The sequence below is a fragment of the Scyliorhinus torazame genome, chromosome 21 (assembly GCF_047496885.1).
Source record: "Scyliorhinus torazame isolate Kashiwa2021f chromosome 21, sScyTor2.1, whole genome shotgun sequence".
Taxonomy (NCBI): domain Eukaryota; kingdom Metazoa; phylum Chordata; class Chondrichthyes; order Carcharhiniformes; family Scyliorhinidae; genus Scyliorhinus; species Scyliorhinus torazame.
In genome coordinates this window covers 115,429,162-115,555,484 of record NC_092727.1, presented here as the reverse complement: position 1 = coordinate 115,555,484, position 126,323 = coordinate 115,429,162, and the positions used below count along the sequence as shown (strand labels likewise).

At 46.8% G+C, this 126,323-nt stretch overlaps 3 protein-coding genes across 5 annotated transcripts; 1 reads left to right on the top strand and 2 right to left on the bottom strand.

Annotated features, from left to right (window-relative positions):
- Positions 1–3,256: 3,256 nt before the first annotated feature.
- LOC140398540 (heat shock protein beta-11-like) lies at positions 3,257–4,376 on the bottom strand. The gene has a single exon (XM_072487326.1). The coding sequence runs from the start codon at positions 4,106–4,108 to the stop codon at positions 3,449–3,451; it is 660 nt and encodes a 219-aa protein (XP_072343427.1). The 5' UTR covers positions 4,109–4,376; the 3' UTR covers positions 3,257–3,448.
- Positions 4,377–4,775: 399 nt separating this feature from the next.
- Positions 4,776–5,947, top strand: LOC140398539 (heat shock protein 30C-like). Its single transcript, XM_072487325.1, has one exon. The coding sequence runs from the start codon at positions 5,044–5,046 to the stop codon at positions 5,701–5,703; it is 660 nt and encodes a 219-aa protein (XP_072343426.1). The 5' UTR covers positions 4,776–5,043; the 3' UTR covers positions 5,704–5,947.
- Positions 5,948–25,747: 19,800 nt separating this feature from the next.
- LOC140398538 (ras-related protein Rab-5C) lies at positions 25,748–73,265 on the bottom strand. Of its 3 annotated transcripts, none has more exons than XM_072487320.1 (6): positions 73,008–73,265; positions 39,891–40,161; positions 33,571–33,722; positions 30,671–30,793; positions 30,419–30,512; positions 25,748–27,385 (listed from the first exon to the last, which is right to left on the bottom strand). In XM_072487320.1, the coding sequence occupies exons 2-6, from the start codon at positions 40,054–40,056 to the stop codon at positions 27,270–27,272; spliced, it is 651 nt and encodes a 216-aa protein (XP_072343421.1). In that variant the 5' UTR covers positions 40,057–40,161; positions 73,008–73,265; the 3' UTR covers positions 25,748–27,269. The 3 variants fall into 3 exon arrangements, with proteins under 3 accessions (XP_072343421.1, XP_072343425.1, XP_072343422.1); XM_072487324.1 differs by having other exon boundaries at positions 73,080–73,265; XM_072487321.1 differs by lacking the exon at positions 73,008–73,265 and adding an exon at positions 40,428–40,449.
- Positions 73,266–126,323: the final 53,058 nt, after the last annotated feature.

Below are 126,323 nucleotides of genomic sequence, written 5' to 3'. Positions count from 1 at the left end.
AAAATGAAGTTCTAGGGCCCGACCCCGACCTCCTGGAACTCCCTCTTCCCCACTGCCCCAAGGCCCTGAATCATTGCCTGGGGTTTTTCTCATATTTTACCCAGTGGGTCCCGAATTATGCGGACAAGGCCCGCCCACTCATCACGTCCACAGTTTTTACCCTGATGGCTGAGGCCTGCCAGGCCTTCAACCACATCAAGGCAGACATCGCCAAGGCCACGATGTACGTGGTCGACGAGTCCCTTCCCTTTCAGATGGAGAGCGATGCATCGGGATGTGGCTCTGGCCGCCACCCTCAACCAGGAGGGCAGACCCGTGGCTTTCTTTTCCCGCACCCTCCATGGCTCCGACATTCGGCACTCCTCTGTCGAGAAGGAGGCCCAAGCCATTGTGGAAGCTGTGCGGCGTTGGAGGCATTATCTGGCCGGCAGGAGACTCACTCTCCTCACTGACCAACGGTCGGTTGCCTTCATGTTTAATAATACACAGCGGGGCAAGATCAAAAATGACAAGATCTTGAGGTGGAAGATCGAGCTCTCCACCTATAACTATGAGATCTTGTATCGCCCAGGGAAGCTCAATGAGCCCCCTGATGCCCTATCCCACGGTACATGTGCCAGCGCATAGGTGGACCGACTCCGGGCCCTCCACTATGACCTCTGCCACCCGGGGGTCACCCGGTTCTTCCATTTTGTCAAGGCCCGCAACTTGCCCTACTCCATTGAAGAGGTCAGGACCGTCACCAGAGAGTGCCAAGTCTGCGCTTAGTGCAAGCCGCACTACTCCCGGCCAGATAGAGCACACCTGGTGAAGGCCTCCCGCCCCTTTGAACGCCTCAGCATGGACTTCAAAGGGCCCCTCCCCTCCACCGACCGCAACGTGTACTTCCTCAACGTAATTGATGAGTACTCCCAGTTCCCTTTTGCCATCCACTGCCCCGACATGACTTCTGCTACGGTAATCAAAGACCTGCACAGCATCTTCACTCTGTTCGGTTTCCCCACCTACATCCACAGCGATCGGGGATCCTCTTTCATGAGTGATGAGCTGCGTCAGTTCCTGCTCAGCAAGGGGATCGCCTCAAGTAGGGGATCGCCTCAAGTAGGACAATCAGCTACAACCCCCGGGGAAACGGGCAGGTGGAGAGGGAGAACGGGACGGTCTGGAAGGCCGTCCTGCTCGCCCTGTGGTCTAAAAATCTCCCGGTCTACCGCTGGCAGGAGGTCCTCCCCGACGCGCACCACTCCTCTGCACCGCCACTAATGAGACCCCTCATGAACGTGTGTTTGCCTTCCCCAGGAAGTCCACCTCCGGGGTCTCGCTCCCAACATGGCTGACAATTCCTGGGCCCGTCCTCCTCCGGAAGCATGTGAGGAGCCATAAATCGGACCCCTTGGTCGAGAAGGTCCACCTCCGACACGCAAACATGCAGTACGCCTACGTGGGACACCCCGACGGGCACCAACAAACAGTCTCCCTCCGGGACCTGGCACCCGCTGGGTCCCAACCCATGACCCCCGACCTGACACCGCTTCTTTCCCCACTGGTTGCCTCATTCACCCCTACGCCACCCACCCTCCCTCCAGCGAACCTCACCGCGGCCCCCACCCCAGCAGGATCCGTCCTCCCACTGGATCCATCCAGGGGTGACGAAGACAAGGACAACCCGCTCCCGGAGTCGCAGGTGATCACATCGGTGCCCACATCACCACCAGACTGAGCCGATCGCGGCAGAGGGTCAAAACCTCCGACAGACTTAATTTGTAATGCTTTCATCACCCCCTCCGGACTCTTTTTTTAACAGGGGGTGAAGGTGGTGAACACCACTAGTGGTCTATTGTATGTATTATAGCACTGCCCGTATATGGCAGGTTCGACGGTAAATCCCTGCCCACTGGTTCTGCCCAGCAGGCGGCGTATAAAAGTGTGTGCTCTCCTGCGCTGCAGCCATTCTGGTTCCAGCTACAAGAGGCACAACATCTTGTTCAATAAAGCCTCAATTGTTCCACCATTCTCGTCTCGTGGTAATTGACGGTGCATCACTTCTGTAACTCCACAAATGGAACGGTAAGGTGATTGGCGATGCTTAATTGCCCCATAGATTCAAAATGTTAGGTGGAGTTACGTGGTTACATGGCTGGGCTGAGGGTGTGGACCTGGAAGGGCCGCACTTTTTTGGTGGGTCAGTGCAGACTCAATGAGCCAATGGCCTGCTGCACTGTGGGGATTCTATCAAATAAACCACATCCACTGGCACACCCTCATCAACTCTACAAGCTACATCCCCAAAGAATTCCAATAGATTTGACAAACATGATTTCCCTTTGGTAAATCCATGTTCTCCGCCTGATTTTGCCACTGTTTTCCAAGTGCTCTGCTAATGAAACTTTGATAATGGACTCTAAACTTTTCCCCACTGCAAAAGTCAGGCTGGCTGGTCTATAATTCTGTGTTTTCTCTATGCCTCCCCTTTTAAATAGTGGGGTTACATTAGCCACCTTCTAACCAATAGGAACTGCTCTAGAGTCTATATAATCTTGGAAGATGATCACCAATGATCATATTGAAAGGTGAAGGAGACAGAAGCAGCCAAATGGCCTACACCTGCTCCTGTTTTTTTGTTCTGATGATCAAGGGTACAGGATCAATAATATTATTGAACTGAAACATTATAAAAGTTGTTTGCTGCTGCCTCATGGTGCTGAGGACCCGGGTTCAATCCCGGCTCGGGGTCACAGTCTGTGTGGAGTTTGCACATTCTCCCCATGACTATGTGGGCACACCCAACAACCCAAAGATGTGCAGGTTAGGTGGATTGGTCATTATAAATTTGCCCCTTAATTTAAAAAAATTAATGAAATGAAATAAAAGTTGTTTGCAATGCTGTTAACATGGTTTCCTTCACAGATATTTATGTCGAACAGATAACCACAATGAAAGATGTTTCAACCACTCAGTAAAAGAGTGTCCGGTCTGGTGTCTGTGTTGGAAGACAAGCTGTTGTTGCTGCTCATTGTGAGGCTGCAAAGTAATACAGAGTTGTTGGGGCACTGGCTCTGTAGAATAGTTTGATATATCTTTTAATGAACTAAGTTCTCTTTCAGGCAGATGTTGGCTTATTGAATTATTTCTCTGGGTTTTAAGTTAATCCAATTTAAAAGAAGTCTTTTTTTACTGAGTGTAAAGAAAGTCATTATTTAGTTTCCAGTTGTTTAATATCAATTTCTTTCTATGAAGTAAAAAAGATAAATCATCATTTCATTCAGACGTATTTATTATTCCAATTTACATATACATAGAACTACTCCATATCAACGCTGATAACAGCACAGTACCAAAATAAAAGATGAAAGTAATTTTAGCATTATGCCCTCATGTCAGGGTCACGAAACTCATTTCTGTCTATAAACAATTCTTACTTCTTACAAAAGTTTACTGTAAATGAGTTTTAATTGTCCATTTTTTCATCCGCCTCATTTCTCTTCTCATCTTTCCCACTCTCCTGTCTCTGTGCCTCTTGGTCAGGATTTAGCCGGGGAGTGGTTGTTGTGTCACAGGTGATGGTGACGGGCACAGTTCGTTCATTCCCGGCTGGCAGTGCCAGGCGTTGGGCTTGAACCTTTAACCGACCGTCTTGTGACAAACAGCAGTTAAGAGCTTCAGCATCGACATCGTCTGGCAGCTGAAATTCTCTCCTGAACTCTTCATATTTGTAGCTGTAAGAGCCGCTGCCATCATCGCTTTTCTTCTCGTGTTTTCCTGTCACCAGCACTTTTCTTCCAAGTACTTTCACCGTCAGTTCTTCTGGGGAGAATCGCTGCACATCCAGGGACAGAGAAAATCCATCTCCATCCTTGTCCCCTGATTGTCTTTTACCTTCTTCATTATCATCAGGTCTGTTGTCCTGATTGTTTGGCTTCTCCTCCCAAAATTCTTTTGCCAGCTCCCCAAGAACTCTATCCATGAAGTTCATGCTCTTTCTTGCTTCTTCCACCTGATTCCACATGTTGCATTCCAGCGGCTGACAGCCCCTGTGTGGAACAGGCCACAGTGTGCACACAGGCTGCTGGCACAGACGTGAAGGGGGGAAAGCGCGACAGCTCAGCATTGTCTCTGCCTCTTCTCTCACTTCTCTCAAAGCCACTGATGTGAACCGCCCGTCTTCAGTCTCTGATCTGCTGCAGCGCTCAGAACACACGCCTTATATATTCTACTGCCAGAAATCCAGACCCTTCCAGAATGAACTCAACTTTGCTGGGTTCATGACACGTGAGTTGAAACTAAATGACATCTCGTCTCATCCGTGATTGAAAGGAGAATGACTCGACTCAGTGACACCCACTGGAGCCAATCCAGAGATTTCCGGAATGTTCTCAGCCAGGGACAGCGCAGATGGGAGGAGCAATGTTAATGAGTGACAGCTAGCAGCAGGCAGTGTGAGCAGCAATGTGAGAGTCTTTATCAACCGGGTGTGTTTAACAGAATGGAATATAAACTGATATCGAGAGAATGAGGGATCAGTCTTTGTCTTTCTAGTTATGCTCTTGTCATTGATTTTCAACATGTTGACGCGATATTGAGCAGACTGAGAAGGAGTGAAATTCAAACCAGTTTGGTTTACCTTCAGTGAGGTTCTGATTATATCCCAGAGAGGCATTTGTATATCCAGAATCTCTCAGCTCCCTGTTGATAAAGACTCTCACATTGCTCTCACACTGCCTGCTGCTCGGCTGTCACTCATTAACATTGCTCCTCCCATCTGTGCTGTCCCTGGCTGAGAACATTCCGGAAATCTCTGGATTGGCTCCAGTGGGTGTCACTGAGTCGAGTCATTCTCCTTTCAATCACGGATGAGATGAGACGCCATATATTGTCAACTCACGTGTCATGAACCCAGCAAAGTTGAGTTCATTCTGGAAGGGTCTGGATTTCTGGCAGTAGAATATATAAGGCGTGTGTTCTGAGCGCTGCAGCAGATCAGAGACTGAAGACGGGCGGTTCACATCAGTGGCTTTGAGAGAAGTGAGAGAAGAGGCAGAGACAATGCTGAGCTGTCGCGCTTTCCCCCCTCCACGTCTGTGCCAGCAGCCTGTGTGCACACTGTGGCCTGTTCCACACAGCGTCTGTCAGCCGCTGGAATGCAACATGTGGAATCAGGTGGAAGAAGCAAGAAAGAGCATGAACTTCATGGATAGAGTTCTTGGGGAGCTGGCAAAAGAATTTCTGGTGGAAAAACCAAGAAATCAGGACAACAGACCTGATGATGATGAAGAAGGTAAAAGACAATCAGGGGTCAAGGACGGTGATGGATTTTCTCTGTCCCTGGACGTGCAGCGATTCTCCCCAGAAGAACTGACGGTGAAAGTACTTGGAAGAAAAGTGCTGGTGACAGGAAAACACGAGAAGAAAAGCGATGATGGCAGCGGCTCTTACAGCTACAAATATGAAGAGTTCGGGAGAGAATTTAAGCTGCCAGACGATGTCGATGCTGAAGCTCTTAACTGCTGTTTGTCACAGGACGGTCGGTTAAAGGTTCAAGCCCCACGCCTGGCATTGCCAGCCGGGCATGAACGAACTGTGCCCATCACCATCACCTGTGACACAACAACCACTCCCCGGCTAAATCCTGACCAAGAGGCACAGAGACAGGAGAGTGGGAAAGATGAGAAGAGAAATGAGGTGGATGGAAAAATTGACAATTAAAACTCAGTTACAGTGAACTTTAGTGAGATGTAAATATAGTACAACGTGGAACTGCATTTCTGAGACTTTGGTACGATGCTAAAAATGATATCTTGTTTTCTTCTTGTCTGTATTGAAATTTTCTCTGTGCCTTCATTTGCATTCATGTCAAGTATTCATATAAATAAATTAGAATAAACATGTTGAAATTGTGATAGCTATGAATCAACTTTTTCACACATTAAAAAGAAAGTTTAAAAAAAAATTTAGTGTGCCCAATTCATTTTTTCCAATTAAGGGGCAATTTAGCGTGGCCAATCCACCTACCCTGCACATCTTTGGGTTGTCGGGGAGAAACCCATGCAGACATGGGAAGAATGTGCAAACTCCACATGGACAGTGACCCAGAACCGGGATCGAACCTGGGACCTCGGTGGCGTGAGGCAGCAGTGCTATCCACTGTGTCACCGTGCTGCCTGGTAAAAAGAAAGTTGTGTATAATGCAACGACTAGGCACTTACTTCAATTTACACTCAGTATAGACACTCATTTTTATGTGATGCAGCGCAAGGCAGGGAAAATAGATGTAAAAATCCGCCTCAAACTGAACTAAAGCCTGTTTACAACATTGATATCTGGAATGAGTGGGTTGTCTTATGATAAGGGCAGCACGGTAGCATTGTGGATAGCGCAATTGCTTCACAGCTCCAGGGTCCCAGGTTCGATTCCGGCTTGGGTCACTGTCTGTGCGGAGTCTGCACATCCTCCCCGTGTGTGCGTGGGTTTCCTCCGGGTGCTCCGGTTTCCTCCCACAGTCCAAAGATGTGTAGGGTAGGTGGATTGGCCATGATAAATTGCCCTTAGTGTCCAAAATTGCCCTTAGTGTTGGGTGGGGTTACTGGGTTATGGGGATCGGGGGGAGGTGTTGACCTTGAGTGGGGTGCTCTTTCCAAGAGCCGGTGCAGACTCGATGGGCCGAATGGCCTCCTTCTGCACTGTAAATTCTATGATAATATGTCAGAAAGGTTGGATCTGTTTCCACTAGAGTTCAGAAGGTGAGGGGTGACTTGATTGAAGTATGTAAGATCCTGAACAGTATTGACAAGGTGGACATGGAAATGATGTTTCCTTTTGTGGGTGAGGCCACAACTAGGGGGCACTGTTTTAAAATTAGGTGTCGCCCTTTTAGGATGCAGATGAGGACAATTTCTTTCTCTCAGAATGTTGTGTGACTTTGGAACTCTCTGCCTCAGAGGGTAGGCGGAGGTGGGACTCACTGTATTTTTTTCAGGCGGAGTTAGATAGGTTCTTGTTGGGCCAAGGAATCAAAGGTTAGCGGAGGTAGATGGGGAATGTGGATCTCAACACATACAGATCAGCCATGATCTTATTGAACGTGCGGAGAAGGCTCGAGGGGCCGAATGGCCTACTCCTGCTCCTACTTCGTACTTTCGTATGCTCGGAACATATCAAAACATTTTACTGACCTATATCAATCCAAATTTTTGCTTCTTTTTAAATGGCAATATTATTTTTAAAAACGGAAGAGTTAAAAAATGAACCTCCTGTGCACTTTAAATAAAACTGTTTTGATGATACATTTCGATATGAGATTTGCAAAGTGGAAAATTATTAATAAATGACTAACAAATGTGGAATCAGGCCCCTCGCAAGTAGCTATTCAGTCTATTATGCCAGTGACAACTCTTTGAAAGAGCTGCCCAATCACCCCCAACTCCATTCTCTTCACCGCATGCTCCGTAAATGATTTATTTTCAAATATATCAAAATCACTTTGGAACATTGCCCATTATTCTCCAGTTCTACAATCTCCTATTAAAACTTGAGTGGCTGGATTATCCGTGCTGATGTGGGGCAGGATTTGTGGACTTCTGCAACAGCAAAACCGCACCTGGACCGATTCAGCGACTATTAAGGGGCTGGACCAGTGCAACGTGGAAGACAATCGATTCCAATGCGAAACAGTGCCGGATTCTCCGGATTCGCGATTGACACTCAGGAGGCCAACAAGCTGCAGCCACCTATACACACCACTCCCCTCACACACAGTCCCAGCCAAGAAGATTGCGCTGGAGTGCACCCATCTGGCTGATGGGTCGGCTGGGGCCAGAGGCCACCTAGGAGGAACCTCCATACGATCCGTGGTCCTAAGTTCACAGAGGGCAGTCAGTGGCATGCGCAGCTGCATGGCTGCCTTGCAGGCTGCGGCAATGATGTTCCGTGCGCGTCAACCTCGACCCCACAGCCCACCTCCTGGCCACACCTCCGCTACTCCCCCCAGCCCTGGCAGAAGCCCCCTGACCAGCAGCACAACTGTCAGAAAACTATGGCGATGTTGGACACGTTCCATACCCTCTCTCTCGCCCTCAGAGAGATTTTCACGATTCTTAAAAGCATAAGTGAACCTCAGTGCTGGGAATTCGGCCTATCGGAGGCGAGAATCACGGAGGTCCCGGAGAATACCGGGGTCGGGCCCGCTAATGATACGGCAAGGGCGTTTACTGTACGTGCATTCTGGAATGCATTGACGTCGCTGACCAGGCGACGGAGAATTACGATTTGGTCAATCGGCACCCACCGTGATTTTGGCTTCGGAACCGATTCTCCGCCCATTCGCGCTTCCCGTTTCCAGTGTCGGTCGACGGAGAATCCCGCCCTGGGTGCTTTGTACAGTGGAGAAAGCACATTAGTCATTTATGGTCACTACATCCGGGGAAAGACTACCATCCCATCTGAGGCGTTGCTGACTGAGCTGGGGGGGGGGGGGGGGGGAGGGGGGGGGGGGGTGCGGCCACTGTATTTATAAGTGCGACGGGGTAGATATCGTTAAAAAAAGGGGATACGTAAAGAAACTTTGCACTCTACTCGAGACATTCAAATATTTTGGAGATGTAGAGACTGTGGAAGGGCAACAGAAACAAAGACAACAATGTTGGAGGTCACCTCGATCCGAGCCGTAAATGAGGACTGGATATATTTCCCTTTTGAAATTATTTTGAAACTATTAAGGGAATTAACGAGATGGATTTGGAGTGCTGTGCAGAACCGGAGTGCACTCTTCCAAAATAAAGAAATCACCACCTCAGCTGATTTACTGGTTAGTTAGTAACATATGAAACACTGCCCCCTACTGGAAGTATAATCAATAGGTCAGCAAGTACTGTACAGTATTCCTGAGCTTGTATCAAACTGGGCAGCACATGCAACATACTATAATGGTCAAATGCAGCTGCCTAAGTGACAACAAGGCTAATAGCACTCACCATGATCTCTGTGAAAATGCCACAACATCAGGCAGCTCAATGGGGAAATTGAAAAGTTTCTGTGTGCCGTGAACTTTGGAAAAACAGCATCTCGGTCTGGTTCCACATTCAATTACATCCACTGGGAAGTGTGAGGTTACCTACACTTGCACAGTACATCCAAATTAAACTCATCATGAGGATTTAAGCCATTTCGTTACAGTGCTAAGAATCTTTTTTTCAGCAGCTTAGAACCATAGAATCCCAACAGTGCAGAACGAGGCCATTCAGCCCATCGAGTCTGCACCGACCCTCGGAGAGAGCACCCTACCCAGACCCACTCCCCATCCCCGTAACCCTGCTTAACCGGCACATCCCTGGACACTAATGGGCAATTTATATCATGGCCAACCCACCCAACCTGCACATCTGTGGACAACCACCCAAGGCTTTATTTGGACCCAGGTCCCTGGAGCTGTGAGGCTAATCATGGTGCTACCATGCTGCCAAACTGGTCAAGCATTAATTTCTACGAATCAACCTTTCTGGTATCGGTGAGCGTTTTGGGCTGATTTTCCCTTTGTGAAACACCATGGATCCTCCATCGGCGTCGGTACTTAGCCTCAGGAACGGAGAATCCAGCCCCGAATTATTTTTTTGACGGGAGGGTCTGGTACAATTGTAATGTTCAAAACAATTGTCAGAAAAAAAGTGTTCCAGACAAGCCCCTCCTCCTTACAATGCCACTGAGTTAGCACATTCCAGAATTGTGCCACCTTCTCATTGGCTGTAGTGGTGGTGATGCTGTGTTACAGATTACTCGGAGAATCTCAGTTCCTGTAGCAACATGCACCTTTTAACCTGCGTGGTGTAGTCTGGAGCTATGGATACGTGATGGGAGAGGTTCCAACTTCCTTACCATCACACGGCTAACCAGGAATCTCTGCCATTTGTTATGTCTGTCATTGGCGTGTGTTGGAAAGACTTGCAAGCTACTATTCACTGTTTGGTTGTGTTATGAATGTACCTTCCTTGACTGTCAAGTCCTGTGGTGGGACTCGAACGCCGGCAGTGTTAGTTCCTCCTTAATGCAAAGCTGAGGTTTTATAATAATGCTGTAAGGGTGTGGGCTTCTCACTGTAGAATGTATAAAACATGAGTTCTGGATGTTCAGAGACTGAAGACAGGGAGGTTTCAGCAGTCAAGGCTTTCTGGGCACTGGTAAGAGTTATGAAAGGCAAAGAAAAATGCTGAGCGGTCGCATTTCCCAATCCTGACGCCTACACCAGCATCCTGAGTACAGACAGACTTTAACCAATTTTAGTACAACACACAGAAGCAGGTAAGCAAAATACAGTGCATGCTGGAATTTGAAGCAAGAACAGAGAATGCTGGAAAATCTCAACAGGTCTGGCAGCATCTGTAAGGAGGGAAAACAGGGTTAATGTTTTCGACGCAGAAAAAGTGGTGGAAATGGAGAACAGAATGGGCAGGTCTTAGAGAAGGACTGTTCAGACCTGATGGGTGGCACGGTAGCACAGTGGTTGCTTCACAGCTCCAGGGTCCCGGGTTCGATTCCCGGCTTGGGTCACTGTCTGTGCAGAGTCTGCATGTTCTCCCTGTGTCTGCGTGGGTTTCCTCCCGCAGTCCAAAGATGCTCAGGTTAGGTAGATTGGCCACGATCAATTGCCCATGGAGTCCAAAGAAAAAGGTTGGGGTTATGGGGATAGGGTGCAGGTAGGTAAGGTTCTCTTTCCAGGGGCCGGTGCAGACTCGATGGGCCAAATGGCCTCCTTCTGCACTGTAGATTCTATGACGTTAATGAAGAAACTAAAAAACAATCAGGGAACAAGGATGAAGATGGATTTTCTCTGCCCCTGGATGTGCAGCGATACTCCCCGGAAGAACTGAAGGTGAAAGTACTTGGAGGAAAAGTGTTGGTGACTGGAAGCTGCAATATGAAAAGCCATTATGGCTATAAATATGAAGAGTCCAGGAGAGGATTTCAGCTTCCAGAAGGTGTCGATGCCGAAGCTCTTAACTGCTGTTTGTCACAGGACGATTGGTCAAAGGTTCAAACCCCATGACTGGCACTGCCAGCCGGGAATGAACGGGCCATCCCTATTGATATCACCTCTGATACAACATTACTGCCCAATCAGAAGTTGGCACATAGAAGTAGGGACTGAATGACTGCAATGTTAAAGTTAATGAGAGGAATGGGAGGAATAGAATGGGACAATTTGAAGTGATCAAGTCGACACATGTTTCCGATACCCACAGTTTAATCTGGACAAATGTTGCGTAAAAACCTCAATATGTGTGAGTGACAAAGAGATTGAATTTGATATTCCTAGTAATTTGCTTCATTGTTCTTCTTCTTGGAACTTTATATTTGCAGTAAATTTCTTCTCAAATACTGACACAAGGGGCAAAACAGAACAGGTAAATAACAGGAGAGAGAAAGATACAAACATGTTTTAACTTGAATTTAGATATGGAGTGACTTAATGTCGTAAAACATCCCAAGGCACTTTCCAGGAGTATTATCAAACAAAATTTGTTTTCAGGAGAAAATGGCCAATAGGTTGGTCGTAGATGGAGATTTTATTTCACGGGAACTTCATTGCAGTGTTAATGTAAGCCGACTTGTGACAATAATAAAGATTATTTTTATTAGTATTTTCAAGTAGAAGAGAGAGATGGAGAGACAGAGAGAGTTTGGGAAGGAAATTCCAGACATTAGTTCCCAAAATCAGGGATTCACAGAAAGCTTGGACTGGAGGAGCACAGAGTTGTGGGATTGGAGGAGCTACAGAGATAGGAAGGGACAAGACCATAGAGAGATTTGAAAAAAAGATTGAAGCTTTGCTGAACTAGGAACCAATAAAGGTCAATAAAGGAATCAAGTGTGTTGCAATCATTATATTGCCAAATATTGCAACCACAGAATAGTTTTACGCTGGGCCCCCATCTTCTTATTTGATGTGCAACAAGAATTAGATTCTTTCAAATAAGTAAGTTCATAGGAAGGGGAGCCCTTCGAGCTCACTCTGCCATTCAATAAGATCATGGATGATCAAATTGTGGCCTTAATCCCATTTACCCGCCAGCCACCCCCAACCTCAGCACACCCCAATATCCTTGACTCCCTTGTTGATCAAAAGTCCATCGAACACAGTCTTGAATATATTCAATGACCCAGCCTCCACTGCTCTCTGAGGAAGAGAATTCCAAAGATTAATGATCCTCTGAGAGAAGAAATTCCTCCTCATTACTCTTAAATGGGGGAGCCCTTATTTTTATATTGTGACCCCTCTTCCCAGATTCCTCCACGAGGGGAAATGTCCCTTCTGAATCTTACATCTTTCAATCAGATCACACTCATGCTTCTAAACTCCAATTGGTATAGGCTCAGTCTGCTGAACCTTCCCTTAGGGGACATCCCTTCATCCCAATAATCAGCCTCATGAATCTTCTTTGAACTGCTTCCAATGCAAGGTTACCCCTCCTTGGGGGGAGGGGCAGTTAGCTCAGTTGGCTCGAAGGCTGGTTCATGATGTGGAGAAATGCCACCAAAACAGGTTCAATTCTCGTGCTGGCCAAGGTTATTCATGAAGGTCCCGCCTTCTCGACCGTGCTCATCACAGTCACAGTCTGAGGATTCAGGGTAAACCATTTCGGACCGAGATGAGGAGACATTTCTTCACCCAAAGTGTGGTGAGCCTGTGGAATTCATTACCAAGGGAAGTAGTTATGCTAAAACATTGAATATATTCACGAGGCGGCTGGATATAGCACTTGGGGAGAATGGGATCAAAGGCTATGGGGAGAAGGCAGGATTAGGCTATTGAGTTGGATGATCAACCATGATCATGATAAATGGAGGAGCAGGCTCGAAGGGCCAAAAGGCCTCCTCCTGCTCCTGTTTTCTATGCATCTATGAATCGTCTGAGCTGTGGTGACCCGCAGGTTAAATCACCACGAAGGGAAACACAGCGGCACAGGGGTTAGCACTGCTGCCTACGGCACTGAGGATCTGGGTTCGATCCTGGCCCCGGGTCACTGTCTGTGTGGAGTTTGCTCATTGTCTCAATGTCTGCGCGGGTTTGACCCAGATTGGGTGGATTGGCCACGCTAAATTGTCCCTTAATTGGAAAAAAAATTAGGTACTCTAAATTTATATTAAAACATTTTTTTTTTAAATCACCATGAGTCAGCTCTCTCTCAAAGGGGAGAGCAGCTGATGGTCCTATGGGTCTGTGGTGGCATTTTACTTTAAAGAATTTACACCCCTCCTTAAGTATGGTGAGAAAAATCGTACACAGTGCTCTAGGTGCAGTCATTCAATGTGCCTGGGAAATGTGTTGACCCTCTGGATTTATGTGCATTTTATAATATTGGCAAAATCAAATTATATCCATCAAGTACCAAATTAGAGCGTACGTATTAGCTTTAAACTTTTAAGTTGTTCTATGTGCCAAGAGGGAACATGAAATGTTTGTAGACATTAATGTAAAATAAAGTTGCAGTTCCTGTCTTTGGTTTTGCACATCTCGTGTGTCAACCTTTGCTCCACAGAAATGGCTCATGTTTTTTTTCACACAGTGGTTTTACATTCAGTAAGGGGCTGCTATAGGAGGTGGTCAGAATGCTCACCAAACATCAGATGAGACTTGAACTATCAGCTGCTAGAGGGACTTAAGGTGGACTACAGATCACAGGAGAATAGTCAAAACAGAAAATGCTGTTTCAGGAAGGCAGGGGCTCCATGTCCGCTCCAAAAGTTATGAACACCGCCTTGCGTATCCATTAACACGATAAAATCATTCATTCTGCATTGCTTCTGCAACATCACTTTAAAGATATCGGTTCTTTACAACAAACTGTCAGCCCCAAGATGTTGAAACCACTTTAAGAATGTGATGATGATTTCCCTTCCAGGTCATCAAGCGAGCTGTATTAAAGCTCAAAATACTCTGTATTTAAAAAAAAATCTTTTTATTCTTCTCACTTTCAACATTTTCAGCAAATAAACAAAAGAAAAACACACAAGAAACAAATACAATAACAACCCCCCCCCTAAAAAAAGCAACCCCCTGAATATACAGGCATGAACATCCGCTTGTGCGTGCCAAGTAAAAAATTAACAGTCAATCAGTAAACAGTGCAATCAAAACAACAATAACCCCAACCCAATCCCCCCCCCCTTCCACCTCCTTAATATTCGATTGGAACCAGCTCTCGGAAATACACGATAAACAGTCCCCATGAATTGTACTACCCCTCCTTCATCCCCCTCAGCTCAAACTTCACCTTCTCAATAGTCAGAAATTCAAATAGCCCCCCCGCCAAGCCGGGACACAAGGCGGAGACGCTGACCTCCACCCCAACAGGACCCGCCTCCGGGCAAACAAAGAGGCGAAGGGTGAAACATCTTCCCTGCAACCGCCTACAGCTCGGGCCTGTCCGACCCCCCGAAAATGGCTTCTAGGGGCCCTGGTTCCAAGTTTGCGTGTACTACCCCGAGATGACAATGAAATCCTCCCTCCAGTGATTCTCCAGCTTCGGATGGACTAAAACATATGCACATGGTGTGCAGGCTCCTCCCACAATGCTCACATGCGCCCTCCACTCCCTCAAAGAGTTGGCTCATCCTCGCCCTTGTGAGGTGCGCCTTACACATGACCTTCAGCTGTATTAGCCCCAACCTCACACACGAGGTTGAGGCGTTCACACTCCAGAGCACGTCACACCACAAACCATCTTCTATAACCTCCCCCACCTCTTCCTCCCACTTGGCTTTAATCCCCTCCAGGGGCACCCTGTCCTCCCCCAAAATCCTCCCGGAGATCGGCAACACTATTCTCCATTCCCCCTGCCGTCAACACCTCTTCCAACAACAAGAGGGTTGGCGCTATCAGGAAGCTCTGAACCTCCTTTCCAGCAAAGTCTCAGAGCTGCACTTACCTAAACCTTTTCCGTTGCCCCAGTTCATATTTCTCACCCAACTCTTCCAGCCTCGCAAAACGTGTGCCCTGATCCCCCTCTCCTCCCAGCTCCGAAACCTCCCGTCCGGTCTCCCGGCTCAAACCTGAAAAAAATGATAGAAGGTAGCGGGCTAATTGGCTCCTGAGCAAATATGCATGATGCTTCGCTGACTCATTGGACTAAAACGCTTTGCATAGGTGTGGGGTGTGGAGCAGAGAGAGAATGACATGAGATCCCACTCTTTAAAGTGTAGAAAGAAATTGGTTATTTACAGTCATAGTGGAGCAGTGTGTACCATATGCAAGATACACTGCAGCAACTCACCAATGCTCCTTCCACAACGGTGATCTACATCACCTCGAAGGACAAGGGCAGCAGATAAATGAGAACACCATCACCACCTGCAAGTTCCCCATCATAGAAAACAGGAGTAGGCCATTCAGCCCCTCAAGTCTGCTTCACCATCCAATGTGATCATGGCTGATCCTCTTCTCAATGCCATACTCCTGCTCTCTCCCCATACCTGTAGATGCCTTTAACATATAGAAATCTTTCTATTTTCTTCTTGAGATATATTCAGTGACTTGGCCTCCACAGCCTATTCTGGGAGAGAATTCCACAGATTCTCCACCTTCTGAGGGAACGAGTTTCTCCTCATCTTAGTCCGAAATGACCTACCTCCTATCCTGAGACTGTGACCCTTTGTTCTAGCACCCCCCACCCACCCACCCACCCAGCCAGGAGAAACATCATCCCTGCATCCAGTCTGTCAGAGCTTTATACTTTTCAGTGAGATCCCTCCACATTCTTCTGGACTCTAGTGAATACAGACCCGGTCAACGCAATCTCTTCTCATACGACAATCTGCCATTCAGGAATCAATCTGGTGAACCTTCGCTGCACTCGCTATGAGAAGTATTTATAAGGGTCCTTCCTGTTTATTTTCTTTGTTCCTGATTCTTTTATTTTATTATTTTTGGTCTGTGGGTCCACAATCGGAATGTGCCTTTAAGCAGCCTGCTTATCTGGATAGTGTGTTCACTCTTTTTGTATTTTGGAGAGGAGAAACAGACTCGTTGGCACTGAGTGAATCTTAGAATCTCTACAGTGTAGTAGGAGGCCATACGGCCCATCGACTCTGCACCGACCCATTTCCAAGCCAACTTTTCTGCCTTATCTCTGCCTTACGCGTCTTTGGACACTACGTGGCAATTTAGCGTGGGCAATCCACCTAACCTGGACATCTTTGGATTGTGGGAGGAAGCCGGAGAACCCGGAAACCAGAGCACCCGAAGGAAACCCAAGCAGACACTGGAAGAAAGTGCAATCGCAGTTAACCCAAGGTTGGAATGGAACCCTGGTCCCTGGCGCTGTGAGGCAGCAGTGCTAACCACTGTGCCTCGTGCCGCCCAGGCTTAGGAACCAGCTTTGGAGGAAGTCAGTTTGATTGTTTGGCTGGAAATCTGTGGGTTGGCCAAGGACAGTGTTCTGCCTGCCAACAGTCAGTGATTGGCTCCTGCTGTCTGAGAGAAGCTTGGCAGAAGTGTTTAGACCTTGGAAGTGAAAGGAACAATCTCTCTCTCTCACGCCTGAAGTAAAGACTGCTTTATTTTTCTAAACCAAGTGAATACCTGCCACATCTTTGCTGTAAACTTGAACTAATCCTGAATCTACAGAGGAAGTAGACAACCATGTCAGAGAAAAAACATCTCAAATCTAGAAGGAAGATGTATCGAAACGAAAGCTCGAACTTCAGAAAACATTAAGTAGAAGTCACCCTAGTGCAAAGATCCGTTATCCTTTCATTTTTACTAATATTTTCTTTACCTCTTAATGACCCTGCCCCTCTGCTGTTTGTCTGTGTGTGGAGAGTGGGGGTAGTTAGAAGGGGGTGGGGTGTTTGGAAAGGAATATTAGAGTGTCAGTTACATTTTTGTCAGTTTAAGAACATAAGAACTAGGAACAGGAGTAGGCCATCTGGCCCCTTGAGCCTGCTCCGCCATTTAATGAGATCATGGCTGATCTTTGTGGACTCAGCTCCACTCTCCGGCCCGTACACCATATCCCCGAATCCCTTTATTCTTTAGAAAGGTATCTATCTTTTTCTTAAAAACGTTTAAAGAAGGAGCCTCAACTGCTTCACTGGGCAAGGAATTCCAGAGATTCACAACCCTTTGGGTGAAGACGTTCCTCCTACACTCCGTCCTAAATCTACTTCCCCTTATTTTGAGGCTATGCCCCCTAGTTCTGCTTTCCCCGACCAGTGGAAACAACCTGCCCGCATCTATCCCATCTATTCCCTTCATAATTTTATATGTCTCAATAAGATCCCCCCGCATCCTTCTAAACTCCAATGTGTACAGTCCCAGTCTACTCAACCTCTCGTCATAATTTAATTATAATACTGTGCATAATAAAAGGTTACTTGTATTAATGTTACAAACCTGGTGACTGCAGTTTATTGTGCTCAGCCAAGGAGCTCAGGTATTTTAAAATAACATCTAATTTCACTTGTGTTGTGAATCCAGGTCACGTGGGGCTGGAATTGATGGCACACTAATCCAGAGTGTTGTGACAGTATAACCTATCTTAGTTAGGGAGACTAAAACTGCACACAATACTCTAGATGTTGTCTCACCAAGGCCCTGGACAACTGCAGTAAGACATCCTTGCTTCTGTACTCAAGTCCTCTTGCAATGAAGGCCATCATACCATTTGCCTTCCTAACTGCTTGAAACATCTGCTTGCTTTCAGTGACTGATGTACACGGACACTCTTTGTACATTAGCATACTCTGCTATTCTGTACTTCATACCAAAGCGAAGAACTTTGCACACTGCAGCAGCCACATATTTGTTTCACTGACACAACTCGCAAAACCGCCTTGAAGCTTTTTTTAAACATCGGCCTCATCACTCACGTCCCACCTCATCAGCAAACTTGGAAATGTTACATTTGGTCCCTCGTGCAAATCATTGATGTATGTTGTGAATAGCTTGGGGGTTGGGGGGGGGTGATCAAGCACTGATCCCTGTTGTACCCCACTAGTCACCGCCTGCCAGTCTGAAAAAGATTCTTCCTCTTGTCCGTTTCCTGTCCGCTAACCAATTCTCAATCATGGCAAAATAATACCCCTAATTTCACAAGCTTTAGTTTTGCACACTAGCCGCTTATGTGGGACTTTCTTAAAATCAAAATACACCATATCCACTGGTTGTTCCTTGTCTATTTTACTAGTTATGTCCTCAAAAAACTTGAGGTTTGCCAAACATGATTTCCCGTTCATAAATCCATGTAGACTTTGCATAATCTGGGCATGCACGTCCACAGATCTTTGAAGGTGGCAACACAAGTGGACAAGGTAGTCAAGAAAGTATACGGAGTGCTTGCCTTCATTGGACGGGGCATCGAATATAAAAACTGGCAAGTCATGCTGCAGTTGTATAGAACTTTGGTAAGGCCACTCTTGGAATATTGCACACAATTCTGGTCGTCACACTACCAGAAGGATGTGGGGGCTTTGGAGAGGAGGTTTTCCAGGATGTTGCCTGATCTGAAGGGTGTTATCTATGTGGAGAGGCTGAATAGATTTGGTCTGTTTTCATTAGAAAAATTGAGGTTGAGGGGTGACCTGATAGACGTCTACAAGATTATAATGGTCATGGATAGAGTGGATGGGCAGGCACTCTTTCCCAAGGTGGAGGGGTCAGTCACCAGGAGGCATAGGTTTAAGGTCCATGGGGCAAAGTTTAGAGGAGACATGCGAGGCAGGTTTTTTTACGCAGAGGGTGGTGAGTGCCTGGAACGCATTGCCAGGGGAGGCTGTGGAAACAGATACATTAACGGCATTCAAAAGGCATCTTGACAAAACATGGATAGGATGGGTATAGAGGGATACTGCACAAGGAAGTGCTGAGGGTTGTGGCAAAGGTTGGTATCATGACCGGTACAGGCTTGGAAGGCGAAGGGCCTGTTCTGTGCTGTATTGTTCTCTGTTCTAATACCGTTGACATTTTCATCATGGCCTTTATAATAGACTCCAGCAATTTATCTACTGCTAACGTTAGGCTAACCATAAAAAATAGGAACAGGAGTAGACCATTCAACCCCTTTGAACCTGCCTCACCATTTAATAAGATCATGACTAATCTCACACTCACTAAGTCCACTTTCCTCATCTCCATTTCCCTGAATTATTGTATTAATTAAAAACATATTGATCTCAGCATTGAAAATATCCAAGGACTTGGACTCCACAGCTTTTTGGGGTAAATAATTCCAAAGATTCAGCACTCTTTGAGAGAGAGATTCTTCCTTAAATCCATCTTAAATGAGCACCTCCTTATTCTATGATTGTGCCCTTTGAGCAGGAGTTGAAAAATCCTCCCAACATTTATCCTGTCGAACCCCCTAAGAATCTTACGTTTCATTCATGTCATCTCTCATTCTTCTGAACTCCAAGGAGTATAGACCCAATCTGTTTAATCTTTCCTCATATGCCAGTCACTCCATACCCAGGAATACCCTAATAAACCTCCTCTTTACTGCTGGCCTGTAATTCCCGGTTTTCTCCCTCCCTCCTGCCAGGACTATTCCAGATCTTGGATGATGACAACCAACGCATCAGCACTATTTCCATGGTCAGCTTCTTTAGTACCCTGGGATATTGATTATCAGGCCCTGGGGGTTTATCAACTTTCATAGAATCCCCAAAGCGCAAAAGAGACCTTTTGGCCTATCGAGTCTGCACCTACCCTCTGAAAGAGCACCTTATCCCCATAACCCCACCTAACATTTTGGACACTAAGGAGCAATTAAGCATGGCCAATTCACCTAACCTGCGCATCTTTGGACTGTGGGAGGAAATCCACGCAAACACTGGAAGAACATGTAAATTCCAGTCACCCAAGGTTGGAATTGAATCCGGGTCCCTGGTGCTGCGAGGCAACAGTGCTAACCACTTTGCCACTGTGCTGCCATTTCAGTCTTATTAATTTCTCCAGCACTATGTCTTTCGCTAACACTAATTTCCTTCAATTCCTCCTCACGGGACCCTTGATTCCTCAGCATTTCTGTAAAGTCATTTGTTGTTTCTTCTGTGAAGACAGAACTAAAGTAGTTGTTCAATCGCTCAGCCACTTTCTTGTTCACCATTATAAATTCACCCGTTTTAAACTGTAAGGGACCTCTCTTTCTATGTACCGCTAGAAGTTTTAGTCTGCATTTATGTTCATGCAAGTTGCTCCATTTTTCACCTCATAATTAGTCATTTAGAGGCATGGACTATTTTCTAAACGGTGACAAAATTCACAATGCTGAAGTGCAAAGGGACTTGGGAGTCCTAGTCCAGGATTCTCTAAAGGTAAACTTGCAGGTTGAGTCTGTAATTAAGAAAGCAAATGCAATGTTGTCATTTATCGCGAGGCTTGGAATATAAAAGCAGGGATGTACTTCTGAAGCTTTATAAAGCATTAGTTAGGCCCCATTTAGAATACTGTGAGCAATTTTGGGCCCCACACCTCAGGAAGGACATACTGGCACTGGAGCGGGTCCAGCGGAGATTCACACGGATGATTCACAGGAATGGTAGGCCTAACATACGATGAACGTCTGAGGATCCTGGGATTATATTCATTGGAGTTTAGGAGGTTGAGGGGAGATCTAATAGCAACTTACAAGATAATGAATGGCTTGGATAGGGTGGACGTAGGGAAGTTGTTTCCATTAGCAGGGGATACTAGGACCCGGGGGCACAGCCTTAGAATAAAAGGGAGTCACTTTGGAACAGAGATGAGGAGACATTTTTTCAGCCAGAGTGGTGGGTCTGTGGAATTCATTGCCACAGAGGGCGGTGGAGGCCGGGACGTTGAGTGTCTTTAAGACAGAAGTTGATAAATTCTTGATTTCTCGAGGAATTAAGGGCTATGGAGAGAGAGCGGGTAAATGGAGTTGAAATCAGCCATGATTGAATGGTGGAGTGGACTCGATGGGCCGAATGGCCTTAACTTCCGCTCCTATGTCTTATGGTCCTATTTGGTCATCCTTTGCTGAATTCTAAACTGCTCCCAATCTTGGGGCTTGCTATATTTTCTCGCAACTTCAAATGTCTTCTCTTTGGATCTAATATTATCCTTAATTTATTTTGCAAGCCATAATTGGTCTGTTTCCCGTTGTGTTTTTGCACCAGAAAAAAGCTAACTGTTGCAATGCATGCATCCATTCCTAATATAATAGCCATTGTCTATCCACCATCATGCTTTTTAATGAGGTCCCCAATATATTGTAGCCAACTCACCCCTTTATAACTTGGTGTTTAGATTCAGGACCCTTGTTTCGGATTGGCCAACTTCATTTCTATCCTAACGAAGAATTTATCATGCTACAGTCACTCTTCCCTAAAGGATGCCGCACAACAAAATCATCAATTAAACCCTTCTCATTGCACAATACCAAATGCACACTAGCTTGTTCCCGCTTTGGTTCCTCGATGTAGTGGTTTAAAAAAGCATCTCTCACACACTCCCAGGAATTCATCTACCGCAGTATTATTGCTAATTTGGTTTGCCCAGTCAATATGTAGATTAAAATCATCCATGATTACTGTAGCACCCGTGTTACTTGCATCTCTAATTTCCTGTTTATTGCCATCTCCTGTTTATTGCCATCCCCTATCTTACCACTCCTGTTTGGAAGCAGTTAGACAACTCCCACTAATGTTTTCCACCCCATGTTGCTTCTTAGCTCCACCCAGACTGATTCTACATCTTGATTTTCCAAGCCATTATCTTGTCTCACAGTTGCACTATCAAATTTTATCAACAATAGCACCCCAGCTACTTTTTCTTGCCTGTCCATCCTAAATATTGAATATACTTGGATAGTCAGTTCTCAAACATGGTCACCCTGGAGAGGCTTGAATATCCCGTTGATCCAAAGAGCAGGGCCATTGGGGGTCTTAAAACCCTGGCAGGGTCACACACGACGGTAAAGTCAGAGGGGAGGAACCAGAAAAAGCACAATCCAAAACATCATTAACATCAGTGTTAATTTACCTACCGTATTGCAAATACTGTGCATTCAGATACAGTGCGAATAGACTTATTTTAACCCCTTTGTACTACGCCCCTATTTGCTGTTCGCTCTCGTTTCCTCTGCCTCGTACCTTTGCTTTTTACTTTTCTTTAATTTGTTTCCCTCTTGTTCCCCCAAACCTCCCCCCCCCCTCCCCATTCCTCTGCCATTCTAGTTTAAACCCACAGCTCTCGCCGCACACCTCCCTAACAGCACTGCGTGTACCTACAGCACACGGACAGCAGTAGCTCACCACCAAGGGCAATCACGGATGGGCAACAAATGCAGGCTTAACCAGCAGTGCCCACATCCTGTGAAAGAAATTTTAAAAACGGATCGAGACAATAAAGCCAGCCAAAAAAGTACAAGAACCTCGAAGCTTCTCCTTCTACAAAGTTTAAGTCACTATTTTGTTTTGAACAAATTGCATTATATGCATTCAAAAAAAAAAAAAGCTATAAACTAATTGCTAACCACTCAAACGTTCTGAGAATAAACCTCAAAATGCTCCATTGAAATCAATGCTGAACCTGTGGTCAAATCCACGGAATGCCAAAATGATTCACAGTGGAATGTGATTGCAACGGTATCTGGAGATTCCCCTTCAGCATTTCTGGAAACATTACTAGCAACTCGAAGCCTTTCTCAAGGAAGCAAGTGGATCACATCAATTTTGTGGCAAAGTCAGTCAGTCGCACATAAGCTGTGGAGGTCATAGGCCTGGCGAAGAAAAATTATTTGCATGATACATTCTTCATTGCACCTCAGATGTAATGATAGCTGGAATTAACAGTTTTGACACCATGACATTTAATGATGAGAAGTTTGAAACTTTACATCTCCAACTTTTAAATCAGTGGTGAAGTTTTCCATTTGTGTAACAGATTTGTAGATGGAAGGAGAAATATTTTGAATGAAAATCAACATACACAATCAGTACATCAGTCTTGGCTCAGTGGTAGCATTTTCTCATCGGAGTGAGAAGGTCATAGGTTCAAGATCTATTCCAGAGACGTTTGCTCATATGTAGGCTGAAATCTTTGTGCAGCATTTCCTCATACTGTGCTATGAGACAATAAAAAAATTATCTTGGCTTTGAAGATCCTATGGCACTTTTCAAAGTGGAGTTCACCTAGTGTCTGACCAACATTTACTACTCAGGAAATGTGACAAAGCAGATGGTTTGGTCACTACCTGTTGGTTGTAGGATTGTGCGTGTAAACTGGCAATGTATGTAACTAGCTTTTACACATACTAACAGGACATAAGGACAGGTTGGCTTTGATTTTGGCACTTTAAAATAAAGTTTTAAAAAAATTTAGAATACTCATTCTTTTTTTTCCCCAATTAAGGGGCAATTTAGCATGGCCAATTCACCTAGCCTGTGCATCTTTCTGGATTGTGGAGGTGAGACCCATGCAGACATGGGGAGAATGTGCGAACTCCACACGGACAGTGACCCGGGGCTGGGATCGAACTCGGGTCCTCGGCGCCATGAGGAAGCAGTGCTAACCACTACGCCACCGTGCTGCCCCTAAAGTTTTTTTTTTTTACACCTATAGAATTAATGCCTTTCATTTTTAAAAATAAATTTAGAGTACCCAATTATTTTTTCCAATTAAGGAGCAATTTAGCGTGGCCAATCCACCTAACTTGGACATCTTTGGGTTGTGGGGGTGAAACGCACGCAGACACGCGGAGAACGTGCAAACTCCACACGGACGGGATTCGGGTCCTCAGCGCCGTAGGCACCAATGCTAACCACTGTGCCACCGTGCTGCCCTGAATTAATGCCTTTCATGAACATGAGCTCATACAAAACTCAGCTGCCCCTATCCTAACTCATACCAAATCTTGTTTCCTAATCACTGATCGATCACAGCTGTGTTTTACTACATTAATCTTGCTGCATAAAATTAAAAGGGTTGCTCTATCAGCAGCAACTCAACAACTTCCTTGATTTTCGCATCAGCTTTCCTGACAAACCTGGCCTTTATCCCTTTTCCCAGGACTTTATAGCAGTCATTTACTGATGTTTTAGGTTTCTTCATAAGGTTCTGTAGTCTGTTCGTTGACTAGCATTGGCAACTTATCCAGATCTATGATCTGACAGAATATAGGTTCCTTCAGTAGTAATGTCTCAGACCATATTTCCTCAAAAGAAACCTGGCTGGTATTGGTCCAAGTTGATTATTTTTGAGAGCTGGCTATGCACAAATTGACTGCTGGATTTCCAAGATTACAGCAGTGACTACAAATACTTCATTGGCTGTAAATAGCCTTAAGATGTGGGGTGGTTGGTAAAAGTGCTCCTGGTCAATATTTCAATTCAAAAATCATTGTGCTGAGGGCACAGTGGTTAGCACTGAACCCGGGTTCATTTCCGACTTTGGGGGAGGAGTTTGCACGTTCTCCCAGTGTCTGCGTGGGTTTCCTCCAGGTGCTCCGGCTTCCTGCCACAGTCCAAAGATGTGCAGGTTAGGTGGATTGACTATGCTATATTGCCCCTTAGTGTCCAGGGATGTGCCGGTTAAGTGTGGTTAGGGGGTTTCTGGGATAGGGCAGGAGCCTGATTAGGGTCCTCTCAGAGGGATGGTGCAGACTCTATGATTATCATATTGCTGCATCAAGTTTGCTGTATGCAAAATTAGCTTTTCTACAACAGTAACTCCACTTCAATCACCTCATTGGCTGTGAAGCACTTGGGATATCTGGGATTATGAAATGCTGTAGAATTCAATTTTAAATATAACCCCACAAGGAAAAGCAATTCTGGAAAGTTACTTTAAATGGAATTGACAGCACAGAAACAAGGCCAGAGACTTAAAGCAATTGGCAGATTTAGAACAGAAGAAATGTTCTTCACACAACTTGATCAACAAACCTCTGATGGGAGTCGAGGTTGGAGAAACATTGGAATAATTTAATATCTGGCCACTACAGTGGGAAAACTGTAGGCTTTCTGAATGGTTGAAAGATGGGGGAGAGTCATTATCTTCCACCCTTCAATTTGCCGAGTTCCTTTTTCTCAATTTGAAACTGGTTCCTTTAAATTAAAACATGGTTTAAAAATGTTTTACTCTATACTGGGAATTAGTATCTGGTCATTTTTGTCACAGCATAATTGAAAGACTGTTGTGCAATTTTCTACATTTCTCATGGGGGGTATTCCATTTTAAATGCTCCATTGCTAAAGATCGTACATGGTTAGTGTTACCAAATGGGAAAGAGCAAGAGTTAATTTGGGATAGGCTCGTGAAGTCAGCCGATGCAAGCCATGGCTAAAGCACTAACCATAAAATTATATGGCAACATTTTCCCTTTTTGAGGAGCTCATTCTGTTGTAAAGGTTAGAGACAACACAAAGAGTGAGGAGGAGAGAGATACATGCAGATTTAGAAAGCTCAACTTATGATGATTCAATATTAAGTGTTGTCTGTGAAATCTGGTGTTCTCAGTCAGGCTCATGTCACGCAAATGTTTGGCTGAACTCTGACGCAAATCCATTAAGTGGCAGATTTCTTACAAACTTCTCCAAATGCTGAAAGTGACAAAATAACCATGACATGCTTTCTCGTGCTTCCAAGTTTTGTGCACAGACAATTCAGAGCTCACAGGTCAGTGTCCTTTCTATATTTAATCATCAAGACCTAGGTTGTATTCAGGAAACCACCTCACTTTGAACTGTGGTGGTTTTGTTTGTTGCAAGTTCGCATTACCAAAAAAGATAGATACAACCATTTTTTGAAGTTGACGAGTTTATTAGAAGTAATCAGCACTAATTTGTGGGATGTTAAACCACTAGCGCTCAGTTATCAAAATGTGCCTCAGATCCAGAATGTTAAAGGCTGTTTCCACAGTAGTGTACACAGATCCACATTTGATATCAGTAGGATACACTTGTACGAAAAATACAGATTGAGATTATGGTGCAATTATATTGCAAGGCACTAGTTGCTGGATGAGTCCTGCATTGTACTTAGCACAAGTCATCTCAGAACTAGGACTACTTACTGAAGTTAGTGAAAATGAAATCACTCACTGCTGGAGGACAAAATGAAGTTTCATTATCACTTCCAGTTTAAAAAGCCATTCTCTCACCCTTTTACATTCTAAATCTTGTCACATTAGGCATTTTATCTCAAGCTAGCTGGCAGCAAGTCTGAAGATGCTATTAACAGTACTGCACTTGAAGCATACTTTATACCAAACTTTTATAAGAATTAGTTCCACCATGTGCATTTGAAAAGTTGTCAAATTAATACTTCAATACATAAAAGATACTGTTGGTTAATTGCCACTTGTATTGCTACAAGTCTGTGACACCAAGGGAGTTGGTAATTAAAAAGTTCTATACACTCTTATTATTATGGAACAAATACAAACTGGAATTAATTGATACCTCCCTCTTATTTTTATTTGTCAAATTACAGATTTTTGTATTACAGACTGGTGTTTCTCACACACGCAAGCTCGGTCTTTCACTGCCAACAGTCACAGCGTGACTGAACAAGCTCCACAAATCAGAGCAGTGTGCAAGATTGTAATTACTGACATTAGTGACATCACATCACCTCCAAGGACATCAAAATTTACAAGTTATTGCAAACATCTGAATAGAATAGTGCATTACACTGGAAACCAAAAAGAACACTCCATGCTTTCTGAACACAAAGGAAGAACATAATAGGTATATTCGAAGGTGCTGTATGGACATAATGGTCTACTGATTTGAATATATGGTAAAAGAAAACTTACATTACAAATACAGAAATCCTTTTCAAAATTCATAATTGAGATTTGGTCAGAACGAACATTTAACCGCTGATTCCCATGTTAAATTAATATTTGTTACGTTTATTAGATGGGTTGTGTACTAGGTAAGTAGCTCTTTAGGAAGATTTTTCACAAAAAGACACCTAATCTATATATTTTTTTAAAAATCTTTTCTCTCCAGAATATTATACAAGATTGTAGAGTCTGAAAATGAAGGAATCGCCCAGAAAAAGTTGGGTCAAAATAACTGGTGCATGCATCCGCCACCGGAATTAGAAGGGAAGAGCAACGGGTTCATATTAAAAAAAAAAAAGTGATTTAAGACTTAAATTTATTGTATATGGAAAAGTGTTGGCGGATTTCCTCCCACCTGATTGGAGCGGGGCGAGGAATTAATGCATCGAACTGTCACTGTTCTTGCTGTAAGTGCGATTGGGAAATGGGGTTCCGGTTGGAGCTTTGTGAAGACATCTGCCAGTTACTAATTTAATTACTGCAGCACTGGCTCCGACTCTGTGGACTGGTCTCCTGGAGGTCCACGCCCCTGGTTCGGCCTGAGGTTCCACCCGCATTCTGAGGTTCGTTCTTCGGCAGCTTTTTGGCTGTAAAGGGGTTTTAAAAGGGGGGGAAAAAATCCATTACTGTAAATCTTTCCCCACTTATTCACAGCATAAAAATTCATTTGTGCACAATCTAGTGAGAAACTTCAGATGATCTTACTAGTGTTATGGGCCAGGGTTGCGAGAACCCCAAAGTGTATCATGGAGTTCACCTGACCCATAACTTTTACTAGATTGTGGTTTGGGGAGCACACGGCCCACTCTACAGGTGTGGTACAGCAGAAATGGAAAAGTATTTTTTAAAGCAAAACAATGTTTATTCCATGAACTCAAGTTAACCTTTTTAAAACATAGTGAATATCTCAGCAACCATTAATTCAAATACAACCCCCAAAGAATACAACACTAAGTAATCCTTTAGGCTTTCCTTTTAACATCCATAGGACTTAAAACACCTTTTACCAGAAGCACATCAGGTTAAAGTCACTATTGTTATCAGTTTTAAATCACCCGGATCGATTTACAGCCTTTAGATTAGAGAGATTCTAATACACCTTCTGGCTGTGACTGCAGGTATCCAGCTCTGAAAACAAAACTAAAACACACCCTGCAGCAAACAGCCTAAAACGAAACTAAAAAGCTGACAGACAGCCCAGCTCCACCCACTCTGACATCGCTGCAGTAATAAACACCCATTTCTTAAAGGTACTCTCACTACAGATATTTATATACGCACCCATTTATAAACACCCATTTCTTAAAAAGTACTCTCACATGACACTAGTTAACTGCCATTTACTGAGAACATGAAATGCTAATATGGAAATTGAGGCGGAAATTAATTGTGGAGGCCTCAGGAATTTTTTTTAAAAACTGCAAGTAGGCGTATTGCTTTCAGCCTTTTCTGTTCCTGCTCTGAGATTGGGAAAAACCCTTCAGATTTTCACCTCCCCCCCCCCCCCCCCCACCCATCCAAAGAGGTACCAGCGCAGCTTCTTCGCCAGGCTCTGGCTGCCCTTGCAGTCTCGTATTTTTAATGAAAGAGAGCAATTCAGTGGCCTTCTCAATGTAAATTCTTAATTTCTGTTTGGTACAGAGGTTACTTTTGTCAAGTAACTGGAGTGAGGCTTGAACCCACAACCTTTTGTCTCAGGAGGTCTCGGGAGGAGAGGACTATCAACTCAGCCAAGGCTAACACATTTGGAAAGAATACCCAGAATTAATTCACAAACTACAAGCAGCTGGTTATAAAATTCAAATTACTGATGGAATAAGATGGCCGTTGTAGTTTCCAAAATAGTGCAAAATGTGCCACAATGAGAATCAAAAATGGACATCTCCAGGTTGAGGCAGGATATAAACTTCATGCATTCAAAGTTAGACTTCCCTTCAGGCTTCCATGATTTTATTTTCCTTTAACACAAGCAAACTATATCAGGCATACCTAAAGCGTGTGAAAAAAACATTTGACTTCACTGGTTATCGGATTGTAATCCGGGCGTTCCTGGAGGAGCTTTTAATGAAAAAAATGCTACCACAAAAAATGGAATGCTTGCTATTAGCTTATTTGAAAAAAAAAAAGGCGATCTCAAGGGACAGCAACAGCAAAATCCTGTTAATAAAATAGAGCTCTGTCTTCAAATTTTTTTTCTTAGGACCCACCTTTGCCAACCGGCCAACCTTCGGGACCCATGCCGGCAGACCTTTGGGACACGCCACATTCACTTACCTTTACGGCGAAAGGGGAGCTTGCTCGGTCCTCATGTTCTCACTCCAATCAGGTTGACAGGAGGAGAGGGCATTGCGCACATCAGGTGCACTTCAGCCAGTTCCTTCGTGCCGTCTTCATCTTTGTGAGAACGGAAAATCCAATCTCACATGTAGGTCATCACGAAGGGCAATAACAAAATGCCTGTTTTAGTCAGCACTGGATACTTCTGGGAGATGCTACTCCATACTGAAGACAGCCTCATGGACTTTTTAATATGCTGTCACAGATTAGGTGCAGCAGCTGAGTCTTTTCATTTGGAGTCAGTTTTAAGTTAATAACTGATTCTGGGGTGTCAACCTCAAAAGGAATTTTAATCCTCTATTTCTCTTTCAAAATCTGAAACTTCGCTCATTCGCCAGTCCTTCCCCGTATATAACAAGCATGGGCTTTGTATCCTTATTTGCATTGGCATAATTGACAAAACTATACCTCAAGAAATCATCAAAATACTGCTTTGTTCCAGTGTTAAGTTTCCTCCTTGTAAGCTGTTCACCAGAGGTCCTGGAGCTCTGCACAGAGCCAACATTAGCACTGTTCTATCCTGCGGTGGATTCTCCTGAGCAGGTCTCTCCAGCAGGTTCAGATGAGAGATCCAGGCCACTGGGTACGTTGCCTGTGCGCGTCTCTGGCCAGATACACTGCCTGTGCGTCTCTGGTCATATCTTCCTTGTAAGAAAACAATCCATTTTCACAGTTCTCCTGCCTTGCTTGCTAGCAGCTCAAAAATGGAAGATGCTCTTCTCTGATTTTGTGCCAAAAGCACATACAGGGCGCTTGACGCCAGGTGTATGTCCAAGGCATGCTGTTCTGCTCACTGCTGCCATTTATGGTTGGAAGACTGCACACAGAAGCCAGTAGCAACCGTTGGGCCCTTTTTTCCACGATCGGGACCACCATGGGAACGCCGCGACTGATTGCTCTGTGACCATCCCTCCCGCCTGCGACCCATACTTTGCTAAATCCTGAACTAGAGGGCCATGAAAATCAGCTGGCTGAAAATTCTCGCAGAGCTACCGCCCAGTGATCGACCTGCAGCGATTGTTATCTCAATGTATTTCGAGGATGAATAAATGAGCATTAAATGCATATAAAAGTAGTTACACTTACACGTGATAAAGTAACGTTCAACTTTGCGCCAAGAATCAACAGAAGTACAAAAGGGCTGAACCAACCCAACTTCCGGAAAAAAGCAGTTGCAGAGAGGACAGCATACATACAATTGGCAAAACGAAAAAAGGACAGGAATCAGAAAACATTATTTAAGATAAAGAATCTGGCTGTGTACATCAAGAGTATTCACATACCTATGGCCATAAATATTTCATTCACATTCATTGCAGTCTTTGCTGATGTCTCCATGAAAAGCAAGCTGTTGTCTTCTGCATATGCTTGTGCTTCCTGCAAAACAAAGCAATCAGAACACTAAACTGCAGCATCCAAATGGCTGACACAACCAACATATTTAAATACAAAATAGGACTATAAGAGCTATGTTTTATATACAATGGGCAAAGGAAAGTAATTGAATGCTTAGCAATTTTGTACAAATAACATACCTGGAATTCTACAGCTCTCTTATTTGCAAGGTCAGCCTTATTACCAGCTAATGCAATCACTATATTTGGGCTGGCTTGTCGCTGCAGTTCTTTTACCCAGTTCTTGGCTCGTGCAAAGGTATCCTTTAAGTATAAATGTAAGCATAAAATTTATTATTGGAGCTGAGCTGCAGATCCACAACAGATTTCACCCAAGTGTCCAGCATACACCTGATGGCACAGTATTAGCAAAGTCACACTGGTTAATTTGAGCAGGGAATGTTAAAGAGCCTTAAAATCTCATGAACTACACAGGCTAACAATCTCTTCATTTACACAGCAGATTCAACTTATCTGCTATCCAATTGCTCAAAGTGCAAAAGCAAATCTGATTTAACGGTTTATTATTCAGGAAGAAATAAAGTCGCAACTAATTGGAAAATATTTTTCCGAGCTTTTCACTGCATTATTAAACCAGCTTCAAAGATAGATTGTGTCTGACCAAACGAGCAACTTATTCAATTGCCCTGTGGCAGCACTGGAACATTGACAAGCTCAGGTACCAAAAATGTTGGCAAATAAGGAAATCATACATTGAAAGTAAAATGTTCCAAGACTCTAAAATTGTTCTTGCAAAACAAGGGGATATGGGGGTGGGGGTCATTACAACCCAATCAAAATGTCAGGGACGAGTCTGACAGCACAGACATTCACTTATAGAAGGCCAAGTGCTTTATCATAGAATGTCACAGCACAGTAGACCTCTGGTTTAGCTCAGTGGGCTAGACAGCTGGTTTTGTGATGCAGAAAAAGGCCAGCAGCGCGAGTTCAATTCCCATACGTGCTGTTAGGTAATTTGGACATTCTGAATTCTCCCTCTGTGTACCCGAACAGGCGCCGGAATGTGGCGACTAGGGTCTTTTCACAGTAACTTCATTGCAGTGTTAATGTAAGTCTACTTGTGACAATAAAAAGATTATTCAACCCGTGTCAGCTCTCGAGAGAACTAGCAAATTGGTCCTACCTACTTTTCCCGTGGCCCTACAATTCTCCCCCCCGTCCCCGCTGAAGCTAATGTTCAAGTCCAGAAGACTTAAAAAACTCCCAGTCTGGATTCCTTGTGTCAATTTGAGATTGAGATATGGAGGAAATAATGATAAGAGAACGCTTGAAAGTTTGGCAAAGGCTCCGAATAGAGGTTAAATGCCAGAAGGGAAAGCCCATCATCTGCTATTCATTTACAAACTAGGGACGCGATCCAATTGCCATGCTGCGCCTGAAAGTCAGCTCGCTGCGGTGCTGTGTGGCAGGATCCTGCTCCCACTGCGAGTGCTGGGAAACATGCGGCTAAATACACTCGCAATGGAACTTGTTCCCAATTAGTTGAATCATGCCTCAGTTCCAAACTTGTTAGCTCAGTGGAACCCAGAAGCTAACAGGTTTTATTGGCAAGACTTAAACCAAACAACCAAAGTAATAAAACTTGATTTGCAGGAAGTATTTAATAGGATTAATGGTATACCAATTTGCACTTGAAATTTCCCCTGGTTAATGAGTTGAGAATTTGGTGTTCAAAACATTTTTACACTCTCCCCAAACTCAAGACAAATAAATTACCATTTAAGTTTATTGTGCAAATGGACACAAAACTAAACATAGAATTTGGTTTGTCTAAGGTTTAGTGCCAAGGCACACGAGTATTGCACAAAAAACCCCTACATGATTCAAGGTGGGTAGAGCACATACATAATGTTTGTGAGTCACAAAAAGGCCAGTATATAGGTACAGCAGTAATTAGGAAAGCCAATAGAATGTTATCATTTATTGTGATGGGAACGGATTACAAATATAGGGAGGTTATGCTTCAATTGTACAGGGCATTGGTAAGACCACATCTGGAGTACCCCGCACAGGATTGTCTCATTTAAGGAAAGATTAAATGCATTGGAAGCAGTTCGGAGAAGGGGTGGCACAGTGGTTAGCACTGCAGCCTCACAGCACCAGGGTTCAATTCCAGCCTTGGGTGACTGTGTGGAGTTTGACTCGATCAAAACCATTAAAATACTGAGGGGTGGGGCGGCACGTCGCACAGTGGTTAGCACTGGGACTGCGGCGCTGAGAACCCAGGTTCGAATCCCGGTCCTGGGTCACTGTCCGTGTGGAGTTTGCACATTCTCCTAGTGTCTGCATGGGTTTCACCCCCACAACCCAAAGATGTGCTGGTTAGGTGGATTGGCCACACTAAATTGCCCCTTAATTGGAAAAGAAATAATTGGGCACTCTAAATTTTATTTTAAATATACTGAGGGGTCTTAACAGGGCCGATGCGGAGAGGATATTTCTTCTTATGGGAGAATCTTGAACGAGGGGGTCAATGTTTAAAAATAAGGGATTGCTCATTTAAGAGAAACGAGAATTTATTTCTCAGAGGGTGGTGGGTCTCTGGAGCACTTCCTCAAAAGGCAGTGGAAGTGGAGTGTTTGAATATCAAGGCAAAGATTCTAAAGGGGTTACCGGGGTAGGCAGGAGTGTGGGGTTGAGGTTACAGTCAGATCAGCCATGACTTTATTGAATGACGGAGCAGGCGCGAGGGACCAAGTGGCCTATCCCGGCTCCTCATTCATAGGTGATATGCAAGGCATCACAAGGATGAACCAGTAGGCCATTTACTGTTTGCTATTTTCTGGATGTTAAAGCCTTCCATTTCTTTGACAGACACAAGGAGCCTTCAGTCATGTTAAAATGAACAGAAACCCCATTGCTGTTGCTGATGATACATACATCAATGACAATCAGGAAGTTCACAATTTCCTCCTCGAATGTTCTGTATGCACAATACACATTACTTAGAAGGAAATAGGTGTTTTGGAGGTGGGGGTGGTAGTTGCAGAACAAAAAAGCAAGCAATAGAGATTACTTACTGTGTTAGTTATGTCGTAGACCACAATGGCAGCCTGTGCTCCCCTGTAGTACATTGGTGCCAAGCTGTGATATCTCTCTTGGCCAGCAGTATCCCAAATCTCAAATTTAACTGTTGTATCATCCAAACAGACAGTCTGCGTTAGAAAGGCAGCTGAAAGCAAAATTTGATACAGGTACTCATGTCAGGAAATGAGAAAAGGCAAATTAAAATTACCACCACCATTATCTGGTCTTAACTGAAGAAAACAAAGTTCATAACCTGGTGCAGAAGAGCAAAAATATAATTTAGTTGATTGGCTCTTTAAGCCAACATTAATTGCTTTAAACGTCAACTAAGCCAGTAGTGGCATACTATTTGTCCACCACCACCTGCCCCACAGCCTCCCACCAACACCCAAGGGCAGGTCACGTGGGCTCCTGGACTACATGTAGTTGTGATCTTATTTCATAGAATTTACAGTGCAGAAGGCCACCATTCGGCCCATCGAGTCTGCACCGGCCCCTGGAAAGAGCACCCCACCCAAGGATTTGGAAGTACAATTATATTTGGAAGTACAATTCAAGAGCCAGTGTTCTCAACTCAACTAGCTGCTTAAGTGATGGCAATGAAACAAAAATTATATGGTCAATTCCCATGAACAGAAGCCTGCAATTCTATCCTTTTAAATGGAGATCCACATTCTTTGGCAACAGATCAAGTCAAATTCAGGTGAACTAAATTTAATTTTAAAAACCTGATGTTTTAGAATCAGTTTTCACTTTTTCTGTAAAAATAAATCTTGGTAATTACTGAAAAAAACTGCATACCATATTCTAGGCTGTGGGTGCATACCCAATTCTTTCCCCTTCCAAAGAAAAGACTTAAAAATAACTGAGTTTCCACTCCACGCTGATAAACAATATCGTGAGACACTACCATGTACAACTGCTGACACATTTCCCACACCAAAGACTAAAAAATTAGTGTCTGTGACAAATGCAAGCACGTTGATATTTTGAAAATGATTTAATAACTTACTGTAAGCTAAGAGGTGTAATATTGTTGTAGTTCTACATCCAAGTAACTTGAAGATCATTTGCCCAATGAATTTCCAACAATTGATTTAATTCCTTTGCTTTTTAAGTTTAACGTTATTGTACTAATCTAACTAACCCAAGCTAGATCACCTGCATACATCAAAAATCCTCACTGGTTTTCAATTTGACTCCAAAAATTCATTATACTGAAATACAGCATAATTGAATTGGTTTCAAAAAAGACTGTCTAAAGGAACCCTGATTATTTCTACTGTATTCCAGTAAAGTTTAATTTATTTTAAATCTGTTTTCTTGCGTTAAGCAAGAATACTTATTTATTATTTGTAAGCAGGCCTGGTTCGAAGAAGTTAACTGCGCACATTTGTCTGAACTATAATATTCAGTGACCTGAAGAGCAGCTGCAAATTCAGTTACTCCGGTGAACTGAAGCAATAGTGCAGCTTTATAGAAAGAAAAAAAAAGCTATTCAATATACAACTGTATATCAGCTGATCAGGCTATATTTATATTTAAGATCTGCATGGCATACACTGGAACAATGAAGGAGCAAAGTTGGTGAACTACGTTTAATTCAATGTTGGCAAAGGATTGACAAAAACAGAAAATCAACAGAATCCTGGCAGCCTTACAGGAAATGTCCCAAGTTGCATAGTTGGCAATTTTGTCAGAAGTAAACAAGGCAATTATTGTACATTTTGTTGAGCTTATGTGAAACGGTCAGCTCTATGCAGCCATGCTCAACTGAGTCAGAAGGCTATGGTGCCAATCCTCATTCGAGATTTCAGAATGTAATCTAGGCCGTCACTTTGGTGCTTTACTTGGGTCCAGCAATTGCAAGTGCTTCATTTTGGAACTATAGAATTTCTACAGTGCAGGAGGCCATTCGGCCCATCGAATTTATACCGACCATCAGAAAGAGCACCCTACCTAGGCCCATTCCCACGTCCAATCCTCGTAACCCCACTTAACTGTACATCCCAGGAAACTAAGGGGCAATTTAGTATGACAAGTACTCCTAACCTGCACATCTTTGGACTGTGGGTGGAAACCAGAGCACCTGGAGGAAACCTACACAGACACTATTTTGAAGATACTGAACTGCCCTCTCGTGGTGCAGAAGATCGCAAGGCACTGGATAAACAGTTGCGGACCTGGCAAACATTTATCCCTCAATTAATGTCACAAAAACAGATTTGTTCATTTTTCTCTGCTGTTCTGGCACAAAGTGGGTGGCAAATGTACCTACATTGTGCACACTTCAAAAACTACTTAATTGGCTGTAAAGTGCTTGGCGCACTCAGAGGATAAGACAGACAATATACAAATGCAAATTTATCCTTTTGCTAAATGCCCTTCAGTCTTAATTTGACAATTTCTCCCACTGTGCCAGTATACCAGTCTCCAAACAGCTCATCAAACTCAGAGGTAAACATTCACCCCTTGTCCGTGGCCCTGCCTCCAGCCTTTGACACAGTTGAACATATCGTTTTCCTCCAACACCTCTCCACTGTTGTCTAGCTGAATGAGACCGCTCTCACTCATCTGATTAATTGCAGCCAGGTTATCACTTACAATGGCTTCACTTCCTGCTCCTATATCATTAATGTTCCCCAAGGACCCCCTCCTATGTCTCATTTACATGTTGCCCCTCAGCATCATCCACAAACACAGCAATTTTCTCTGTGCTCTCCCATATACTCTAATGGCAGCCAGGCGCACCCCACCACCACCTCTCAACTCTTGCACTGTTGCCACATTGTCAGACTATGAATCCAACATCCAGCACTGGATGAGCAGAAATTTGGCCCCAATTAAATATCAGGAAGAATGATGTCACCATTTTGTGTCCCAGCTCCAAATTAGTTTGTCTAGCTACTGACTATTCTCCTCTCTGGCAAGTTTGAGATTACGCTAGGTTGCTTGTAACTTAAGTGTCACAGTTGACCCCCAAGATGAGCTTTCAACCTCTTTTATTCCATCTCCGAGACCAACTATTTCCACCTCCTGAATCGTTCAATTCGTCTGCTGTGAAAACCCCCTCATGCATGCCTCATTGCATCTCAACTTGACTATTCCGAAGCACTTCCGGTTGGTTTCCCAAATTCTACTCTCTGCAGACTAGAGGTAATCAAAAATTCTGCTGCAGTGTCTTAATTCATACCCTTCACTTATCACCCGTGCTTGCTGTCTTAACAGTGGTGCCAGTTAAGCAACATCTTGATTTTGAAATGCTCATCCTCGTTTCCAAATCCCTCCACTGCCTTGCCCATTACTATCTGTATTCTCCTCCCCACCCAACACTCATATCTGCTGTCCCCCAATTCTGGCCTCTGGGCATCCCCAGTTTTAATTCCTTAACCACTAGTGGTTGCACTTTCAGTTGTCTGGTCCCCAAGCTCCGAGGTACCCTCCCTACATCTCGGAGCCTCTCAATTTCCTCAAGATATTCTAGGTGTACTTCGGATCGAGCATTTGGTCATCTGACATAATATTGCCTAATATGGCTTGGTGTCATTTTTCTTTTTAAAATGTTGTGAGGTGCGTTGGATATTTTATTAAAGGCATTATACATTGTTGCATCAAATCTGTTTTCTTAAGCTACTCGTTACCTTTAGTCGGTTTGCTACAATTCATGCATAAACTTCAATCAGGTGTTACAAATTCCTTTAACGGGATGTGCATTTTTCAACGCAGTTCTGCTCCATGTAAAGTTAAGCACATCACCAATATAAAGTGTTAACAGAAGAGAAATTACATCCCCAGAAATCTAACCATTACTCAGGTGAGCACCCTCTAATTACATTCTTTAGGACATTTGTCTTTCTGGTTCTAGATCATAGAATTTACAGTGCAGAAGGAGGCCATTCGGCCCATCGAGTCTGCACTGGCTCTTGGAAAGAGCATCCTACCCAAGGTCAACACCTCCACCCTATCCCCATAACCCAGTAACCAAACCCAACACTAAGGCCAATTTTGGACACTAAGGGCAATTTATCATGGCCAATCCACCAAACCTGCACATCTTTGGACTGTGGGAGGAAACCGGAGCACCCAGAGGAAACCCATGCACAGACGGGGAGGATGTGCAGACTCCGCACAGACAGTGACCCAAGCCGGAATCGAACCTGGGACCCTGGAGCTGTGAAGCAATTGTGCTATCCACAATGCTACCGTGCTGCCCGTTCTGTTCTAAACATAGGGTTTCAAATGAACATTTGCAGTTTGCACAAATAAAAAACTTACTGTTACATTCTAGATCAAAGTTTGAAAAAGGCAGTATCGTCCAAGGAAAAGTGATGGTAGTCATTCCTTGCTCAGGGAATATTGAAGACTTATAGTCCTGGCAAACTAAAGTGGTATTTACAATGTGCTAAATCAACTGCTGTCAATCTTGCGCTTACTTACTGAAATTATACTTGTGATCATAAAAGGGAAAAGCAAGATCAAGCAGTTCTGATATGAACCAAACATATGGCACATCTTTATGGGCCATAATCAAGAACACAGCCCGTTCAACTTGAGCAGTGCCATAGAAAATTCTCATTCCTTAAATATATGGTAATTTCTAAAACTCGTTTCCAATTGTATTGACAGTGGCTATGATCCAATTAACAAAGATGGGCCCAAAGCAGTTAAGTACAAAACAGTATCGTGCTAGACCAGGTCTAACATCACACATTCATCTGCACTGCAAAGTGTCACAATCAGAAAAAGTAGCTTAAAACTGCGCTCAATAGAAAATCAAGACCCTTTGTTATTTCAGAAGATATATGTTATCCAGTTTACTTACCAGTAAACTATATGCGGGCTAACTAACCAGTTAGATCAATTAACAGTTAATCTGCTCAAATTATTTGGATTGAGGGTGGAATACTGGTCAGAACACCTGTATCTTTCGTCTCCTTCAATTGGTGCTAACAGATCTTTAACGCTAGTTTAACAGGCAGACGGAGCCTCTCTTTAATGGTTCATTTGAAGAACAATATCTCTAACAATAAATACATCACTGCACAAGTGCTACACTAGAAGCAGCTGGGAAGTCGGAATGGGGAGGCTACCCAGTAGAATGTGCACCACTAAAATGAGCCAAGCTGATAAAATTGATGTTCTGTAAGCATCTAAATACCCAGGAAAGAGCAATGCTATAATGTGCATCCCAACAACGTTTGTAAAACTAAGATGGTCCAGCCATTCAAGGATTGTTATCCTTTTTCACAAGATCCCAAGGCCGAGTATTTGGCTCAGATAAAATGAAACCTGAGAATACAGCTGTTTAGTGTTGACCTCATTAGAAGCTCATAATACAATATCAAAATCCATGCAATGTGAAACCTTCTTGATCTTGATCTGTGAAAATCAAACACACCTTAGAACTAATTATGGGGTGCACAGTGGTTAGCACAGCTGCCTCACAGCACTGAGGACTCCCAGCCCTGGGTCACTATACGTGTGGAGTTTGCACATTCTCCCCGTGTTTGCGTGAGTCTCACCCCCACAACTCAAAGATGTGCTGGGTAGGTGGATTGGCCATATCTTTTTATTAAAACAGTAAAAAATATGGATTGGCCACACTAAATTGCCCCTCAATTGGAAAAGAGGATGGGGTACTTTAAATTTTTTTAAAAAGCACTAATTAGGACTTTTCATCTTACACAATTGAAGACAACAATAATTTACTAATACAAGCTCATTCTCATTGGACAGTTTCCCATAAAGTTATTTCCAAATATTTTTGAGGGGTAAACACATCATTTAAGGTGCATTTACACTGAAAGTTATAAATACAAAGCAGTTTCAGCTTCATATTAATGTTAAGATGACAGTACAATTTCAGATTCAGGTCGGATGGTCAAAGCAGAGTGTAAAGTCAACAGTTTCACAACACTTTGACCTGACACTGCAAAAAGCAGAAATCCAGAGTGGCATCAAATGCGACTCCACAGGACCTGGACAATCAACCAAACTCAATTTGAATATTGACAACATATCCGGACTATTTTGTTCAACATATATCTTAAATCTGCAACTGGAGTAGGCAGTTCTGCTCATGCACACATTCAGGAATGCACAGAACTGTCATTTTTTAAAGGAGAGTTGAAGATGCAGCAAGGCAGAAACCAACAACATAAAGCAGGGTTGTGTCCGACTCGAACCAGAAATGCAGCTGCCAGTCTCTCCAAGTTAGGCAGCCGCTGTCTCTGCTGCAGTCCAGGTGGTTTACTATTACAACTGCAAAGTTACATCACTAAAATATTCAAAATATTAGGCACCGATCACTTACCTCCAATTGTGCTCTCCTGAAATTCATGAAACTGCCCTTTCACAAAGCGCAATACGAGGCTGGATTTCCCGACTGCCGACTCACCCAGAAGAACCAACTTAAATTGACAGATTTTGTTTCCAGCGGCTGGTCCATTGGATCGAGCCCCGCCTCCCCGACTCGTCATGGCCTAAAGTGCAGAGACTCCCAGAACAGTTCCAAGTTTCAACAGCAGAAGCAGCGTGATGTTAAGCTTCGGATCCCAAAGAGGCCGCTATCACCAAGTTCAAAACTGCAAGAGATAAAACAAATTATAATCGCATCACAGCTAAACTGTTGGTTATAGAGGCACCACCTCAAATTATAATACCCCAATGTGCAGCTGGATACATCGAAAAATAAAACTGGAGACACATACAAATCAAAAACCTACTCGCTCATTGCTGCTTCTGGGATCTGCGGTGCATTATGGTATCCAGTAATTTGCTGAGAGATGTTTTAAGACATTATATCATGCTTATAAAAATGCAAGCTATTTTAATACATTGCACCACCTACCACCTATTGGCGACACGGTGGTGCAGTGGTTAGCACTGCTGCCTCACGGCGTTGAGGACCCAGGTTCGATCCCAGCCCGGGTCACTGCCTGTGTGGAGTTTGCACGTTCTCCCCGTGTCTGCAAGGGTCTCATCCCCACAACCCAAAGATGTGCAGGCTAGGTGGATTTTTCCTTAATTGGGAAAAAAAGAATTGGGCACTTTTAATTTATTTTTAAAAAGGTTACTACCACCTGCCCATATATTCTGACCCAAATTGATTTACTATCTTGCGACAAGCACCATGAGGCAGTTCTTCAGTTCTTTAAGGCTTTGCTTCTCGAACATTTACATTTTTTTTGATTGCTAATCCAACTGCTTCTCCAATTAACACTAGATCACAAGGATCATTAAATTCTTCAGACTTTACTTGCTTCAGTCGGTATTAGTCAGGATTGTAAAAATCAATTGAGAAATGGTGACTGTTGGGATGGGCAGTAAGCACTGTACTGCCATGATAATGTAACATGCCATCTACAGGACGATCTTTTAATCTTCCAAGGGTCAGAGATAGGCACTGTACATTAAAATGGAAAAACAATTGCTGCAAGGGAAACTAATATATGCACAAGCATGGGAGAAAGGGAAAAGGGGTATTTAGGAGGCAGGAAAAAGATTTTGCACGAGGACATGGTTTTCAAAGCGTTAGGGTCCCAGAAGTGTAACGGCTCTTTCGGTTTCCAGTGTTGGAGAAGAAAATGAAAAGGCATAAGGGAATAGTGGTCAGCTTCAAAGTGGAAGAAAAGCAAAAGGTGATTTGGGTTGCCATTATGGAAGATGATTATTTGTGGTCTCCACAATGCGCAAAGACTACATGTTTAAAATCAAGAATGCCTCTAGTTTAGAAGACTGAGGGATGAACTATTCAAGTTGATTAAAATGATAAATGACAAAATGGATGCAGTGTTATAAATGCTGGGTCAATTCAAATTTAAGACAGATAGAATGTTGTTAGGCAAGTGTATCAAGGAATACGGAACAAAGGCATATAAATTTGAGTTGATGTACAGGCCTTCATGATCTAACACTGAATGGTAGACAAGGCTTAATACGGCTGAATGATTTCATTAGAACCAGAATACGTGCGAGGACGGAAGTCGGAGACTGTAATCTCAATTGAACAGTAGCTTCAAAGAGTGTTATTGCTGGCATTATCATATGGATCAAACTGTAGAATGAGACAGATAAAGGAAACAGAATGAGACAAGAACTACACACCCAGAGGATACTGCCGATAAACATCTTAAGAAATTGACCTACACCCCTTCACAAAACACTGAAGAACACATGAAGCAGGATTCGGAGAGCAGTTTGCACAACAAATATAGAAATTGGAGGTGCTGTGTCTGAAAGTTTTTGAACCTATTTCTTAACTATAGTTAATTGAAATTATGCTTTATAATCCAAAGAAAAATCTTTCTACATAGAGACCTCAGAACATAAATTGGCATAGTGTTCCAGATGTACGCAAGGACTTTGATATATGCATACAAGTTAGAAATTATCTATTCAACAATCACATGATTGTCATCTATTTATTTAGTTCCCCTATCTACAAAACAATTGAATGAGTAAAGCACTGAATGTATCAGGTGAAAACTTTTGACATTTTCCCCTCAGTCAGTACGATCAACTAGATTTATTTGTCTTACTTTACAGTACCCTATGCAGTTCACAGAAAAAGCTATGCACATATTCGATCAATCAAAACATAAGTATACAACCACAATCAAGGGTATTCAGTTCCTCACTTACATCTATCATTATAGAGAAGAGCACTGTGTTAATCCAACACAATCACAAGAAATCCAAAGTTGCAATATTCCAAGCCTTTCTTTGCTGAATGTAGGGCTGCATCTTTCTTCAGTGGCTGTAGTAAACAGTAGCATCCAAAGGCTGCTGACTGCTTATCTGCCACTGAATGTTATCAGCTCACATTGTGAAAGGATCTGCCAAGTCACGGTCATGTTCAGTTAAAAGCAATTGGTGGGAGCTAACGTGTTTTGTAAAACCAATCTTTTGAAATTATTTATTTTGCACTTGTTGTTGGTTTCTAGTCCATTTTATAACTTGAGTACAAGCACTGGAAAGACGAATGTTATCAGAACACTAATGTTCTTGTAGGTTAGATTTAGAGATTTAGGAATTTAGTCATTTTAAGCCCACATGAACATGCTCAGAAATTTCCACAGCTTTTACCAATAGTGTAGTTCTATGATTTTTGAATAAAGAGTTACATCTGCTATTATTTAATCTAATGGAATCTTCCCGAAATCCAGGTAATTTTTGGAAAATGATAACCAACGCATCAACTATCACACTAGCCACTGTCTCCTTCAAGACCCTAGATGATCAGGGCCCAGGACATTTGTCATCCCACAGCTCCACATTTTGTTAAGTACCAGTTCCCTGGTGATTATAATTTTCCTCAGTTCCTTCCTCTCAATTCCTGATACACAGCTATTTATGGGGTGTTATTTGCATCCTCAATAATGAAGACTGATGCAAAATACCTGTTCAATCATCTGCAATCACCATTTTCTCCACCCCAATTGAGGGGCATTTTAGCGTGGCCAATCCACCTAGCCTGCACCTCTTTGGAGCGAGACCCATACAAACAAGGGGAGAATGTGCAAACCCCACACGGACAGTGACCTGGGACCGGGATCGAACCCAGGTCCTCGGCGCAGTGAGGCAGCAGTGCTAACCACTGCACCACGTGTTGCCACTAAAAACCACTTCGTCCCTGGGTGGAATCGGGCAATCACCATTTTCAATTAATTCTCATTTTCTGTATGACCATTCCTTTAATTTGTCTGTTTTCATAGAATCCCTACAGTGCAGGAGGCCATTCAGCCCATCAAGTCTGCACAGAGTCTTGGAAAGGTAACCTTACCTAGGCCCAATTTTTCACCCTTTTCCGGCAACCCCACCCACAGGGGCAAATTTATCGTCGCCAATCCACCCAACCGTCACATCTTTGGACTGTGGAGGAAACTGCAGCACCCGGAGGAAACCCACGCAGTTACGGGGAGAACGTACAAACTCGAACAACTCCACAGTCATCGGAGGTCAAAATTGAAACTGGTTCCCTGGTGCTGTGAGGCAGCAGTGCTAAGCACTATTTCTAGCTAGCTTTTGCATATACTCTATATTTTCCCCTCATTATTAATCTTGTAATTCTATCCTGCTCTTTATATTCTGTCCAATCTTCTGATCTACCACCCTTCTTTGTGCATTTATGTTTTTTACTTTAAGTTTGGTACTGCCTTCAACTTTAGTTAACCGCGCTGAAGGCGGTGATCAGGGGAGAGCTATCTCCATTAGGGCTCATAGGGAGAAGATAGAGGGCATGGAAAGGGAGAGGTTAATGGGGGAGATTTTAAGAGTGGACAGGAGATCCGCAGAGGCCCCTGAGGAGGGATTACTTGGGGAAAGGCGACGTCTCCAGACGGAGTTTGATCTGTTGACCACAGGGAAGGCAGAGGCGCAGGGGGCGACCTACGAGTATGGGGAGAAGGTGAGTCGGATGCTGGCACACCAGCTCCGTAAGAGGATGGCAGCAAGGGAAATAGGGGAGTCAAGGATGGAAGGGGAGCCACAGTGCGGAGTGCGACAAAAATAAACGAGGCATTCAAGGCCTTCTATGAGGAGCTGTACAGATCCCAGCCCCCCAGCGGGGGAAGAGGGGATGAGACGATTCCTAGACCAATTGAGATTCCCGAGGGTGGAGGAGCAAGAGGTGGCTGGTTTGGGGGCACCAATTGGGTTGGAGGAGCTGAACAAGGGTTTGGGGAGTATGCAGGCAGGGAAGGCCCCGGGACCGGATGGGTTCCCGGTGGCGTTCTACAGGAAGTACGTAGACCTGTTGGCCCCGCTACTAGTGAGGACCTTTAATGAGGCAAGGGAGGAAGGGACCCTGCCCCCGACAATGTCGGAGGCGATGATTTCTTTGATCCTAAAGTGGGACAAGGACCCACTGCAATGTGGATCGTACAGGCCGATCTCGCTCCTCAACGCGGATGCTAAGTTGCTGGCAAAAGTGCTGGCTACGAGAATTGAGGACTGTGTCCCGGGGGTGATTCACGAGGACCAGACGGGATTTGTAAAGGGCAGGCAACTAAACACCAATGTGCGGCGGCTCTTAAACGTGATAATGATGCCATCGGTGGAGGGAGAGGCGGAGATAGTGGCAGCTAAGGAAGCGGAGAAGGCCTTTGACAGAGTAGAGTGGGGGTACCTCTGGGAAGTGCTGCGTAGGTTTGGGTTCGGGGGAGGGTTTATTAGTTGGGTTAAGCTCCTTTACAGTGCCCCGGTGGCGAGTGTGGTGATGAATCGGTGGAGGTCGGAGTATTTTCGGCTATACCGTGGGATGAGGCAGGGGTGCCCCCTGCCCCCCTGTTGTTTGCATTGGCGATTGAACCCTTGGCCATATCATTGAGGGAGTCTAGGAAACGGAGGGGGGTGGTCCGAGGGGGAGAAGAGCATCGAGTGTCGCTTTATGCGGATGACCTGTTGCTGTATGTGGCGGATCTAGTGGAGGGGATGGTGGAGGTCATGCAGACTCTAAGGGAGTTTGGGGATTTTTCGGGCTATAAGCTCAATGTAGGGAAGAGTGAACTTTTTGTAGTACAGGCAGGGGACCAAGAAAGGGGGATAGGCGATCTACCGCTGAGAAGGGCGGAGGGGAGCTTTCGGTACCTGGAGATCCAGATAGCCAGGAGTTGGGGGGCCCTACATAAACTGAATCTGACGAGGTTGGTGGAGCAGATGGAGGAGAACTTCAAAAGATGGGACATGTTACTGCTCTCGCTAGCGGGTAGAGTGCAGTCGGTCAAAATGGTGGTCCTTCCGAGGTTTCTTTTTGTGTTTCAGTGCCTTCCCATCGTGATCACCAAGGCCTTTTTTAAGAGAGTAGGCAGGAGTATTATGGGGTTTGTGTGGGCGAACAGGACCCCGAGGGGAAGGAGAGGATTTCTGGAACGCAGTAGGGACCGAGGAGGGCTGGCGCTGCCGAACCTAGGGAGCTACTACTGGGCAGCAAATGTGGCGATGATCCGTAAGTGGGTGATGGAGGGAGTGGGGGCGGCATGGAAGAGGTTGGAGATGGCGTCCTGTAAAGGAACGAGCCTGGGGGCGCTGGTGACGGCACCGCTGCCGCTCTCACCGTCAAAGTACACCACGAGTCCGGTGGTGGCGGCAACGCTAAAGATCTGGGGCCAGTGGAGACGGCACAGGGGTGCAATGGGAGCCTCGGTGTGGTCCCTGATCAGGGGTAACCACCGCTTTGTCCCGGGGAGGAAGGACAGGGGGTTTCAGAGCTGGCATCGGGCGGGGATTAGAAGAATGTGGGACCTGTTCATTGATGGGACGTTTGCGAGCCTAGGGGCACTAGAGGAGAAGTTTGAGATACCCCCAGGAAATGCATTTAGATACAATCAGGTGAGGGCGTTTGTGAGGCGGCAGGTGAGGGAATTCCCGTTGCTCCCGGCACAGGAAATTCAAGACAGGGTGATCTCGGGTGTATGGGTCGGGGAGGGCAAGGTGTCGGCAATATACCAGGAGATGGAAGAGGGAGAAGCGTTGGTAGAGGAGCTGAAGGGTAAATGAGAGGAGGAGCTGGGGGAGGGGATTGAGGAGGGGTTATGGGCTGATGCCCTAGGTAGGGTTAATTCCTCTTCCTCGTGTGCCAGGCTTAGCCTGATACAATTTAAGGTGGTTCACAGAGCGCACTTGACAGGGGCGAGGTTGAGTAGGTTTTTTGGGGTAGGGGACAGATGTGGAAGGTGCTTAGGGAGTCCGGCGAACCATGTCCATATGTTTTGGTCATGCTCGGCACTGGAGGGGTTCTGGAGAGGAGTGACGGGAACAATATCTCAGGTGGTGAAAGTCCGGGTCAAGCCAAGCTAGGGGCTAGCAATATTTGGAGTAGTGGACGAGCCGGGAGTGCAGGAGGCGAAAGAGGCCAGCATTCTGGCCTTTGCGTCCCTAGTAGCCCGGCGAAGGATCTTGCTAATATGGAAGGAGGCGAAGCCCCCCAGCGTGGAGGCCTGGACAAACAACATGGCTGGGTTCATTAAGCTGGAGAGGATAAAGTTTGCTTGAGAGGGTCTGTGCAGGGGTTCTACAGGCGGTGGCAACCATTCCTAGACTATCTCGCGGAGCGTTAGAGGAAGGTCGGTCAGCAGCAGCAGCCAACCAGGGTGGGGGGTCCTGCGAAGGGGGGTGGTTTGCCTAGGGGGTGTTTGAGCAAGAGAACACATGAAAGATTTGGGAAACTGGCATGTACGGGAGCCAGTGTACAAAGCTCTGTAACATATCGTTTTACCATGTATATATCTTGCTATGTGCGTTTTCTTTCCATTTTGTTACGGGGGGGGTTATTGTTTGTAAGGGTGAAAAATTGTGTGAAAAAACTTTAATAAATATATATTTTAAAAAAACTTTAGTTAACCACGGATGGTGGGTCCTCCCCTTGGAATGTTTCTTTCTTGTAGGAATGTATCTATTGTGCATTCTGAAATACCCCTTTGAATGTCTGCCACTGCAGCTCTATTGATTTATCCCTTAATCTCATTTGCTAGTTCACTTCAGCTAGTTTTGTTTTCATTCCCACATAATTTCCCTCAAGTTTAAAATACTTGTCTCAAGGGGCAGCAGAGTGGTTAGCTCTGCTGCCTCACGGCACTGAGGACTCAGGTTCGATCCTGGCCCCAGGTCACTGTCTGTGTGGAGTTTGCACATTCTCCCAGCGTCTGTGTGGGTCCCACCCTCACAGAACAAAAAAATGTGCACGGTAGGTGGATTAGCCATGCTAAATTGCCCCTCAAATGGAAAATGGGGTACTCTAAATTTATTAAAAATTTAGTCTGGGATGCAATCTTCGCCCCCTCAAACAATGTAAACTTTAATCATTTATTATGATCACTGTTACCTAGGGGCACCTTCACTATTAGGTTATCAATTAATCCTAGCTCGTTGCAAAATACCAGGTCTGATTTAGCTTTCTCTATGGTTGACTGCAGAACCTATTTAGAAAACATTCAATGAACTCACCTAGGCTACCTTTGCCCATCTGATTTTTCCACTCTTATGCAAATTAAAATCTCCCATGATTATTGCTGTACCTTTCTGCCAAGCTCCTAGTATTTCTTCCCTTGTACTCTGTCCTACCAAATACTTACAAATCGGGGGCCTGTACACCACTCCCAAGTGACCTCTTGCCTTTATTTCTTATCTCAACCAACATCCTGGTTTCCTGAACTTGGGTCATCCTGTCTAACCCGCTAAAAGCACTAATTAGCAGAACCACCCCTTGACCGTTTCCTACCCTTCCTAAAAGTCACAGACTCTTCAATATTCAGGTTCTAATTTATACAATCCAAAGCCACCTCTCTAATAACCACCAGAATAACCGCACTAATTTGTATTTACGCTCAGTTCAGGAGACAATTCCCATTTGGAGTGCATTTTTTGTATGGCCTTCCAAATCCAGTGTGCACAGTTGGATTTTATCTGGCATTCATCATTAATCTGCTCAGAGTAAAAACAAACATTTCAGGTATGTGCACATATACCATTTTAAATTCTGTTTCAGCTCAACTGTTCTGGCTGAATATTTTAATCATTTACCTAGATAGCAATTTAATTTGGAAAAGATAATTTCAAAGCATGGAGTAAAACATGGAAACAAAAATAACTATTCAAGAAAGAAATTAACAAATCCCTTAGGCAGCATTAGGGTCCTGAAGGAGACACCAGATTAAAATTCTATTTTGGGAAAAAGATAATTTAGAGGCTTGTGTACGCTGATGTCTCGGAATTGACAGGGCAAACACAACTGCCCCGAGACATAGCATAAGAGTTAGACTAACTCCCTGTTAAGTGAACTTGCAAACTGTCCAATTTCAGGTGAGGGGCAGAGAAGGGATTAAGAGAAATTCCTTCATGAAAAAGATTTTTTTTAAAAATGAATTCAAGGGATGTGGGCTTTACTGGCTAGGCCAGCATTTATTGCCCATCCCAAATTGCCCTCAAGGTGGTGGAGAGCTGCCTCTTGAAATGCTGCAGTCCATGTGGTATGGTTAGGGAGGACTTCCAGGAGAATATATCTCAAGAGGTGGAGAAAACACAATTTAATTTAGTAATTTCCCAGTTCTCACATCTCAAAATAGTCACAGCCAATCACTTTTAAAGTCACTGATTATAGGCAAACTAAGATTCCATAATGGGACAAATGCCCACTTAATTGTTTTATGCCGCTGATGGGAGAAGTAATGTTGGCTACGACATCTGAATAACGCCAAAGCATTTTATATCCATCTGTTTTTGGAGGCAAGATTCTTGCCTGAAGGGCAGCACCTTCAATTCAGCACCAAAGTTGAGCATTCTGGAGCGATTTGAGTTGAATTCTTGCTTGCACCCAGAATAGAACATAGAACAGTACAGCACAGAACAGACCCTACGGCCCTCGATGTTGTGCCGAGCATTGTCCGAAACCAAGATCAAGCTATCCCACTCCCTGTCATTCTGGTGTGCTCCATGTGCCTGTCCAATAACCGCTTGAAAGTTCCTAAAGTGTCCGACTCCACTATCACAGCAGGCAGTCCATTCCACACCCGAACCACTCTTAGTAAAGAACCTACCTCGGACATCCCTCCTATATCTCCCACCCTGAACCTTATAGTTATGCCCCCTTGTAACAGCTACATCCACCCGAGGAAATAGTCTCTGAACATCCACTCTATCTATCCCCCTCATCATCTTATAAACCTCTATTAAGTCGCCTCTCATCCTCCTCCGCTGCAAAGAGAAAAGCCCGAGCTCCCTCAACCTTTCCTCATAAGACCTATCCTGCAAGCCAGGCAGCATCCTGGTAAATCTCCTTTTCACCCTTTCCAATGATAATGAGGTGACCAGAACTGCACATAATACTCCAAATGTGGTCTCACCAGAGTCATGTATAGTTGCAGCATAACCCCACGGCTCTTAAACTCAAGCCCCCCGTTAATAAACGCTAACACACTACAAGCCTTCTTCACGGCTCTATCCACTTGAATGGCAACCTTCAGAGATCAGTGGACATGAACCCCAAGATCTCTCTGTTCCTCCGCATTCCTCAGAACCCTGCCGTTGACCCTGTAATCCGCATTCAAATTTTTTCTACCATAATGAATCACCTCGCACTTATCAGGGTTAAACTCCATCTGCCATTTTTCAGCCCAGCTCTGCATCCAATCAATGTCTCTTTGCAGCCTACAACAGCACTCCACACCTCATCCACTACTCCACCAATCTTGGTGCCATCAGCAAATTTACTGAACCACCCTTCAGCCCCCTCCTCCAAGTCATTGATAAAAATCACAAATAGTGATAAAAATCACAAATAGCAATCTTAGATTTGAGGCAAGAGTGAAATCACTGGGCAAAACGATCACTTGGATGAATCAAGTAGCAACAGGGAATGCAAAATAAGAACTGCAGCAGAGATATCTGGACAATAACTATCCAATAACTTGGGCAGCATGGTAGCATTGTGGATAGCACAATTGTTTCACAGCTCCAGGGTCCCAGGTTCAATTCCCGGCTTGGGTCACTGTCTGTGCGGAGTCTGCACGTTCTCCCCGTGTGCGTGGGTTTCCTCCGGGTGCTCCGGTTACCTCCCACAGTCCAAAGATGTACGGGTTAGGTGGATTGGCCATGCTAAATTGCCCATAGTGTCCAAAATTGCCCTTAGTGTTGGATGGGGTTGCAGGGTTATGGGGATTGGGTGGAGGTGTGGACCTTGGGTGGGGTGCTCTTTCCAAGAGCCGGTGCAGACTCGATGGGCCGAATGGCCTCCTTCTGCACTGTAAATTCTATGAACTAACAGCCAAATAATTGATTTTGTTGAAAATCATAAAATGGTCTTATCCTGTGTTGTAACCATTTGGCAGATCATGTCCAAACTGGCCCTCTGCCAGGAGCAACTCGGTTAGTCCCACTCCCCCACCTTCCCATGCAAGTTTCTCTTCAGATAAGGAACCAATTCCCTTTTGAAAGCTACAACTGAATCCCCTCCACCATATTTCAGACAATCAGTCCAGAACTCACCTACTCATTGCATTAAAGATTCTTTTCTCATGTCACTTTTGGATCTTACGCCATTCACCTGAAATCAGTGTTCCCTGGTGGACAAAAGCTGGGCTTATTTCAGCAGTTACTGTAAAGTCACATTATTTTTAAATGACTGATGGCAACTCAAGTGCAATTTCCTTTTCTAGACTAACCAATGTCAAATGTTGTTCATCGCAAGTGATTTAATCAATGGCACAGCTGGCATGATGGGCCAAATGACTAACTTCTTTCCTGTAAAGCTACCCGATTGGAGAAAACTAGGGGTAGCGATTGAAGAGGCAGATTGCAAAGCAGAATTTCAAGCTAAGATCAAGTGTAATGTAGATTGAGCCTGGCTCAGATCTGGTATGTCTCTCTTGTGGGGACCATGAATTGGATTCAATTCGAATTGGTTTTTGGAGCAGACGAGGAGCTGGATTAGGGGTTCGCCCCTGACCCACACTCTGAGCCTTGGCTTTGTAACTCAGAAAAAGTAATAAAAAGAGGGTGTGTATTTCAGAGTTTGATTGCAAGGTAGTTACGACAATGCGACCAATCGGGAGTAGAAGACCCAAGATGACCAATCGTGAGTAGAGAGCCAACAGTAGAGAATGTCACAAGATTACTCAGAATTTGCTATGAATTTCAGAGCTTCTCAAAGCATGGGATTAGCTATCTGAGTCGTGAATGTCGACATCTGGTTGATAGTTTAAGAAGCCAGCAACTCCCTCTCTTCAACATAGCCATGATAACGCTACCAATAATGAATAGGAGACCTAACACTCCAGAATGTCAGAATTTGTTCTTGGTGAAGGAAAGGGGAAAGCGCACTTAATCAAAAGAGGAAGTCACTATCAGACCTGAAAGACAATGATTAACTCAGATGTTAGTTTAATTTGCCTATTCAGCCAGGCTAAGTAAGCACCCCTGCAGCAAATTGTCTTTACAATACCATTGCTTAATCACACACAGAAATAACAAACATAACATTTAATTATGACTAACTTTCTTTTAATTGGCTTGACATTTATAAATGGCCCTTGAATTCAATTGCTTGTATAGAACACTTTACCTTTACAAAGTACCTCGGCTAAAATGGCATTAAAAAAGTCTACAACTTTGCTGCTGTCAGTTTCAGCAGCTATTTACATCAAAGCCGGTCAGCCAAATTAATGGCATCTATTGGATTTTATTTGAGCGCGATTTGGTTTTAATAGATTACAAGTGGGATCACAGTGGTTAGCACTGCTGTATCTTAGCACCAGGGACCTGGGTTCAATTCCAGCCTCGGATGACTGTGTGGAGTTTGCACGTTCTCCGTGTCTGCGTGGGTTTCCTCCCGGTGCTCTGGTTTCCTCCCACTGTCCAAAGAGGGGCAGGTTAGGTGGAGTTATGGGGGTAGGGGAGTGGGTCTGGATGGTGTATTCTTTCAGGAGGTCCATGCAGACCTAATGGGCCAAATGGCCTCTTTCCATACTGTAGGAATTTCACAGTTCTATGAAAGCATTTAGGAAGACAAGGCAGGAAAGAAAGCAATTACTGGAGATCCTTCCTCTGAACTCTTATCAAAAAGTGAAGCAGGTTTTTGACTCCCTGCCTCAGGAGTTCCAGCTAATATATAGATAAATTCCAGATTTCACATTACAGAAACAAAACAAGCTGATGTGCTGGTTGCTTTTAACCTGCACATTATAGTGTGTAAAGCCTCTTGCCCAAACTGAAACTCCGACATTGAGCTTCTGTTTACTTCAGACTGTGATTTTCAGGAACAGAATTGGTGTACCCTGAAATTGTTGAAACTTATGTCATAGTAAAGATGCATTGTAAAGATGCATCCCTCGCCTGTACAATCATGGGCGGTGACATATTGTATTGAAAGTGCCAGGTCATCATTTTCTGAGACCTTGGCCCTCCTTTTTGGTGTGCTTGGTGCAATGATATTGATTTACTATCAGAATTTGCTATGAGGTCATGATTTACTATCAGAATTTAGAAATAATTGTGTTGCCCTCATTAGGCATCTTATTTGGTGGTGTAGTTTTAACAGGGTCAATTGCAAAGTGATAGAAATTAAGCTCTGATGAAAGGTCATCTCCCTGAAACATTAACTGTTTCTCTCTACAGGTGCTGCCTGGCCTCCTGAGTATTTCCAACATTTTTTGGTTTCTATCAGGTTTCCAGCATCCGCAGTACTCTGCTTTTGTAATACAAATTATTTCTGAAGAGAGGGAGGTGCTGGCTTTGTCTTAAACTATCTAAAATGTGGACTTCCACAATTCATATAGCTAATCCCATGCTTTGAGAAGGTCATTAATGATCATAATATGCCCAATTATATCGTAAAATCAAAGGCAGAAATCAGAAATATCACAGGGATTGGGCAGCTTGGGCAACAGAGGCATCTAGGTTCTATATTGTTTGCTGCAATCTGGAAGGAAGAGGGTGGGGCAGTAGGGGTGGCACAGCGTCACTGTTCCCGTTAATCCCTGAACCAGACAAATCTAAATCCTCAAGGTGAATCATCTCTCTATAATTTTAGTGTTCAATTCTGTCCGTCAGTTCAACGGTTAACTATCTATTTTAAAACACTTCCGGCTGAAGTAGCATCACACCAATGGATTTTTATTTTGCCCATTGCAAACACTTCTCCCTATCCACTGATATGCTTGCTGCAGTACACTGCAATTATTAGTCCAGCAAACTGGTTTAAAATCATCACTGGAAGATTAGGCAGTAGAATGCTTTAACTTGCGCCACTTATCACTTTTTTCATCATAGTCACTTGCAGGCCATTTAGTGCATTGCACGACTGTTGTCATTGTAAAACACCACATCAAACAAGCAACACCACAAGCAATCAGTAGCATAGTTAAAAATAACACTGCTTTTTGAAAAGAGTTTCAGGCAACTGATGTGTATAACTGTCTAGGAAGTTATTAGCAACAACATCCACTGTATATCAAATTCCTAGGTGTGCATGTCACCAACAATCTGTCCCGGTCCACCTATGTCGACGCTACGACAAAGAAATCACAACAGCGCCCATACTTCCTCAGCAAACTAAGGAAATTTGGCATGTCCACAGTGACTCTTATTTTTACAGATGCACCATAGAAAGCACCCTATCTGGCTGCATCACAGCCTGAAATGGCAACTGCTCGGCCCAAGACCGCAAGAAACTTCAGAGAGTTGTGAACACTGGACAGTCCATTACACAAACCCGCCTCCCATCCATTGATTTTGTCTACACCTCCCGCTGCCGTGGGAAAGCAGGCAGCATGATCAAAGACCCCTCCCACCTGGGTTATTCTCTCTTCCAACTTCTTCCACTGGGCAAGAAATAGAGAAGTCTGAGAACAAGTTCAAAAACAGCTCCTCCCCTGCTAGTACCGGACTCCTGAATGACCTTCTTATGGACTGAACTGATTTCTTCACACATCTTCTCTATTGAGTAGTACTACACTCGGACTGCTCACCCGATGCCTATGCATTGTGTCTTTATGTATGTCCTATGTTTTTTCATATATGATCTGTCTGGACTGTATGCAGAACAATACTTTTAACTATACCTCGGTACACGTGACAATAAATTGTTGTGTTGGAAATGCACCTGGGCATAAATGAACCACAATCTACTACAATAGGAACGTCATTAAAGTCTCCATTTTGGAACTTGAGGGGAGTAATACGACTTTACCAATACACTTGCTGAATTGTTAATCAAAGTATTGTAATTATTTACTAAAATGAGGAGCAAACGGTGATCTGTCAATGAAAAACATATGAGCTAGACCGCATAAAAACAAATTAGCTACTAAAGCTGCAGAAAGTGTCCAAAATTATACCCAGTGTTTGTTTTAACACATGGTCATATCTCTTTTCAGCCATGTCATAAAGGAACTATCTGAATCCAGAATAAAAACCCCATCGCTGCATCAAATAACTGGTAAGACTATAATACAAAAGGTGCAAAGAATGGTGGAAGTGACCAGGTGAAATTCCTCAAATTCTCCTTCAGTTATGGGTGGCGCAATAGCAGCAGTTAGCACTGTTGCTTCACAGCATCAGGCACCCGGTTTCGATTCCTGGCTTGGGTCAGTCTGTTTATTCGCCCAGTGTCTGCGTATTTGCTTCCACAAGAACTGAAAGACATGTTTGTTAGGTGAATTGGACATTGTGTACCCGACTAGGCACCGTGTGGAGACTAGGGGATTTTTGCAGAACTTCATTGCAGTGTTAATGCAAGCCTACTGGTGGCACTAATAACAATTATTCCTCCCTCCACAAACTTCAAGACACTGAAACACACTAAATAGTTTTACAGGCAATGGCACACCCTGAAATCTTCCCTAATTTGCCTATTCTTTGGCAAGGCAAGATGTTGATGAGCTATTTTCCATCATAGCATCGCAGCCAAGCTTAATCTGATTCTCGAATTGCCATTGGTGCTGTTCCCATCAAGAGTTATTAGATAATTAACCAGTGTGGAAAACTAGTGCACTTCCACCCTCCTTTCAGACATTAAGCCCAAACAACCGTGGTTGAATCAATGTGGCAAAGAAAACTAGAACTTTCCTGATCTGTATGGCGCAGTATTTTCATCCACTTCAGAATGCAGGAGGAAAGACAAGGGTGAAAAGGAAACTCGACAGAACAAGATTTCCTTCATTCTCTTTGAAACTGTTTCAAAATTTACCTAAAACATTTTTGCAAGTCCCAAATCTGTGCTGCATTAGATAAGGCACATGGAAGCTGAATGCTACAGATAGCAGGCAGAGGGGAGGAGATTAAATCAGACAAAGAGACAGCCAATGATCCCAATTAAAATTAAGATAATGCCCCAGAACTAGTATAGATGCTGCTTTCCACACGAGAAAAGGTCTTCAGATGCACACCATCCCAAACCCCATAGAAAAACTGTCAAGAAAGATATTGGAGCTGTCAATGCTTATGACAAGCTAGCCCAGCACAAATCTCCACCTTGAAGGAAGTCACAGTGAGGGATTTAAAAACATTTAATCAAAAGAAAGGCTTGAACAGGGGAAAAAATATTCAAACTTCAGCTTGAAGGAAAACAGCAAATCATTTTAAGTAACATCGCAGTCTAGCCTGTACCCATCAGGAATATATCCCTGCTTGTAGATTTTTCTTTACATACAGAATAAAATTCTGGACGTAAATCGGAGCTTCAGCTGCAGACAATGGCAAATACGTATTCTCCAATGTCTAAGATACTTCTTGGCAGTAAAGCAATTGCAGAATAGCATTAATATATTAGCATACATGAAATGGCTCACAAAATGCTCAGGTCTTTGTTGAAATTTCTTTTGCATTTCTCAAATGAAGAATGTATTCAAGATATTGGATATTTGCTCTCCAGTGTCATGCATCTATTTCCATCCGTTATTTGCTTCTCTCTGGCATTAGGCCGCAGTTAAATGGTCAGATGTGGTCTAATTATTTGTGTCCTCTCAGCTGTCCCATGGGGGAAACCAACCAACCTATGTTAGGTGAAGACGACAGCAAAGAACTACCACTCAACTCCAATGTTAATCCAGCTCTGATTATTTCCATTTAACAAACCAAATGTGTATCAAGTTTTCTCTAAACTCAAGTGTGCTGTCTACGCCAGGGCAAAGCTGACAACTGAGAATTTAACAGCCATAAAAATGCTTATAATGGTGCCATTGATTCATCCCATGTAATGAATGTACAAATTTCAGATATATTGAATATGTATTCGGTGAAGTAAGGGTTAAAAACCAGTGTCGACTGCTTCAGTAATGTTTGGAAAAATCCTGGTTTGCAAGACAGAGGTGCAATTAAAGCATTGTAAAAGTTTGGGCGAATGTATTTTTGTTTATATTAAGAGGGTTCCCTGCGGAGTAGTTAGAAACATTGGGTTCGGCTTAGTGAGACAATGTAGTTAATGGGAAGAACCAGGGACCAAAGCAGTCAAATGTTGAGGCTCAGTTTTATGGTTGGAAGGTGAGCCAAGAGACTATGTGAAGAAATACAGCCAGAGATTCTGCATTATTCTGACAGGGTGTAGGGTCTCTATCTTTCAAGCAGTCTTAAAAGATCTCTCTTTCTCAAAGTGGAAAATCCAAGGCATTTTTATATAGCAAGAATGCCCGAGTGCCAACTGTTTTTAAAAGTGGATTGAGACCAGAAATGTTTTTTGTTGTTTACATGGAAATAAAGATAGCAGTTAAGGGTTACTGTGACACTATATTGATTAGCATTATTTAAGGGACAATTGTAAGCTATTTTCTTGTGTGATGTTGAAGACATTTTAATACAGTGTTAGTAATAAGGATGTTTTAATATACCATATCCCTATTTTGCATGAAATCATTCCTGGAGCGAGATAACCTTACTTCGCGGTCTTACAAAATTAAAAATAAAATATTGGGGTTTCTGTCCAGTATCCTAGCCACTGTTAGGGTCTGGTCCGGGATCATAATACCCAAAATATGTATTTCCATGCTTTTGTTTTGGACTACAAGTCAAACACCAAATGTGTGGCTCAAACAATTTTCTATAATTCCCCGACCATTTTAAAATCATCTGAAGTGGAATTATCTTTTTAAGAGGGCGTATTTGTCTAAATAGTAACGGCAAGTTAACTAAATGACAAGAATAAAAGTACTCAGGGCCATAGGAAGAGGATCGCTTTGCCATTCAATAAGATCATGGCTGACGTGCGACATACTCACTTTTGGCCTTGCCCCATAATATTTCTAGCTTACAAAATATCTAATTGTAAATTCAGCTTTTAAAAGCAACTTAAGAACAGAATAGGCTGATTAACTGATCGATGATACTGATTTGATTGATATAAATATTTTCTTGCACAAACTAAACTGCAGCATCAATAGCACCAACTGTCAAATCTAGAAACCTTCAGCAGAGTACTTTAAAAAAATATCCTGACCAGAATACTAAACAGTTTCCACTACAATATTCCACAGATGCCAAAATTTCATCCAATGACTACACAAGCTGCCACCCAAGTAAACTGCAACATGCCTGAGTCAATAGTCATAACCATATGATCACCATCCTCCCAAACCAGGTGTTACAAAATTAAGTCTACATATTGGAACCACTAGTTTGTACCATAGGCTAGGATACCATTTTGCCAGTGGAGGTTACTGACATTAATCAGTAATTCATGAACCCATCTCTTTCTGGTACCACTAACCCCATCTCTTTCTGGCATCACTAAACTGACTTTTCACATTGCAGGTTACTAAATTCCTGCTAAAGTAAAAACCTCAGCATCTTTTAGTCATTATGTTTTGGCAGTGGATCTTAATTCCATTACTGATGGTTAAATGGTTCACTTTTGTACTATACCATTCTGCTCATTAAATATCATCCCCACAATTTTCCAATATAACAGCATTCCACTGTTGACACAGATTTAATTTTTCAGGATTAACCAAAAGATGAGCATTTTTCAGTTGGGGAAAAATAATATTTTTGTTGCTGGTCATTTTACCAGAAATTGCAGGTATGTTTGTAGTGTATTTGTACATTTACATGAAGCATCTTTCTGCAATCCGCTGGAATTGAGCAGAGGATTTCAACTATTCAGTCAGGCTGACTAGCTAAAAATCACATTCAGTTTCTTTCCTGCCCCTGAAACAAATGATTTTAATTGGTATTAATAATGAAATGTCAAGGGGCAGGTTTTATTTTATAAATTTTTCCAATTAAGGGGCAATTTAGCATGGCCAATCCATCTACCCTGCACACCTTTGGTTTGTGGGGGTGAAACCCATGCAAACACGGGGAGAATGTGCAAACTCTGCATGGACAGTGACCCAGAGCCGGGATCGAACCTGGGACCTCGGCACCGTGAGGATGCAGTGCTAACCACTGCACCACCGTGCTGCCCAGGGCAGTTTTAATTCTGTCTGCAATTCTAGTCTACACAGATAGGATATCGAGTTTAAAAGATTTGAGGGCCAGAAGGCACAAGAGTTAAGTGACACAAGTATAGAACTAAGTTAGTTGTCAGGAACTGCTACTACACAAATAGTTGGTAACCTCAAACGCGTTTGTGGCATCAAGTGTGTGAATTTTCTGCAAGCATTCAACAAGGAATTGAAAGAGTTCTTGAATGATTGCAAGATGTTGAAATTTTAAAAATATATATTTTATTGAAATGTTTCATAACAAAATACACCATACATAAAGGTACCACAAAAATAGCACAATCAATACTTAACCCCACTAAACCCAAGCCCTCAAACATAGAACACCCCACCCCCCCCACACACACACAGCTGACAGTGACCAACTGTTTGAAAAAGGAAATGAATGGCTGCAATCTCAAGTAGAAGCCTTCTACCAACCTCTTAATGGCCTACTTGATCATTGTAAGATACAAGAACTTCATTAGTTCACCCAGCCAGGCTGAGGCACTGGGCAGAGAACTTGTCTCCGGACTATCAATGAGGACATTCGTCTTCACCCATGTCTGCAACACCAGCAAGTACAAAACCCGAAAATGGGTCCATGCTTGAGCTCGGTATCAAGAATCTCTGATATGGTGTTAAAGAAGGAGAAGACTCAGAAACTTTCAAGTTTAGAAACTTTCAAGTTTAGGACAGACCAGAACATGTGGCTACGATTCGCCAGCCCCCCCCCCCCCCCCCGCCCCGCAATGGTGGGTGGCGGCAGAGTGTACAGGAGTTTTACTAGGACAGACTTAAATGGTGCAGCTGAACTTTTCCTGTGTTTGGTACTCATTTGTGTGAGTATTTTTATGATCTCCATGGAAACTAATCGCCTAAAAGAACAGGCCTTACCAAGCAGCCCAAATGGAATAAACCTATGAACAAGATTTCACTTTTTCTAACTTTCAAACCAAAATTGACATAAAGTAAACACGTGTTAATAGGCAAATTGTATTCACTACAAACTATACCGTGCTGGGCAGCACAGTAGCACAAGTGGATAGTATTGTGGCTTCACAGCGCCAGGGTCCCAAGTTCAAGTCCCCGCTGGGTCACTGTCTGTGCGGAGTCTGCATGTTCTCCCCGTGTTTGCGTGGGTTTCCTCCGGGTGCTCCGGTTTCCTCCCACAGTCAAAGACGTGCAAGCTAGGTGGATTGGCCGTGATAAATTGCCCTCAGTGACCAAAAAGGTTAGGAGGGGTTATTGGGATAGGGTGGAGGTAAGGGCTTAAGTGGGTCGGTGCAGACTCGATGGGCTGAATGGCCTCCTTCTGCAATGTTCTATAAATTGCAGTTTAAACAGACGATACAAAGCTGGATCTCTCACCAGATTTTTCAGCTGTCCCACACATGAGCCCTGTACAGAATAAAAGCTAATTATTGCAGATGCTGGAATCTGAAACCAAAAGAGAAAATGCTGGAAAATCTCAGCAGGTCTGGCAGCATGAGAGAGAAAAGAGCGAATGTTTCAAGTCCAGTGACACTTTGTCAAAGCTCTTTACTCTCCTCACAGATGCTGCCAGACTTGCTAAGATTTTCCAGCATTTTCTCTTTTGAGCTCTGTACAGCCTGCCTGCTTTTATTTCCTGCTGAAATCTGTTCTCCAAATCCAAAAGGACACCACAATGTTCTCAATCAGCCTGTTTTCCTTGCAACCCGAAGCCAGTCAGATTTCCTAGAAGTCTGATGACAGTCAGGAATCCAAGCACCCACCCACCTTTGCAAAACTTTAAATTTTGATTTCACTTTTCATTAGTACAGGATTTGAAACCAAAGTCAGCTTAGACAACAGCTTAAACACACCTCACCATCACTGCCGCACACCCTAACCTATCTCAGAGTCTCCCAAACACTGGATTTCATATGTTAACATCTGGCACATTAACACAATGCAACCATGACAGTGTTAGATCCGACCTTAACCTGGAAATAAGCTGAGCTCAGAATGTTCACAATTTGGAGCACAGAGCATTTAAAAATATATATTTTTATTAAAGGCATTTTGTGTACGTACATCAAACTATCAACACCAAACATCAACAGGAGCAGAGAATGCAGGCCCCCAACATCCCAACACACTGTAACCTCAATTTCCCCCCTTAGCCCCCCCCATTCCCGACACCTCAATTCACCTTGAAGAAATAGATAAATGGTTTCCACTTCTGGGTGAAGCACCTCCTCTGCCCCCCCCCCCCCCCCCCCGTATGGAGAACTTGGCCGTGGCCAAATGCAGGAATTCTGCCAGGTCACTCACCCACACCCTCCTCTTTTGGCTGCTCCGTGTTCCGCCAGCATAACATAGCCTATGTCTATAGACTATCAAGGGAGGCAAAGGCCGAGACATTTGCCACTCTCCCCGCCACCACCCGGACTCCCAACATGACAAATATCGCCACCTCTGGACTCCGGGCAACCCCTACACACAGAATCTCGAACATGACATCTGAGAACCCCTGCCAGAACCCGCTCATGTTCTGGCTGTGTCTGAAGCTGTGTGTGAGATTCGCAGGCCCTCCTGCACATCATCCATACCTATCCTCCACCACAGCAAAGAACAGACACATGCCCACAACCGTCATGTCGGCCCTTTGCACCATCTTAAACTGGTTTGTGAGGCGGGTGCAACCTCACACACAATGAGGACGCACTCACCCTCCACATGGCTGTTTTCCACGTCCTAGCCATTATCTTCCCATTGCGCTTGATTTTCTACATCAGAGGGCCCTCCCTCAACTCCCCATAAATGTCCCACGCTTTCCCCATCCCAATATTATCCTCCGGCAACAGCTCGTCTTGCAGCACCGGAGGCGGCCACCCGGGGGGAAGGGCGGCCACCCGGGGGGAAGGGCGGCCACCCGGGGGGAAGGGCGGCCACCCGGGGGGAAGGGCGGCCACCCGGGGGGAAGGGCGGCCACCCGGGGGGAAGGGCGGCCACCCGGGGGGAAGGGCGGCCACCCGGGGGGAAGGGCGGCCACCCGGGGGGGAAGGGCGGCCACCCGGGGGGGAAGGGCGGCCACCCGGGGGGGAAGGGCGGCCACCCGGGGGGGAAGGGCGGCCACCCGGGGGGGAAGGGCGGCCACCCGGGGGGGAAGGGCGGCCACCCGGGGGGGAAGGGCGGCCACCCGGGGGGGAAGGGCGGCCACCCGGGGGGGAAGGGCGGCCACCCGGGGGGGAAGGGCGGCCACCCGGGGGGGAAGGGCGGCCACCCGGGGGGGAAGGGCGGCCACCCGGGGGGGAAGGGCGGCCACCCGGGGGGGAAGGGCGGCCACCCGGGAGGGAAGGGCGGCCACCCGGTGGGAAGGGCGGCCACCCGGGGGGAAGGGCGGCCGCCCGGGGGGAAGGGCGGCCACCCGGGGGGAAGGGCGGCCACCCGGGGGGAAGGGCGGCCACCCGGGGGGAAGGGCGGCCACCCGGGGGGAAGGGCGGCCACCCGGGGGGAAGGGCGGCCACCCGGGGGGAAGGGCGGCCACCCGGGGGGAAGGGCGGCCACCCGGGGGGAAGGGCGGCCACCCGGGGGAAGGGCGGCCACCCGGGGGAAGGGCGGCCACCCTTTCCCTTCAAACCACAACGACATGCCTTATAACCTGAAGTGTTGCCTGCACTGTTTCCAAGCCTGCAATGCTGCAACCACCACCGGGCTCAGAGACCTGGACCGGCAAGAACGGAAGGGGTGCCAACAACAATGCCATCAAACCCATCTCCCGACACGACACTGCTTCCAACTGTTCCCAGTGCCCATTTCCTCACCATTGCGATAGTCGCCACCCAGTAATGATTCAAACTCTGCAACGCCAGCATCCCCCGCTCACCAAAAACACCCTCCTCACCCAAAGGGTCTTCCCCACCCACATGAACAACAAATTTTTCCGTTCACCTTCCTGAAAAAGGACACGTGAACAAAGATGGGAGATTCTGGAACAAGATCCTAGGTAGCATTTTAACCGTCTGCATGCGTCCAGCCAGTGACAGCACATCCCACCTCTTTGAATCATTCCCTCCAACAGTCATATCAAGCTCAATTTATGCAACTGCACCCAAGTCTGCATTACCGGAAATCCTAGATGCCGAAAACCTCCACCCAGAACAGAAATTCCCTATGCCTCCTCTCTTGTCCTCTAGTATTAATGGGGAACAGCTCACTCTTCCCCATGCTCAACTTATACTCTGAGAATTGGTCAAATTCCCTCAGGATCGCCATGATCCTTTCAAAGCTCCCCACCAGGTCAGAGATATACAATAGATCATCCGCATACAACCAGACTCTGTGCTCAGCCCAACCCCGGTCAATCCCTTTCTAACCCACAACACCCAAGTGCCATTGCCAGCAGCTCTATCGCCATTGGAGAAAACAGGCATTCCTGCCTCGTCACCACTGAAGCACCCCGAGCTCGCCCTAATCGTCCGAACACTAGCCATCGGCACCCTGTACAGCAACTGAACCCAATCCACGAAGTCCTGGCCAAACCCGAACCGACCCAGCACCTCCAACAGATACGCCCACTCCACCTGATCAAAAGCCTTCTCCGTATCCAGCACCACAAATACTTCTATTTCCTGCCTGTGCGAGGGCATCATATTGACATTAATCAGTCTATGCACATTCGTCGACAACTGCGCTGCTTTACAAATCCAGTCTGGTCCTCCCCTATCACCCCCGGCACACAATCCACGATACTAACACCTTTGCATTCACATCAAGCAGCGATATTAGGTGGTACGACCTACACTGCACCAGGTCCATACCTTTCATCTTTCTTCAAAATTAGTGAAATGGACACCTGCAACGATGTGTGTGTGTGTGTGTGTGTGTGGGGGGGGGGGGGGGCGGGCAAGAGCTTGTTCTGGATCCCCACCAGCAGAGGCCCCAACTCCACACCAAATCTCTTGTAAAACTCCGCTGGGAACCGTCCAGCTCTGGGGGCTTCCTGCCTGCATCGACCCCAACCCCATACATCACCTCCCTCAGCTCAATCTGGACCCTCAATCCCTGCACCTCCCCTCCTCCACTCTAGGGAACTCCATTCTTCCCCAGGCAATTCATAGTCTTCTGTAGAATGCCTAAAATAACCCATTCACCCCTTCTGCGTCAGACACCACCGTGCCCCTCTCATCCCTCACCCTACCAATCTCCATCGTCACTGCCGGCTTCCTCAATTTGGTGGGCCAACAGTCTACTCATTTATTCCCCCGTACACTGCCCCTCTGCAATTGCCCTACCGCCTCCCACGTGGACACTAACCCAAATTCCACCTGGAGCCTCTGCCTCTCCTTCAATAGCCCCTCCTCTAGCACAATCGAGTACCTCCGATCCACCCTCAAATCTCAACCATTAGCCTTGCTCTCTACTCTCGCCCCACCCTTTTCCCATGTGCCCAGATCGAGATAAATGTGCTCCTATCCACCGCCTTAAGTGCCTTGCAGAGCGTGGAGAGAGACCTCCCCTGTCATTCCATTCCATATAGCCTCTAATGGCAACCCTCACCCTCTCGCACACCCACTTATCCAACAACCAGACATCCAACCTCCACTGTGGCCATTGGGCCTCCCCATGCCACCTGCAAATCTGACCTGCGGCGCTTGGTCAGATACCACAACTGCCGAATATTCAGAGTCGGCGAGCCCCACCAGCAGCGCCTTGTCCATCATGAAAAAAGTCGATCTGGGCATACACCTGGCACACATGCGAATAGTACGAGAACTCCTTCGCCCTCAGTCTCTCAAACCTCCACAGGTCCACCCCCCCTCATATGGTCCATGATCCCCTCAACTCCCTAGCCACCGGCAACAACCAGACAACCGGTCCATCCTCGGATCCAGAACAGTGTTTCGCGCCTCCCCCCCGCCCCCCATTATCAGCTGCTGCATGTCCAGATCCGGGATGTTCCCCAACACCCTCAAAGTCCACGTCGTCCCAATTTTGGGCATTAACATTCACCAGCTCCAGTTTCCCACTGACCTTCACACACCTACCCCCAGGTCGACTACAATACTACCCACCTCAAAAGCCACTTTCTTACTGGTCAGCACCGCCACCCCCCTCTTCAAGTCCAACCCCGAGTGGAACACGTGCCCCACCATCCTTTCCTCAGCCTCGTCTGATCTCCCAATTTCAGCTGTGTCGCCTGCAAGAAGACAACGTCGGTCTTCAAACTCTAAGTGTGCGAAAACACGTGACCACTTAACAGGCCCATTCAACCCTCACACTTTCCAAGTAACCAGCCTGGTTCGGGGGGGGGGGGGGGGGAGAAAGAGTCTTCCCGCCCTCCCCCGCGATCAGCCGTAACCCTTCTTTAGCCAGCCCCCCCCCCAGCCCATATCACACACTTTTCCAGGCCCGCCCCCAGATGTCCACCACCATCCCTCCTTACCAACTGTGCCACACTAACCTAGCCAATACCAGCAACCCAACCAAAGAACTAACCCGTTTCCCCCCTCCCTCACACCTTCCTCCCGACAACCCCCCATTTCCCTCCCGTTAACGTCCCTAACCAGCTAGCTAGCATGGTGGCCCCAGCCTGGGTCCTCTGACTATCCCTCCTTCCCCACCAAACAACCAACACACAAAAAACAAAGGCACACTTACCATCACCGCTCCCGCCATTGTAACCTTCACCAATCTGTCCCACATTTTACACAGAACTCCACTCCAAAGTTCACTCTCCTCACATTCCTCCCAGTCCATGGTCCCTCAACGTCCATCCATTGCACGTCCTGTGGCGAGCCAAAATTAAATTCTTGCTTCTGGTGCATAACCCACAAGCAGGCGGGGTACAGAACTCCAAACTTCACCCCCTGGCCTTAATCTGGGTATACCCGGCTCTCCACTTGGCCAACCCCATTCCCAGGTCCTGGTAAATCCGCAGCTCAGTCTCCTCCCAGGTACACCTCTTGGTCTGCCTCGTCCACCTCAGGATCTTCTTCTTATCAAGGTATTGATGCAGCCTCACTATCACCCGTGGCTGCTTCCCCACCTGCAGCCTCCTCCTCAGCATCCTGTGTGTTCGGTCCACCTCGAGAGGCTAGCAAAGGGGCCCCTTCCTCCATCAGTTTCCCCAGTGTGCTCGCCACATACTAATGGCATCTCCACGATCTGCAGGTTTTGTCCCCTGGACCAGTACTCGAGATCCTACAGCTTCTCCCTTAGCCTTTTCTGGCTGCTCATCCCCATCGCCACCACCACCGAGGTAACAACCGATCCTCTTGCTCCCCCACCTTTTGTATCGCCAGGCCCGAGCCTCCTGCCTCTGCTCCACCCGCTCGATTGCCAGGCCCTGAGCCTCCTGCCTCTGCTCCACCCGCTCGAATGTCAGGCCCTGAGCCTCCTGCCCCTGCTCCACCCGCTCGAATGCCAGGCCCTGAGCCTCCTGCCTCTGCTCCACCCGCTCGATCGCTGTCCTAAGTGGCTCCATCATCTTGGCCAAGTCCTCCGGGGTCTCCTTCCTCTGCTGCTGAAAATTGCCATTGAGGAATTACACCAGCTGCTCCGTAAACCACTGGGAAGGCAGCTCTGCACCCCTGCTCTCCACCATCTTCTCCTATGTTGCACCAGAAAAACTCTCGCTCAAACTGCTGTCTCTTCCACATTGCACTTCTCATCCGATGAGCCATATACCAGCCCCATCAGAGGAGTATCACATTCCCTTGGCACTCACGCACCTTCTGCCCACAAACACCACACAACTCAGGTGTTGAAAAAGGAAGTCCGGAGCCCAGAGCATTGAGGAGAAAGAAAGTAGTTAACAATTTTCTTAAAACTTCCTATTTTTCCCATTTGACCCACTGTAATGTACACTATATGGCTTGCCGTCATATGTACCATATTACAAATAAAACAGAATCAGTTTCATGCTTCCATTGATCCTTTGTGAACAGCGAGAACCTGCAATGACTGTAGTCAACTTCCCTAAACCGAACACCTTCCAAACATTCAGATCAAGAATTTCTGTAATAACGCAACATATACTCAGTAATTTGTTCATTTAGCACAATTTCCCTTCTACAGCATTGATTACCCGAGAGGGTGAGATACCCACTCTAAACTAATGCTGTCCTCAAACCAGCTGTTGGAAAACGTAGAAACACGACACACAGCCACTCTTCGAGTCATCCATGCACAAAGAAATGAGTACCTCTTGATCATACCATTACACTAAAGATGGTTAACTTTTAACAATTGGGGCAGCATGGTGGCGCAGTGGGTTAGCCCTGCTGCCTCACGGCGCCGAGGTCCCAGGATCGATCCTGGCTCTGGGTCACTGTCCGTGTGGAGTTTGTATTCTCCGTGTCTGCATGGGTTTCGCCCCCACAATCCAAAGATGTGCAGGGTAGGTGGATTGGCCACACTAAATTGCCCCTTAATTGGATAAAATTAATTGGGTACTCTAAATTTATAAAAAGAAACTTAAACAATTGAAGATGCTAACACTCACTCCTTCATAGCACAGTATACCAGCATTCCAGTGAACTGCACCATTAAACCACCATTAATATTCTTGACCACTTCTTTAAATTTCTAATTTCCCTTTTTGGTGAATACAATGAATCACAGAATTTCCCACAGTTTCTGGCAGCAATTCCAATCCACATTGCCAAAAACGATCAAGCTAGCAACTGGAGCAGTGGTGCCTGTTCAGAATCAGAGGCCATGAATTCAGATGGGTTACCAATAAATTTACTAATCTGTGAGACGATAGGGAGAAAACAAAACAAAACCATTACAAAAGTGTCCAGATCGTCATGAGACCCAAATGATTCTTTCAGACAAGAGAAACTGTCAATTCTACCTCGCCTGAATTACATTAGTTCACATTACATGATTGACTCGATGTCTCTCTGAAGTACACAAAACATTGCTCCCTATTACCATCTGCTTAGCATGACTGTGGATAGGCAATAAATATGACCCTGTCAGCACTGCCCATATCCAGAGAAGAAAATAATCAACATGAATTAATTTGCCCCTCTCTCCCAAGATATGACAAAAAAAAATATCTGCCACCTATTATTAACAGTTTTGAGAACTTGTGAACACCAATTCATTTGGCCCAAGTTCAAGAACTGTTAAGTACAGGCAAAGCAACCCCTCATCTATTACACTGTATTGCTGGGTGTGGCGCTGTGTCCGTATGAAGATGGCACTGAAAGAACATTCATTGTTAAACCCAATTTTCAAACAACTGGCCACCTGAACATGCTCCTCTTTACCCACTGCAATATAACTCAAGTCAAACGCAGTCCATTAAATTTGGAGCATTTTTCATATACATATATCAGGATCCATTGCTGATTTCATTGTGTCAGACTATGCTCTAGTTACTGAAAAAGCAGATTTCTTTATTCAAATATAACAAGTTTTTATTTGGCCGAGGGTTCAGTGACAGGACGGAATTTATAACAGCTGCAATTAGATGCTATTAAAAACTGAACCAGAAGACCACCACACCCAACTGATGGTCTCTGACAGCATCAACTCACCATAACATAGCTCGGTGAGTCAAGTAGTACACAACTGGTGTCAGGCTTTGCCCGAGACTTGAATTCTTAAAAAAAAATCAAACAATAAAAAGGGAAGGCGTCATCAGATGGTCCGATATTGCTTAGTACAACTCATTATAGTTGAGGTTTCAGTTTCTTGTTCACAATATAAGCCACAGGTAAAATGGTGACCAGGTTAAAGTAATCAAGGATGAAACGGGAATTATTTTCAGCTGAAATATTGCAGTTTCATCAGATTGCAGTGTGACTATTTAAATAGGAGTATTAGTATTTGGGAGCAAGTAAATCATTCACATTTTCCAATCTGTGCTGTTAGCAAATTAGAGAGGGTACAATTGACCACAGGAGCCCCACAAGATTGGAGAACTGGGTTTCCACTTGCCATTGTTAGACAATTACTCTCCCTGTACAGTGCTTATATGAACAGGGTACTACTGCTGCACTATGATCCCCAGTCAACTACGCTCAACTATGAAGAATGACCACTTATGTAAGGAAGTGGGGGAGGGGGAAAGAGAGGGTCCTCAGTATCCACCGATCCGAACTTCGCTATGATTCAATATCTTCAGCCATTTAAAATTATAGAATTTTCATATCAGTGGGCTAAAGGGGTCTCATCTCTCTGGACTCTTGGGCTTAAATCTAGTGAAACTGATAGGAAACACATGTCAGTTTATTGCCATTGTCATCCTCCAATGGGTTTAGTTAGTCTTGTTCCACACTACAAAGTTGGCCCCAAATGACAACACGTCTGGGGAGGCAAATGTTGGAAATGAAACTAATTGCATGCATCAGAGGATATTAGCATAAGCAGCTTTACTTTATCTCAGTCGATGCTGTGCCTGGGAGTATCAATATGTGTATCTGAAAAGGCAGCCACTCCACACCCAAATAACATCTTTCACATCAAACAAGGGATGGGGGGTGCGGAAGTGGAATGCACATTTTTCTGCACAACATTTGTTCGAGTATAAGTGATATCAATCAAATGGAAGCCCTGTGATAAACACTTGAGGGAATTTTCACAAACTTTTACCCCAATTCAAGTTTAATCACATAATTTCTGACAAGTCATAAACAAAGATTCAAACTAAGACATGTTACGTCTTTGAAATCAAGTTAGATCAGGCTCATGGAATGCACAAGGAAATTAGGTACATTAGTTAAACAAGAATCACATTCCTCCCTGCCCTTAAGCCATACCTGGGACATGCTCACTATTTCCACTTCCTGGTGTGACGTTGGAAGTTATATTAATTTATCAGTTAATCCAATTTATTTTCAGCAATTAAGGCAACACCCAACAAAATTTGAAGTGGAACAGCATAGAAACCAAACGGCACTGGAGGAATCCTATGAAATCTTCCCACTTAGTTTCATATTCCGGATAAACTGTAGAAAACTTGAGATTAAACCTGCCTCTCCTCCCCCCCCCCCCCCGCAAGATTAAATTTGATACAGGAGAAAATCCATGACAAAAGGAAAGAGATTATATGCAAATCTGAGGGGAGCTCCATGATAAAAGACTAATTATTTGATTTTAAAACTTAAAAGCTAGAGATATTACCTTACAATCCACCTTGTTTCATAAAAACAATAGTCTTTTAAGATACGAGATAATAAAAAGATCAACTACAGGTCTGGTGATGGAAGTAAAATTTGAACATGCCTACAAATGGACTCTTAAAAGGAGCACATGAGGCTGCTGGAAAAAAACAACCAAGAGCCAATGGTCCACAAGGTGGCTGAAGACCCTTTTACAAGAAATTATACTCCAATTTAAGGAAAATTTAAAAACAACATTTATTTTTCTATCTAACCCCTCATTACTGTAGTCTGAATTATTCAGCTAATTTTCAACAGCAATAAAATTGTGCTTCTGCACCAGTAAAATTGCTCCCAAAAAGGGAAATTCAGTAGAAGATAATTCATAAATAGGTTTGCACTCAGGGCAAAAGTTGTTAATAGTTGTGAAAAAGATAGTCACCTGCTGAGTACTAACAGTAACACAAGTAGTTACTACAAATATAAATACTTTTCTGCTGAATGGCTCACTGAAGAATGATATTGCAGTTCTGTTTAAATCTAAAGATAAAAGGGAAATGGAAGCTGTACTTTTTCTTCTGTTCTTGGTTTTGGAATTCCCCCTATCCTGGTAAATGTATATCACATGCGTATTTCTAAAAAGCAACACGGGAGCTATGTACACCTCAACACGCACAATCACAACCACTTCATAGTTATGCAACAATTGCAAGTATCCAGCACACAAGTTAAAATAAACGGAAGCACTTTAGATTCATTCTCTGTTCCCTTTAACAAAGCTAAGGGAAAAGGGAATGGGGGTAGGGACAACACTAACCCCAATTTAACTTCAGCAGCAATTGAAAAAGCAACATTTGGAATTGTAAAATCACATAATAGTGGCTATTCGGCCTATTGTACCAGCTCTTTGAAAAAGCAATTACTATTACCAATTACTCCCTCCCCTTGCCCATAGCCCTGCAAATCTTTTCCTTTTCCGTACATATCCAAATCAGATATTACCAGCACTTTCACCAACCTTTCAAGCACTGCATTCCAAATCATAACTCGCTGCATTAAAAAACCTCTCTGCTCTTTAGTCCTTTTGCCAATTATCTTAAATTGGTGTCCTCTAGTTACTGACCCTCCTGCTAGTGGAACCAATTTCTCACCATCAATACCCCTCATTGAACACCATTCTGAAACTCTCTTTAACCTTCTCCAAGCATAACAATCTTCACTTCTGTAATCCTTAGTCTCCCATTCCAGACACCATTCTCAAATGCAGCCCAAGACTACTTGCCAATACAACCCACTGCACAAATCACAAATTAAACCGAAAAGGCAAGAAAACAGGTTTATAAAAGAAAACTGAACTCTGACCTGTACCCAGGGTTGAGTGAAGAACCCAATCAACCCAAGTTAAAGCTAATGGACAAGAAAATGTCCAATTGCCAGACTAAATATCATTCCTTCCTGCACCCCACAAAACCAGATTGCAACCTTGACAAGTCGAATGAAAGTTCCTTACCCTTGAAAATGTATAACGATTTTAATTCCTCACCTGCAAATTCAGCATTTTGTCATGTCCCTCAATTTTGGGTGAGAACAGTTGATATCTGCAGTCACAGACTTAGCAATGTTGAACTCTCATTGGGATGACTACTTACTCATTCCAAACTAGAGACTAGTCTTCCTGCTACCATTTCCAAACACATTTTGCAAGTAAAAGACACCAAGAATACCCAAGATAAAGTTGCTAGCTTTATAGACACACAATTTATTTTTTGTTGCAGCCTCAAGCCAATATGCAAAATTTGATTAAGGCTGCTTCAGAGTTTAGCCTCAACAGCTATTCAACTGGGTTTACAAATATTCAAACTCCAGTATTAATGCAGTTACCAACTCAAATCTGCACACACACACAAGCTCCACTTAACCTATTTTTTGTGGTTTCCGTCCAATGCAGACAAACAGCAGTATTACATAGAAAGGGTTAAAAGTTACTACAAATCAGAACTATTCAAAATCATTTGAGATTGAATCCAGAAAGTATTGTTGAGTTCTTTGCAGAATTGGGAAATCAAATGCACAAATTACAGCAACAAATTAGATGTTTAACAATTGCCAGTTACTGTGCTCTCTTCCAATATTTCTAGGATTATTAATCACAAATAACTACAGAGAAATGGGCTTTAGTATTTTCAATATAAACGTGACCATCACTCTTGGACCCAATTTACTCATGCAATAGTTATGTTTCCTGCTTTTTGTTTTATTTTGCAGACTGGAAAGGGAATTGAGGAATGGTGGTTCTTTGCTCACTCAAAATGGATCACACAAGTGCAAATACCCTGGAAATGGAGAAATGGGTAAGTCTACAACTGAAGAGGGCAAGTTTCCCGGAATTGTCCACTAATAGACCCAATGACTCAGATGGTTCAAGGAGGATCTCTGCATATACAAACTCTTTGTAATGTTGCTGTAAAAGCCATTCATTCTACATTATTTTGAACTGCATCACCAAATCTGTGTTGACATATCTGTACAGTTCTACTCACAAATCATACACCACACGTCTCCCCCCACCCCCATTGTTCAGCACTATAGATTATTCTTACAACTAACTGAGCTGCAACTCGGCAACTTCATCCTGCTTTGCAAAGCACCAGATGCAAATGAAATGTTTACACTACATGCACACCACTCTGTAGCAGTTACCTCTCAAAACAGTGGCTTCAGGACAATCTACTAATCTATATGATACATGCTGGCAACGGAGGGGGGGGGGGTGTAACTTGCTGGTCCAAGTGACAACAGCATTCGTGACGAATACGTCCTCAGCTTAAAAAAAAGAAAATGCAAGCTTAGATTCTCCTCGTTAAAAGCACAATCCCGAGAGTGGGCTGCGATCAAAGAACAGTAATTAGTGCAACTAAGACGGGGGGGGGGGGGGGAGGGAAGAGCAGGGTGGGAGGCTAGCCAGCAGTTGAACTTGATTTTTTTTTTTTAAAGGTGGATGATGTCTGACTGCAACAACAACAAAAAAGTTAACGACTGAAGAGGTGCCCTGTGCTGCCCGGTTTGTTTCGCAATACACTTTAAAAAAAAGTAGCTGACTCAGTACGTGATTCACATCGTGTTGTTGTAGTGGGGGACCTTAAAAATAAACAGCTTTTAAAAGGGCTGCAAAGGCCAATTTTAAAAGGAGCGGCCAGAAATCAGGAACAATGCAACCTCAGTGCTGCCCAGAAAGTGGAATCCCAATCTGGGGGTGGGTGGGGGCTTGTCGATGTGAAAAGTTCTCCTCCATCAACGAGGATTTTATTGCCCCTCTTAAAGTTCTGAGTGAGGCGGGGACGGCAATGCGATTGGGTTCCACGGAGGAAATGCCCGACTCCGCTGCCAGCTAAAACTCGGCCTCACTCCGCCACCAGCGGACACTCCGAACAAATTTACCTCAGGCGGATTCAACGACTCTTTCCCCCGCCGCCCCACACACACACACCACTTTCACCCTCCTGGCCGCACCGAAAAGCAGGGCAGGAATGCGGATAACTAGCGGGGGGGCGGTCAATATTTCTCCCCTCCGACTCCTGGCGTCGCTTCTGTCCCGCTCTCCTCTTCCCCAACTCACTGCACTTCGAATCGGGGGAGAGAAAAAAAAATCCAGGCCCAAGCTTCGGCCTCCACTTCCGCTTTCACATCGCCGACCCGCCCATTCCGCCACTTCCGGACATGCGCGGGCAACGGGGAGGACGCTACCATTCTCTCTGGATTGACACCGCTCTCCGCCAATCGACGGCGGGCAGGGGTGGGCGGCGCTCGCGGGGTCGGGTGAGACCAGTCTGCCAATGGCGCGGCCACGCTAGCTGTGGACGGGGCCAATCGGAGAGGAGCTGGTGCATGCCGGGAGCTGAAGTCCGGCGGTGGCGGCTTTGGGCCGATGCACTACAATACCCAGAGGGCGCAGCGGAAAGGGCTCCTTCCTGGTGGAGTCAGGGCTGATTGACAGGGCAGTCACCTGTGAGGTTAGGTACCCGTGTTTAGGATGCAGAACATTTGAGGGTTGTTTGGAATAGTAACACTGGTAATTGCCTATATGTATATATAAACAAATTTGATTGAAATTTTTAACACGCATCTGGTTGGGTACATGAATAGAGAGTGATACGAACCGATTAAGGGCAGAAGGTTTTTTTTTTAGTTAAGACATCATGGGCAGGATTCTCCCATTCGGCAGCAGAGTGGCCACGCCGTCGGAAATGCCATCGCGTTTCACAACGGCATGAACTGGGAGTACCGATTCTGGCCCCTACAGGGGGCCAGCACGGCACTGGAGCGGTTCACACCGCTCCAACCTCCCATCCCGGCGCGAACTGTGCGCCGTGGGATCCGCGCATGCCCCGACGCAACATGGCACAGGAGTTCAGGGGCTGGCACGGAAGAAAATAGGCCCAGGGAGCGAGAGGCTGGCCTGCCGATCAGTGGGCCCCGATCGCGGGCCTGGCCCCATTGGAGCCCCCCCCCCCCCCCGCCCCCCCCCACAGGCCGCCCCCGACCCTGCACGCAGAGTTCCAGCAGGCTGTGACCAGGTGTGGGCGGCGGCGGGTCTCTGCCTTTTTACAGCGGCCGCTCGGCTCATCCCGGGCCGAGAATCGGCGGCCCAGCCGCGTACAGCGGCCCGCGACTGGCTCCGCACCAAACGTGCCAGCGCCAATGGCTCTGCGGAGAATCGCGTGCTGGCGTCAGAGCAGCGTGGGAGAATCCCGCCCCATGATCGGCACAGGCGTGGACGGCAAAGGGCCTTTCCTGCACTGTACTTTTCTTTGTTCTTTGAATTTTTTGAGAGGGTGATTTGGTGTGTAGATGAGGGCAGTGCAGTTGATATCGTCAACGTTGACTTCAGTAAGGCTTTTGACAAGGTAACGCATGGGAGACTGGTCAAGAAGGTAAGAGCCGATGGAATCCAGGGCAATTTGGCAAATTGGATCCAAAATGACATCATGGTCGGAGGCAGAGGGTGATGGTTGAAGTTTGTTTTCGTGACTGGGAGCCTGTGTTCATTGATGTTCCGCAGGGATTGGTGCTGGGTCTCTTGCTATTTGTACTGTACATTAATTATCGGTGTCGTAAATAGCAAGGAGGAAAGCCGTGGATTATAGGATGGTGTAGATGGGCTGGTCAGATGGGCAGAACAATGGTGTGGTGATGTGCATCAATGTAAATACATGTAGGTTAGCTAGACACTAGAGGGAGCGCAAGAGACATCACACACACACACAAACTCAACCAATAGATCAGTTAGATAGGACACAACCAATGGACATTCACGATACTCACAGAGGTGACACGACCACAAGAGGGCATTACACCAACCCATATATAGAGGACACCACACACATGATCTGCCTCTTTCCAGTGGAGACAGTCAGTGAGTAGAGACACAGGGTTGATTCAATATTACACCCACCACGTGGATTGCAGCAACTGGTTAGTCAGTCTGGGAGGCTATAGTAGAATTAGCAGTAGTGTCGAACCCAAGTAATAGAAGCGTAAATAGTTTAATCAACGTGTTGAAGTTATCTCCATGTCTGAACCTTCCTTTGTCAAGTGCACCACAAGGAAGCCGCTTATGTTACACCTAAAACAACAAATCAAGTGGCAAGTGGAATTTATCCCTGAAAAGTGTGAGCTGATGCATTTTGGGAGGAGTGACCTGGCAAGAGAATATACAATGAATGGAAGGACACTAGGAAGTACAGAGGACCAGAGGTACTTTGGAATGCATGTCCAAATATGCCTGAAGGCATCAGGACAGGTAAATTAGGTGTTCAAAAAGCCATATGGGATACTTGCCTTTATTAGCCAAGGCACTGAACATAAGAGCAGGGAGGTTATGATGGAGCTGTATGAAACACTCGTTAGGCCACAGCTAGAGTACTGTGTGCAGTTCTGGTTGCCACACTATAGGAAGGATGTGTTTGTACTAGAAAGGGTGCAGAGGAGATTCACCAGGATGTTGCCTGAGTTGGAGCATTTCAGCTATGAAGAGAAGCTGGTGAGGCTGGGGCTGTTATTCTGAGAGCAGAGAAAGCTGAGGGGAGGACCTGATCGAGGTGTACAAAAATATGAGGGACATAGATATGGTAAATAGGAATAAACGTCTCTCCTGATTAGTGGTGTCAATAACCTGGGGGCATAGATTTAAACTGAGGGGTGGGACATTTAGAGGGGATTTGAGGAAAATCCTTTCACCCAGACGGTGGTGGAAATTTGGGACTTACTGCCTGAAAGGGGGGTAGAGGCAGGAACCCTCACAACATTTAAAAAGAAAATATTTAGAGTACCCAATTCATTTTTTCCAATTAGGGGGCAATTTAGTGTGGCCAATCCACCTAGCCGGCACATCTTTGGGTTGTGGGGGCAAAACCCATACAAACACAGGGAGAATGTGCAAACTCCACACGAACAGTGACCCAGAGCTGGGATCGAACATGGGACCTCGGTGCCGTGAGGGTGCAGGGCTAACTCACTGCGCCACTGTGCAGTTTGACAACTTTTACCATTCACAACATTTAAGAAGTATTTAAATGAGCACTTAAAATGCCTTAGCATACAAGGCTATGGACCAAGTGTGAGAAATTGGGATTAGAATAATAGGTGCTTGATGGTCAGAAAATGACCCAATTACATATTGAAGGCCTCATTTGAATCTACCCCATCACACTCTTGGGCAATACATTCAAGGTGACCAACTCTCACATAAATAATGAAGGGAAACTGGCTGGTTTAGCTCAGTGGGTTGGACAGCAGGTTTGTGATGCAGAATGAGGCCAACAGGGAGGGTTCAATTTTTGTACCTGCTGAGGTTATTCATGAAGGCCCTGCCTTCTCAACCTTGTCCCTCGCTTGGGGTGTGGTGATCATCAGGTTAAATCACCACCAGCCAGCTCTCCCCCTCAAAGGGACTTTACCTTACTGACATGGGGGTTGGTTCGAGTAGGGTGGAGGGAGGATGCAGCCAGTGCTGCGAGAGCAGGGCTGTTGGAAGGGGGAATCCAGAGCTGTGATGGTGAGGGTTGAAGGGGACAAACAGGTGAAGAGCGTATGTTGCACATGCTCAAGACTTAATGGTCCAAATTACGGGAAAAACAGTGTTCCAGATGCATGCAACCTGGGAGATAGTAGTCTCAAATATGGAACAATCACTTAAGGTAAAGGACCCTGAGTACAGTACAGACCCTAAGCACTGGCAGCATGAAAGAGTTTTCCCTACGTCACCATGGCTTCTTTTGCCAATTACCTTAACTCTGTGTCTGCTGGTTCTCAGTGCTTCCACCAATGGGAACAGTTTCTCTCCTTATCTACTCTGTCCCGCCCTCTCAAGGTTTTGAATACCTCTCTCCAGGTCAAAACCCATTTATTGAGGTTGAATAGAATCTTAGAATGATTTAAGACGCACAACAAAACCATTTGGCCTGTTGAACCCATGTTGGCTCTCTTCAAGAGCAGTTTAGAATCATAGAATTTAAGCTGACCTCACTCCCCTGCCCTTCGCCATGAATCCCAATTTGGTTCAAGAATTAGGGGGTAGAAATTCATCTTGGGATGTGGTGCAAAAACAAGTAAAGTCTAGGGCAGCACAGTAGCATAGTGGGTAGCACTATGGCTTCACAGCGCCAGGGTCCCAGGTTCGATTCCCGCTTGGGTCACTGTCTGTGCGGAGTCTGCACGTTCTCCCCCTGTCTGCGTGGGTTTCCTCCGGGTGCTCCAGTCTCCTCCCACAGTCCAAAGATGTGCAGGTTAGGTGGATTGGCCATGCCAAATTGACCTGAGGTTAGATGGGGTTGCAGGGTTACGGGGATAGTGTGGAGATGTGTGGTTAAGTAGGGTCTTTCCAAGAGCCGGTGCAGACTCGATGGGCTGAATGACCTCCTTCTGCGCTGTAAATTCTATGATTGGATCACTTATTTTTTGCAGTGCCTAATATTCAGTTCCATTCACTGCCCCAAAGTCTGTTTTGATTTATCTCACTGCTAATACAACTTCAAATGTTCAGGTCGTCTCACAGATAGGTTTTATGCTTAATATTCATGTAAATCAGAGGGGGTAAAATTGATAAATGTCACTGTTCAATGTTGTATCCTGCATTCACAGAAACTCCTCATGTTTAGGAGTCAGCAAAGCAATTCTGTTTGCCTGATATTTTCTTATGGACACACTCCCCATTTATTTCAGTGAGGAGAGCATTGATATAGGTAAAATAAGCCAAGTAAAATATATAGAATTACATCGAAATTATAAAACAGAAACTGGTATTCAATCCATACTGATGGATAGCCTCCGCGCAAGCAGTAGCACATTTCACAGTCTCACAATCATCTCATTCTCTCACATTTGGTCTATTATCTTAAGGCCCCTTGTACTAAACCCCTCAACTACTGGAAGCAACTGTTTCTATTACACTATCCCAAGTCTTTATAATTCTGAACAGCTCTATCAAGTCACCCGTATTCTGCTCTGCTCTAGGCTTCAAATTCTCAAGTCTTTCATCATATTGGTTCTCTCAAATATGAGTAGCACTCCAATGTATCTGCGCTGTTCTGTCTCTGTTGCCCAAACATCCTTATATTGTCGAGCTCAAGGCTGGACTTGGTGCCCCACCTGTTAGTACTAAAATTTGTATTACATTTTTTTATTTTTTCGAGTACCCAATTCATTTTTTCCAATTAAGGGCCAATTTAGCGTGGCCAATCCACCTAACCTGCACATCTTTGGGTTGTGGGGGCAAAACCCACGCAAACACGGGGAGAATGTGCAAACTCCACACGGACAGTGACCCAGAGCCGGGATCGAACCTGGGACCTCGGCGCCATGAGGCAACAGGGCTAACCCACTGTGCCACCATGCTGCCCTTGTATTACATTTTTAATGTTGCTTTGTCCAACGCAAGGCCTTGGCCAATCAGAGTTGACTTGCCAACCAATCACCACCCTTTTCTCCTGTAGTATAAATTGTTGTGATCGTTTGAAATTGGCATTTTTACATTTGTCCTGATGAGTTCAAGATGCAAAGCTTCAACAATACCACCGTTTTTTATAGATTCACCATTACGTCTTGACTTTTATATTCTCCAGATAAAGCACAACGGGCAGGAATTTCTGGCCCTCTCCGCAAGCGGCTGGGCCACCTATTTCGGTAGCAAAGAAGGTCCCTCGATTTTGAGGCTCAGGCCTCATGTAAATTTGTTATCAGATAGGCGTTCCAATGCAGTGTGCTGGATTGAGGCCTCAAGTTCAGGTTAGGGTGGCTGCCAGCATGGTGAGTTGCCAGCTGATGATTAGCGATCGAGGTGGGTGGTGGTCGTGGTGCAGCAGCAAGCTATATTATTGATGTGTCCTCAGAAGTGCACTCCTGGAGATGAATGGGAAGAATCCCAGCTTTAGTTTCAATGAGTCAACCACAATATATTACCAACAATCAACAATCCTCTGGAGCACAAAGTGCCACAATTACTGTATGATCAATGGACCTCATCTAGCTATTATCAGTAAGAAGTCTTACAACACCAGGTTAAAGTCCAACAGGTTTGTTTCGATATCACTAGCTTTCGGAGCGCTGCTCCTTCCTCAGGTGAATGAAGAGGTATGTTCTAGAAACATATATATAGACAGATTCAAAGATGCCAGACAATGCTTGGAATGCGAGCATTAGCAGGTGATTAAATCTTTACAGATCCAGAGATGGGGTAACCCCAGGTTAAAGAGGTGTGAATTGTGTCAAGCCAGGACAGTTGGTAGGATTTCGCAGGCCAATATATTTTGTCTATATATATGTTTCTGGAACATACCTCTTCATTCACCTGAGGAAGGAGCAGCGCAGACAGCATCGATACCAGCGACCATCAGCATAATAATGTAGCAGCCATCTACATACTAATAAGCAATCCCCGGGAGCAATTGCAACATTTAGGACAAACAAAGCTAAACCAAACTCCTGGGCGCCTGCAGGAGCCAACACAAAAGAGGTTAACGAACATCTCAAGACCGTCCATCGATCAGGGAACCGCTCCAGTATTGGAGAAATCGAACCAAGCGTTTGGAACGAAGTCCAATCACCTAGAACCAGGTACAGGGTCTGCCCCGAAAGGCGGGAAGCCCCTGGGGACTATAAAAGTTAAGCCCCAAGTTCAAATCGTTCTCCTTGACCGGGTCACTCAGCAACACGAAGCAACCCCTGAGAGTGAACAGTCCAAGCCGCCACATCCCTGAAGTAAGTCTCAAGTCGACGCTCGCTACGAGATAGGCGCTCCTCGCTACCAGTCCATACCGGCTTTGAATCCCGCAGTTTCAGATTCCGAACGAAAGGCCATTTGTTCCCCTGACCTGGTGGGCCAGTCCGAAGTTAAGTATAGGCTTGTTAGTTGTAGAAGTAGCTTAGATGTAGAATTTGTGCATGAGTAGAGATTACTGTGTATAATAAATGTGCTTTGATTTGGATCTTACTAATTGGTGTGTTAAGTTATTGATCATTACTTGGACTTGAACCTCGTGGCGGTATCATAAAGATACCTGGCGACTCGAGAGCAAAGGTTATAAAACAGAGCCAATTGAACCAACCAAAAGTTAGCAACACAGCACTGTGGGTATACCTACACCACATGGATTCCAGAGGTTCAAGAAGACTCACCACCACCTTCTCAAGGGCGTTTAGGGATGGGCAGTGAAAGTGCTGGTCTAGCCAGCGACACCCACGTTCTGCGAAAGAATTTTAAAAACATTTTCGTCTAAATTATACATTTACTAGATAGTGCTTACAGGAGGAACGCACACATCCCAAAGACTCATTTCAAAATACTATAATTATATGGAGATATGGAAGATTCGAAGTCTGTAAAAATGATCATGGATCTTGAAGTTGGTACAGTTGCTGTGGGGACTAAAACTTTCCGCAAAAAGCTTTGCTGGCATTTTACTCGAATATAGGCTGTTGTTACTTTACAAAGTTTAATAAAACCACTCTTTATGCCTGTCAGTGCTTCCTCTGACTAATCCAAGCCCAGAACCAGCCACTTCAAGCAAGCAATTCCCTGCAGGGACAATTCTGGGGGTAAATAAGATACATTTTGTTACTGTACATCTTTTGGCTGAGTTGTATTCTATTATAGTGTCTCCTCCAAACATGAGTGACCCTGAATAGTCACACCACTAAAGTGCATAATGAAACGAGAAATTGTCAACACAACGTTGTACAGAAGAAGCCTTTGAAACATGTTTTGTAGCCTACTATTTTAGTTGGAAATATTTTAAAACTACGTTTGGAGTTCCCAATTTCTTTTCCAGTTAAGCTGGCAATTTAGCGTGGCCAATCCACCTAACCTGTACATCTTTGAGTTGTGGGGGTGAGACCCGCGCAGACACAGGGAGAATACGCAAACTGTACACGGACAGTGACCTGGGGCCAGGATCGAACCCGGGACCTCGGCGCCATGAGGCAGCAGTGCTAACCACTGCGCCACTGTGCCGCCCAATTGGAAGTATTTTCAATCTCAATTAAAGGACAGATTACTTCAGGGGTCAGTCTCCATTGGCCATACAACCATTAGGTAGTGGTTCTTTACCTGGTTTACAAATAGAAACAGCCAGGAAATGTGCCCGAGATTCTCTGTTGCGGGTCCGCCCTGCTACCGCTGCTAGCGAGGACGGAGAATTTGGCGCTTAGCCAAAATCTCCCATTCACTGCAGTGGAACCGGAGAGTCCCTCTGGCATGAATGGATGGAGAATCCAGTCCAATATAACAGTTCGAAGAAGTCAACTCAATTGTCCCTTAGTGTCTCCTCCAACGTTAAGATAGAACACTGAGGCTGGATTCTCCGCCCCGCCACATTTCCCTTCCACCCCGCCACCGGGATGCTCCGTTACGCCGGCAGGTCAATGGGGATTTCCCATTGTGGGGCAGCTCCACGTCGTCAGGAAACCCCGGGCTGCAGGCAAAGCGGATAATCCCGCCAGCGGAGAATCCAGCCCCTCATGCACCTTGGAAGGGTAAAACAAATATCAATTGAGTGAGAGCTGCTGGAGTTGGAACCTACAGGAGTAGGCCATTTGGCCATCCGAGCCTGCTCAACCGTTCAACTAGATCAGCCCTGCTCTGTTTGTGCTCTCTACTCCATCTTCCTGTCTGCCCCCCTCCACAATTCTTGACTCCCTTAAGCCTATCTCACTCAGCCTTAAATAAATTCAACGGCCCAGCCTCCACTGCTTTCGGGGAAAAGAGAATTCCAGAGACTAACGATCCTCTGAGAGCTTTGGGCCCCATTTTAAACAATGAAAAGTTCCACCTTCCTGGAGATGTTCCTATTATCACATTTCCCTTACGTTGCTTCATTTTGTATCTCCACATACAGCTTAGAGTAATTCTACGATTCTCAGTAACAAAGCAAATCAACCAGCTTTTCCACAGAGAAGGTTGAAATAGACAGATTTTTAATCGGTAAGGGAATCAAGAGTTACGGGGATAAGGTGGGAAAGTGGAGTTGAGATTTAACATATCAAATTGGTCATGCTCTCACTGGGTAGCACGGTGGCACAGTGGTTAGCACAGCTCCAGGGTCCCAGGTTCGATTCCCGGCTTGGGTCACTGTCTGTGTGGAGTCTGCACGTTCTCCCCGTGTCTGCGTGGATTTCCTCCGGGTGCTCCGGTTTCCTCCCACAGTCCAAAGATGTGCGGATTAGGCGGATTGGCCGTGATAAATTGCCCTTCGTGTCCAAAAACATTAGGTGGGGTTATTGGGTTACGGTTGTAGGGTGGAGGCGGGGGCTTAAGTGGGGTGCTCTTTCCAAGGGCAGGTGCAGACTCGATGGGCCGAATGGCCTCCTTATGCACTGTAAATTCTATGGAATGGTGGAGCAAGCTCAATGGGCTGAATGGCCTACTTCTGCTCCTACGCCTTATGGGCCGAGAGTTTCGGCGTGCCCCTGCGGCATGTTTTGCGGCGGTAGAGGCAGCCTGCCATTGGCCGGCAGCATGTTCAGAAGAACCCACTGCGGTCAATGGGTTTCCCATTCTACGCCCCCCCCCCCCAATCCGTGAAACCCAGGGCAGGGGTTCTCCATTGACGGGACTGGAAAATCATGCTAGAGAGATCGAACAGAAAATTCCCGCCATGCTCTCATGGAATCCCTGCCATTTCAACTGATCCTGATTCTAATTAGGCAACGTCCCAGGCAGAAAACTCCAAGCTAGAAAAATTAGTTGGCATTGAAACATTGAACCATGTTACTCCTTCGAATAATTAGCCCACGTGACAATTAGAATTTATTTTTTATGTTTCATTCTTTGCTGTAATGCTATGGATCATTTGAAACCTTAGCACAGGAACCTCGCGTGTAACTGCCAGAGGCATTGCAAAACTTTGCAGAACTTTTCTTTTAATTAGTGCTCTTATTAAAGTGCTTGTGAGCTAAAGGGAAAATTTCTTCACGGGTTTCAGATTACACACCACAGTCAGCTCAGGAGTCTCAAGCAAGGCATGTAAAGGTGCCATAGGTTTTGTGGTGACGGTATTGCTTGGCAGACTGTAAAGGTGCATGTGAACGTTTAAAAGAAAATTTCACAAACACGTGGCTCTGAACATCACAGCCAAATCAACTCAAACCACTCTCAAGCAGCAATTTCAAACAGGTCTAAGGTTTCGAAAGGATCGTAAATATTTCAAATTTGTAAAAAAAAAACATTGCCCCAGCTTCTGCTTCATGCATTTCTGTCAAATCTCTTGGTTTCCACACATGTAACTGTGTCAGGGCACAGCCCCACCACACGTGTGCTTTTCTTGATATTTTGTTTGTTAATTACAGCTCAGAAGGAGGCCATTCGGCCGACCGTGCCTTCAGCGGCTCCCAAAAGAGCAACCTAGCTAGTCCCATTCCCCAGCCCTATCTCCGTACCCCTCTAAATGAATCCCTTTCAAATATATATCCAGCTCTCTTTTGAAACCTCCTATGGAATCCACCTCCACCACTCTCCCAGGCAGCGCATTCCAAACCCCAACAACTCTCTGAGTAAAGAAGCCTCTCCTCATCTCACTCCTCGCTCTCTTGCTGACCATCTTGAAATTGTGACCCCCCCACCCCCCGATGTGTCTTGGAAATCATCACAGAAAGCTTCTAAGCTTCGTCTTTTTGCTGCATTGCTCAGTGTGCGACTGATCGGGGTGGAAACCTGTCTCAGGCGGTGGCACTGAACAGGCGATATTGGATTAGCTGCCCATTAGAGATAGCGTAGAAATGATGGGCCAAGTGGTCTCCTTCTTGTTAATTTTCTCTGAGACCAGATGGTGAAGTAGGAGACCAGATGCCAATCATTTCTGCTTAATACCATAATGCAACATCTGCCTCCTCATTAAACAATGCCCAGTGTCCCAGAGGTCTTTCTTTATATGTGCTCAAGGTACAATCCATCAATGCCCGCCACCTGTATATCATTAACCTTACTAATACAATTAACACGCTATTAACACTTATATATGGTAACCATTCTATGATTCAATGGCATTTAATTCTATTGGCTGCAATAGAACTGAATAGTAAATACTGCTTTCAATGGGCGGCACGGTGGCACAGTGCTGAGCACTGCTGTTTCAAGTGCCAGGGATCTGGGTTCAATTCCTGCCTTTGTGTGACTGTCTGTGTGTAGTTTATACGTTCTCACCGTACCTGCTTGGGTTTCCTCCGGGTTCTCCGGTTTTCTCCCACAACGCAAAGATGCTCAGGTTTGGTGGGTTGGCATGCTAAATTGTCCCTTTGTGTCCAAAGTGTCAGATGGGGTGATGGGATTACAGAAATAGGGTGGAGGACTGGGCCTAGGTAGGGTGCTCTTTCGGAGGGTATGTGCAGACCGGTTGGCCCAATGGCCTCTTTCTGCACTGGATGGGTTCTATGATTCTCCGATCCTTTGCTTTCTGGAGCTTACAGGCAGGATGCAAAGGGACAGTGGGATCAGGACCCATGACTGGGCCTCCCAGTTCCTCATTCATCTTTCAACTGAGTTTTCCTGTGCAGTTTTAAAGTACCATCCTGCCTGTACAGTCAAAACGAAACATAATCTAAAGGAGTGTGAAACCACAGTGTTGCTTGACCAAGTACCAGGGAACGGCCACATATTTTGCAGCAAATAATAGTCCACGATTTGTTAAAGTTGGAAAATCCTGGCATGGGATCTGCTAGATGATTACTGACTGGTGCCAACAATGGTGTAGAGCAAATATTAATAAAGACTGAATTGCTGTGACGTTTGGGAGCCTCGCATGACATCCTTTTGTTTTAAACGTGGACAAGTGGCATAAAAATATAGTTTACACGACATACGTTTTACATTTTTAAAATTGCTTTTATAGGGCTCGATTCAACCAAATGGGAACAAAGTCCCATAGCGAGCATGTTTAGCCACATGTTTCCCGCCGCTTGCAGCACTGAGAAACACATGACTATTCAATGCGACTCGCGTTGTATAAAGGGCCTCAATGGGAATGCACGGCCAATGTCGCACAGAGCCCCGTTTTATACACTGGGGAGCTCCAGTGTAGCGATTTTTAAATGGCACCCCGATCTCTGAGGCTCCCAAAGCGATCCCCGACCTCCCCCCAGCCCAAACGCACTGTGGGAGGGTTCTCGGAACCCGCCTACCCCCAATACCCACGAAGGGCATCCCCGGTCCGATCGTGCACCTGCACAAAATGCCAGCTTGGCACCTTGGCAGTGCCAACCTGGCACCCAGGCAGTGCCCATGCCAGACTGGCACCTAGATGCCACTGCCAGGATGCCAGGTTAGCACTGCCAGGGTGCCCAGGTGGTACCAGCAGTGCCAGGGCACCACCCTGTACGAAGGACATGCAGCTGGGAACCTCCGACCTCTGGGAGACCCCGGCATGTGCCGTCTGACCCCTGTTTGTGGGGACCAGTGCTGAACAGCGCTCACCCGAGGTCTCCGAGGTGAATGGGATGAATCCCAAAGCCTCAGGTACCTTGAGAATCTGCACATTAGAGTGCGACTTACTGTCTCTCTCTAATATGCCAAAAAGTGATCTTTTTTGGATCTCGCGAGGCGTTGCAAGTCAGGTAGATCCCGGGAGCGGGATCTCCTGGCTTTTGCCCGCTGCGCTGCGGCGAGCTGCTTTTCCGGCGCAGTGTGGCCATTGGATCGTGCCCATAGCTTTTGCAAACCCATGTTAGCGGAATCAGTGACCAATTGAAAGCAAACCTGCTGTGATTCGCTAAGGCTGTGATGGGCAACCTCGGCTAGTGTGTGGGCCACATGGGTGGCCTTCCTTCATCTCAGAGGACTGCAAGATTGAACTCGAGCTTGTTCACTAACCATGACCCCATGAAGACGTCCGGTGGCAGAATGTAGGAGATGATTGCACGTTGGGTGGCTCCTGTTTGAGGCTTGAATTTTTAGGATTTAATACTCGGTCCCAGGGGCAATATTTCATCACATAAGTGCAGGAAGACATAAGGAAGGAGGGGGATGTTCAACAACCAAAGGAAAGCTGCTGTGAAGAAGGCGGTTAGTGAAGGTTCGCCATCGTGTGGAAAGGTCGGCTCGAAAGATGGCGGAGGCTGGGTCGCTGTGTGGGGCCGCACTGTTCACGGCAGAAAAGGAGACCGAGGTGATGATTGTGAAATTTGAAAAACAGTTTGCAAAGCACATGGAGATGGAAGGAGATGATGGCGACACTGACGGTGGTGGCGGAGAAGGCGATTGCCCCGGTGAAGGCAGCGGTGTCGAAGGCATTAGCCAAGCTGTGGGAGCAGTGTGAGAAACTGAAGCCAAAATCTGAGGATCGTGGGCCTGCGCGAAGGGGTGAAGGGCCTGAGGCCGACTGAGCACTTTACCAAGGTGGTGGCGGAGCTGTTCGGGAAGGGGGAAGATCCCTCCCGGTACGAACTGGATCGGTCTCATCGGTCGTGGAGGCCTAAACCAAATGCGAATGTGCTGCCAAGAGCAGTGATTATTTGTTTCCATAGGTCCATGCGAAGGAGAAGATCCTGAGTTGGGCAAAGCAGAAGTGGGAGGTGCAGTGGGCCCGAGCTGATATACGTATATACCAGGACTTAACCGTGGAGTTGGCGAGGAGGCGGGCGGCCTTCGGCTGAGTGAAGACGGCACTATCTAACAGCAGGGTGCGGTTTGGCACAGTATACCCAGCTAAGTTCAGGGTGACCTACAACTCCAAAGTCTTTTACTTTGAGGTGGTGGAAGCGACAGAGGCGTTTGTGAAGGCAGAAGGACTGCAGCAGAAGTGAGAAATGGGACTGAGGATGGGTCTTGGACTGAGGGTAGGGGGGGATGGAAGATTGTATATAGTTCTATTTTTTATTTTATGTTGTTGTATGTGCTAAATTGGGTGAAGCTGCCTCTTTGGGTAAGGCAGGAGGTGGTTTTTTTTTGCAATGCTGGTGTTCTGGGGTTTTCTGTTTCCACTGGGCTTGTTTGTTTGAAGGGGATTTCTTTGTTATCCTGGGACCGGGCGGGGGAGGGAGGGCATTGGAGGGGTGTGGGTCCTGGGTAGGGGCCTCCACACTACCAAGCTCAAGCTGGCTAGTGAACGGCTGGTTGAACAGGCTTTGATGGGCCTAGGAGGTGTGAAAAGTGGGTGTAAGGGACTGATACTGGGTGAAGTGTTTGCGAGAGGAATGGATGGAGGCATTCTGGGGGGGGGGGGGGGGGGGGTCGGTGGCAATAATGGGACGGGGCGTGTCAAGCCCAGAGAGCAGGGGCCGGAGTTATGATGATGGCAGACAGGAGGGCCGGGGGGAGAGACACCCGGTCAGGATAGTTACGTGGAAAGTGAGGGGCTTGGGGGGGCCAATGGAGAGGTTGAGAGTATTTGCACATGCTAAAAACTTAAAGGCCGATGTCATGCTACAGGAGACTCATCTGAGGGTGAAAGACCAGGTGCGGGATTCTCCAATCCCACGGCAGAGTGTCCACGCTGTCATATACGCCATCGCGTTTTACAACGGCGTGAACGGGCCGCTGCCACGACTAATTCCGGCCCCTCCAGGGGGCCAGCACGGCGCTGGAGCGGTTTGCGCGCTTCAGCTGCAGATCCTGGCACGAACTGTGCGCCGCGGGATCCGTGCATGCGCAGTTGTGCCGGTGCCAATGAGGACATGCGCAGTGGCCTCCTTCAACGTGCCGGCCCCAACGCAACATAGAACATAGAACATACAATGCAGAAGGAGGCCATTCGGCCCATCGAGTCTGCACCGACCCACTTAAACCCTCACTTCCACCCTCTCCCCATAAGTCAGTAACCCCACCCAACCATTTTGGACACTAAGGGCAATTTATCATGGCCAAACCACCTAACCTGCACATCTTTGGACTGTGGGAGGAAACCGGAGCACCCGGAGGAAACCCACGCAGACACGGGGAAAACGTGCAGACTCCGCACAGACAGTGACCCAGCAGGGAATCGAACCTGGGACCCTGGAGCTGTGAAGCCACAGTGCTAACCACTTGTGCAACCATGCTGCCCCCGTGCCGCTCTGCGGAGAATCGCATGCCTGTGCGGGGCCGCGTGGCGCGATTCGCACGGCCCGCCGCCGATTCTCCGACCCGGCACATGGTCGGAGAATCCCGCCCCAGGTGAGGCACAGGAAGGGCTGGGTGAGCCAAGTGTTTCATTCGGCATTTGACAGTAGGGCGTGGGGGGTAGCGGTTTTGATGGGTCAGAAAGTAAGGTTCCAGGTGGTGAAGGTGGTGGTGGACCAGGGGGGTAGGTATGTGATAGTAACAGCGGCTTTGGAAGGGAGGTTGATGGTGTTGGCAAATGTGTATGGCTCTAACTGGGATAATGCAGGATTTGTGAGGAAGGTGTTTGGGGCCATTCCGGACCTTGGTTTGCAAAAGCTAATAGTTGGGGCGGGGGGTGGTTGGAATTTGGTGCAAGAGCCAAGAATGGATAGGTCACAGCCGCACTTGCTCACCCAGTTTTGGGGGGCAAGGCACTGACTGGGCTTTTAAGGGAAATGGAAGAGGTGGACCCGTGGAGGTTCTTGAGGTTTATTCGAGGGTGTACTTTTTCATACTAGGGAAGACATTGCTGGCGGGTGTAGGGGATTAGAGTATTCGGCGATAGCGATCTCGGATCACGCGCCGCATTGGGTGGACATGGTCCTGGAGAAGAGCGTAGCACAGAGACCGGGATGGAGAATGGATGTGAGGTTCCTGGGGGACCCAAATTTTTGTGAGAAGATCAGGAAGGCGATTGAGGAGTACGTGTGCTTTATCTGTACGGGGGAGTATCGCAGGCGGTGGTCTGCGAGGCCCTGAAGGAGGTAGAGAGGGGGTAGGTGATATTGTTTAAGGCCAAGGTAGATAAAGAGGAGAGGGAAGAGCTTCAAAGGCATATAGAAGAGATGCTGGAGGTAGACAGGAGAATGCAGATCTGGCACCTTTGGACAGAAGGAGGGGGCTTCAGGCTAGCTTTGATTGGTTGTCCACAGGGAAGGCAAATGAGGTGGGTGAGGACAGCGATTTATGTGTTTGTGGAGTATGTTGGCAAGCCAACTTCAGAGGGAGGCAGCGACGAGGGAAATTGTCTAGTTGGGGGATAGGAGGGAAAAGCTGGTGGTGGCTCCGGACCAGATAAATGAGATTTTTGAGGAGTTTTATGAAAATTTGTATAGGTCGGGGAGGATCCGGGGATTCGGGAGTTCCTGGATGGATTGGAGGATCTGAGGCTGGAGAAGGAAGACAGGGCCACGCTGGAGAGGTTGGTAGGGGAACAGGAGGTAAAGGAGGCAATTGGGAGGATGAAATCGGGTAAGGTGGCAGGTGTCCCCAGTGGAGTATTACAAGAAATGTAAGGACAAATTGGCACCGCTGAGGCTAGGGATGTTTGAGGAGGAGATAGGGAAGGGCATGCTACCACAAACATAGGGGCAGGCCTCAATCTCCTTGCTGTTAAAGAAAGATAAGGGATTGTCCGACCCGCCGCCGGGTGGGAGAATCGCCCGGGGTCGGCGTGAATCCCGCCCCCGCCGTCCTCCCAATTCTCCCGCCCCCCAAAAACCGGCCCGACGTGAGTCGCGCCGCCCGTCTCGGAGAATAGCGGGGTCCGGCGCGACTCAATGGGTGCCGGGGCCGCCCGAATTCTCTGGCCCGCGATGGGCCGAAGTCCCGCCCATCTGTAGCCGTTCCCGCCAGCGTAAATTAGAGTTGGTCATTTACCGACAGGACCTGGCGGCGCGGGCGGGCTCTGGGGTTCCTGGGAGGTCGCATGGGGATCTGGCCCCGGGAGGTGCCCCCACGGTGGCCTGGCCTGCGGTTGGGGCCCACCGATCCGTGGGCGGGCCTGTGCCATGGGGGCACTCTATCCTTCCGCACCGGAGGCTGGGGTCATCCGCCATTCCCGGTGCAGAAGCGATTCCCACTGCGCATGCGCGGGGATGACGCCAGCACTCGCTGGCGCTCCCGCGCATGAGCCGACTCGCGCTGGCCGGCGGAGGCCCTTCGGCGCCGGTTGGCGTGGCGCCAAGCCCCATCCCACCGGCCGGCGGGGCGCCAACCACTCCGGGGCGGGCCTAGCCCCTGAAGGTGCTAGGGGCACATTGCTTAAAAATTTAGGGTCTACTGTATGAGAAGGGTTTAAAAAAAATAAAATAATATTAATAATATAGTGTAATTCAATACAAAATAATAGCTAAAATAAAAATTGAAAGGTTATTAAAGTATCATGTAGGCTAGCCGTAAACGAAAAAACATTCAAATTAAGGATGTTTCATTCTAAATATATTTAATAAAAAATAATTATAAATAATTTAAAACACTATTAACATTTATGACAGAAATACAAACAGCAGATGACGTGTCGTAACAAAAACGGGGAGCCGTTGAAAAGGCAATCACAATGCTAACGTGAATTTTCAACGTGATTGCACTCGTGATGGCGATCTAGTCAAGAACTTTTTCAATAAAGTGTTCATAAGGATACAATATTTTAATTACCCCTATTCAAAAATAAATGTTATATTTAGAAAAGTAAGGTAAGTAATAAAGGTTTGTGTGAAGATATCACCTCAAGTTATTCTGATGCTTCCAAACACATTGTTACAAGGAAATTTTCAGATGGAACAAGTGATATTGCTTCTTTGAGAGGAGCTGACAAATTTAGGATAGGAGTTCTATATCAACTCTATGACTGCTTGATAATCAGTTACGCAAGAGGATTGATCCATATGAGCAGATTGCGAAAAGGTGCAAGTTCCTCTCAGAATTGGTGAACAATTCTGAAATTGATGAGGATAGTATTAAACTTATAATATCGTATTACAAAGATGACATTGACCACAAATTAGTAAACGAGTGTTATCAGTTCAAAGAATATTTGCACCTTAGGAAATCCCAGAACACAGAAGAAAACATGCCATCTAAAATGCAATGCGCAGAGGTTCTTCAGCTTATTTGTGAGCAACACCTAATTGAAGTGTTCCCCAATATTACTACTGCGCTTAAGCTGTACTTGACAATGCCTATCACGAGCTGTGAAGCAGAAAGGAATTTTTCAAAGCTATCCTTTATAAAGAACAAATTTTGGTCTACCATGACGGAAGAGCGCTTAAATTCTTTATGCATATTGTCTCTAGAAAATGACGTTGCAAGGAAGCTCTCATATGACAAAACTGTACGTGAATATGTTGCTAGACAAAAACAGTAAAAAGAGTATTTTGTAAAATGTGCTTCATGTAGTATGTATTCTGATAGGTGTCTAAAATAAAAGATTATATTGACTGTGGTCTTTTCTATGTTTTATTTCCTCATTCTATGATGCATCATGCATGTATATAACATTTCCCTAATTTTCACCCCCCCATAGCTCGAAAACTATAAGGCATAGGACATTTTTATTCACACCAGTGCCTTTGACATGTGAGATGATCCAGTACAGCAATTTTAATCAAAATCTGAGATGTAGTGGTTACATTTAAAAAAAAATTGTGGTGATCTGTTGTGGAACAACCCCATTGAAGAAGATAACAGTGGTTACCCAGACCTCGTTGCTGGTTGCGAAGGGGCCCCCATAACTGTTCAAGCTTCAGGGCCCCAATAATGTAGGTCCGCCACTGCGTACAGCCTTACATCGCGACTAAATGTTGACGGAAAAATATTGGCAAAGGTACTGGCGGCTTGTTTGGAGGGGTGCTCCCGAAGGTGATAGGGGAGGACCAGAAGGGGTTCGTGAAAGGAAGGCAGCTATTCTCAAAGATTAGGAGGTTATTGAATGTAATCATGACACTGGCTAAGGGAAAGGAGACGGAGGTGGTGGTTGCGCTCGATGCGGGAAAGGCATTTGATTGAGTAGAATGGGGATATTTGATGGCGGTTCTTGAGAGGTGTGGCAAGGCTGAGATTTTCGGAGTGGGTACGGCTATTATATAAGGAACTGATGGCGAGTGTCCGCACAGACAACATGAGTTCAAAGTACTTTGCTCTGCACCGGGAGATCAGGCAGGTGTATCCTATGTCCCCTCTGTTATTTGCATTAGCGATAGAACCTCTGGCCATCGCTTTAAGGTGCTCGGGACTGTGGAAGGGAATAGTACGAGGGGGGTGGTGGCGTGGAACATAGGGGTGTCTCTGTATGCGGACAATTAATGGTTATATATATCAGAGCCGAGTACGTCGGTGGGGAACATAATGGAACTTCTCCGAAGATTTATGTCTTTTTCAAGATATAAATTGAACCTGAAAAAGAGTGAATATTTTGTGGTGTCGCAGCCGGGAGTAGGGGGGGGGGGGGGGTGGGGGTGGGAGGGCTGCCATTTCGCAGAGTGGCAATCTACTTCGGGTATTTGGGGGTGTAGGTGGCACAGGACTCCGGGGTGGGGGGGGACTCTGTAGGTACAATTTTACTAGCTTGTTGGGGAGGGTGAAAGTGGACTTGGCAAGGTGGGACAACCTCCCTCTGTCACTGGCATGTCGGGTGCAGGCGATTAAAATCATTGTGTTGCCGAGATTTCTATTTCTATTTCAGTGCATGCTGGTCTTTTTGCCGAAGGCATTCTTTAAGGAAGTGGGGGCTGTGTCAGGAGAGATGCCGATTAGATTACCTATGGTAGGTTTGGGCCAGGGAGGCTGGACAGGAGCTTTTGAAGATGGGAGGAGAGGGGGATCAGGATATTAAAAGACCTGTTCCTGGGGGGATATTTTGCGAGGTTGGCTGAGTTGGGGGAGAAGTACAGACTGGGGCAGGGGGAAGGGTTTAGGTAAGTGCAGCTCCGAGATTGTGCTAGAAAGGAGGTTCCGAGCTTCCCGATAGCGCCAACCCCCTCATTGTTGGAAGAGGTGTTGATGGGAGGGGCAATGGAGAAGAGGGTGGTGTCAGCGATCTATGGGAGGATTTTGGGGGAGGACAGTGTGTCCATGGAGGGGATCAATGCCAAGTGGGAGTAAGAGTTGGGGCAGGTTATGGAAGATGGTTTGTGGTGTGTGGTGCTCCGGAGGGTGAATGCCTTAACCTCGTGCGCGACGTTGGGGCTGATACACTTGAAAGTCATATTTAGGGCGCACCTCACGAGGGCGACGATGAGCCAACTCTTTGAGGGAGTGGAGGACACATGTGAGTGTGGTGGGAGGAGCCTCGCAAACCATGTACAGATGTTTTAGTCCTGTCTGAAGTTGGAGAGGTAGTGGAGGGACTGCTTAGGGGTAATACACATGAATCAGGGAACCAGGGCCCCTAGAAGCCATTTTTGGGGTGTCAGACCAGCCCGAGCTGCGGGCAGGTGTGGGGGCAGATGTTTTAGCCTTCGCCTCACTGACTGCCCGGAGGCGGGTCCTGTTGGGGTGGAGGTCAGCTTCTCCGCCCTGAGCCTCGGCTTTTGGCGCGGGGGATCTAACTGAATTTCTGACTCTCGAGAACATGATGTTTGAGTTGAGGGGGATGAAGGAAGGGTTCTACAATTCATGGGGACTGTTTATTCTGTACTTTCGAGAATTGGTTGCCATCGAACATTAGGGGGGAGGTTATTGGTGGGGATACTGGGGTTATTGCTGGTTTTAATTACACTGTTTACTGATTGACTGTTAATTTTTTTTAACCTGGAATGAATGGGTGGATATTTTGGTCTGTATATTGACGAGGGTGCTGTTTTTAGTTGCTATATTATTATTGTATTTGTTTTTGTCTGTTTTTTCTTTTGTTGTTTAATTTGATGAAAATGTTGAAAATGAGGAGAATAAAAAGATTTTTAAAAAACCATGACCCCATGAATGAGATTAAATAAACTTAATATATGCCAAATATTTCACAATGAGTTATAGAAAATGCTTAATCATTTATATATTATAGCATCTGGAGGAGAAATAAAATTTGCTGGGTTTTGCACTGTTGGTCAAAGCTTAAAAGTGTCGGCGTGTGAATATCAAGTGAGCAGAGGATCAGGACCGACACCGATGCCATCTACGATTGAACAGCCAGCCAACACGTACATTCGAGACTTACACAAGAAGAATGGGTGCTTGGATGAGGTGCCCGGGGGTTAAGACACCTCCAGTATTATACCCCCAAAATGCATCATCACCTACAGGAGAGGAGAAATAATTGGGGAAAAGATATAAGGGGTGTGGTTCTCCTCCAGCGTGCTTCTCCGTTCCACCGGCAGCACACCCACACCCATGGGTTTCACGGCGGCATGGTGTGGTCACAATGGGAAATCTCATTGACAGGTGGCGGGAAAGGAGAATCCCGCTGAGGGCGAGGGCACGTTGCCGAGGAGCACGCGGCTGGCGGACCGGAGGACCTTTGGTGCCTGCAATTATAATAATGGACATTTTTCAGAAAACATTCTAAATCTCGATACACAGCTAATAACAACACACACACCTTGCTGAACTGTGTGAGGGCAGAGGTTTTCTTCCTGGGTACCATAGGCACTCACATTTCTTTCAAATAATTGGTGAATTCTGTGTTTCTTTGGCCAGGGAAACTGAAGGTAACAACTACGATAATGCTCCCTTGAATATGGTGAACAAAGATTTGCGAGCTGTCAGCTCTGACACGCAAAGAAATAATGTCCAGTCTGCTACATCTAGCTATCAGTAATTTCTCAGCAGCAGAAACTCCCTCACTTCCTGTAGAGGGCGTCGTCATCCATCTTAATGCAACCTGAAGAACAAAGCAAACGGCAACCGAGTTATTCCCGCCACAATTTGATGACTGGCTTTCAGCAGTAAGAAATATTCTAAATTTAGATGGCGTTGAAAATTTTAAATTAAGCTTGAATGTTCAGTTTTGAAGATTTTCTCGGGAATTGGTGGGAATGGGCGCCGCAGTGTGGAAGGAATGTTTGACAGGACCAGCTTCCCACCTTAGGATGAGGCACGGTAGCACAGTGGTTAGCACAGTTGCTTCACAGCTCCAGGATCCCAGGTTTGATTCCCGGCTTGGGTCACAGTCTGTGCGGAGTCTGCAAGTTATCCCCGTGTCTGTGTAGATTTCTTCCGGCTGCTCCGATTTCCTCCCACAAGTCCTGAAAAACATGCTTGTTAGGTGAATTGGACATTCTGAATTCTCCCTCTGTGTACCCGAACAGGTGCCGGAATGTGGTGACTAGTGGTTTTCACAGTAACTTCATTGTAGTGTTAATGTAAGCCTACTTGTGACAATAACAAAGATTATTATTATTATTCAGAACTCTCCACCAAAGCAGACCAAGCGACAGGGTAGCACAGTGGTTAGCACTGCTGCTTCACAGCGCCACGGTCGCAGGTTCGATTCCCGGCTTGGGTCACTGTCTGTGCCGAGTCTGCACGTTCTCCCCGTGTCTGCGTGGGTTTTCTCCGGGTGCTCCGGTTTCCTCTCACAAGCCCTGAAAGATGTGCTTGTTAGGTGAATTGGACATTCTGAATTCTCCCTCTGTGTACCCGAACAGGCGCCGGAGTGTGGCAACTAGGGCTTTTTCACAGTAACTTCATTGCAGTGTTAATGTAAGCCTACTTGGTGATAATAAAGATTATTATTATATACTAAGCTTCTTGGGTTATCACCAACGACTGATTCTCACTGAGCTGCCAGCAACAGTACTTGTAATTAAAGGTTGACCATGTACTGCTGGGGCCACTTGAAGGTCTGCAGCAGCAGCCATGTAAAAAGGAAGAGAAGGGAAACCAAATAGTTTGCAAAAATGCTTGTGCATTTCATATTGTCATGACATAAATCTGAGGAAATAATAACTGTCCCGGCTTAGCAGAGGCAGCCATGGGGTAAGGAAGATTGGCCTGTGTAATAACCATCCCGAGACCCACGGGGAGGACCCAATCGATCTCCCCGGAAGCTTAGCGGCTGGATCCCGTGAACCAGACACTTCAGAGGATTGGAGCCGAGAGGATCGGTGGTCTTGGCTGGGACTGATGTGCTGTAGGCCGCGTTGCGGCTTTTGTTTGACTACATAAACCTTTGTTGTTAAACCTTCTCGGGACTCCTGAGGATATTCTATCCTGTTTGGCGCTGCAGACCACCCTTCCACAGGACAGCAATTCAGTGCCCAGGAAGATATATGCAACACGCAGAGTCCTTTAAGCAATGCAAGAACAAAGTCTGTGCCTGGGAAATATCAGCCAAGACAAAGTTACCACCAGTAATTTATACCAAATAGATTATATACACCACAAAATGTTGCCTCTCACTCTGTTACACATTCCTGGCCCACACAATACTTAGAATACCATTGATTTCTCAGCATGCATGCTCGTAATGCAGCAAGACACACATTGCTTTTCAATTTATGCTTGAAACACTGATACCAACAACTAAAAATGGCATCACACAAAAGAATCTTCTGATAAAACCTAGCTGCCCATCCATGTATTATTTCTCATAATGCACTGTGTGACATGGACTCAGAGTTGGCACGTTATACACTTCTGACCCTTGTAGCAGGCGGCAGTGAAATGGTGCCTTAGGCGAAATAGCTTCTATTCAGGTGCAGTTGGCGTTAAGTTGGCCTTTTTCCCAGTCCCCTGCTGCCAATTGAGGTCTCACCCAGCCACTGTTGGTACTCAGTCAGTGGCAGGCGGGGCAGCCACCATGGGGGAAGCCAAAAGAGCAAAACCTGTCCGGGATCAGGGATCAGTACTGGGACCTTTGCTGTTCGCAGTATATATAAATGATTTGGAGGAAAATGTAACTGGTTTGATTAGTAAGTTTGCGGATGACACAAAGGGTGGCGGAATTGAGGATAGTGATGAGGACTGTCAGAGGATACAGCAGGATTTAGATTGTTTGGAGACTTGGGCGGAGAGATGGCAGATGGAGTTTAATCCGGACGAATGTGAGGTAATGCATTTTGGAAGGTCTAATACAGGTAGGGAATATACAGTAAATGGTAGAACCCTCAAGAGTATTGACAGTCAGAGAGATCTTGGAGTACAGGTCCACAGGTCACTGAAAGGGGCAACACAGGTGGAGAAGGTAGTCAAGAAGGCATACGGCATGCTTGCCTTCATTGACCGAGGCATTGAGTATAAAAATTGGCAAGTCATGTTGCAGCTGTACAGAACCTTAGTTCGGCCACACTTGGAGTATAGTGTTCAATTCTGGTCACCACACTACCAGAAGGATGTGGAGGCTTTAGAGAAGGTGCAGAAGAGATTCACCAGGATGTTGCCTGGTATGGAGGGCATTAGCTATGAGGCGAGGTTGAATAAACTTGGTTTGTTCTCACTGGAACGAAGGAAGTTAAGAGGTGACCTGATAGAGGTCTACAAGATTATGAGGGGCATAGACAGAGTGGATAGTCAGAGACTTTTTCCCAGAGTAGAGGGGTCAATTACTAGGGGGCATAGGTTTAAGGTGCGAGGGGAAAGGTTTAGAGGAGATGTACGAGGCAAGTTTTTTACACAGAGGGTAGTGGGTGCCTGGAACTTGCTGCCGGAGGGGATGGTGGAAGCAGGGACGATAGTGACGTTTAAGGGGCATCTTGACAAAGACATGAATAGGATGGGAATAGAGGGATACGGACCGCGGAAGTGTAGAAGATTTTAGTTTAGATGGGCAGCATGGTCGGCGCAGGCTTGGAGGGCCGAAGGGCCTGTTCCTGTGCTGTACTTTTCTTTGTTCTTTGTTCTTTTGTTCTTTGGGTTGCTTGTGTGTTCCTGAAGGTACTCCCTCTCTCAAAGGGACTCCGTGTCAGATCGAGGGACCTAGAATCGGGAAGGGGGAGCCTGTTGAGGGACCCTCCCTGCCATTGCTGTGAACCCCACCCCATCCTCATTCACCTATGTTTTGGCCCCCTCGCTGCTCCTAGGCGTGGACACATAGCCGGCATCTGCCCCCACTCCCCCTGGCATTGCCTGCAATGGACAGGTACCAGCCTCTGATTTGGTCACAGCTCTCGAGGAGTGGGATTTTCTGAGGAGGCGCCAATGGACTATCGCCAAAGAAGGTGACAATGGGGTTCCCACCAGCTCTCCAGCAGGCAGGCAAAACCTCTTTTGCCTGCATTAAATGCTTCCCGTTCAGTCCGCAGCTGAATGCTGTGCAAATGCTGTCCTTATCCTTCTCTTCCCATTCTCCTGTGTCAATGGGAATGATACATGCGAAAAGGAGATCAATTTAATTGTACAAAGCCGACAGCCATGCCACAAACCATGGTCCACAGATACTGAATCTTGCTCACGGGTGTGAAAAGAATATTTCAGAAAATAAAATAAATAAAATGAAAATACGTACGGATACTTAGAATTTGAAAGAATTACTTGTCAGTTCTGATGAAAGGTTCACAACCAAAATATCTTAATCTGTTTTTTTCCTTCATAAATCGAGATTCCAGACAGAGATGAAATTATTCTTGATAATGACATTCCTACAGTTTCTCATGTCCTTTCTCCTCTTTCCCTTCTTTTCAATTCATTTCAGTTGGCTTGTATGACAATGCACAGGATAAAGCAACTGTCTCCCAGAATAAGAAGACAGTGATGCAGGAACTGAGTCCAAAGGATGAGGACAGGGTTGAAAGAACCGGATCCCAGAGGATGAGGACAGTGGAGGAACTTGCTGTCAGAGTATGAAAGGACCATACCTAGAAGTGTGAGAAGGAAAGGAAAATGGGAGCGTGGGTGTGGGGGGAGAGTGGGAAGGGAAGTATGGAAGGATATGGATGATGGAAAGGGGAGAACATTCTTCCACGTGCCAGAAAGCTACTTTGAAATACCTGCTGGTTCCTTCAATGATTTAGGGAATATGAGACCTAGAGGGATTTAGATCTTTATCTTTGCTATGTTACTGACCTCAACTATAGTGGCAGGACACACTCAACCTCCCAAGATACAGAGCAGGGCTTGCATTAACAGCTAATTTGCTCGTGAGAATCCAAGATTCAACTCCTCAACACCTTCTCTCAGATTAAGGGATCAATGGGCAGATGATTACGAACACAAACTTGAGGCTCAATAACGTACCCATGAGGGGAGGTGGTGACTCTATGTTTGTTCCGTGGTATAAGAGAGGCGGTGGCTCTGGAATAGGGGAGGAGGTGGCACTGTGGTATAGGAGAGGTGGCTCTGTGGTATAGGGGAGGAGGTGGCTCTGTGATATAGGGGAGGAGGTGGCTCAGTAGTATAGGAGAGGAGATGGCTGTGGTATAGGGGAAGTGGTGGCTCTGTGGTATAGGGAAGGTGGTGGTTCTGTGGTATAGGGGAGGAGGTGGCACTGTGATATCGGGGAGGTGGTGGCTCTGTGGTAGAGGAGAGGAGGTGGCTCCGTGGTATAGGAGAGGAGGTGGCTCTGCGGTAGAGGATCGGAGGTGGCTCTGTGATATAGGAGAGGTGGTGGCTCTGTGGTATAGGAGAGGAGGTGACTCTGTGGTATAGGAGAGGAGGTGGCTCTGTGGTATGGGGAGGTGGTGGCTCTGTGGTATAGGGGAGGAGGGGGCTCTGTGGTATAGGGGAGGTGGAGGCTCTGTGGTATAGGGGAGGAGGTGGCTCTGTAGTATAAGAGAGGAGGTGAGTCTGTGGTATGGGGAGGAGGTGGCTCTATGGTATAGGAGAGGAGTTGACTCTGTGGTATAGGAGAGGAGGTGACTCTGTGGTATAGGAGAGGAAATGACTCTGGTATAGGGGAGGAGGTGGCTCTGTGGTATGGGGGAGGAGGTGGTTCTGTGGTACAGGAGAGGGGGTGACTCTGTGGTATAGGAGAGGAGGTGGCTCTGTGGTATGGGGAGGTGGTGGCTCTGTGGTATAGGGGAGGAAGGGGCTCTGTGGTATAGGGGAGGTGGAGGCTCTGTGGTATAGGGAAACAGGTGGCTCTGTAGTATAGGAGAGGAGGTGAGTCTGTGGTATAGGAGAGGAGGTGGCTCTGTGGTATAGGAGAGGAGGTGGCTCTGTAGTAGAGGAGAGGAGGTGGCTCTGTGGTATAGGAGAGGAGGTGGCTCTGTGGTATAGGGAAGGAGGTGGCTCTGTTGTATAGGAGAGGAAGTGGCTCTGTGATATAGAGGAGGTGGTGGCTCTGTGGTATAGGGGAGGAGGTGGCTTGTGATATTGGAGAGGTGGTGGCTCTGTGGTATAGGAGAGGAGGTGACTCTGTGGTATAGGCGAGGAGGTGGCTCTGTGGTATAGGAGAGGAGGTGACTGTGGTATAGGAGAGGAGGTGACTCTGTGGTATAGGGGAGGAGGTGACTCTGCGGTATAGGAGAGGAGGTGACTCTGTGGTATAGGGGAGGAGGTGGCTCTGTGGTATGGGGGAGGAGGTGGCTCTGTGGTATAGGGGAAGTGGTGACTCTGTGGTATAGGAGAGGAGGTGGCTCTGTGGTATAGGAGAGGAGGTGACTCTGTGGTATGGGGGAGGAGGTGGCTCTGTGGTATAGGGGAAGTGGTGACTCTGTGGTATAGGAGAGGAGGTGACTCTGTGGTATAGGAGAGGAGGTGACTCTGTGGTATGGGGAGGAGGTGGCTCTGTGGTATGGGGGAGGAGGTGACTCTGTGGTATAGGGAAGGAGGTGACTCTGTGGTATAGGGGAGGATGTGGCTCTGTGGTATAGGAGAGGTGATGGCTCTGTGGTATAGGGGAGGAGGTGGCTCGGTGGTATAGGAGAGGAGGTGACTGTGGTATAGGAGAGGAGGTGACTCTGTGGTATAGGAGAGGAGGTGGCTCTGTGGTATGGGGAGGTGGTGGTTCTGTGGTATAGGGGAGGAGGGGGCTCTGTGGTATAGGGGAGGTGGAGGCTCTGTGGTATAGGGGAAGAGGTGGCTCTGTAGTATAGGAGAGGAGGTGAGTCTGTGGTATGGGGAGGAGGTGGCTCTGTGGTATAGGAGAGGAGGTGACTCTGTGGTATAGGAGAGGAGGTGGCTCTGTAGTAGAGGAGAGGAGGTGGCTCTGTGGTATAGGGAAGGAGGTGGCTCTGTGGTAGAGAAGAGGAGGTGGCTCTGTGATATAGGAGAGGAGGTGACTCTGTGGTATAGGGAAGGAGGTGGCTCTGTTGTATAGGAGAGGAAGTGGCTCTGTGATATAGAAGAGGTGGTGGCTCTGTGGTATAGGAGAGGAGGTGGCTCTGTGATATAGGAGAGGTGGTGGCTCTGTGGTATAGGAGAGGAGGTGGCTCTGTGGTATAGGAGAGGAGGTGGCTCTGTGGTATAGGGGAGGAGGTGACTCTGTGGTATAGGAGAGGAGGTGGCTCTGTGGTATAGGAGAGGAGGTGACTCTGTGGTATAGGGGAGGAGGTGACTCTGTGGTATAGGGGAGGAGGTGGCTCTGTGGTATGTGGGAGGAGGTGGCTCTGTGGAATAGGCGAGGAGGTGGCTCTGTGGTATAGGAGAGGAGGTGACTCTGTGGTATAGGAGAGGAGGTGACTCTGTGGTATAGGGGAGGAGGTGACTGCGGTATAGGAGAGGAGGTGACTCTGTGGTATAGGGGAGGAGGTGGCTCTGTGGTATGGGGGAGGAGGTGGCTCTGTGGTATAGGGGAAGTGGTGACTCTGTGGTATAGGAGAGGAGGTGGCTCTGTGGTATAGGAGAGGAGGTGACTCTGTGGTATGGGGGAGGAGGTGGCTCTGTGGTATAGGGGAAGTGGTGACTCTGTGGTATAGGAGAGGAGGTGACTCTGTGGTATAGGGGAGGAGGTGACTCTGTGGTATAGGAGAGGAGGTGACTCTGTGGTATGGGGAGGAGGTGGCTCTGTGGTATGGGGGAGGAGGTGACTCTGTGGTATAGGGAAGGAGGTGACTCTGTGGTATAGGGGAGGATGTGGCTCTGTGGTATCGGAGAGGTGATGGCTCTGTGGTATAGGGGAGGAGGTGGCTCGGTGGTATAGGAGAGGAGGTGACTGTGGTATAGGAGAGGAGGTGACTCTGTGGTATCGGAGAGGAGGTGGCTCTGTGGTATGGGGAGGTGGTGGCTCTGTGGTATAGGGGAGGAGGGGGCTCTGTGGTATAGGGGAGGTGGAGGCTCTGTGGTATAGGGAAAGAGATGGCTCTGTAGTATAGGAGAGGAGGTGAGTCTGTGGTATAGGAGAGGAGGTGGCTCTGTGATATAGGAGAGGAGGTGGCTCTGTAGTAGAGGAGAGGAGGTGGCTCTGTGGTATAGGAGAGGAGGTGGCTCTGTGGTATAGGGAAGGAGGTGGCTCTGTTGTATAGGAGAGGAAGTGGCTCTGTGATATAGAGGAGGTGGTGGCTCTGTGGTATAGGGGAGGAGGTGGCTTGTGATATTGGAGAGGTGGTGGCTCTGTGGTATAGGAGAGGAGGTGACTCTGTGGTATAGGCGAGGAGGTGGCTCTGTGGTATAGGAGAGGAGGTGACTGTGGTATAGGAGAGGAGGTGACTCTGTGGTATAGGGGAGGAGGTGACTCTGCGGTATAGGAGAGGAGGTGACTCTGTGGTATAGGGGAGGAGGTGGCTCTGTGGTATGGGGGAGGAGGTGGCTCTGTGGTATAGGGGAAGTGGTGACTCTGTGGTATAGGAGAGGAGGTGGCTCTGTGGTATAGGAGAGGAGGTGACTCTGTGGTATGGGGGAGGAGGTGGCTCTGTGGTATAGGGGAAGTGGTGACTCTGGTATAGGAGAGGAGGTGACTCTGTGGTATAGGGGAGGAGGTGACTCTGTGGTATAGGAGAGGAGGTGACTCTGTGGTATGGGGAGGAGGTGGCTCTGTGGTATGGGGGAGGAGGTGACTCTGTGGTATAGGGAAGGAGGTGACTCTGTGGTTTTGGGGAGGATGTGGCTCTGTGGTATAGGAGAGGTGATGGCTCTGTGGTATAGGGGAGGAGGTGGCTCGGTGGTATAGGAGAGGAGGTGACTGTGGTATAGGAGAGGAGGTGACTCTGTGGTATAGGAGAGGAGGTGGCTCTGTGGTATGGGGAGGTGGTGGTTCTGTGGTATAGGGGAGGAGGGGGCTCTGTGGTATAGGGGAGGTGGAGGCTCTGTGGTATAGGGGAAGAGGTGGCTCTGTAGTATAGGAGAGGAGGTGAGTCTGTGGTATGGGGAGGAGGTGGCTCTGTGGTATAGGAGAGGAGGTGACTCTGTGGTATAGGAGAGGAGGTGGCTCTGTAGTAGAGGAGAGGAGGTGGCTCTGTGGTATAGGGAAGGAGGTGGCTCTGTGGTAGAGAAGAGGAGGTGGCTCTGTGATATAGGAGAGGAGGTGACTCTGTGGTATAGGGAAGGAGGTGGCTCTGTTGTATAGGAGAGGAAGTGGCTCTGTGATATAGAAGAGGTGGTGGCTCTGTGGTATAGGAGAGGAGGTGGCTCTGTGATATAGGAGAGGTGGTGGCTCTGTGGTATAGGAGAGGAGGTGGCTCTGTGGTATAGGAGAGGAGGTGGCTCTGTGGTATAGGGGAGGAGGTGACTCTGTGGTATAGGAGAGGAGGTGGCTCTGTGGTATAGGAGAGGAGGTGACTCTGTGGTATAGGGGAGGAGGTGACTCTGTGGTATAGGGGAGGAGGTGGCTCTGTGGTATGTGGGAGGAGGTGGCTCTGTGGAATAGGCGAGGAGGTGGCTCTGTGGTATAGGAGAGGAGGTGACTCTGTGGTATAGGAGAGGAGGTGACTCTGTGGTATAGGGGAGGAGGTGACTGCGGTATAGGAGAGGAGGTGACTCTGTGGTATAGGGGAGGAGGTGACTCTGTGGTATGGGGGAGGAGGTGGCTCTGTGGTATAGGGGAAGTGGTGACTCTGTGGTATAGGAGAGGAGGTGGCTCTGTGGTATAGGAGAGGAGGTGACTCTGTGGTATGGGGGAGGAGGTGGCTCTGTGGTATAGGGGAAGTGGTGACTCTGTGGTATAGGAGAGGAGGTGACTCTGTGGTATAGGGGAGGAGGTGACTCTGTGGTATAGGAGAGGAGGTGACTCTGTGGTATGGGGAGGAGGTGGCTCTGTGGTATGGGGGAGGAGGTGACTCTGTGGTATAGGGAAGGAGGTGACTCTGTGGTATAGGGGAGGATGTGGCTCTGTGGTATCGGAGAGGTGATGGCTCTGTGGTATAGGGGAGGAGGTGGCTCGGTGGTATAGGAGAGGAGGTGACTGTGGTATAGGAGAGGAGGTGACTCTGTGGTATCGGAGAGGAGGTGACTCTGTGGTATAGGGGAGGAGGTGGCTCTGTGGTATGGGGGAGGAGGTGGCTCTGTGGTATAGGGGAGGAGGTGACTCTGTGGTACAGGGGAGGAGGGGGCTCTGTGGTATAGGAGAGATGGTGGCTCTGAGGTGTCGGAGAGGAGGTGGCTCTGTGGTATAGGAGAGGAGGTGACTCTGTGGGAAAGGGGAGGTGGTGGCTCTGTGGTATAGGGGAGGAGGTGACTCTGGTATAGGGGAGGAGGTGGCTCTGTGGTATAGGGGAGGAGGTGGCTCTGTGGTATAGGAGAGAAGGTGGCTCTGTGGTATAGGAGAGGTGGTGGCTCTGTGGTATAGGAGAGGTGGTGGCTCTGTGGTATAGGGGAGGAGGTGACTCTGGTATAGGGGAGGAGGTGGCTCTGTGGTATAGGAGAGAAGGTGGCTCTGTGGTATAGGGGAGGAGGTGGCTCTGTGGTATAGGAGAGGTGGTGGCTCTGTGGTATAGAAGAGGAGGTGACTCTGTGGTATAGGGGAGGAGGTGACTCTGTGGTATAGGGAAGGAGGTGACTCTGTGGTTTTGGGGAGGATGTGGCTCTGTGGTATAGGAGAGGTGATGGCTCTGTGGTATAGGGGAGGAGGTGGCTCGGTGGTATAGGAGAGGAGGTGACTGTGGTATAGGAGAGGAGGTGACTCTGTGGTATAGGAGAGGAGGTGGCTCTGTGGTATGGGGAGGTGGTGGTTCTGTGGTATAGGGGAGGAGGGGGCTCTGTGGTATAGGGGAGGTGGAGGCTCTGTGGTATAGGGGAAGAGGTGGCTCTGTAGTATAGGAGAGGAGGTGAGTCTGTGGTATGGGGAGGAGGTGGCTCTGTGGTATAGGAGAGGAGGTGACTCTGTGGTATAGGAGAGGAGGTGGCTCTGTAGTAGAGGAGAGGAGGTGGCTCTGTGGTATAGGGAAGGAGGTGGCTCTGTGGTAGAGAAGAGGAGGTGGCTCTGTGATATAGGAGAGGAGGTGACTCTGTGGTATAGGGAAGGAGGTGGCTCTGTTGTATAGGAGAGGAAGTGGCTCTGTGATATAGAAGAGGTGGTGGCTCTGTGGTATAGGAGAGGAGGTGGCTCTGTGATATAGGAGAGGTGGTGGCTCTGTGGTATAGGAGAGGAGGTGGCTCTGTGGTATAGGAGAGGAGGTGGCTCTGTGGTATAGGGGAGGAGGTGACTCTGTGGTATAGGAGAGGAGGTGGCTCTGTGGTATAGGAGAGGAGGTGACTCTGTGGTATAGGGGAGGAGGTGACTCTGTGGTATAGGGGAGGAGGTGGCTCTGTGGTATGTGGGAGGAGGTGGCTCTGTGGAATAGGCGAGGAGGTGGCTCTGTGGTATAGGAGAGGAGGTGACTCTGTGGTATAGGAGAGGAGGTGACTCTGTGGTATAGGGGAGGAGGTGACTGCGGTATAGGAGAGGAGGTGACTCTGTGGTATAGGGGAGGAGGTGGCTCTGTGGTATGGGGGAGGAGGTGGCTCTGTGGTATAGGGGAAGTGGTGACTCTGTGGTATAGGAGAGGAGGTGGCTCTGTGGTATAGGAGAGGAGGTGACTCTGTGGTATGGGGGAGGAGGTGGCTCTGTGGTATAGGGGAAGTGGTGACTCTGTGGTATAGGAGAGGAGGTGACTCTGTGGTATAGGGGAGGAGGTGACTCTGTGGTATAGGAGAGGAGGTGACTCTGTGGTATGGGGAGGAGGTGGCTCTGTGGTATGGGGGAGGAGGTGACTCTGTGGTATAGGGAAGGAGGTGACTCTGTGGTATAGGGGAGGATGTGGCTCTGTGGTATCGGAGAGGTGATGGCTCTGTGGTATAGGGGAGGAGGTGGCTCGGTGGTATAGGAGAGGAGGTGACTGTGGTATAGGAGAGGAGGTGACTCTGTGGTATCGGAGAGGAGGTGACTCTGTGGTATAGGGGAGGAGGTGGCTCTGTGGTATGGGGCAGAAGGTGGCTCTGTGGTATAGGGGAGGAGGTGACTCTGTGGTACAGGGGAGGAGGGGGCTCTGTTGTATAGGAGAGATGGTGGCTCTGAGGTGTCGGAGAGGAGGTGGCTCTGTGGTATAGGAGAGGAGGTGACTCTGTGGGAAAGGGGAGGTGGTGGCTCTGTGGTATAGGGGAGGAGGTGACTCTGGTATAGGGGAGGAGGTGGCTCTGTGGTATAGGGGAGGAGGTGGCTCTGTGGTATAGGAGAGAAGGTGGCTCTGTGGTATAGGAGAGGTGGTGGCTCTGTGGTATAGGAGAGGTGGTGGCTCTGTGGTATAGGGGAGGAGGTGACTCTGGTATAGGGGAGGAGGTGGCTCTGTGGTATAGGAGAGAAGGTGGCTCTGTGGTATAGGGGAGGAGGTGGCTCTGTGGTATAGGAGAGGTGGTGGCTCTGTGGTATAGAAGAGGAGGTGACTCTGTGGTATAGGGGAGGAGGTGGCTCTATGGTATAGGGGAGGAGGTGACTCTGGTATAGGGGAGGAGGTGGCTCTGTGGTATAGGAGAGAAGGTGGCTCTGTGGTATAGGGGAGGAGGTGGCTCTGTGGTATAGGAGAGGTGGTGGCTCTGTGGTATAGAAGAGGAGGTGGCTCTGTGGTATAGGAGAGGAGGTGACTCTGTGGTATAGGGGAGGAGGTGGCTCTGTGGTATAGGAGAGAAGGTGGCTCTGTGGTATAGGAGAGGTGGTGGCTCTGTGGTATAGGAGAGGTGGTGGCTCTGTGGTATAGGGGAGGAGGTGACTCTGGTATAGGGGAGGAGGTGGCTCTGTGGTATAGGAGAGAAGGTGGCTCTGTGGTATAGGGGAGGAGGTGGCTCTGTGGTATAGGAGAGGTGGTGGCTCTGTGGTATAGAAGAGGAGGTGACTCTGTGGTATAGGGGAGGAGGTGGCTCTATGGTATAGGGGAAGTGGTGACTCTGTGGTAAAGTAGAGGAGGTGGCTCTGTGGTAAAGTAGAGGAGGTGGCTCTCTGGTATAGGCGAGGTGGTGGCTCTGTGGTATAGGAGAGGAGGTCGCTCTGTGGTATAGGGGAGGTGGTGGCTCTGTGGTATAGGAGAGGTGGTGGCTCTGTGGTATAGGAGAGGTGGTGGCTCTGTGATATAGGAGAGGAGGTGCCTCTGCGGTATAGGGGAGGTGGTGGCTCTGTGGTATAGGAGAGGTTGTGGCTCTGTGATATAGGAGAGGAGGTGGCTCTGCGGTTTAGGGGAGGTGGTGGCTCTGTGGTATAGGAGAGCTGGTGGCTCTGTGATATAGGAGAGGAGGTGGCTCTGCGGTATAGGGGAGGTGGTGGCTCTGTGGTATAGGAGAGGAGGTGTCTCTGTGGTATAGGAGAGGAGGTGGCTCTGTGATTTCAGAGAGGAGGTGGCTCTGTGGTATAGGGGAAGTGGTGGCTCTGTGGTTTCGGAGAGGAGGTGGCTCTGTGGTATAGGGGAGGTGGTGGCTCTGTGGTATAGGGGAGGAGGTGGCTCTGTGGTATAGGGGAGGCGGTGGCTCTGTGGTATAGGAGAGGAGGTGGATCTGTGGTATAGGAGAGGAGGTGGCTCTGTGGTATAGGAGACGAGATGGCTCTGTGGTATAGGAGAGGAGGTGGCTCTGTGGTATAGGGGAGGAGGTGGCTCTGTGGTATAGGGGAGGAGGTGGCTCTGTGGTATAGGGGAGGTGGTGGCTCTGTGGTATAGGAGAGGAGGTGGCTCTGTGGTATAGGGGAGGAGATGGCTCTGTGTATTGCGGAGGTGGTGGCTCTGTGGTATAGGGGAGGTGGTGGCTCTGTGGTATAGGGGAGGAGGTGGCTCTGTGGTATAGGAGACGAGGTGGCTCTATGATATAGGGGAAGTGGTGGCTCTGTGGTATAGGAGAGGAGCTGGCTCTGTGGTATAGGAGAGGTGCTGGCTCTATGGTATAGGAGAGGAGGTGGCTCTGTGATATAGGAGAGGAGGTGGCTCTGTGATATAGGAGAGGTGGTGGCTCTGTGATATAGTAGTGGAGGTGACTCTGTGATATAGGAGAGGCGGTGGCCCTGTGATATAGGAGAGGTGGTGGCTCTGTGATATAGGAGAGGAGGTGGTTTTGTGATATAGAAGAGAAGGTAGCTCTGTGGTATAGGAGAGGTGGTGGCTCTGTGATATAGGAGAGGAGGTGGCTCAGTGATATAGGAGAGGAGGTGGCTCTGTGGTATAGGGGAGGTGGTGGCTCTGTGGTATAGAAGAGGAGGTGGCTCTGTGGTATAGGGGAGGTGGTGGCTCTGTGTTATAGGAGAGGAGCTGGCTCTGTGGTATAGGGGAGGTGGTGGCTCTGTGGTATAGGGGAGGTGGTGGCTCTGTGGTATAGGGGAAGTGGTGGCTCTGTGGTATAGGGGAGGTGGTGGCTCTGTGGTATAGGAGAGGTTGTGGCTCTGTGATATAGGAGAGGAGGTGGCTCTGCGGTTTAGGGGAGGTGGTGGCTCTGTGGTATAGGAGAGCTGGTGGCTCTGTGATATAGGAGAGGAGGTGGCTCTGCGGTATAGGGGAGGTGGTGGCTCTGTGGTATAGGAGAGGTGGTGGCTCTGTGATATAGGAGAGGAGGTGGCTCTGCGGTATAGGGGAGGTGGTGGCTCTGTGGTATAGGAGAGGAGGTGTCTCTGTGGTATAGGAGAGGAGGTGGCTCTGTGATTTCAGAGAGGAGGTGGCTCTGTGGTATAGGGGAAGTGGTGGCTCTGTGGTTTTTTGAGAGGAGGTGGCTCTGTGGTATAGGGGAGGTGGTGGCTCTGTGGTATAGGGGAGGAGGTGGCTCTGTGGTATAGGGGAGGCGGTGGCTCTGTGGTATAGGAGAGGAGGTGGATCTGTGGTATAGGAGAGGAGGTGGCTCTGTGGTATAGGAGACGAGATGGCTCTGTGGTATAGGAGAGGAGGTGGCTCTGTGGTATAGGGGAGGAGGTGGCTCTGTGGTATAGGGGAGGAGGTGGCTCTGTGGTATAGGGGAGGTGGTGGCTCTGTGGTATAGGAGAGGAGGTGGCTCTGTGGTATAGGGGAGGAGATGGCTCTGTGTATTGCGGAGGTGGTGGCTCTGTGGTATAGGGGAGGTGGTGGCTCTGTGGTATAGGGGAGGAGGTGGCTCTGTGGTATAGGAGACGAGGTGGCTCTATGATATAGGGGAAGTGGTGGCTCTGTGGTATAGGAGAGGAGCTGGCTCTGTGGTATAGGAGAGGTGCTGGCTCTATGGTATAGGGGAGGAGGTGGCTCTGTGATATAGGAGAGGAGGTGGCTCTGTGATATAGGAGAGGTGGTGGCTCTGTGATATAGTAGTGGAGGTGACTCTGTGATATAGGAGAGGCGGTGGCCCTGTGATATAGGAGAGGTGGGTGCTCTGTGATATAGGAGAGGAGGTGGTTTTGTGATATAGAAGAGAAGGTAGCTCTGTGGTATAGGAGAGGTGGTGGCTGTGTGATATAGGAGAGGAGGTGGCTCAGTGATATAGGAGAGGAGGTGGCTCTGTGGTATAGGGGAGTTGGTGGCTCTGTGGTATAGGAGAGGAGGTGGCTCTGTGGTATAGGGGAGGTGGTGGCTCTGTGTTATAGGAGAGGAGCTGGCTCTGTGGTATAGGGGAGGTGGTGGCTCTGTGGTGTAGGGGAGGTGGTGGCTCTGTGGTATAGGGGAAGTGGTGGCTCTGTGGTATAGGGGAGGTGGTGGCTCTGTGGTATAGGAGAAGAGGTGGCTCTGTGGTATAGGAGAGGAGGTGGCTCTGTGACATAGGGGAGGAGGTGGCTCTGTGGTATAGGAGAGGAGGTGGCTCTGTGGTATAGGGGAAGTGGTGGCTCTGTGGTATAGGGGAGGTGGTGGCTCTGATATAGGGGAGGTGGTGGCTCTGTGGTATAGGGGAGGTGGTGGCTCTGTGGTATAGGAGAGGAAGTGACTCTGTGGTATAGGGGAAGTGGTGGCTTTGTGGTATAGGAGAGGAGGTGGCTCTGTGGTATAGGGGAGGTGGTGGCTCTGTGGTATAGGAGAGGAGGTGGCTCTGTGATAAAGGAGAGGAGGTGGCTCTGTGACATAGGGGAGGAGGTGGCTCTGTGGTATAGGAGAGGAGGTGGCTCTGTGGTATAGGGGAAGTGGTGGCTCTGTGGTATAGGGGAGGTGGTGGCTCTGATATAGGGGAGGTGGTGGCTCTGTGGTATAGGGGAGGTGGTGGCTCTGTGGTATAGGAGAGGAAGTGACTCTGTGGAATAGGGGAAGTGGTGGCTCTGTGGTATAGGAGAGGAGGTGGCTCTGTGGTATAGGAGAGGAGGTGGCTCTGTGGTATAGGAGAGGAGGTGGCTCTGTGGTATAGGAGAGGAGGTGCTCTGTGGTATAGGAGAGGCGGTGGCTCTTTGTTATAGGAGAGGCAGTGGCTCTGTGGTATAGGGGAAGTGGTTGCTCTGTGGTATTGGAGAAGCGGTGGTGTAATGATATTGTCGCTGGACTAGTAACCCAGCGCTCAGGTTAATTATTTGAGGACCCTGGTTTGAATCCCACCATGGAGGAGGGCGGAATTTAAAATTCAATAAAATATCTGGAATGAAAAGTCGAATGATCATCATGAAATCATTGTTGACTGACATTAATACCCATCTGGTTCACTAATGTCCCATAGGGGACATGTTTACCTCCAGACTCACAGCAGTATGGTTGTATCTTTTTTTTCCAATTACGGGGCAATTTAGTGTGGCCAATCTACCTAGCCTGCTCATCTTTGGGTTATGGGGGTGAAACCCACGCAGACACGGGGAGAATGTGCAAACTCCACACAGACCATGACCCGGGCCGGGATCGAACCCGGGTCCTCAGGTAGCACTGCTAACCACGTTGCCACCATGCCGCCCTCAATGTGGTTGAATCTAAATGCCCTCCGAATCTTAATGTCCTCCTTACTAACATCTGCAGGCTTGTGCCAAAATTGGGCGAGCTGTCTCACTGACTAACCAAGTCACAGCCTGGTACATTCATACTCACAGTTTCATACTTTGCAGATAATGTCCCACAACTACCATCACTATTTCTGGGTGCGTCTGATCCACCCAGCAGGACTGACCCAGCAGAGGTGGCGGCATTGTGCACTGGGGTCTTCAACATCGACTGTTGACCCCATGAAGCTTCTTGGCACCAGGTCAAACATGGGCAACAAAACCTCCTGCTGATTACCACATAATGTGCACTGCCAGCTGATGAACAGCACTCCTCCATGTTAAGCACCACTTGGAGGAAGCACGGGGGGTGGCAAAGGTGCAGAATATCCTCTGGGTGGGGAACTTCAGTGTCCATCACCAAGAGTGGCTGGGTGGTACTGCCACAGCCTCAGACCAAGCTGGCCGGGTCTGAAAGATCCTAACTGCTCGACAGGGACTGTGACAAGTGGTGAGGGAGCAAACAAGAGGGAAACATATACTTGACCTCATTCTCATCAACCTGCCTGTGGCAGATGCACCTGTCCCTGACAGTATCGGTAAGTGTGATTACTGCACAGTCCTCGTGGAAACAAAGTCCCATCTTCACATTGGGGATACCCTCCATCGTGTTGTGTGGTACTGCCACCGTGCCAAATGGGATAGACTTGAACAGACCTGGCAACTCAAGGTTGGGCACCCATGAGGCTCCGTGGGCCATCAGCAGCAGCACAATCGGTAACCTCATGGCTCAGCATATCCCCCACTCTACCATTGCCACCAAGCCAGGGGATCAACCCTGGTTCAATGAAGAATGCAAGAGGGCGTGCCAGAAGCAACACCAGGCATACCTTAAATGAGGTGTCAACCTGGTTAAGCTACAACACAGGGCTACTTGCATGCCAAACAGCATAAGCAGCAAGTAATAGACTAAGAGCTAACAATTCCACAACCAACAGGATAAATCCAAGCTCTGCAAACCTGCCACACCCTATCGTGAATGGTGGTAGACAATTTAACAACTCACTGGAGGAAGAGGCTGCACAAATATCACCATCCTCAATGCTGGGGGAGTTCAACACACAAAAGATAAGGTTGAAACATTTGCTACAATCTTCAGCCAGAAGTGACATGTGGATGATCCATCTCAGCCTCCTCCGGAGGTCCCCAGCATCTCAGATGTCAGACTTAAGCCAATTCAATTCACTCCACACGATATCAAGAAACGCCTCAAGGCATTGGATACAGCAAAGGATATGGGCCCTGACAATATTCAAGCAACGGTACCTAAGACTTGTGCTACAGAATGCTCCGCGCCCCTAGCCTAGATGTTCCAGTAGAGCTACAACACTGGCATCTACTGGGCAATGTGGAAAATTGTCCAGGTGTGTCCTGTACACAAGAAACAGGATAAATCCAACCGTACCAATTAGCGCCCCATCACTCTAATCTCCAAAGTGATGAAAAGGTCATCAACAGTGCTATCATGTGGCACTTACGCAGCAAAAGCCTGTTCACTGATGCACCGTTTGGGTTCTGCCAGGGTCATTCAGCTCCTGACCTCATTACAGCCTTGGTTCAGTCATGGACAAAAGAGCTGAACTCCAGTGATGAAGCGAGAGTGACTGCCCTTGACATCAATGTAGCATTTGAACAAGTGTGGCATCAAGGAACACCAGCAAAACTGGAAATTAGAGGGAAAATTCTCTGCTGGTTGGAGTAATACCTGGCACAAAGGAAGATGGTGCGGTGGTTGGAGGTCAATCATCTCACCTCCACAACATCACTGCAGGAGCTCCTCGGGGTAATGTCCTCGGTCCAACCATCTTCAGCTGTTTCATCAATGACCTCCCTTCCATCAGACGGTCAGAAGTGGGATGTTCTCTGATGACTGCTCAATGTTCAGTACCATTTATGACTCCTCAGGCACCGAAGGAGTCCAAATGCAGAAAGACTTGGACAATATCCAGGCTTGGGCTGACAAGTGGCAAGTAACATTCACACCATACAAGTGCCAGGCAATGACCATCTCCAACGAGAGAGGATCTGACCATCACTCCTTGTCATTTAATGGCATTACCATCACTGAACCCCCACTATCAATATTCCAGGGGTTACCATTGACCAAAAACTGAACTGGACTTGCCATATAAATACTGTGGCTACAAAGAGCAGGTCAGAGGCTCGATATCCTGCGGTGAGTGACTCATCTCCTGACTCCCCAAAGCCTGTCCACCTACTACAAGCCACAAGTCAGGAGTGCGATGGAATATTCCCCACTTGCCTGAACGAGTGCCGCTCCAACAAGACTCAAGAAGCTCAACACTATCCAGGACCATACTAAATTGCCCCTTAACATGCAGGGATGCGTTGGCTAGGTGGGCTTATGGGGTTACAGGGTGATGCACGATCAATGACCACTAAAGCGAGGTTGTAGTTCAACTGAAGGCTTTAATAAGCTAGATGTTTCCCCCAGCAGCTCAGGTACAGAATGAAGGCTGCTGGGGCGGCACGGGCTCTTATACCCCACCTAGCAGGGTGGAGTTACCATACAGCTTGACCAATAGGAGACATACAATATCTACCAATGGTGTTCCAGCATTACCAGGTATCGTAATACCTCTACACAGACTACCACACAGGGGTAGGGCAAGAGCCTGGTTAGCGCGTTCTTTCAGAGGGTCGGTGCAGACCTGATGGGCCGCATGGCCTCCTTTGCACTATAGGGATTCTATGATGCTATGAAATAGGGATGGGCAATAAATACTGCCCTAGCCAGCAATACCTGTATCCTGTAAATGAATAAATAAAAAAGAACTCAACAATAAGCTGAAGCATGTGCCAGAATTCAATGATTAGTTTTATTATGCTGCTTTCAATTCTTCATGATCCACTTCAGTAAAACATTTAATTTATTTTGTTGAATTCATTAAAATCTTGACATTTGGCGGATAGACTCTGAGCTGGGCTGACGATATCTGGGATGTTATCTGGAGTCCAAAGAGTTTTCTCTCGCTCCTTACCCCGCCACCCACATTTTCCAAAAGAATCAGGTTAAGCTGTAGCTATCCCTTCCCGTGGTTGGAAAAACACGCCAGCAACATTCATTGTCTGGTCTCACATGTAATGACGGGACATTTGGATGAGACGCACCTCTGCACACAAGACACTACTTTCTTGAAACGGGATAAACAGAAAATTAATCAGAAATGTCTTACACTTAAACTGGAAAAAAAAGGAACCCCAAATGGTCAGCTAATTAAGACAACCACTTAATCCAATAGGTCCACCGTTTAATTCCCAGTTTGTGTGAAATTATCTGTTTCACTCCAGAGGCAAGGATTCTTATTCTTCTAATCTCCTAATTCTTATCTTCTTGTGGCCTCACTGGAAAAGGTGCAGTTCTTGATTGTGAACTAGTGATGTGTCATGTGAGAGTACCTTTAAGACATGGATGTTTAAGCAATGTACCTTTAAGAAAACAGTGATGTCAGAGAGTGGGTGTGGCTGTGCTCAGGTCAGCCATTTTGAAGTTTGAGTTTGAAAAAGAGCTTGTGTGTGTCTGTGTGTTTCCAGAGAGCTGCAGTTTAAAAAAGCAGCTTGTGTGTGTCTGTGTGTTTCCAGAGAGCTGCAGTTTGGAGAAAAAGAGCTTGGGGAGTGTCTGTGTTTTGCAGTGAGCTGGATTTGCTGGTACCTCTGCCATGAAAGACTATCTCTGGATCATTTGGGTGATTTAAACTCATAATAGTAAAGCTTTTAACCTGATGTGATTCTGTTTAAAGATGTTAAGTCTCTTGGAAGTTTGAAGGAACATTTTGAGGAATTATTTACTGTTGCAATATTTTCAGAGTTATCTTTGAAGTAAGGGGTGTTAACAGACCCAATGTTTATTTAAGATGTTAAGTTGAGTTCATGGAATAAACATTGTTTTGTGTTTAAAAACCCACGTGTCCATAATTGTAATCCCACCCCGAGGGAACAAGCCGTGTACAAGGAAAAGTAACAAATACATTAAAGGGGGAGGTTGGTTGAACTCCATGATACATTTTCGGATTCTGAAAACGCCTCGCCCATAACAGATGTGACTGTTTTATCTCACACACTTGAATAGCTTGTTGGCACTCACTGTTAAAGCTCACCTCTTCGACATGAGGTATAGGCTAGCAGAGAGTGACTAGTACCGAAACTAACTATCTGGGGGAAACGGGCCATGATGCACATGGACTCATGGGCTGCTCAATGTAGGCCTAGAAATCCCATCTATGTTTTAAGAAGATCAGTGAGAACTGCATTGGGCAAATTGTCCTCTTGAGCTACCTCTATCTTCTGAATGGATTAATGCTCAACCTTAGTAACTTTGCAGTCTGAAGAAAATCCGTTGAACAGACCTCCATTCTTTATTATGCTGTTGTCACCAGTGTATGCTATATATCTCTTCCTCAACATTGTACACATGGAATATAATAATTGTATCCAAATTGCAGCACTTACCTATTATCATTAATAAAACAGCAGACTAATTTAATGAATGCAGTACTCTTGTTGCCTTGAGGTTTATATTAATGGGAAAAGCGATCCGCGTCTTATGCAAATTCTGGCTGAAGGACAAAGCAGAGTTCTAAATAAGCCTTAATTTCATTCATCGGTACTTTATCTCCACATTTAAGCACAAAGTGGAATGTGAATAAACTTGAAACAAAAATGCACTACATGGGCCTGAGGGATTTGGTTGCCTTGGTGCTGTTTACCAGCAGATACATAACTGGTGCAAACATTTATGAGCCCAATCTGCTTCTCTTTCACTGTCTTCCTTATTATTATGTTATGGGACTGATAGTGCCAGAGTTTAATGGATGTAATAAAGATATGTCTGTGGATCATGTGTGAAATGAACTATACCACCCGCCAATGTCCCCCATGATGCCTGAAAAATGAATGGTCCGAACTTGGATTGGGCCATTTTTTTTAGATGTCTCTTGTGGGGTTCAATTGTTCTCTGTTTGATTATGTGAGTCTGGTAACTGATCTATGCTCAGTGTGCTTGATGGGTTAAGTCTGGGTGTGGACTCAGAGCACAGAACACAGAAGCTACAACAAGCTGAGTTGTCAGCATGAGTGCAGGTATTTTGTGACTGCAGAGTTACTTTAAAGCACAGAAATAAAATCTGTTGTATATTTTCAAACAAATGTAATCTTTGCATAGATCTGAGATATATAAAATATATGGCATCGCTGACATCCATCTAAAACAAGCATGAGGGTTGGGATCTGTTAATTGCCTGCAGGGGCAAGAAGGCGTGCTTAGAAAATAGCGCTCTGAGATTCGCTGACATTTCCAAAGCAAGGGCAGTGGAGGGCAAACCAGGAACCCACGCAACTCCAATTAGCTGCCTGTTACGATCCTTGGGGAGCTTGTTAATTGACTTGGGACAGCCGTAAGACAATTTTCACAGTATAGATTGCCAAAACAGAGCCTGGTGCACGTTAGTGTCCAGCTTTCGGGTGCACTGTGGTGAGGAAGGAAACTCATTTGGCTATGAGGGTTATTGGCTCAGATTGGGTGTAATGCCTTTGTGTTGCTTGCTTGGCCACCTCTCTGCTGGGCGATGCTGCTGACTTTCTGATGTTCTACCTCCTCTATTCCTCATGGAAACAGCACGCTCCATCATGGCTGCCACCTGCCTCTGAGAATTGGGCTCAGCAGTCAGCTCCCGCCTCCTGGCACAGGTCTCCGCCATTAATTGGGAGAAGAATTAATTGGGCGGCATGGGGGTTACGTGGTTAGCACTGCTATCTCACAGTGCCAGGGATCCAGGTTTGATTCCGACCTCGGGTTACTGTCTGTGTGGAGTTTACACATTCTGCCCGTGTCTGCGTGGGTTTCCACCGGGTTCTCCGGTTTGCTCCCACTGTCCAAAGATGTACAGGCTTGGTGAATTGACCATGCTAAATTGCCCCTTAGTGCAAAGGTTAGGTGGCATTATGGAGTCTAGGTAGGGTGCTCTTTTGGAGGGTCAGTGCAAACTCGATAGGCCTCCTTCTGCACTGTAGGGATTCTAAGATTCTAAGAACTTGCTGCTAACCCAATCAGGGCATCTACATGTGAAGATAGCGTTACGATAGTGGCACAGATGTGGAGTGGAGTCAGGGTCTGGAAATTATACAGGTGTTATGTTCTTGACCCTGGGGTGAAAATGAAGATGCAGATATTTTGAATATGTAAATGAAGACCTGTTTTAGGCCTGTCACTCTGAAAAAAGGGTGGCGATGAATGGGGCAGGAATCAGGCTTGCTCTGCTGAGGAGTTTTCAGGGGCTACTGTGTCCAGCAACTAAAAGTAATTTTCCTTGATTCTAATTTTTACCAAGATCTTTCTACGATGCCAGCAGGAGTCCACAGTCACCGTGACCACTCCCCAATCCACCGATTGTTGTGCGCTTCCAATTCCTTACCGGAATTTATCTTTGGCTCACTTCCAGGAGGCAACAGCCTCTCATTTAGCACCTTCAATGTGTAAACTGCGTGTTGAAGCACGGGGGTTCATTGCTGCTGGGTATACAAAGCTATTGAGGCACGAGGCCTAGTGTGAGGTCGGCCTTGGGATTTCTTATTCAGGGTGTCCCATTGGGTTGTGCGGCCTTGATTCCAGAACACCTTTATGTTACAGATATGTGGCGGGGAAAGAGATGGATTTCTCGGCAGCGCTGTTCGCTGTCGGCGGGATTCTATATTCCTGCCGCTTGTCAATGGGATTTCCCAATGAAGCCAACCCACATCGCCGGGAAACCCGCGAGCAGTGGTGTGCACTGCCAACCGGGCGGCACGGTAGCACAGCGGTTAGCACTTTTGCTTCACAGCTCCAGGGCCCCAGGTTCAATTCCCAGCTTGGGCCACTGTCTGTGCGGAGATTGCACGTTCTCCCCGTGTCTGCGTGGGTTTCCTCCGGGTGCTCCGGTTTCCTCCCACAAAAGTCCCGAAAGATGTGCTTGTTGGGAAAATTGAACATTCTGAATTCGCCCTCAGTGTACCCGAATAAGCGCTGGAGTGTGGCGACTAGGGGATTTTCACAGTAACTTCATTGCAGTGATAATGTAAGCCTACTTGTGACAATAATAAAGATTATTATAAAAGAGTGAATCGCAACGGCCAGAGAAATCCGGCCCATATTAAAAAAAACGTATTTTGCTGCACCACATTTACTGCCTCAGCACTCAATCTTTGTTAATATACATATGTTTGAAAAGCCGCAGCAGAAGAGGAAGTGCAGAGCAGTTCCTAGGAGATTTTGGTTCGAAAAGTGTTAATTTATGTGTTTTTCCATCGAAAACATTTGCTCTCAAATGTGCAAAAGAGATTTTCTTTGAATCCATTTTTTTGTTGAATTGCAGTGAGGAAGCACTGTTTCCCATAGGGCAAATCGATAATGAAGGTGGTTTACTCCACATTCGACTAATAGCCGGAATGTGTTCTACAGTTTTCAATGTAAATTGCACGCAGCAACTGAATGGTGACGGATTTAATTGAATTGGTAATTAGTGCAGATTGAAGCAAAATCAACAGGTTCTCTTTGTATATCAGGCTATTGATTGCACGAGTGTCTGTTTCCCATTTAATAAATGCAAATGAATAATAGGTCCAGCTGCAAAGGGTGTACAATCGACTGTCTCAGATGGAGAAATAATAACTGTCCTTGAAGCTCCAGAGGCCCAGGAGCAGGTCACGAGGCTGCAATTGATGGACTTTAAGCAGTTTATTATTGAACTCCAAGGTTAGGATTATAGACGGCTCACCCACTCTCTGATATTTGATCTGATAATGTGTCCTGGAGCTGCTACTTCTCGGTAGTCTTCATTGTGATTAAATTGTAGGTGTGAGCAAATGGATTGCCAAACGAACATATTTATTTTAATTAAATAGGATCAGAGGAGTGATTGGTCACTATCGGGCAGCACGGTAGCATAGTGGTTAGCACAGTTGCTTCACAGCTCCAGGGTCCCAGGTTCAACTCCCGGCTGGGTCACTGTCTGTGCGGAGTCTGCACATTCTCCCCGTGTGTGCGTGGGTTTCCTCCGGGTGCTCCGGTTTCCTCCCACATTCCAAAGATGTGCGGGTTAGGTGGATTGGCCATGATAAATTTCCCTTAGTGTCCAAAAAGGTTAAGTCAGGGTTACGGGGATAGGTAGATACGTAGGCCTGAGTAGGGTGCACTTTGTAAGGGCCAATGCAGAGTCAATGGGCCGAATGGCCTCCTTCTGCACTGTAAATTCTATGATCTATGTTTTGTCCACCGCTTTTGGACCTGAAACGTGGCCACTCTACCACAAGATTCTGAGGAAATGCATACAGCTCCTAGACAGTAGCAACCAGGGTACTATTTTCCACCAACAGGGTGCTGCCATCAAGCCAAAAAGACATTCTACCTTACCACACAAAAGAATAATGTGGTATATGAATTTCAGTGCTGGTGTGATGTCAGGTATGTAGGCTGTATGTCCCAACATTTGGTGGATTGTATTAAACAGCATGTCTCCTTCAGCTGTTTGCAATATCCAGAGTATTGGCCATAGTCAACTAGCCCATCCATGTAAAACTCAGGACATGGGGTGGAATTTATATGGCCCGTTCGCCGAAAATGCAAATCCCATTATGGCCACTAGATTTTGCGCGAGGGCCATAGCGGCATTTGCACCAGCGAGATCTCGGCTTGAGATCTTCCCCGCCCTCTGTCCCCTGCTGGTGATATGCTCGTGAACCTGATTTCCATGAACTTTAATAAATTTAAATATTCTTAAACGGCTTTACACTGCAGCGTTCCCCCCATGCTGGATCCTACCCATCCTATCTTTCTGGCTGTGGAAGTTGCAGGGTGTTTGCCTTGTCCATCAGGGGATCTCGAGCTCTGAGGGGGATGGGTCCCGATCTCCATGAGGGGAGTGGGGTGGGGGGGGAGGGGGGGGGGGGGGGGGGAGGGGGGGAGAGAAGTGTCTCTCTTGTAACTTTGAGATTGGACCCCTTTTATAAATGACGCCCCGATCTCAGAATCCCAGTGCTGCCAGCGTGTTTAGGCCCCGCACTCCCAGCTGGCTGTGATATCTGAAATTGCAGAGTGCTGTTTAATCAAGCGAGAAAAGGCACCTGTGAAGCCAGCGAGTTTCACACGTATTTTCTTACCTGATGCAGCATTGTGTGTAATATTTCGGAAATTCTGCCCATCATGTCTAACATCAGATGCGATTCCACAATTGGACAGAATTTGCTGAACACTCCTGAGTGTGTTAAGGATGACTTAAAAAAAATTGAAGATTATTAGTTGGGCGCACAATATCACTCACTTATGCTTGCTAGAAACTACATATGTTCATACGCAGGGACCAATCACCTGCAGGGAAAAGGAACTTGTCCAGATACTGTACCTTTTTCGAATTAAACAAAAGCCAGGGGGCAATACTCGACTGGTGTATTTTCGATGCACTGCCTGCAGAATTGGCTTGAAAACCAATAAGCACCCTTTCCTCATGCAGTATAAATTGCTGCCCCCCCATTGAAATGTTGGCTGAAATTCTCCGTTTGTGAGACTGTGGGTGCGATCGTCCCAAAATGACCTACTTGCATCCTCCTTCTGGTGTGGATGGCGAACCTCGATCTCGATGCCATCGGGGGGGGGGGCGGCCAGAGCAACGGAAACGGATCGGCGCCCAGCGCCGATCCCATTTTCTTCACAACTGCTGGATTCTCCGCCTTGTCGGGAACTCCGCTATAAGTGGCGCGAGGCGGAGGATTTCTCCCTCTGTGTTCTTGCATCTGCGTCGGGAACTCTGCTGTCAGTGGCGCGAGACGGAGAATTTCTCCCGCTGTGTTCTTGCATCTGTTAAGATGAGTGCAAGATGAAAAGCTTCAACAGTATGTCTCTTTTTTTTCAGCAATACTGAAAATTATAGGAGTATTATGGGGATTACATTTTCTGATTCCATCCACTTTAACTAGAAAACCCAAAACAAATGGCCATCATTAGAAGTTGACTTTTATTTAGCAATATCTGATTTTTTCCTGTATTCAAGTGCAACAGCATGGGAGGTGTGTGTATGTGTCCATCCTATCTAACACACCTGCATGTTTCATGTTGCACCAGCAGGAAGTAGTAAACTCACATTAGTATTCACCCTCAATTTTTCACCCACAAATGCATGTTTTCCTTATTTATACCTTATAATTGGAACAATAAATCAAGCGGTTTTTAAAAAAAATTCATTTTATGGGGAGGTAGATATATATTTGGGTGTCGGAGAAGCAATTACAGAGGGCAATACGCAAATGGGTCTGGTGTTGGTGTTGTCACTTGCTTCTCCCAGACGGATTTAGCTGCCGTTGTTGTCTCGCGCTCACCTCCGCCTCAGCCGTTCCTCCCGTCTTTCGCCTGGATTCTCCTTGTTCTCTGTTCCTGTAGATGCCAAGTTTGTTATCGTTTCCCGTGCCCCCCTTCCGGCTATCATTCCCCTGCCTCCCCCCCACCTCTCTGGTTCTCCTCTATTGTTCCCTGTCTCTTCACTCTTCCCCCCACCCCCCCCCTTCTGCCCCCTTCCATCCTCTCCCCCTCCTGTGGTTCACCTTTCTTTCCTCTTAGGTTTAGCTGTCCCCCCCCTTCCCTCCACCAGTCTGTCCCTCCCTCTCATGCTTTGGCTACTCTCCCCTGTTTCTTGGCTACCTGGCTATTCTTCTGCTTGTTTGTTGGCCACAAACAGGTCTCGGAACAATTGGGTGAATGGCTCCCACCTTCTGTGGAAGCCGCCGTCTGACACTCGGATGGCGAATTTGATTTTCTCCATTTGGAGAGATTCCGAGAGGTCGGACAGCCAGTCTGCAGCTTTGGGTGGTGCTGCTGACCGCCAGCCGAACAGGATTCTATGGCGGGCGATCAGGGAGTCAAAGGCAAGGGCGTCTGCCCTCCTCCCCAGGAATAGATCTGGCTGGCCTGATACTCGGAAGATCGCCACTTTCGGGCATGGCTCCACCCTCACCCCCACCACCTTCGACATTGCCTCGAAGAAGGCTGTCCAGTACCCCGCAAGTCTGGGGCAAGCCCAGAACATGTGGGCATGGTTGGCCAGGCCTCCTTGGCACCATTTACATCTATCCTCCTCCTCCGGGAAGAACCTACTTATACGGGTTCTTGTTAAGTGGGCTCTATGTACCACTTTTAGTTGTGTCAGGCTGAGCCTTGCGCACGTGGAGGTGGAGTTGACCCTATGCAGTGCTTCGCTCCAGAGTCCCCACCCTATTTCAATCCCCAGGTCTTCCTCCCATTTCTTTTTTGTTGCGTCCAGTACGGTGTCGGCCCTTTCTACCAGTCGGTCATACATGTTGCTACAGTTTCCTTTATCTAGGATGCTTGCGTCCAGTAACTTTTCCAGTTATGTCTGTCGTGGCGGTTGTGGGTACGTCCTTGTCTCCTTTCGTCGGAAGTTTTTGAGTTGCAGGTACCTTGGGCGCGATTCTCCAAAATGGAGACAAAGTTTCACGACGGTGCGAAAATGGCGTGGGAACAACCGATTCTGGCCCCCACAGGGGGCCAGCACGGCGCTAGAGTGGTTCACACTGCTCCAGCCTCCCTTCCCAGTGCCAAATGGCTGCATGCGCGGGTTGGCGCGGCCCAACTGCGCATGCGTGGGGGACTTCTTCAGCGCGCCGGCCCCTACGCAACACCTCCCCGTTCTGGTTGTTCTCTGCTATGGACTGCGATATCTTTTCGTTGAGGGCCTTGTCCGCGAGTAGGGCAATGTCCAACCTCCATGTGGGGCGTTGGGCCCTGCCCGTCTCCAGCCTCATGTCCATGTAGTGTGGGACTTGGCGGTATATTTAAGTTTAGCAATCAAAAATCTAACAGGCTGAACTTGAACAAATCCAAAAACAAACTGTACGGATAAGGCACAAGTGATAAATAGAGCAATCAAATAAAAAAATTAGGAAACAAAAACGTAAAAATGGAAAAAAAAAGAATGAAAATCAAGGACTTCTTTAAAAAAAATGTTTTTTTTATTCTCCTCCTTTTTCACATTTTCTCCCACATTTACATCCATCAACAATAAACAATAATCAGCAAGATATGTCAGTCCCCATAATAACAACAATCCCATCTACCCACCAACCCCCAAACCTCAACCCGCATGTTTACATAAACAAATGACAAAAAGGAATCAGGGATTACCCGTAGTCACCCTTAATCTTACACAGCCCCCCCCCCAGGGCTCCAGCTCCTCCCGTCCACTGCCTCTTGTAAAACTCCTCCTCCCAACCTCGGTTCCTTCCCCCCAACTTTCCACCCCGGCTAGACCACTCGGATCCTGTTCTGCCAGGCTCCGATGGCCGCAGCCCCTCCCCCCACCTCACTCCCGTTCACTGGCCGGCTTGAACCGGCCAGCGTGGAGGCCCCCGCCCGGGTCCCTTTCCCACTTACCCGGCCCTAGGAAAGCCCAAAGATCCCCTTTTAGCACACAAACCCCACATATCCACCTACACCCCAAATAACCCTCATTTCGAGTGAAAGTCCCGTCCCTTCCCTTGTCCAAATATATACCACCTTGGCTCCTTTAGTCTCTACACCCGCGCGCAGTGATACAAAAAAGAAGAAAATACAGTCATGAGGTTACATCGGCACATGGCCATTTCTCAATTTGTCAGTTCTGCCACAGCCTTCTGCTTTCGCAAACTCCTCCGCTGCTTCCGCCGTTCCAAAATAAAAGTCCCTGAGCTTGTAAGTCACCCTCAGCTTCGCTGGATATACAATGCCGCACCGCACCTTGCTAATGTACAGTGCCCTCTTCACCCGGTTGAAGGCAGCCCGCCTCCTTGCCAGCTCCACCGTAAAGTCCTGGTATACACGTACACCAGCTCCAGCCCACTGCACCACACGCTTCTGCTTGGCCCAGCTCAGGACCTTCTCCTTCACACTGTACCTACGGAAGCACAGAGTCACTGCCCTTGGCGGCTCACTCGCCTTTGGTACAGGCCTCCACAACCGATGAGCCCAATCCAGTTCATATCGGGAGGGATCCTCCCCCTCCCCCAATAGTTTTGCCAACATCGCGGCAAAATACTCAGTCGGCTTTGGTCCTTCAACTCCTTCGGGCAGCCCCACAATCCTCAAATTCTGTCGCCTGGATTTTTTTTCCAGGTCTTCCATTTTTCCTCGCAGATCCTTGTTAATATCCATCACCTTCCGCATCTCTTTCCCCATCGAGGCAAGTTGATCACCGTGCTGCATTAACGTCTCCTCCACTTCCTTCAGCGCCTCCCCTTGCTCTCGCACCTCCGCCACTGCGCTCGCCACCTCCGTCCTCACCGGGGAAACCGCCTCCTCCACCAGCACACTCAAAACCTCCCTCATCTCCTTCCTCACCGTCTCCATGCATTTCGCAATCTGCGCCAACTGCTTTTCAAATTCCGCAGCCATCACCTTAGTTATTTCTTCAGCCGTAAGCAGTGCGGCCTTCCCTGGTGCTCCAGCCTCCATTTTCCTTGGTGACCCCGCGGTGACCTTTCCACTCCCCGACGGGCCTTCAGCTGTTTTTTTCCCGGCCGTTTTCTTGCTCACCCTCGACATTTTTCTTTGTTCTTTTTTTCCTCCTGTGTCTTCACTGTGCCTCCTCCGTGCCTTCTCCCCGCTTCTGCCGCCTCCGTGGACCCTGGGACCGGGCTTAAAGCCCCGAAAATGCCGTAGCCGGACGGGAGCTCTCCATTGTGCGGCCGCCTCCCGCCCGCCGTCACCGGAAGTAGAAAATCAAGGACCTCTAAGAGCACCGTGTATGTAGCTTTTTCAATTCCAACCTTCATTTAATCACATATTCTGACAAAAAGTGTTGCATTACCAGTTTCAGCCAATAGTGCCACATAGATCATCCATCTTGGCTTCCTCCAGAGGTCCCCAACATCACAGATGTTAATCTTCAACCAATTTGATTCACTTCATGTGACATTAAGAAACGACTGAAGACTCTGGATAGTGCAAAGGCTATTGGCCCTGACAATATTCCAGCAATAGTACTGAAGATTTGGGTTCAATCTCTAGGCACCCCACCGAGCCAAGCTGTTGCAGTACAGCTGTAACACTGGCAGCTATCCAACAATGTGGAAAATTGCCCAGGTATGTCCTGTGCACAAAAGGCAGGACAAATCTAACCTGGTGAATGTCTGCCCCATTCGTCTACTCTCCATCATCAGCAGAGTGATGGAAGGTGTCTTTGACACTGCTATCAAGTGGCACTTACTCAGAAATAACCTGCTCATAAGGGGCAGCATGGTAGCACAGTGGTTAGCAGTGCTACCTCATGGCGCCGAGGACCTGGATTCAATCCCGGCCCCAGGTCACTGTCCGTGTGGAGTTTGCACATTCTCCCCATGTCTGCGTGGGCCTCACTCCCACAACCCAAAGATGTGCAGGGTAGGTGGATTGGACATGCCAAATTGCCCCTTAATTGAAAATAAAAAGAAATAACCTGCTCACTTGTGGTAAACCACTGTATTGTATTGTACTGTTGCACTGTTACATGCCTGGGCGTGTCCCTGCTGGGTCCGAACCACTGTACTATATAATCTGTGTATTGTGGTAAACTGCCACTGTATTATACGTAATGTGGTAAACTACTGCCTGCTGGATCCGCCTCCCCGGGCTCGGTATAAAGGTGGCTAGCGTCCGTCGCTGCCCCAGTTCAGGATCCGAGGCCAGGAGGCTTTCTGTTTAGTTTATTAAAGCCTCAGTTACGTTCACCACTCGCTGTGTGTTCATTGATGGCATATCAATTTAATAAACTAAACATCTAAGATGAATTCATCGCTCAAGCCTGATCGCCTGGAGCTGGACCCACAGGCAGCCGACACCACTGCAACATTCGAGCACTGGCTAAGCTCGAAGCGTACCTCGGATCCTCCACCGAAGACTTCAACGACCTCCAAAAGAAGCAGTTCCTCCACGCACGGGTGAGTCCACAAGTCTTTCTTCTCATCAGGGACGCCCCCTCGTATACGGAGGATATACTGCTGCTGAAGGGACACTGTGTAAAGTCTGTAAACAAAGTGTATGCTAGGCACCTTCTCGCCAGAAGACGACAACGCCCTGGGGAATTACTCGCAGAATTCCTGCGTGCCTTGCGGGTAATCTGCCGGAACTGTGACTGCCAGGCAGTATCGGCTACCCAACACGCGGAGCTGTTGGTCAGGGACGCTTATGTCGCAGGCATGAAATCAAACTACATCCGCCAGCGATTGCTAGAATGGGGTACACTCGGCCTCCCAGAGACAGTGCAGCTCTCAAACTCACTGGAGGTGGCCTTCCACAACATGGAGG

Excerpts from the sequence above, each read along its gene's own strand:
- LOC140398540 (XM_072487326.1), bottom strand. The coding sequence starts at position 4,108 with ATGCTGAGCTGTCGCGCTTTCCCCCCTTCACGTCTGTGCCAGCAGCCT.
- LOC140398539 (XM_072487325.1), top strand. The coding sequence starts at position 5,044 with ATGCTGAGCTGTCGCGCTTTCCCCCCTCCACGTCTGTGCCAGCAGCCT.
- LOC140398538 (XM_072487320.1), bottom strand. The coding sequence starts at position 40,056 with ATGACGAGTCGGGGAGGCGGGGCTCGATCCAATGGACCAGCCGCTGGA. Across the intron at positions 33,723-39,890 it reads TCAGGAGAGCACAATTGGAG|CTGCCTTTCTAACGCAGACT; the intron begins GTAAGTGATCGG and ends TTTTGCTTTCAG. Across the intron at positions 30,513-30,670 it reads AGAGAGCTGTAGAATTCCAG|GAAGCACAAGCATATGCAGA; the intron begins GTATGTTATTTG and ends TTTGTTTTGCAG.